General features: G+C 28.6%; 2 protein-coding genes across 3 annotated transcripts in view; both read left to right on the top strand.

Moving 5' to 3' along the window:
- Positions 1-24,829: 24,829 nt before the first annotated feature.
- On the top strand, positions 24,830-98,308 carry LOC107457328 (uncharacterized). Of its 2 annotated transcripts, none has more exons than XM_021145404.4 (3): positions 24,830-25,157; positions 73,454-73,534; positions 95,788-98,308. In XM_021145404.4, exon 3 carries the CDS (start codon positions 96,005-96,007, stop codon positions 96,773-96,775), a length of 771 nt encoding a protein of 256 aa, XP_021001063.1. In that variant the 5' UTR covers positions 24,830-25,157; positions 73,454-73,534; positions 95,788-96,004; the 3' UTR covers positions 96,776-98,308. The 2 variants fall into 2 exon arrangements, with proteins under 2 accessions (XP_021001063.1, XP_087023427.1); XM_087167301.1 differs by lacking the exon at positions 24,830-25,157 and adding an exon at positions 42,856-42,999.
- Positions 98,309-141,986: 43,678 nt separating this feature from the next.
- The window catches only part of LOC107457327 (lutropin-choriogonadotropic hormone receptor), a 107,804-nt gene continuing 105,611 nt past the window's right edge, over positions 141,987-144,179 (top strand). Inside the window, exon 1 of the mRNA XM_043047848.3 lies at positions 141,987-142,410. Within this exon, the coding sequence (XP_042903782.3) occupies positions 142,118-142,410 (293 nt within the window). The 5' untranslated portion in view covers positions 141,987-142,117. The remainder of the gene's footprint in view (positions 142,411-144,179) is intronic.

Genomic DNA, 144,179 nt, shown 5'->3' with positions numbered 1-144,179 from the left:
ATTGTTTTGTCGCATTTATTGCTGAATGAATTTTGGCATTCTTCTAAATCGCTGCCTTTGATATAATTTTACTACCCTCACATTATTTAAATGACAATATATTCCTTTGAATAACGGCAGAAGTAATTGTCTTTTGGTTACCATTCAGATTAAGTAAGACTTAGAATTAATCTTATTTGTTTCGATTACAATGGGGGGTTATATTGGCATATATTCTTCCAGTGTATGCTAAATGGGCTGACTCCTGATGTAAATTATTTTATTCCATTCTTTTTTTGACAGTATCAGCTTATTGGTGTTATAATTGAGCGAAAAAGAAATCTTAAATATAAATATTTCCTTCACATTCGGTCTGATTTACAGAAACAGTTTTCTTTTCTCTCAATTTTATTCAGTTTTGGATTGCAGGTATCACAGTTAGGTTATATCCTTTCATTTTTCATGCGTATTCGTCCCTGTAAACATGATGTTTATTCCGTTGTGGTTTTAAATTACAGTTTATTTCTATCAGTAGCTTGGATACATTTCAGTTTATTAGGAAACAAAAAATTAAGTGTTTTTACTATGTTTCTATTTAATCTCTGGGGGGGGGGGGAATTTTGCAAGTTTGCAATCAAATTTTCGTCCCCTTTCTTGCTAAAAGACTCAAATCTCTACTAGAGCTCTGGGTTTGATGTTAAAGCGAATCATCATTGCTTTCTGGTAGCTATAAATCAAATATTTTCGCTTACGGAGCTTTATCGTTAATCAAAATTGAAAATTGGCCATTTTTCTTAAAACAAAAATGCTTAAACTTTAAAGAGAGCTTTGTGTTTGATAAAAATATAAATTTTGATCGTTTTTCGACTGTTTAAAGTAAACTGTATTGAGATATTATCACTGAAGAAATCAATTCTTTCATTAAATATTCTATTACTTTCCAATTAATCAGAGTATTGAAATTACAGCTGGGGATTTGTGCTTGATGACAATTACAAATTACAATTCTTCAAGCAAAATTCAACCCTTTTTTGTTGTCAATAGATGTTTTGATCACTTTCAAACTCAGGCAAACATACACAAAATATATAAAATCTTAAAACATTTTGAAACTGTGCCTTTAAAATAAACTAAAATGGAGCAAATAACTTTATTTCTGTCTATTTCGTAACGAAAAACTTAGGTTGCATCACTTTCGCCGTAAACTTAAGCATCGCCGAAAATTACCTCAGGTCTTTCTGTAAAAGTGATTTCTTTGCTTACATTTTCTTCCCTTCTAATAAATATTTAAGACGGATGGTGTAATAAAGACTTTACGATTAGGTAATATGATACTTAATGCAGAAATAAAACACCACTATTCTGCTCTGAATCATCTAAGCTCTTTATATGTTTTATTTCGCAAATAAATTTTTATTCAATATTTTTATTTGTTTTCGAAAATTTCATTAATTAAGATCTGGAAAATTTTGAGAAACATAGAGAGAACTTACATTTTTAAATCTCTAATGCACATGATTTTAAGTACTTGAAAAAAACATTCATTAATTTAGATCTAGAAAATTTTAAGATTTTTAAGAAGCATGGGAAAAAACTCACATTTTTAAATCTCTAATGTTAAAGCACATAAAAAACGAAACATGTTATATTAAAAATTAGTTTATAGTTCAAACAAAATGTAGATTGTAGACAATAAATCGTTTCGGTCTAATGTATTCTATTTTAAAAACAAAAGCATAAAATTGTCAGGAGAACCGTCCTATAAGACATTCCATTTACAAAATAGGCTGCTCTAAAAATTACTTACCTCGTCAAATAAAACAGGATCACATTCTTTGACAATAGATTTTCCTATCAATTCCCATGCTCAGACTAAATTCTTGACGATACTTTTCATCTGTGGGTACCTTTTAGCGGTATGTTCAATAGCATGAAAGATCTCTTCGGGCTCATGATAAAAATTTACTATCCTTTCTACTTTCAAATTTAAAAAAAGTCATTCTTACAAAAGTCACTTATTAGCTAGTGGGTCAAGGAGGTTAAGATTTTACAACTCACAATTTTTAGACCAACGATATGATATTGGTGATTAAGTCAGCATAATGAAACAGCAGTCTTGACTATTAAAAGACAAGATCGAACATATAAATCTGAAAAATTGGACAGGCTTATAGCCCAGACCCTCGATAGATTGAACTCTGAGACTAATGCACCTTGAGAGAATATGCCTTAACTACTTAGTCTAATGTGCCTTGAGAGAATGTGCCTTAACAACTGAGTCTAATGCGCCTTGAGAGAATGTGCCTTAACTACTGAGTCTAATGCGCCTTGAAAGAATGTGCCTTAACTACTGAGTCTAATGTGCCTTGAGAGAATGTGCCTTAACTACTGAGTCTAATGTGCCTTGAGAGAATGTGCCTTAACTACTGAGTCTAATGTGCCTTAACTACTGAGTCTAATGTGCCTTAACTACTGAGTCTAATGTGCCTTGAGAGAATGCGCCTTAACTACTGAGCTTAAATGGCCCTTTCAAATTACAACATTCATAACCAGTTAAATTCTGTTATAAAGTATAAAAGTATTGAAAAATTTCAGAGTGAAAAAAAATACGTAGATTCGATATTCTTATAAATTTATCCTTATTTGAATATTCTTAATAATATATTTTATTTAAACATTTTCTTCCTAAGTTTTGACTTTGACAGAAAAAGACTATTACCGATCTTGAACTCGAAATTCAGACTTCAGGGTCTAAAAGTCAGTTCAAACTTATCTCTTCATACCCTTCTTTCCTCCAACGCCCCATTTAAATTTAAAAGTTTGTGTTTGCTTTTGATAGTTAAATTTGTGCTTTTAATAGTTAAATCTGTAACAAATCAACTAAACGGCTCGATTTAATGAAACCCAAAATGCTTTTCATCAGAACTTTGGAATTTTTATGAATAGAAAGTTTGAATTAAAGCTTGGTAATTTCTGTTTAGATAAAATAAACTTACTTGGATAAAATCCGAACTTCCGAAAATAAGCACATTCCTTCAAACACAATTTAAAAATTTCGTTGGCCTAGTTTAATTTTCGCTAATCTTCTTAAAGTCAAGTATATATGAACCCACAAATGATATCAATGTTTTGGAATGATTTAAGCACGAAGCACTTGAATCATGTTTGGTATTAAACTCATTGCGATATGCTCTTTAAAAGAAAACAAAGAAAAAGGTTTTTTTCAACAAACTTTGTATTTAGGGAAAAGAAATAAGTATTTAAGTTATCCGACTGCATTCAACGCATTTTTTAAGAGTCTAAATTAAAAGTTTAAGTTTTATTTTGGTAAGCAAGGGGTCTTAAAATTATAAATCTAAAGTAACTTGTTACGTATCTATCGTCATTAGTGGTTAGAATAAAAGTATGCGAACAAGATTAGACTCTACAAACAGAGAAACAAGTTTGCAATCATTAAATTATTTTTATTGTATTTAAAAGAGAAATTGTTAACTGTGCTTTACTTTTTTGTCGCAAGTGCTAGTAATATATGTTTTCAAATTCCCTTATCCGGCGCAACTTTTATCTTCAGAGAGACATCACCCTCTCATTGGAAACGTATTTTAGAAAACAAATTACTTCATAGCAAAAATAATTTTGCATAAAAATTAAAAATAAATTTTAAGAAAATACGGGCATGATGTCTGTCTCTACTTTAACTTTAGGCAATTACTTTCTTAACCAGTAATTATGAACGAATTTAGATGACATATTAAACAAAGGCAATTTTGAAAATCCGTGTCAGACAAAACAAATCGAAAACTCGTTTATGCTATAAAGTGCGGAGGGAATTCAGAGAAGACTTAGAACTAAACGTTAATTAAACGTATCCTTAATAGTTAATTTTTAGTAAAAAGAGAATCCAAGTGAAAGACACTTTTAATTTCAGAGTGCTTGCATTGTTTTTAATTAATAATCTTTTCTAAAAATATTCATCGATTTTTAATTGAATCTAAACATAGATTAAATAAATTATCAATAAAGGGATGGATCTTGTTGTTTCTTGTGCCACCTGCCAATAACAGCAAGCCTGCTTCAGGAAACCAAGTGAATTAAGGGTGCATTTCTTGTTTGTGTTTTTATTTCTTTAATTGTGTTAAAATTTTTCCCGCATACACAAGTCACGGCCCGATTTGCAGAGATGGCCCAATCATACTTCATTCATTCATCCACAGATCATAATTTTGATTTAAGTCAATCTCCGGTTTATTATCCTCAAAGATATTTAATTTCTTTTTTTTCTTAAATTTAAACCGGTGTTGAACAGTCGACCCAATTTTGGGCTTACAACTACCAATGTTCAACTCCGTAGCCTTGTTATTTTGAACCCAATCCAGAAGACAAGGGAACTCCTTGATCAGGGAAAATTTGCCTTCGTGTGGGACTTTTCGATGGAACTAACCCTCATTTGCGTTACATGGAGAGGAAAACCACGAAAACCTATCACGGTTAGACTGCAGGCAAGGGGACTAACCCATGATCCGTCAACAACAGAGAATACATCACGCCAGCACTGTGGTTAACACGAGCCTGAGGCGAAATTCGTTTCGACTAGCCATCGCTGGGGTTCGAGCCAGGGGCACCTCATTGGGAGTTAAGTCAATCTCCGGTTTATTATCCTCAAAGATATTTAATTTCATTTTTTTCTTAATTTTAATGTTTTTCTTGAATCCAAATTATTTTTTATGAGAAAAGGTTAAATTCAAAAGCTTGTGCGCATACAAATAGCATTATTTCTAAACAAGAAATATTTATTTTCAAAATATTCCACACTTTTAAAATAGGTTCAAATTTCAATTGCAATGTAAGGATCTTAAGCTATACTTGAGCAAATTCGGTGTATTCTTAATAAAGTGTTAAACTAAATGGGAATTCAAGTTAAAAAATTTTAAATTTGCATGATAATATTCTAATTATTAATTTCACGTATTTAGGTTAAATAGTTCCACTCTATGAAATTTCAACAAAATTCGAAGACCTGTCCTTTAATTTATGTGGCCAGCACTTTATTGATTTATATAATTATTTATTTTTGAAATAAAAATGCTCAGTTTCTAAAATTTGATAAACTAAACTTATCAAAACTAGTAGAGTTAACCGTTAAATTAAGCAGCCAGCTCCTGTCTTTGAGTAAGAAGGCCTGGAGAACATTAAAACATTTTTCTTACTAAAAGATCCTCACGGAGAGCAGTTGTTTTTGGCTGTTGTGAATAAAAAAAATGACATGAGATACATATTAGAATTTATTGTGAATTTGAAATTTTGAAGCTTGAAAAAAAGAAAGGAAAAAAAAAACATTTGCTGGCTGATTTGTGTTTTTACGGTCAGGGTAGTTTTACGGGCATACATTTATTTTTACGATCAATGACTAGAACAACTATTGCTTCTCACTAATTATAATATAACTCAAATTATTTTTCTGTGCAAAAATAAGGAGTAAGGATTTGATTCAAATGCTTTAAATATATTTTTTAAAAAAAGTACCCTGATAAGTTTTTCAATTAAAAAAATTTTCACTTAAAACTAATGCAAGTGAAATATGCTGTCCTTTTTCAAGAAGAAATCCGGCACTGAAATAAAGCGAACATAAAAAAGAAAACTCAAAATTCTTAAAAACAAATGGCTACTTGAAAGATTTGAACGATGAAATAGTTCAATGAAGATAAAATCTCAAAACTAATTTTAAGAAATAAACAAAAGGTAATAGAACAGGAAATTAGAAAAAGAAAGTGGTGATGAATTGGGCAGGTGTTGAGAAAGCCGAAAAAATATAGAGTAAAATGGGCATTTAATTGGAATACTTAGGGAAAGAGGAAAACCAAAGCAAACTTGCAGCTGATCAACCAATAAAGAAACGAAGATAGATAACAAATCATTAGATTGAGATAAAGCCGCGAGTCACCAAAAGGCTTAGATAGAAAACCAATAAGAGGCCCGAAGCTGAAGTGATGAGGTATATTAAGTAGGGAAGTAATTTACCAAAATATAAAATCTAGTACTGAAAAAAAGATAATTTGTTAAAAAAAAAAGAAGAAAAGTAATAGGGCTTTTTATAACATGAATATATGTCATAAATGAAATCAAAGCTTAAAGATACAACTTTTTTAAATTGGATAATTCAGAAACTTTTCGACCAATTTTGTTCAAAGATTTTTTTTTTTTTCATTCACGTTCTTAAAGTACTTAAAAAATTACATTCTTTAAAATGATATAAATATTTTCCGACCTTAAAATTCAGAATTTTTTTCGACTATTATTTCATAAAATGATAAAAATAATAAACAATTGTTAAATTTTTTTTACATATTTTTACCTTTTAAAGTTATACAGGGTTTTTCACCTTTTTCCAGGTTTTTTCACCTTTTTAGAGTTCATATTTACTTAGGAGTATATTATTCCATTTTGTCTTATTACTTTCACGATGTGAGTGTCAGGTATATAACTTTATTTCTGTAAAATGAAAATAAGAAGACCGGAATATCATAATTATTTTATAGATAGACATTCAAAAACAGTAACCGTGTTCGGACCTTCCTAAAAATGTGAGTAACTAACAGGAAGCGGCACCCTCATTCCTTCGATTACAGCACTTTTATCTCCAAGGTCGTTTGCAGGTGAATACTGGCAGAAGATATTTCTCTGACTAAAATAAGGTGTGGAAGGTGATAAAGTATTTTCGGGTGTCTTCTTGAAATTGCTATCTTTTTTGTGGTGGAGGATTCAAGAACTTAACTTCCGATTCACGCAAAGTAGTGGGCAAGCGTTTTGTGGTTTATGGAACAAAAATTGAATCTAGAATGGAGGAGATTTATTTCTTGTACTTTTTTCTGTTAATGTATATGATTATTTTTAACTTTAAAAAGACGGCTGGGGCCATTTACACCCCTTTCATTATTGATTGGTCTGTAATCAAGAAATAAATATTGAAAGCATTGAGTATTTCTGACTTTTCATAATTTATATATATATATATATATATATATATATATATATATATATATATATATATATATATATATATATATATATATATATATATATATATATATATATATATATATATATATATATATATATATATATATATATGGTTCCAAATTTATTTTGGTGTAGGTACCCTATTACCCCAAGTAGGTTTGGGTATAAGGCACCCTTTAGTAGACCCCAGTTTCAATAAAAAACAAAAAGAAAAGGATCAAGATATCTTCAGTCATTATTTATAAAGGCAAAGAAGCTCAATTATCTAAGAAACTAATATTAAGTATAATTGTAAAATCAGAGTTCCGTTTCAATGTTTTCGTTAATCAAATCGAATATAAAATACCACAGAATTTTGATGAGCGAGTCTCTAATATATTTTTAATTAATTATGATTATATTTTAATATTTTATTATTATTTCTTATTGATCTGTGAAGAGACTGACCGGTGTTTTTAGACTTACTAGGTATACAATAATGTTGAGTCTATCTAGACAGACTATCAAAGACAGTTACTTTTAAAACGTATAAAGGCGTTTAATGCCAAAGTGAAATTTTGTTACATTTTGGTTTTAAAATTTTTTGAGACTTGCAAATTCCCACTTTAAAATAATAACTAACTTATAATAGTTATAAGTGTGCTAAATTTTCCTTCGAGTAATATAAAAAAAAGTAAACTATTTTCAAAATAGTTTTTTATTTCCAATTTTGAACTTTTATTTTTGAATACATAAGACAATAATTTGCAGTAAGATGAACAAGACAAAGTTTGTTGACAAAAACATGAATTTCAAAAACATGATTTTGCACAAAAAACATGAATTTCAAAAACAAGATTTTGGACAAAATTTTCGAAATTTAGTTTATTACAAATTTAGAATTCCTGTTGTTGTAGCTTTCTAAAAATAATTTACTTTCATTTGTACTTCAATTATTTACAAAGTTATAGCGATTTTTATGCAAGATGATAACAGTGGATAGACTAGTGATTTTTAAGTTTTTAAATGCGTTTATCTCAAAATCAGATTTTTTCACATTTTACACCACCATAAACACGATATCTCATATTATCTACAATTTTTCATGAGTGTTTACGATTATAGCACACATGTTTAGAACTACAGACTAAGAGAAAAAGTAGAATTTCACTTTTTATGCATCTTTTTTTTTTCAAAGTTAAGTAAGGAAAGTTTTAAAAATTTATTTATTTTTTAACTACATTGATCCCTAACTCAGTAGTATGTGAACTCGCTTTTAAGATAATAATAGTTCATAAAATAGTTGATAGCCTTCTAAATAAAATCTTCAACTGAATTTTTGTTTTGTGCGATAGAATGTTTTTGACAGAGTATATGCAAGAAAATGACTAATTTTTATCTAAAAATGGCCATTTAAAAAAATTAATTAATCATATTTTTTTTGCTAGTTTTATAAGTTTTTACACATAATAAAGAATATAAACTAGTTTTTAAAATTTTACATTATTTAAAAAATCAGTTGTTGAAACTAGTTGGATACCTAAATAATAGCTTGTAATTTGCAAATAATTTTGAGGTTAATTTTTAACATAATTTTTATAGAACTAGTGAGCACCGCTCCCAGTTCACTGGATGCTTCCCAACCCCCGAACCTATATACCCATATAAAATAAAAATCTGAGTACCAGCCACAGAATGCGGCTTTAGCTCATCCATCTGTGTGAAATGTTCTAAAAATTCGGAGCGAAGCTCCGAGAATAAATATGAGGTCGAGAGTTCAGTTAGCTGGATTTGGTTGTAGACATTCAATGGCAGTGGGAAAACTTCAGAGATCAGCCCACTCCCCGAAGGTTGTGACGCACCCCTATATAGTTTTTGTAATCCCTACTCACTTCACTTGCAAATACCCATTTGAATTGCTTTTAAGCGTAAAATCTAAAGAATTTAAATCAATTATTAAAATCCTTAAAACTAATTCCTCTAGAAAATTTTTTTAATATTTAGTCAGAAATAAGTTGTTGAAATAAAACAATTTAAGTTTTTTTTATTTATTTGAATTTAATTGCATGTTATTTGAAGTAAATGACATACAATAATAAAACTTGCAGAAATAAAACACTAATTATGCTTTTAAAAAACAATTAGTATTAAAGATTGACAACATCGTTAAAATAACAATTATAGATCTCGGAGCCTTGAACTATCAGTGCAATGTCATTATTAATGAAATTATTATTATTGAATCTAGCATAAGTATAACGGAAAACATGAAATTAAGGACGATCCACTGTGACGTCATCACGGTGCGTTTCTTGAAGTTTCTCCTGACCAAACTGCTTTCAGCGCTCTCTAGCAATACTTAACGGAAGCAGTTAGTTGATCCAGTAGATGTAAATAGTTAACACTCGACGGTATATTATCTAATGTTACACATTGTAAAGTAATGTTAATATAAGGTAATGCTGTTATATATTTTTATTTACCTTTGTATGATTATATCTGTTTCATGAATGAATAATAATTCTTCGTTATTTATTATTTTAAATTAGAGTTTTAATGCTTATTTTAATCAAAATAATTAAATTAAGATTAGAATGCCTAAATTTAGGTGAATTTTTTGAAATATTTTTGTATTATGCATTTATGAAGAAACATAAAATTTCATCGATAGACAAAAACATCGATAAAAAAAACACTTTTTTTTATACACTCTAGCATAAGAATGGTAACTCTTCATATTTCTCTGTGACTAAAGCATAATATAGAACACTTTGCTTGTTGATAAGAACTATTCGCTTTTAAACATTTTAATTCTTCTTAATTTTTAGGCTCAGTTTGTTTTAGCTTTTTCTTGTCCGCGCGAGAAAAGAACAATTTTTCAAAATTTGCAAACATGTGCCTTAACACCTTCATGATTATGTTGGCTTAAACGCTTAAAATTGAAATTTTTTGTTGACAACGCGAAAGAAAAATCAGGACTATTTTTATCTCCGTGTAAAAGAAATATACATATTTATAGATATATGACGAAATTAATATCTTACAAACTTTTGTCCGAAAGCATCTTGTATTATTATTTTGATTACTAGCTTTCAATCAAAATTTTAAATTTATAAGATTATAATAAAAGCATATCGTTTATAAAAACATTTGCTTTAGCAGCTTGAATTTTTATTTCATTTAATAAGAAATATTTCAAAATAATAAACATTAGGAAATTATGAATTTCTGAATTACAAATTAAAATATTTTAGAAATTTAATATTAAATGCAAAATTAATTTTATCTCAAAAAATTATTTTGGAATAAAATGATAGTGAATAAGTGCGTAGCGTATTAAATTTTTTGTTCAGGCAGAGTCATTAAAAAATTATTTCAATAATTGATCACATTTTATAATGAATCAAGTAATTTATCGTAATTATAAGTTTTTAATATAGACAGCTTTCAAACAGTTAAAAAACTCTCTATGATTTATTATTCTTGCTCTATAAACCAGTTACTTGAATGTCATTGCTAAATTAGTTAAAAAAATAAATTTGAAACAGTAAACGAGCAATATTTTCTTTTCTTTTAACGGTCAAAGTAATTAACAGAACTAATTACATTGTCTACATAACTAATTCATTTGTCAGTAATTGATGTCATTTTTAAATAAACCGCGTAATTTATCATAATTATTTTTATTAGTTTTTGTATTAGCAGCCTCTCAAATTTTGATATAACTTTTAAAAGAAACTTCCTCACAAGAGTTTCAAACTTCGAATGAGTTAATAAATTTGTATTGAAATAATTTGCGAGATTCTCATGTACAGAGTTATTTTTTTTATAACAGCCGTTGAACAGCCAACCCAATTTTGAGTTTACGACAGCCAACGTCAGCTCCGTAGCCTTGTAACTTTGAGCCTATTCCAGAAGACAAGGGAATTTCTGGATCAAGTATTAGGAGAAATATGCCCTCTTGGAGGATTTTCTGATGGAACTAATCCGCATTTGCGTTACGTGGAGAAGAAAAATCACGAAAAACTCCTACGGTATACCTAACTGCAAGCGGACTCTAACTAATGATCTGTCGACCACTGAAGTTATTTTATGTCAGCACTAAGATTGGTGCGAGCCGGATGGAGGGTTCGTATCGATCATACATCGCTGAGATTCGATTCCGGGTTACCTCATTAGTAGGCGAGCACTCATTATTGGTCCTGAGCTAATACAGAGTTAAGAGAATTTATTTAATCAAAAAGTAATTTACGTTTCTAATTTATTAGTTATTGCTGACTCTTTATGATGAATATAGAAATTTGTTCGCAATTTTTATTTACTTATTTGCTTATTTATAAATAATAGCTTTTAAAAGCTTATGTCTGTTATATAAATTTATGGTTATATATGTAATATAAATTTCGGCGTTTTTTTAAAATTCTGAATCAGTTTAAAACAAAATGCTATTAAGACAATAAGCAAGTAAGCAACGATTTTCAGGGTATTTAAGCAAAGCTATTTGAAAATAAATAAATTAATAAATAAATAAATAAAATCTAAAAAACTCTAAACTCAGCTGCGCGACAACCCTTGAGGGCCAAGGCCTACTGTGCCCATCTCAGTTTTCTTGACCTTGGGCTCTGGGGTGCAGAAGCAGATGTTCCGGCCAGGTGGTCAGCCGAACGCGGAACCCCCAGTGCTTAGTCCCCAAGCATGCTTGGTACTCATTTATCGACCCACTGAAGGGATGAAAGGCTGAGTCAACCTTGCTAGGCCCGAGGATCGAACCCAGGACCTGTGGCATGGGTGCGCGAAGCGATACCACTCAGTCACCGGGAGTCAATAAATAAAATCACGTTAAGTATTTATTATCTATTGCTGACAATTTATGATAAATGCAGTTATTTTACAAAATCATTAGTTTTTTTTTGTTGTGTGTTGCAGCTTTTAAAATCTTAAAGTAACATAGGAAATTTAATTTTAAGTTCATTATACTTAATCTTTTCAAAATAAAATGCTAAAATAATAAGCGATTAACTCATTATTTTCACTGTGCGGTGGAAATAGTCAAGAGAAAGGCAGATGCTAAAAGACTCATTTTCAGCATTTGTCCTATAACGAATCCTATAACTAATGTTCTTGACAACTGAAATAGCTTTAAAAATGAGTTCAATTGTGCAGATAACAATAATAAAATTACTCATAATAAAATGATATTAAAATAATGATCGAGAATATCTTTATTTCCGTTATATATGCCACCAGAGTTATTAATAACAAGTTATTTGCTAAATAATAGTACTAATTCACGTTCAGCATTTGTTAGTAATGGCTGGCACTTTATAATAAATGCAGTTATATATCAAAATCACTACTTTCAAAAGCTCAAAGTAGCTTGTTATAGGAGCTTCAACGATAAATTTATATTGCTGAATCATTTCAAAATAAAATACTAAAATAAAAAGCGAGTAACTCCTAATTTTCATTGTGCGTCGAAAATATAAGAGAAAGGTAGACACTAAGAGACCAATTCATTTTCTCATTTGTAAGGAATCCTAAAACGAAATGCTTTCCAGAACTAAAAATGCATTTAAAATGAGTTCAATTTGAAGTCGTTCAAAAATAAAATTATATTAGAATAGTAATCGAGAATCTCTTTTATTCCATTATGATTTCAGAGTTGTTAAGAGCAAGTTATATGCCAAAAAAAAAAGTAATTCACGTTCTGCATTTGTCAGTAATCGCTGACACTTTATAATGAGCGAAGATGAGCCACCTTGTTAAGCAGAAAATAATCCAAGATAATTGTCTAAAAGACCACCCCCTTCCCCACCTTCATCTGCTCTGAACTAACCTTAATGGATAAAAGCCCTTGATTTATGACGAGCGCAACTTTGAATTCTAAAGAGAAACTTTTTTATTTATTCCTTTTTTTTTTTTTAATTGCTCGAATTTGCAAGCTAAAAGCTCGATTAACAATGTTATTAAAAATAACGTTTGAAATATGATGAGCTTCATTATTTAAACACATTAATTGGAAATTAACGCGTTTTTATTTATCGATTACAGGTGATTGAAGATCGTGAAAAGTTTTTATTGCGCTTTTTACATCGTTTGAAGGCGCTTTCTAAGAATAGCTTTATTCGTTTTATTCGATTTTGAAAATTAAAGAATTGCGTGATTCGGAAGAATGTGTATTTTTAGAAAACTTTGACTTTCATTTTTAAAAATCAATTTTCTTTAATTTCATTAAAAAAAATTTTGATAAAAACTCAATACTTAATTAAATTAGAGTGCAGAGGGTATCAAGTGTATAATTATTTCAGAATAAAAAATTAAGAAAGAAAACTTTAATTTATAACAACTTTATAAGTAATAGCAAATACTACTAATTTTAATGAAGTTTTAATGAATAATAATTAATATGCATAATAGAAAATGATAATAGCTAATATAATAGCAAGTTTTGTCTTATTATTTTAATATTTAAACAACGCTTACTAAACGCTTAAAAAGTTTAATTTTCTTCTGTTGATTCTAAACAGCTATTTCATATTACATTAATTTTAAAAAAGCGGGCTATATTTTATACAGTATTTACAGAAAAGTCCCATGTTAAGATAACGTTTACATTTTGTTTCAAAATTTGTTAAAACGATGAAAAATTATCTTTAATTTTCTTGAATTAAATTTCGAATAAATGACTTCGTTTCCGAACTATCTGAATCGGCAAGCATTTTTATACATATTTACGTATCTTTGAGACGGTAAAATCCAGTCATGTGATGCTATAATGATTTCTGTGAACTTAAAAATAAGTTTTTCTCAAAAGCTTAGTTTCTAATAAGGTCATTAAGTTTAATCATTATCATTTAGCTTAACTCTAAAGTTCGTGGCATATTTATGTAAAGAAAAATCCTATAAATAGCAAAATTTCATTTAAATTCAAATACAAATCTCAATAATAAGAGTTCATCGAATATCAAGCCTGTTCACACACTGTCTCGGTAGCATCATAAAAACGCGGAGGGATACATCGGAAGTTTTAAAGATTCCGTTCGGGTTTTAAAACTTTGCTAATATTTACTTTTAGTTAAACTCTTTTTCAAATTATACAAGAGAGTAGTTTAAAAAAAAGTATTTTGGTGAAAGACTTGCGATTTTGATGTACTTAATGAGATGTTTCTGTTTGAACCCCGTTTTAGCGTTAAATTGCCCAAAGACCTTCTATTATTTCATTTCGAACTTTTCTAATTCTAAATAAACATTGTTCTAGTTTTCTACAACTTTCTTGATAACACTTGTGTCATAAAATGATGTATCAATTATGTTGCAGAAATAATCTATATTTGGAAGGAATGCGGGAAAACGTTACTTCCAAAATAAAGCAATATGTCTTAATATTTTTCAAAATTTTAAGGGATCTATTTAAAACCTTGTTTAAGAGATTAAAACTGTTACAAATCTAGCATTTTATGTTTATGTCAAAAGTAAGTGGGGCAACGTTTATTCCACCGGCCTTAAGAGTGTTAAAAAAAACAATAAAAAAAACCAAAGATTTCGAAGTGTAACGAGTAAAATCTGCCAGAGCAAAATAAAAAAAATAAAACAAAAATATTTACAGCATCTGCATAAAAATTATTTATTAAACATTCTTGTACTTTAAAAAATGCCTTGTTTAAGAGATCAAAACTATTACAAATCTAGTATTTTATATTATTGTCAAAAGTAAGTGGGGCAACGCTTATTCTCCCGGTTCTGAAAGTGTTAAAAAAACAATAAATAAAAAAACAAAACAAAGATTTTGAAGTGTAACCAGTAAAATCTACAACAGCAAAATAAAAAAAATAATAAAACAAAAAATATCTACTGATTTAATGCTTAAAAATTATTTATTAAACATTCTGGCACGTTAAAAAATGCCCATCGGCATTTTATTATTGATATTTTCAATAAAAAAAACAACATATTTTTCTTTTAGGTAGGAGATAATGGCATTTGACAGCTTTTGTTAGAGATATAAGTAGTACTTTATAAAAATTTGGTTTATACAATCGAGGAAAGGCATTCATCTTGCAGACATTTTGTTTTTGCGCGCTTCACAAAACAGCGATCTTAAAAAGAAACAAATAGCAAAACATAATCTATTTAGTAGAAATTTAGTTGCAAAGTATGTCTTAGATAAATTTATCTTTCGTGATGATGTATTTATTTTTAAACGAATTAAATAAATTTGGAGATAAATATAGACAGTTGTTAAAAAGTTAAAATATATTTAAAAAAATATTAATTTCAAAATTTTCTTTTATTGAGAAAATGTTTACCCCACTTACGAAAAAACGATTCGTTTCCCAATTTTTAATAAAAATATTTGCACTTCCTCCTTAAAAATACAATAAAAGTACAAGCGAAAGTATTAAGTATTAAAATTAACGAAATGCAAGTGTGTGCACGAAAAATAAAATCTGATAAAATTGCCATACTGTCCAGCGAGCGCCAGCGAGCAGGGGGCGAAGTCTCCCAGTCAAATATAATTTATAAATGATAAATGTGAGTGACGATAATTTAAAAATAGAAAATAATTTAGGAAAGCTAAGAAGAGTTTATTTATGCTTAGTTTTTAATGTTTCTTTACTGCTTTTTTCTATCATTATGACAAGAAATTGTGATAAATAATCAAACATTATAATTTTTTTGTAAATCGAAAATTAATTTTGAAAATGCTGGAATAAGAAAAATTAAAAAAATTTACTTCGTTAAATGATGTAAAGATCGTGTTTATAACTTAAATTTCGACTCCTTTATTTGATATAAACAAAGAAAAACTATTTAAATAGGGTAAACCAACCAGTGAAGGAACACTACCCAGTGAAGGAACATTTCATACATATTCATTAAAAATAAGAATTTGAAAGTTTTTCTTTAGATTGATTGGTAACAATAGCTTACTGCCAAACAATAGGAAGTCATCTAGCAATATTTTGGATTACCTGGTCAAATAGATTTCTCTGAAAAAATTTTTGAATTTGTTATTATCTCTGCAACACCTTGTTTCGTTGAAAAAATTATAAGGTGAGTGTTTGTACTTATATGTTTGAGGTGGAATTAATTGCATGTAGTAGTCTTATTTTTCTCACTGTGAAAAAGAGAATTCAAAATATAGTTATTGAAGTTACGTTTTATTTTTTTTAAAGCACCATAGCATAATCAAGTACTGAGATAAGGGGGTGTTTATTCACTGGATCACCAAACGATGAAAAACCAGTGAAGGAACAAGTGTTCCTTTACTGGGTTTTTCTCCCAGTTAATGAAAATAAAAGAAATTTTTTAATTTTCTTGCACTTTTAGTCATATTATACATCAAAATTCTGTTTAAAAGACAAAAAACAACTTCCAACCAGTGAAGGAACAGGCATGTTCCTTCACTGGATCACCAAACGATGAAAAACCAGTGAAGGAACAAATGTTCCTTTACTGGGTTTTTCTCCCAGTTAATGAAAATAAAAGAAATTTCTTTAATTTTCTTGTACTTTTAGTCATATTATACATTACAATTCTGTTTCAAAAACAAAAAACAACTTCTAACCAGTGAAGAAACAGGCATATTCCTACACTGGGAATACTTCCAGTGAATGAACAGTAATGTGTGATATATGATTTTACATGACTCTAGGATAAGTAATTCTGCTATATAGAGGACAACCGAAATTTTGTTAAAAATTGTATGAATAATTCCTGAAATAATTTCAGTTCAAAATGTTAATTTAATAGCTTAATTTATGAAAAAATTATAATTTATATTTATTAACGGGGTGTGTAGTTACATCAAATGTTAGGCAACTTAATAAACTATGTTTACAAATCGAAAACTAATTAAATATAATCATAAAAATAGAAAATTTTTTCGCTGGCTTTTGCGCCAAGAACTCCTAATAAGCTATCATTATAGGATAGCAACGTGATTATATAATTTATAGAAACTACTTTACAATGTTAGAATTTAGAAGTAAGTTCCTCAACAAAAAACAAAGTTAAACAGAAACGATACTCAATTTCTTCAGAAGCTTGAGAGGGAAATCCCTCAAGATATGTTGTAAATTTTTAACACAGCATTGACGGAAGAGTCTAATATCGAAAATGTCCAAGAGCCTGTACTTTTTCCAATATGGAAGAAGCACGTATTAAAAGAAGACCACTTGCTAAAGTCAAACTTAGGAACTGAAGCTAGTATTGATAATGAATGCATATTAGATATCGAATTTGAAATGAGTCCTCATGCTGATTCTCTTAGTTGAAAAAAGAAATGATTCTGTAAGTAAAATCAGTACTTCTAAAGATCCTCTAGATATAAGTCAACAAGAGATGGATTTGCCTCAAACTTCAAGACACCTTTCCCCCGTCTATTTTCGAGAAAGGCATTCTAGAAATGTTGCTGAAAAATCAGAAGAAGTTTGGAAGAGCCATTTACATTGGCCAAATATTGATGATAAAAAGAAAGGTCAAATAAGAAGAAAAGCGAATAAATTACCTTTTGCACTAACTTCAGAGAAATGGCAAAAATTTCAAGAGGCTGAAAGATCTAAAAAACATTAAAACAAGAGAACATGGAAAAGAAAAAGAAAGAAAAAATACTTAAAAAAGAAAAAAAGCTTCAAGAAATAAGAGGAAAAAGAGTAAACAAAAAGGTGATAAAATAATAATGATAATAAACAGCATCGGATGACACAATGATTTAGATTTGACTGTCAAATTATAAGAAAGAACGATTTTTTTAAATTTATTTTGTATTTAACATCACTTTAATTTCTAGTTCATGATTACAGAAAAAAGTTAGCATTTTACAAGTACTTGTATCTCATAATTTCACAAATAGTCTTGTTTTTAGTCGGACCTTTATTTAACAAAATCACTTAATACCAATAATAAGCTCGTTATATGGAAAATTCGTTAAATAAAAAATCACCTCTTAAAATACTTAAACAACACAAAACAGGTTTTAAATTCTTAAACACTAGACATAATTAAAATAGCAATTGATACACTTTTATCTTGTAAACTAGTATCTACTATTTATCATATAAATCTCAACCATAAAAGAAATCTGCATGGAAAGCAAGAATAGAGCAAAACATTATCCAGTGTTACACTATCATGCTATATACATTTTCAACTAAAAAAAGTCTAAATTTGTGTATAAAAATATAGTTGCATTTATTATAAAAGTAATTTTAAACATACATTACCACTTGCGTTAAGTTAAATTGCTACGGATGAAATCCGTTAATTTGAAGTGAGTTTTTCGTTTGAAGTGCAAACAAAAAGGGAAAAGGGAATTTACTGCTTTCTCTAAGATAATTTTTAGACAAAACAGTAATACATTTCATAAAGCAGTGGCTTCGAAAATTAATTTAATGTCATTTCCCCCATAAATTGCTTTAACAAGTTTAAAATGTTAAGAAATATTTTGGAAAATAAGGAAATTGGATCTCAATGAAAAGTTCGTTAAATAGAAAATTCACTTCGCTATATGGAAGTTATTTTACAAAAAAATTTCCAAAATGCTCTTGGTTCCTCGAAAAAATTCGTAAAATAGGGAAATTCGTAGAATGGAAGTTCGTTAAATAGATGTCCGACTGTATTTGTATGGCTAAAAAATTCATAAAGAGCATTAAAAAATAACCAAAATTAAGTGTTCCTTCACTGGGCAATTTTGTGTTCCTTCACTGGTAAGAGCTGTTCCTTCACTGGGTCTTCTTACTACTTGTTATTTGAACCTCCAAAACTTTAAAACAATATTATGTAAGTTCTCTGCAATTTTTTTGCATAATTTGCAATTAGTAACAAATATGTTGATACTGTCATTTAACTGAAATTACGAATTTTGAAATTAATATGATTTTTTAAAAGGCAAGCGAAGCTTAAGTGTTCCTTCACTGGTTAGTTTACCCTATACTGTAAATCACACTTATATCTTGTTAACTTTTATTTTATTATTGGTCTTAGCATTCTGATAAATTTAACACTAGTAGTCACACTGTGAAAAATTCCGGCTCAAATTACGGTTATAATATTCAGGATGACGGTACGTTTAAACCATAAAATACATTTTTGCCGGAACATGCTACAGAACAAAATATTCGATGTATCGCAATTTTTGCTGTAATAATTACTGTTTAACCAATTACCGAATCACTCGGATTAAATAAATATTATTCTAAAAATTAAGGTATAATATTTTACGTTAAGACTATTTAACGTGAAATACACCCAAAATGCCGGTACTTTATACCGTAATTTGATACAGAATTTCTTTTTTTATCAGAAGCTTCATATGATCAGGGGATGCTTTAATGTTATAAAATTTAATATTTTTTGTGCTCCTGATTCAGATTCAATTTCAATATTTTTAAGATTTCAAAATTTATAATAACTAAGTTTGCAAGTAGCCTTTCCTGTGATTTATAAATAATTCATATTGCAGAATAAAAATGAAACATAAAAACTTTTGCCGTCGACTATCCGTACTACAAATTTGAAACTTTACGTTCTGGACAACAATGTAAAAAATTACGGATAAAATTACGATGAAAAGTACTGGCACCATGAGTGCAGCTACAGCAAAATCCATTTTACTGCAAAATCCATTTTTACCATAAAATATTATACCATAATTTTTACAGTATTTATTTAGTTAGAGTGATTCAGCGATATTACCGTAATCAGCCAAATTTTTTGTTCCGCAAAATTTTGCGATAGAAATGGATTTTACGGACACAAAGTATCGGCATTCAGGGTGCCGGTACTTTTAATGTAATTTAATCAGGAATTCCTTTACTGTGTACAAGAACAAATTAACTTTTTGACTCATTCCTTGAAACGCTCCTTGTCTGATAAGCGGACACACTGATTCACCCAATCAATATTTCATTTTTTCACTGATTTACCAACTTACTCATTTACTCTTCTACCTTCATTCGGACACAGATATCAGAATTTGTTTTGGTAACGGTTACCACAGCGACACGATATTCATTTATAAATTTGAGTATTCTAGAAGAAATAAAGAACAAAAGAAAGCTCTAAAGGACGTAATGAAAATTAAGCAAAATAACCCGTGGAAAATATTCGAAAGAGTATATCGAACGTCAGAGCATTCCAAAAGCAGCTCATTGTAGGTCAGGTGTTTGGTACCATGGAGGTTAAGGTAAGCCAAACACTGAGGAGGCAAGTGACAAGAAAAAAACATACAGAAGACAATTTCCTAAACTTTTGCTTTAGGATGCGCAGAGGTGATGTGCGCATGCTAACTGAACAGTATCGGAAACTACATGTCGTATGTCTATTACTTACTATTTGCCTCCTAAGTGTGTAGCCTTCACAATTTTGTGACCATCTAGATCAGTGATTCTCAACCACTGTGCCGCGGCACTTTTGTGAGCCGCCAAATTCTAAAAGTGTGCCGTCAAATATTAGAAATGATACAATAGAAATTATAATGCTTTTTTTTTATTACGAGTAAAGTTTAAATTAAAGAAAAGTGTATATATATAAAATATAATACATATATAAATATACACATTTTATAATTTTTCCATGCTTTAACCGTGTGAACATCTTTCTCGGCCATTGTCTTGTCTCTGACAATCTTAAAATAAGAAGGAAGTGTTTAAATTGTCTTTGACAATTTCAAGAAATGTTGAAACTAGTAGGAAATTGAATGATTATTAAAATTATTAATTAACAAAGGAAAGCAAGCTAAAGATTAACTTTAAAACTGAAATAAAAACTAATCATTAAAGTAAGCTATGCAATACAAATTAACAAAGGATAACTAACAAAAAAATAAGCTGACAATTAATAATCTGCAAAAAAAACTAGTTAACAAGAAACCACAAAGAAATAACAGTTAATAGCTATCGAAAACAAGCTAACAATTAATAACTAGCAAAAAAAGAAAAGAAAAATAACTGTTACTAACTAATAAAAAATTAGTCGAAAGAAATAATTGATCCCTTAATAAACGTGCTTTTGTAGTACATATTATTTTATTTCACATTCAAAATTATTATCACAAACTATTTAACACAGTGTATTATAGGTATGTAAACAACTTTTAAACTAATTTTTTTCATTGTGTGCCGTCAAATTTCAAAATCGTTAAAAGTGTGCCGCCCCCATAAAAAAGTTGAGAATCACTGATCTAGATGATGTTGGTAATTGGGTGAAAGATGGAAGAATGATATAAAAGAAGGAATTATTTTCAATTAAGAAATCATTCAATAAGCTTGTTACTAAAACTTTGCTACTCTTTTTACAAGGCGTGAGTTCATGACTATTGACTGCTTTTTGATCATTTCACCTTTTTGATCATTCATCATTAAAATTAGAAAAAATAGCCCCTTTGAATATTTAAATTCGTTTTAAATTTTGCAGATGAGAATAGATGTTATTGTTGTTTAATGATAAACTGGAAGATGTAAAATAAAACACTATTGCACTGAAACACCCTTCCTTAATAGAAAAAGTTAACAATCCATCAATAAACTAACTCCAGAAAAAGGTTTTTCGTAAAAAACATTTTAAAAGTCTAGCCGTGGTTATCGGTTGTGTTCATCCGCAAGTATCCTTCCGCGCAGGAACTACTCTGTTTCGTCTTCCTACCTTTGGCCTTGGGTCTAAGCCACGATCCCTCTACCCCGGACTTCCATGGTTTCCAAGCTGTCTCAATTAGCAGCCTCCACAGTTATATCATTAGATAGTTATGAATGTTCATAAGTCAAATATGTTGCCTCATTTAAATGGCTCCATAGGACTAACGTCATTCTAATGTTTTTTAGCAATGGTCACATAGTTCTTTAGGTGTATTGAAAAGCCATTTTTTATCTGGATATGTTATGATAATTCACTGTTTATTATAGTTTGTCTAAAGTAAGAATACCTCTAGCCATTCGTCTGGACCCGTGGTGGTGACTATGGTAACGAGATATAACTATTTCAGGTAGGGGTGTGGGGTCACTGTTTAGGACTGCACTGTTCGGGTCGGAGAGAGGAAGGTAATCTTTTTCTCTGATCTCTTGTCTTAGCCCTAGAGTGAAGAGAAGCTACTCTCCCTGAAATGGGCTATTCTTGTTTCCATAGCAGCATACTGTCTTAGACTTTGCGGTAGGGGGAGTTCTTACTGTAGACAAACTATATACATTTTAATTGTCACCTGAGGGCAATTCCATCATTTAGAAAATTTATACTCGGTGACTTTAAAAGCTTATAAATCAGTTTAAATAAATCCAGTTTTGCTAGTAGCTTTTGTTCAAACAATTCATTGTTGTCATTTTTTCCTCACCCCAATTTTTAGCAACTTTCATAAAATTGAAAACAAATATTTCAAGTTAATCATCTGAGTATTACGGACTTTTTATAATTTGTAACGTCTATAACAGCGAGTTAATTTTTTTTTCAAAAAATTACATTTAAAAAAGTTTCAAGTAATTGAAGTTGAATTAAATATGTAATCAGGATTTCCATAATTTCTGCTCGGAATTATATATATTTTTATGTTATTTTAATAATTCAAAAAAATCTAAACTCTGATTAACTCAGAGAAGCATGGAAAATTTCTGTCAAGAACAAACATAAAATAAAAATAATATACAACGAGATTCTATTTACACAACTATAACAACTACATAAACTCTGAATTAATGTTAAATGAATTTGAATTAATGTTATTCAAGAATAGTTAATATTCAAATGTAAAAATAATTTTTAAACGAAATAGTTACTAAGTGTCAAAAATGACAAGAAAAGAAATATTAAAAAACAAGAAAATATATATTTGAAAAAAAAAAAATTAAACATATTCTAATTTGTTATGAAACATAAGGAATTAGAAATGAAAGTTAAACTATTTTTCTTATATTTTATTCGTAGAAATAAAAACATCTAAAAAGTATTTAGTTATGAATTTTTTTTTATTCTTGAATAATAAAAGGATAATTTTACTCATTTGAATTATAACTTTTTATATTTTTATTATGATTTTTATAATGTTTCTACAAGCTTTTAATATTTTTATTGTAATTGTATTCATTTATATTATATATTTTTTTTATTTCATTCGTATTCCATACAATTTTATTATAATTTTATAAATTTTTATTGTAATTATATGCATTTTTATTATAATTTTGTATATTTTATGATGTGCCGGGAAAGCCTGGTTGTTAGGACGTTGGTCTCGTGTTCGTGTGAACGGGAGTTTGAATCCTGCTGGCAGAAGAATCCCCGTGTATTAAATTGTGACTGGTGCACGTTAAATTTGTCGGGGTCACAAAGTCCTCAAAGTCCCATTGACAAATCAATACCTCTGGAGGTACAGAATTGGAGATTGATCGTTCCTTGATTCCGGTCAAAGTTACGATCTGTGGATAAATGAATGGATATCTGTTGGGTAAAACGGACCCTGTAAAACTGGTTGTGACGTGTGTGCGGCAGAAATCGTATTTTTGGCCATAGAAGGCACCATTGAAAAACAAGAAACACATCCTCTGTCTTAAATTCTCTTGGTTTTTCAAATAGGCTAACTGGTATTTGCAAGTAAAAGAAAAACGACATAATTTATGCTTATTTTATATAGATTTATGATATTTCATGTGTTTAAATCACAAGTAATTTTTAAAAAAAAGTTAATTAAAACTCATCAATGTTTAGAATTATTATAATATTATAAATCCTCATTAATCTCTTAGTTCATAATTCATGAAATAGAATCAGAGATGTGCAAAGCTTTGAAAATATTCATTCTAAGCTCGGAGCTGCAGGATAACAAACTAACGTATTTCAACTATCAGCTTTTTCGTTTAAAATAAAAATGCGTAATTCAAATTTTGAGTCGTTAGAAAGCTTATACACATAGGGCACTTTAAAAACTGGTCCACATGTTGCAAATAAACCCTAACAGCATCAAGAATTTGATAATTCTTCATACTGCTATGGACGATAATGAAACTTTAAAGCTAGGAAGTTGTGATTTTGTTGCCAACAATTCATTTCAGCTATAGTCATAAAAATATCCGCAATACATAATTCAGGAAACGGAATTGCGAATACTTAAAGTTCTAAAAACTACTTGAATTTTCTGGAAAACTTGTGCTGCAATAGGTTTAATTCATTCAAAAAAGATCCATATTCCAAGATATCGAGACTATGGGATATTCAAGACAATATTACTAAATTACTATTAAAATATAGAGTTGTAAACTAAATCGAAGACATTGTTAAATTAATGGCAAAGTATGGCGCTATAAGCTGACTAGAAGGCGTTGATGTTAGATTAAAGTTGAAGTATAATTGCTATCAAATTTTTAAAAAAAAGACGGAAAAAAAAAAACTCAACGGTATATAGTATGTTTCAGTTAGTCATTAAAAATGTTCAATTCATTATTCAATAAACAGAATTCCGTCACTTAAATCTCTAAAAACTGCTCTAAGTTTGGATTTGCAGGATAACTTGTGCTGTAGTATGTTTCAGCTACTGTTTTATTCATTCAAAAAAGTCATATTCCAGAAGATCGGGATTAGGATATTTAAGGCAATAATGTAAAGACATAGCGCTATAACCTGACTAGAAGACATTATTATTAAATTATAGCGTTCTAAGCTGACTAGATGGCTTTAATGTTAAAGTATATTGCAATAAGTTGACTAAATAGCTTAAAGTATAACGTTATAAGTTATTAAATTAATAAAACGTGTTGATGTTTGCTCTCGAATGTACTATGAGTATTATAAAGCTTGAAAAGGTTTATTACAGAAGAAAAAAAGGTTTTTATTGCAACACTTTCCTTCCAGTGGTTTTGTCGCGACTTATAATGACAGACCGCGGCACGTCGGATAGTAGGCAGGTAAGTAGGGGTCAGAAGTGCGCCCACCCACCAGCCACAAGACACCAACAAGCTCGGATGGCCTCGGGCCCCGTTCGGGGTTGGCCGGTTTTTCTTTGGGTGTAACCATCTTAACTGAGAGCAAAGCAGTTTCAAAGCGAAGACTGCGTTGAAATGCTTGGACAACAGCAACGCTTTAGGACCGCGGGGCTCCTCACTTTTAGAACTAGTGTCTTTCCTCAATCATAAATTCGTTTTGGATTACTTCGAATTTTCGTCGGGTTTTTGTTCGGAACCGCGCCGGTGTACCTTCGGTTGACGGTAAGTTCGCTTCTTGGGCGATTATTTTTCATCCTTTTTTAACTACTTGAAAAATGTTTTGATCTACAACTCTTTGAACTTTTTAATTAAATTTGTTTTATAAATTACTTTAAGATATTTATTTTTTTTTAAAATTAAATTTCAAAATTCATTTGGAATTTTTTTAAATTTTTTTAATTTATTTTATAAGTTTTTTTTTTAATTTTACAATTTTTGTTGTATCATTAAAAATCTTGAATTCTCTAAAAAATTGGTTTAATATTGAACCATAATATTGGTATTTTGACTACTTCACTATTGGTACTACTTGAAAAAAGTTTTTATCTACAATTCTTTAAGCTTTTTAATAAAATTTGTTTTATAAATTACTTTAAGATACTTATTTTTTTAAAATTAAATTTCAAAATTCATATGGAAGTTTATTTTATATATTTTTTTTTTGTTTTGCAATTTTTGTTGTATCATTTAAAATCTTGAATTCTCTAAGGAATTGGTTCAATATTGAACCATAATATTGGTATTTTGAACAATAACACTACTCAAAATTGGTGCAATCTTAGTGATGTGATAAATCGAAAAATGTTTTTGTTCAAGTTAAACTTGATTACACAATTCTATAGCTTAAGTTATATGTTTTAAGTTTACACCACATTTAAATAGTAAAAAATTCGAACAATATCATGGTTTGACTTGGCATCTTATTATAATGTAACAAGTTTATATGAAATTATCATTAAAAGGGCTTCGAAGTTTTTAAAAGTGTAGTGTTATACTTTTTTCAAAAAAATTTATATCGTAATTTTCTTATATCATATTTGTATTTATTAATAAACAAAAGGAAAATGGAAAGAAAACTTATTCTTTACAATTATTTTTCCTGCAAAAATTTCTCCTTTAAAGTTCTTTTCCAAAGTTAAATTCCCTGAAAAATTTGGACCATAATATCGTTATTTTGAACCATAATATTAGTATTTTGAACGATAACACTACTCAAAATTGGTGCAATCTCAATGATGTGTTAAATGGAGTAATTTTTTTGTTCAAGTTAAACTATAGAATTGTGTAATCAAGTTTAAGTTATGTGTTTTAAGTTTACACCCCATTTAAATTGTAACAAATTCGAATTATATCATGGTTTGGCTTAGCATCTTATTAATATTGTGACGTGTTTAAATGAAATTATTATTAAAAGCGCTTCGAAGTTTTTAAAAGTGTAGTGTTATACTTTTTTCAAAAAAATTTATATCGCAATTTTCTAATAACATATTTGTATTTATTAATAAACAAAAGAAAAATGGAAAGAAACTTATTGTTTACAATTATTTTTCCTCTAGGATTTTCTTCCAAAGTTAAATTCCCTGAAACATTTGGACCATAATATCGTTATTTTGAAAATAAGACAGTGCAAAATTGATGCAATCTTACTAAATTGTTTATTCGAATAATGTTTTAGTTTGATTTGAATAACATTTGCTATGCCATATTATTGTGTAATCACGTGATGTGTTTTAAGTTTGCACCATATTTAAAATTCAACAAATTTGAACGATATCCTTGTTCAACTTCGTATCTTATAAGGGTTATTACAAGTTTTAATGAAATTATTATTTAATGCACATCAAAATTTGTATCACCCAATTTGTATCGTTAATAAACAAACAAAAAAAATAGAAATAAATTTTATTTTATTTCTCCAAAAATAAATCCTGAAAGTTGTCCCTCGAAAGTAATAAATTTTCCTTTTTTTTTTACATAAAGTAAAAAAAATAAAAAATAGCGAACAATAATTAAAATGCGAGATTTAATTTAACCGAATATTCTTGACACCTAAAGTGCTTAATTAAAAGTGTTTACATTTTTAAGCTGAAAAAACTTAAGGGAATATTTAATGTTTTTCTAAAAAAATTCTGAATTGATAATAGCACAAAATTCTCAGTTTAAAAAACACAATATCAAGTATCAAATTAATGACATTTTTTTCTGTATGCAGTTAGGTTGATAAAATTAGAAAACAATTTAAAATGCCTTTTTTTTTTATTCATTTTACATGAGAAATATGTTTTTCCTTTATCATCTCAGAAATTATTTTTGTGTCTAGTTAAGGTGAAAATTAAATTATACTAATATCGCAAAGTTCATTCTGAAATTTTGATAACTATATTCTCTTACAATAACAACTGTAAGCTTTTTTAGTTAATTATCTTACGTAACAGGTTTAACAGATACTGCTTAAATTAATTAAAGTATTAGTTTAAAAATGAAATTAAAATTGCAATTTAAGTATCAAAAGGAAAAGAAGCGATAATATTTCACTAAGTATGAATACAGATAGCTACTTGTAATAGTTAGGATATTTAAATTACATATTGCAATTTCTACTAGTTAATATGTATCATAAAGATGTTTTTTTTATTCTGTTTTTTCTATATTCATATTGTGCAGATTTATGAAATCTTCATTATTCTTTTATGTAAAATATTTTAATACACTTTCTAGTATATAAGAAAATAGAAAAATAAAACATTTTGGAATAAGATTTATATCATTTTAATGATGTCTAAATAAGAAACTTAAGAAGTTTCATTATTTTGAAATTTATGCACATGGTAATAATTTTTTTACAGTATTTAACTTTTACATTTGTTGATTTACAGATTCAAATAAATTTTCAATTCATTTTAAATTTATTTGACAATTGTAACTCTCAAATAGAATTTAATTAAGTGTATAGAACCAAATGGAAAAAACAATTAAATCTTTATGTATGTAATTATAAAGTCTTAATTTTTCGATCATGACCTAGAAGTACTCAAAAAAGCAGTCACTATATGCTTTAATTGCTTTGTAAAATAAAAAAAAAATATCAAGATTTAACTGTATTAGCTTTTAAATGACTTAATTTGTATAATTTATTCAAAACTTACTTAAATATAACATTTTTCTACTTTATAATAAAACATTTATGCAAGGTACCTATAAAAATATATCAATTGCAATGGTGTGAAAAAGCTGTTTAATTTAGGTTATTTATTTCATTTCACACATTAAATAGAAGTGAATTAATCTAAATTTTTTTACAAATGCTCAACATATACATACATTTAGAAATTCAGTTCCTTGCACACTTCGTTTAACTATGTTGGAGCCAAATTAATAAGAGCAATAACTTCTTCAAATTTGTGCCCCAATTCTTTGGACCTCATTGATTAGCGGCTGACCAATGATTCAATGGTTTTAAATTGGTAGAAAGATTTGCAAATTTATGCAAGGTACCTATTAAAAATATATCAATTTCAATGGTGCGTAAAAGCTGTTTAATTTAGGTTATTTATTACATTTCACACATTAAATAGAAGTGAATTAATCTAAATGTTTTTACAAATGCTCAATATGTACATACATTTAGAAATTCAGTTCCTTGCACACTTCGTTTAACTATGTTGGAGCCAAATTAATAAGAGCAATAACTTCGTCAAATTTGTGCCCCAATTCTTTGGACCTCATTGATTAGCGGCTGACCAACGATTCAATGGTATTAAATTGGTAGACAGCTCTGTAATATGGACATCATATGAAACTTGGAATGAAACACTCTTAAATGGAATTTTTAAAGGCACTCATTACAAATTACAGAACACAATACGCTTTTACGTTCAGATGTCACCATTTTGCATGTGTTGCCCTGCAAAATACTGGGTGTAAACTACCGACGCTAAAAAAATAACTAGAACATGGAGAAAGCGCTTGTGCAGCAGCATTTAGAACACCATTGAAAATCGATAACTACGAAGTATGTGGTGCGTACCTAACTACGGATCAAATGTTCAAAGGTTAGCGAAAGATTTGTCCACGCATCTTAATAAATTTATTTTTTTAAAAAACTTGGTATATTTTATCTAATTTCATGTATCATTATGGCGTTCCATTTGTAAAAGTGCCATAAAATCCCAGAAATGTGCAAAGAATCTACTGAATTCTTGATAGATTTAGAACTCAGCTGAGAGGTAACAATATACTAAATTCAGCTAAAATATATTTAAAACTAAAGGTCTGTTAAATCCAGATGAGATGTATTTAAGACAAAAGGTCTGCCTTTCAATTTATATATTTGTGAATTGAACCTCTTTAAAAACCATGATTTTTTCTAACAAAATGAAGAGAAATATAAAAATATAATTAATTTCATTCTTGGTATTTTTTCAAAAAACGCTGATAGTTTATTGGTTAAAGAGATGAGCTAGTATTGGTAAAGGACTAGAGTTTGATAGTGGTTTGAAGCCCACCCTATTTCAATGGGTAACATCTTGTTAGGAAAGTGAAAGAAGTTTGTTAGCAATGCTGGCTACATTGACACCATCGGCCGTTTGGCAAGAAATTATCGGCTTTAAGCTCCACGACTACCCTTGCAGATAACAGGCTATAGAGTAAATGCTTTGTTTATTTTTTTTAATAAAAACTATATGTATTAACAAATAATTAAAAAAATAAATTGGTTGATATTTTCATTACATTAATATTTAAGTGTACAAAGATTTTGATTCGCTTAAATAGTTCTAGAAACGGAAGCGAATATGAAGAAAAAAATGAATCTTTCATAAAAGAATTTAAACTTTAAACCGCTCTTTTGACTAAACTCTTGAGTGCTTTCTCTCTAAATTTGTAACTATAACCCTCGAAATTTGAGGACCAAAAACTAAATTTGTTATATTTTTTTCTATAAAATAAATGTAACACGTATATTTTAAATTAAGCTTTAAAATAATTTTTTTTATTTTAAAATATCATCGGTACTAATATTAGAATAAAATCTATCTAATGAATCGTTAGTACTGTTTTCTAATACGCGAAAATCCGATCATTATATAAAAAGTTATTCAAGATGTTCCGTTTTCGGGATGAAAATGTTACCAGACACTGACATGGCATATTTCAAGATAATTAAAATAGTTTCAGAAACGAAAAATACAGTTCAAGTTTATTTTTATTAGATCATACAATAAATTTGTTGAGTCTAATATAAATAATACTGTTTGTATGATATAGTTTTCCTGATTAAAAATAAGTTGTAGCTACAAAAATTATTGTAACTAAAAATTTTGTATCTTTATTTGCTGGCCTAGTTTGCGTTATGACATAAGAATTACATGATATATTTTTTTTAACTCAATTTAGTATTGAAAATACCATCACTTTCATTACTTCGTATAATCTATCCTTGTATAAAAGTTTAAATGTTGTTTTAAATTTTATAAAATCAATTTGAAATCAACGTAAAATTTGTAATTCATAAGACAGCAATATAAATAAAGTAGGCATTTAAAAATGCTTCAGTTATATTTTGCCTTAAAATGTATTCTATCGAGATGTTATCTCAAAAGACTCATATTTTATTTTTTATAAAATCTCAAATGGCATTGTTTTTAGCAAAAGCTCGCAATTACATTAAGAAAAAAAACATGTGAGTTTGTCCTAATTAAGCCTAAATAATACAGAATCTCTGACCAAAAACTTTTTTGAATCGACTATATATGATAAAATTGATGTAAGCAAAGTCTCATTTTAGATTTTTCCAACTGATTCATATGATTACTTCATCACTATGAGACAATAGACAAAAATATCACTTTTATAATTTAGGTTAAGTCAAATTATGTAACTGGAACTGCAACTATAATGAAATATTATAATCTGTCATAATTTTCTCTTTAAAGTGGGTAATTGGGGAATTTTTGTGAACATTCTTAGCAAATGCCGGGTTTCATTTATGCATAAAATTTCAAATTTGCATTAAAAAGGAGGTTTAATTCTCCCATTAATCATAATTTGAAATTTGACATAAGAAGTAATATTTATTTTTACTCATGAAGTTTTTGTTAAAGTTAAAACAGGCGGTGATTAGATCAATTTTACGGTTTAATGTGTGTTTTGATATTTATGTATGTTGTCGCTAATGCAAATAACTTGCATTCTATAAAATGCTTTACCATTACATAGTATGCTTGAAATCACCCGGCAAATTATGAAACGATTAATTTTTCTCACATTGCATAGGAATTGTACACATTGATTAATGAAAAACAACAAGAATTTTATACATTGACTAAGAAATATTTAGAATACATCTAATAATTCATAATTTGTTTAAAGTGCATGTCATTCTGTAGAAGAACTAGGCATTCCATACAATGGCATGGCAAAATACAGAAAGATTCTCCTGTATCTTATTTAGCCTAAGAACGTTTGGTACTCTAAAGAATGATTAATCATTGTATTGATCTCTAAATTACCCGAATAAAGTATGGTATTATTAATATTTCTTGCATTGGAAAATGCTTAGACATTCTATAGAACGACTAATGGCAAACCCGCAAAGTAAGAAAAGATTAATATTTCCCATTTGGTCTAGTTATTCAATACAATGACTAATGAAAAATTTAACGGCATTATTTACATTTACTAGCAGTAAGCGTATAATAATTCGCGTATTTCATATTTAGCTTAAAGAAAAAGTTTAGATCCATAGAAGTTAATTTTAACAAATGTTTAATAATATTTAAAAGAAAAATAATGTCTTTCTTAAAATTAAATTTTTTTTTTTCTGAATAACTGTGTATTTAGTAAAGAACTAAATCCTTTTATTTGGCTAAAAGAAATTTGAAAAACTTCCACAACAACGTAAATATTATTTCTAAGTGGAGGCTCTTTCTAAAAAATCTGAATATGATACCTACTGCAGAAAGCTATTCAAAAGTATCAAATTTACCTTTTGCTTGCAAACATAGTTCAGATATTCGATATGCCCATACATTTCTTTTTCCCCCATTTTCATGCGTTTCATAAAAAAAGCAGCCTAAACAAATTGTGAAAAAAATGGATCACATTTTTCGATATCGCAAGCCATCATCTCAACACTTTTCCATCATAACCAATAGTTTCATTGTTCGCAGCTGTTTTGAAAAGGCATTAATGATCTTCTCGGGAGTATCCAAATCCCATAAAAGGTGATAAATCTGAGAAAAAATAATTCCATTGACTGAAAGCCATTCCATATTCCAAATCTGCAAGGAAATGCGTCATACAGGTTTCTTTGATGACATGTGTACCTGATATTCAGCCATTATTACTTTATGAAAAGAACTAATATATATGTTAGGGTTTTAGAGATAATGCTCTATCAAATTGCTTAACAAAGCAGATTTTATTTTTATTGCTTCTTCCTTTTTGTGAAAAAGAATTTTGGTAGGGGAAAGAAAACGATATTTCTATTGATACGCTTCTAAATTTTCCATCATCTCTCATGTAAATTTAAAGCATTTTGTTAAGTTCGACAAGAATTTATTCTGAATTGATTTTATTCCAGTAAGTTTAAGATAATTCATTATTCTAGCTCCAATAAACTCTGGCAGGAAGTCGAGCGTTATCAAAGTATTTTTGCTTATCTCCATTGCAAAGACCATGCTATAATTTTGTTTCGTAAAATTCATCTCACTATATTTTAATGCACAACAAAGAGCAGTGACGGCTGAGGGAATAGAGGGCTCGTCTCCTAATGAGGTGTCCCGGGTTCAAATCCCAGCAATGACTGGTTGATGCGAATTCGACATCCGGCTTGCATCGATCACAGTGCTGACGTAAAATATCCTCGATGGTAGACGGATCATTGGTTAGAATCCCTTTGCCGGTAGACTCACAGCGGGACTTTTTCGTGGTTTTTCTCTTCGTGTAAAGCAAATGCGGGTTAGTTCCATCAAAAAGTCCTCCAAGAAGGTAAATTTCTCCCAATACGTGATCCAGAAGTTTTTTTGTTCTCTGGATTGGGTTCAAAATTACAAAGCTACGGAGTTGAACATTGGTAGTCGTAAATTCATAATTGAGTCAGCTCTTCAAAGACGGTTATTAAAAAAAAAATGCACAAACGAAAAAGTGAAGAAAAAAAGCTTAGAATACTTAAATATTTTAATAAATAATTCTTTCGACAAACAAAAACTGTAGGCAAGTGTTTTATTATTATCCAAATTCGAAATTTTTCTTTTTGCTAAGTTAATTAAAAATTTATACGTGCAGCTTAATTCTTCCTAATCAAAAAGTAAAAGATAACCTTAAATCTTAAATCCTCTTTCAATTTTCCATTAGCACGAAAAGAAATTTCAATTTTAAGCAGTTTCTGCGTTACGAAAAATCTCATGTTTATGAAAATATCAAGACTCTCTTTCATGAATATGATTAAACCATATATATATAGTTCTCTTCTCCTTATAGCATTGAAATGAACGAAGTAGCAAAAATAATGAATTTAATGTACCGGATAAGTTAGCTAACATTCGGGTAAAATTAATAAAGGATCGTTTACGTTTCCGGGTATGCGTTTTATTACAAGCTTTAATGAAACTTTCAGAACATTCCGGGAAAATACGGAATTCTACTTTATAGGAATGCCGATTGTCTGTATTAGACAGAATTTATTGTAATTCGTTAGTGCAAACAGTCAAACGACAATTTCGATAACCTAGGTCTTCAAAAAACTTTAATTGTGCACATTTTTTAACAAAATAATATCGTTTGCAGACAAATCATAAGCAGCAATTGTTACGGCTTTCATAATTCATTAATTAATACAGAATTATTCAAATATGTGTTTTTTGAGAGCCTAAATTTTCTTATCATATGATTAAATAGAGTAGGCCAGATAAGCATAATCTAGAGTTGCGTTACTGAAAAAAAGATTTTTTAATATATTTTCTGCTTAAATTACCGATAAATTGGACCCAAAAAGATCTAATGCGTTTATCAAAGCTTATAGATGCAGATCCAAATGCTCTCAATTATCTTTGTTTATCAATATATATTATTATTATTAATAATAATTATTCTGAAGGTTCTTAAATTAGTTTAAATTAAAAATGTTGAACATGAATCGTTCTTCCTTTCATTATTAATTAATGAAATGACGCTGAAACAGTGCTTTTTTTGCATCTTTAAATATTTAATTAATCAAATTTTATAGAAATTCTACGTGATTTCTGCGCTTATCTTCTGTATTTAGGATCTTATTTTTAAATTAGAGTAATTACTAGTTTAAATTTATAATGAATAAAATTCTTTTTAAACGTTGAATAATGTTAATGCTAATTAATTTCGAATTTTTTTTAACTACCAAAGGCAAAGAATTTTGTTCTAAAACTAGTTTAAAAAAAGGCAAAAAAAATATTAAATCATCTAAAGTATTAAATCCGCCGCCACTGCTTTTTTGTTGCTAAGCATTTTACACCAGTTTTTTTTTTAATTTGTGGGTATAATTGCTTTTATAAGTTATATATCTTATGATAAGATTAAAAATATGTAACAAATTTTATATTATTTTACTTATATACAAAGCATTTGGATGTAATAAATTTTATATTATGTACATATTTTCCCGATTATGATGCGAAACTAAAAAAACGTTTTTTATAGAAGCTCATTTTATATTGTTATGTTGAGATTAATATTTTCAGTAGATTCGTAATTTAGTACAAAATTTTATCAGCTATCGATGTTGAAATTTTACATATTTATTGTATTTATTTGAGTAAGAATTTGCTATTCAAAATTTACCTTACATTCATACAGCAAATGGAAATTTTGAATTTTAAGTAAATTGTTACAGGAAACGAAAATTGTTTTATCTGAACTGCGAGGAAATATCATATTCTGTTTCTTCTAGTGTATGTTCAAAAATTAATGAAACTATCTTTTATTTTCCAAAATGTTTATTCGTAATGAATAATTCATTCTACATCGAAAATATCAAAGCTTGTCTATTAAAATTAATTTTATTGGATATGACGAGTGAAGAAACGATATATTTTGTTTTTACAGTATATTTTTACAAATTAATAAATTTTTATCTTTTTCTTAAAAATAGGTATTAACATTGAATATCTTATTCTATAGTAAAAATATAAAATTTTGACTATTTAAAATTAAGAGAAAATTCTATCTGAAGTGCCAAAAAAATAATATATTGCAATTAATATGGTATATTTTAAAAAATTAATAAATCTTCTACCGTAAACAGGGGCGAGTCTACCCATTTTTCAGTTTGTCAACTTTCAAGTGGTCAAACTTTTGTAAATATTAAAGAAAAAAGGCTTTTAATAGGTGTTTCGGAATTGCTATTTATCCCTCTTTAAAGCTGTGAAATCGATTTTAGAAAATATTAACAGTTACTCTGTTACTGTATATTTTTATAGAACTGCTGACAAATCTCTCGTATGGGGCGAGTCTACCCATTCTACTAAAATGAATGTTACCATTGTAAATAATCAAATTTTACTATTAAATTGTTATTTTAGTTACTATATAGGATATTTATGAAGTAAAATTCATAACTTTATTATATATTCCATTTTTTTATTCATAAAATAACACAAATTGAGTATTTGATCGATTATCACATTTTGATCACAGTTTTGTTTTTATAATCATTAACATTATAAAATAAAAATTTTTTCTGATTATTGTTGATAAAAATAAATAAAAATTAATATAAATTTACAATTAAGTAATTAATAAATAATAATAATTAAAGATTATTAACAAAATTGAAATTCAAGCATTCGGAATCATGAAAAATCCTTTTCCCATTTTTTTGGAGGTAATAATAATTTATAAATAATAATTTATTTAATTTGCATTAAATAAAAACAGTTAATTTTGTAATATAAAAATTGAAAAAATAGGTAAAATAAACATATTTTATATTTACATTTATATTTAACCTATAAATTTTTTTATTAATGATAAATTTATCAATGCAGAATTAAAATAATATACTCAAATTCATTTAAAATGACTTAATTTTAATATAAACGAAGTTCTAAATTATATTATTATGCTTTATTAAAACTAAATACGAATGGGTAGACTCGCCCCGCGAATTCTGGCTTTTTGTTTACAACAGCAAAACTTACATTCTTTTTGTTTTTTTTTCATATAAAATTAACGTAATCTTAGTCTTAGATAAGTTTATCACTTTACCAAAGTGAAAATAGTAATAATAATAATATACTTACGGAGCACCAACTAAACGTTTGCTGATTTTCAATTCAAATCTCTCAAAAGACGTTTGAACAGGTCGGTTAAAAAGACACCAAATAAATAAAAACGGATCAAACTACTACAGCGCCATCTTCGTTAGAGTCTGAACTAAGTTCTCCGTCGGTAAAAAATTTTTTATTTGCAATTTAAAATAGCGAAAATTAAATAAAACTAAAATGGGTGGACTCGCCCCTGGATGGGTAGACTCGCCCCGGTTTACGGTATGTCAAAAGTATCTAATGTTGAATATTTTAAATTTTAGTGAAAATCATAATTTAATATTAGTGAAAATTTAAAATTTGTAACTATTTAAAAATAAAGAGAATTTTTATCCAGATTGCAAAAAGTAATATACATTTATTGTGATTAATATTATAACATATTAATTACAGTAAATATATTATTTATTTGAAATCTGGATAATTAATTTTTAAAAAAATTAATAAAATAATATCTTCTATTTTGAAATGAGTTGTTAATATTGAATAATTGATTTTGCACTGAAAATATTAAACTCTTAGCTGTTGTAGGTTTTTCAATAAATAAATTTTCGTAACTCATTAATAATGTTCACACAATTAACTGAGGATATGATAAAGGGTTATATTGACTTTGTTAAAAGCTTTAATTTGGAAGAAAAATCTTCCAAGTAAACATTTCTCTCTCCTCCTTTATTCTAAATCTATATATATAAAAGAAAGTCGTGTTAGTTACTTCACTTATAACTCAAGAACGGCTGAACCGATTTAGCTGAAAATTGGCAGGGAGGTAGTTTAGAGCCAGGAGAAGGACATAGGATACTTTTTATCCCGTGCGATAAACCGTTCCAGCGATATCAGTGAAAGTCGAAATGGAATTTTCTGATTGGTTAAAAGCTAGCCATTGTTTTAAATTTTGCTATAAACGATTCAATTTTCAAATATCTTGAAGATAACAACAGTGATATTTTCTATCTTATAACTCTATTCATTTAGAAAAGTAAATTAAAGTAAATTGCATATACTTTAATTTTTAATTCGCGCTTTTCTTTATGTCAGGTGAGCACAAGCAAGTAAAATCAACGAGAATAGATTTCTTAATTGTTGGTCGTATCACGGATTCAGTACTGTGAAAACTGTTTAATAAATATAAAGACAAAAGCAAATTTCATTCAAATTGCACGTTTTCAGAAATATTTATATTTAGTACGTAATTTTAGGTTAGCAAAATTAAATATACTTTTCGAAGATTTCAGTGCTGTGACAGTTGTCATTTGAAAACTATTAGTTTGTTTGTTTATTTATGCAAAGTTTTCGAATTCATCCATTTTATTTCTTTCATTTATAAAATTGATTTTTGTTTTAAATCTTATAATTTTCATATTTCTTATTCATCTCATTTTTATTGATCTTTTTATCATTTAAAATATGTATGTGATATTTCGATTTAGCAAATTTGCGACCACTGCCAACTTTTACATTTCTTTTTCGTTGTCAGAAAGAATATTTGCAAAAATATGCCGCCTAAGCAAATCGCTCTTAGTCGGTCGACATCTCAAGCGCGCAAAAAGAGAACTACCCGTGTTTCAGAAACATCGGAGCAACGGGAAAAAGACTTGAAACTAATCGAGAACAGAATGCTTTTGCCCGTTCCTTAGAAACGTCTGAGCAACAGGAAAGAAGACTGTCAACAAATCAACTACGAACTACACAAGCCCGTTCGTCGGAAACATCAGAGCAACGGGAAGCAAGAATGAAAACCGACCGAGAACGCATTTCGCTATTCAGACGCTGCCAATACTCTGATTTGAATTTCAGTGCATTTCTCTATGATCCGACAACAAACTATAGTCTTCCCCCAAGTGTCATCATCGGAGAAATATATCAATTATGTATGTTTTGTAATGCTCTCAAATTTAAAAATGAAACAGCTGAAATTTGCTGTTCTAGAAGCATACAGAAACTACAAGATTTTACGTCGCCTGCCGAGACATTATCAACCTTCGTATCAGGTCAAACAAACCAATCGAAACATTTTTTGGCGCATATACGCCGGTACAATTCGTGTTTCTAAATGACTTTATTCGGTGCTACACGTATCCTGAACGAGAATTACATCCCAACATTCAAAGTGCAAGGCCAAATTTATCATCGTGCAAGGATCACTTCTTTCAATGCCTAACGCAGATCATAAATTTCTACAAATTTATTTCATGGATAACACAAATGATCAAGTCAATCAACGTTGTCAGGTAAACAATGGCACTAAACGAAAAATTGTTACCGTATTACAAAAATTTTTCGATCAACATAATCAGTTAATTAGGCTGTTCACAATTGCCCTAGACTAAATGTCATCCGATATTTACAAAGTTGTTATTAGAGCTGAAAAAACACCTGTAGGCCACCACAAAGAAAAATACAATGCGCCAACATTGGATGAAGTGGCTATTGTTATAGTTGGCGAAGAATTTACCTCCCGCGATACAGTTCTTCATCGCAGAAATCGTGACGTTCAAAGAGTTCTCAGAAACGTATCGATCATATGATGCATTGCAATATCCTATTTTATTTTGGTGAGGAGAGGAGGGATATTATTTTAACATAAAATTAAGAAGTCCGCAAACAGGCGAGAAAACCAATAAGAAAGGAAGTGCAATAAGTTTTTATGCATATAGATTAATGATTGCCAAAACGCTGATAATCATACTTTAAAATGTCGACAATTAGTTCATCAATACATTGTCGATATGTATGCGAAAATTGAAACTGAACGCCTACTGTATATTAAATTAAATCAAACCAAATTACGTTCAGAAGAATGCATTCATTTACGGGATGCAATAATTAATGATGGTAACGTTAATCCTAATGATGTGGGGGAAATGATTATATTGCCGACTACATTTGCAGGGAGAAAAACTTGGACTCCCTGCAAATGTAGTATTCATACATGTCTGAGTATTCATACATGTGCCTTGGACTCCAAGGCACATGTATGAATACTCACAGGATGCAATGACATATGTTCTCGCATATGGGCTCCTAGATTTATTTATTACATTTACGTGCAATTCTGCTTGGGTTGAAATTAGAGATATTTTGTTACCAGGACAATCATCATCGGATCGTCATGATATTACAGCACGTGTGTTCAAACAAAAATGATAATCTTTACTTGATTTCATTGTGAAGCGTCATGTTTTTAGAGAGACACGGTGTTGGGTGTACTCTATTGAATGGCAAAAACGAGGATTGCCTCAGGCACACATTCTAATTTGGCTTATTGAAAAAAAACCACCTTCTAAAACTGATCAGATATCAGCAGAAATTCTTGATGTCACCATAGATCCAGTCTTATTTCAGATCATTGTCCAAAATATGTTTCATGCTCCGTGTGCATCACCATACATGTCTGTTTGAAAATGCACTAATGATATCCTAGAGAATTAACTGCTTTTTTTCACCATTAAATAAAATTTGCATTTCAAATCATAATCGCAAATGTCATTTACACACTTAAATACCAAATTCAAATTCAAATTGAAAGCGTTGCAACGCACGCAGGGTACAGCTAGTAGTTCAATAAAGGCTAGTACAAAGAGATGATAGAAATCTTTATTTGACTGTAGCTTTGAAAATTATTTAACTTATCAATTTTGGAATAAGTAAAACATTCGTTGTAGTTTTAACTGTTTCGATACGAAACATTTAATTAATCATAACCTTAATAGTTGTTTACTTAAATATTGTAATAATAAATATGATTTTACGCTAACACAAAACTATGAAAAAATTTCATAAAATTTTTCATACAGATTTTTGTCTAAAAATAAAAGAGATTATTAATAAACAAGTGTTAATTCATATTTTTTCTTTCAAAAAAAAAAGATATGTAGATTTAAAAGCATTTTTTAGCACATAAACTGCGAATATTTTTAAACTCATTATGTGAAGTCACTGGGATTTATCGTTTTTAATAAAAAATATTTTATTAAATAAATACTGTGTTTCTCATGTTTCAATCAATAATTAAGCTCATGTTTATCTTATTTATTACAAATTCATTAATTACAATTAAAAAAATTCTTTTTTAAATTAAAAACTATTCATTTTTAAACTGACAAAAATCCAATGAGTGAGATAGATTGGTTCATACTAAAGATGTCACTGTACTCTGTATTTAAAAAATATAATTAGAAAATTTTATATAATCCATTAGCGTTCTCGAATTTTATACAAGCTCGATTTTTGTACATTCGCCTTATTTTTTGGTGTGTTAAAATATAATTCCCCTAAGTTTTCAAAAAGTTTAAAGCTATATGCTCAAACTTATTAAATTTCAACATTCAATTACTGAAGAAATTAGTTTTATAAAGTTGTTATTAGAGATATAGTAACTAGTCCTATTTCCGATATTTTGATAATTTTTTGACAATTTATACGAAAAAATTTTCTTTCTATATAAGAAAAAAAATATTCTAATTGCTTCTCAGCAATTACCTGAAATTATAGCTCTATTTGTAAAAAGATCTTTATAATATACGGTGTGCAAAATTAAGAAAAGCAAACACCCTAAACAACTTTTGATCTAATGATCGGATTTTCAAGTGCAAGGATTTAATGTTAATGGTTCGAATGCTTAACCTGAAGTATACTAAAAAGTTAGCACTGATGAACTCAAAAAGTTACGAAATCAGGGTCAAAATCGCAGTTTTTCTGAATAAACATGCCTTTTTTTAATGGATTTGGATTTTGGACTCTGAAAATAGGAAAGATAACGTTGGATTTTGAACCCTCAAAATAGGAAAGATAAAGTTGGATTTTGAACCCTCAAAATAGGAAAGATAAAGTTGGATTTTGAACCCTCAAAATAGGAAAGATAAAGTTGGATTTTGAACCCTCAAAACAGGAGAGATAATTTTGGATTTTGAATCCTCAAAATAGGAGTGATAACTTTGATTTTAAACCCTCAAAATAATAAGGGAAATAATGAAAAATATGGTTTCAATAGAGATATGTTCGGAGGGCGACTACCTTAAATTTTAGTTACCTTTATGAATTTAGATTTCCTGATATTTTTTTTGTGCTTAAACTTTTGACGATGTAGTCAAAAGCCAGCCGCACAATGTCTTTCAAAAAAAGGCGTCAAATAAAAAATTCGGTTTATTGATTGAAAGAAAGTGCTTGTACTTTTTTAGAACCATTTTTTGGACATTTAATCGAAACTTTAAAGCAATAAAAATCAGAGATTTGTGGATTTGAATCAGTCATTTAAAAAGTTTTTAGATTCCTTAAAAATTTGTTTCATTATAGTTTACACTCATTAACACTGATTTCGATAATTCTTATCACGTAAATTGACAAAGATATTCACAAACAAAGATAACACAAAACAAAGATATTCATAAAACTTTTAAAAACAGACAAATATGAACCTTAGTAATGATTTTTGGAAAAATTTACAATAAAATATAGTTTTGTAATGGGTGATAAAATTTGATGAAAGAGGCAAGGTTTGGTAATTTTATCTTAACGCCATCGAGCATGGAATACAAACAAAAAAATTTACAATAAAATATAGTTTTGTAATGGGTGATAAAATTTGATGAAAGAGGCAAGGTTTGGTAATTTTATCTTAACGCCATCGAGCATGGAATACAAACCATTTATTTAGTTAATTTTACTTTTCAATTTTGTATTTTTTTACTAATCGTGTGTTAATAAGAAATATAAATTTGGAAACTACAATTTCCAGTAAACTGTTACCATGTGAATGGAAAATTTATTAACTGAATAGTTTAAATATCGCATATTTAGGCTTTATTACCAGGAATATATATATTTTTTCAGAACATTTTTTTCCGAAATTTTATCAGAAATGTCTAAAAAGTCAAAAAGAATTATTTTCAGCCTCAAAATCCGTAATTTTTTCAGCATTTTGAAATAATGTATAGATTTTTTTTTTAATTTTAATCTTTCTAAGAAGCAAAAGTAATTTTTTAAAAAAAATACAGTTTAAATAGCATACCAAAGTATTAATTTTCGAATCATAATTCTTAAAATATGTTAAATTTTATCTTAAAATTAAAAAAAAAGATTTATTTTGTATTCAAGAGTGCAGTTTAATTAGCATATCGTACGGGTAATTTTTTTTAAACCGTCTTCTCTTTAAAAATAATTTACATTTTATCAAACAACCTAGATTCATTTCGCCAAAAAAGGCGTCAGAAAAATCCGCGTTAATAGCAACGTCGGCAAAATCCTAATAAATCGCATGTCTTCGGGCTAAATACGTTTTTACGTTAGTTCATTCATATTGCTCAGAAAATTGTCGCCAGTGTGAAAATTTATCTAAATTATCGTAATTTAAATTCTGCACCAGATTGGCATAGACAAACTCTTCTATGTCGCCACTTGTTTGCGTTCGCTAAACGTGGGCTTGAAAATCTTGTTCGATAAAAATCTTTCAACTTGCATAAGCTAAATCAGAGAAAATTCTGAATTTTTATTCTGTCAGTGCGCGAGGCTTGAACGCCGTGTCGACTGTCACGTTTGCAGAGATCATGTCAGTCGTCTGTTCTCGGTTCATCGCCCACGTCTAATTTATTTAAAAAAAAGTAATACTCGAATTCTTTTTTAAATCAGTTAAGTTGCTCTTTGAATTCAGTCAAGATATATTTCTTTTACAACACTACCTGTTTTTCAAAGTTATGAATGGGAGCAAAGTTGTAGGATAGAGGAAATCATGAATGAAGCAAGAACAGTGTGTGGGCAGTAATACGGTAAGGGCTTTATAATATCGCTCCGCAGTTCTTGGTGCTTAACCTACTAAATCCATCGCCCTTATTTGGGAGCAAACGTAAAATTGACCTGCGTAAAAGTTCATTCAAATATTAAATGAAATTAATATTTCAAAATAAAAACTTACCTTAAGAAGAAAAGTTGACAGAAACTAAAGTAAGTTTAACATTAAATTCTAACTTAAGATTCTAAACATGTTAAATGTGTATTGAATTCTAAAAATGTAAAAATGTTATGGTTAAAGAAGAGATACATTAATTTATGTTTGGTTTTTAACTGAAATTGTATAATTTTTTAAGGAAATAAAATATTAAATATTCCTTATATTTTATTGTTTAAGGAAATAAAATATTAAATATTTGGGAGCAAATGTAAAATTTACCTGCGTAAAAGTTCATTCAAATATTATCATTTTAATTTATTATAAAAATATTATACTTAAAGTTAATGAAAAATCCTAAATTTTTTGTTCTAGTTTTTTAAGTTTAGAATTGTATTTGTGCATTTATTTACAATTATTTTTACTTGAATAATTTTTATTAGTATACAAACATGCAAAATTTATGTTATTTCGAAAGTATGTGAATAAATATGCATTAAACTGATATAAAATATTTATTTTAAAAGCAATAAATGGAATTATAATTTATTGAAATTAAATTTTATATCATTAAATTTTGTCAAATGCATTATTGAAGCGCAAATATTTTAAAAGATGTTTATTAATTTGACAGAACGATAGTTTGATATTTGATAATTTTTTTCACTTATAATGATGTTCTTTAAGTCGTGTTTCGTAATTGATGGTAAATGAAACTCTATTATAGTTAAATACATGATCAGTAAAAAAATTATATATAACTTTTTTGTCCGTTAGAATAAGCATCTTTTTTTAAAACGAATAAAGGTTTGCAAACTAAGTAAAGTTTAAGAAATAGTGCTATTTCAATAAACTTTTTGAAATTTCAAAATAATTAAGAGGAAGAATTTTTTATCACATTAAACTTATTTTACTGAGTTTTTATGGGAATAGAACTGTTTACGTTTTGAACTGTTTACGAAAATTAACTAACAGACTGTTTACGTTTTGAGATGTATTTAAACAGTTATGTTAAATGTTAGAGGAGTAGGGGATATTTAAACAAATTTTAATGATGAAACCGACTTAACAAATAGATTGAAATCTATGTAGTGTTGTTTTTTAGTAAAATATTGGGCAATAATTCGGAAATTTGAAAAAAAAATCCATGAAAAATTGCTTTCATATTCATTTTGCATTGCAAACCAAGGATAGTTTTCACATTAAAAAAAAAAGACTTATAATAAATTACTTACAGTTTAATTGTATATTTATATGAAATTAAATAAAAATAATGATCCTAAACTAATCTCATATCTTCAAATTATTTTTCGTGATTAAAATAACTAAAGTATAAAATGATAAAGTTAATTTAAACATAAAAAAGATATCAAGTTATTGCGCAAAGTCTAATATCAGTGGTTGTTAAATGGAGTTGCGAAGCTGCTTTCTCCAAATGATTTATGCAATATTAGTTTGTACATAAAATTAAAAACTTAAAATATATTTATGTATCTTATTTTTGACAACTTTTTCTTCTAAAATAAATCATTTTCTTCCAAAAAATTGAAGCTGTAACCGAACATTGTATTGAAAGTAGCATGTTACATAACAAAATTTTTAAATATGACATACGTTGAGGGAGAAAATTGCGAATACCTAACAATGTACAAATTTATACATTGTTTTTATAATTCATTACCTCAATTGCATTAAATTGTGTGTTAACGAAATTTATTCAGAAATATTCAAAATGTGTAACGTATATTACATTTCGAACATTCGGAAACAATGAATTGCTAAAAGTAGACCCAATTCTGAAATTTAATTGACAAATTATTAAGCAAATTATTGAGTAGTCAGGATAACTTCTTATGTATTCATTTGTTATATCACTAACAAATAATAAAAGGGCAAACAATTTGATGTCATTTTGAAACTTTAGAGAGCTTTTCGAAACAGTGACACTGACTTTTTTTAAAATAAAATCTGAAGAAATTGTTTAAATTATGCTAATTTAATTCGCGGAAATAAAATTTCAGCTTATTTAATGTATCATTTAGATCATAACTAATCACCATAAGAAATATTTTCTGAAAAATTCGGAATATTGTTTTTAATTTGTAACTCAAAATTAGCTCCAAATCTTTTAAGTCCTTATGAATAATTTATTTGTTGTTATTAAAAGTATTTAGTAGAGTATAACCAGCTAGAGTGATACGTGTTTATAAAATGTAGTAATTATTGATAAAAGTTGATAAAGTGAAAAAAAAGAAGACTGTTCTCGTTATTACAAACAAATAAATGCAGCAAACAGATACTTTAAATATAATTAAGGAAATGCCTTGAAAAAATTAAAATTTAATAAAATTGAGGACATAAGTATAAATAAAAGAACACTTTTCGTGATTTGATTGAGAAAGAAAATCCTACGCAAAATTTAAAAAGTAGAACGTTTTAACCTCATTTCGGCACACCTAAAGTTTTCATTCATAAAACTGACTCGAGTGCTTGCGTAGGGGGGGGGGAGGAAAGTAGTTGAGAGCGAAAGGCTTATCAACCAATCAGCAATAAGAGTTACTCTAGAATCTTGTTAAATCAGAAAACAGGGCCATAAAATAAACACAAAATTTATATTTTCTTTGAGTATAACTTGGCTATTTTTCCTTCTTATTTCTTTCACGTAATCTGTGAGTGAGGGCCAATGAGTTCGGATTTTAAATTAATTGTGTAAAGCACCAGACTAATCTCTTTCAAGAAGAAAAAACAACCCAACTTATAAATTCGGATTATATTTGATCATCTTTTCAGATTAAAAAAGTATTATTAGTCTTTCAATCATACTAATTGAGCAATTAATTTCAATTAAGGATGGATTCAAAGCGAAAATCGGCTTAGTAGCTCTCTATTACATTATAAAACTGAAGAAAAAATATCGGAAAGAAAAAAAAATATTGAGTTTTTGCCTCTTCTTACTGTTAAAAATTTCGAGTTGTTCTAAATTGTAACATTTTTCAAATTAACTGCGACTTAAGGTGCCATTATAAATCAAATATCATACAATTTCTGTATCAAACATAGAAATAAACTAAGATTATTCTCTTGGCTGCGCGCACACAAGTTTTTCATTCCTCAATGAAATAGATACCCCACAAAAACAAATCAATGTTATATTCCACAACAATGGAACAAACAAAGTTATATTCCAAGACAATAGAACAAACAATGTTATATTCCCCAACAATGAAAATGTTATATTCCACAACAATGGAACGAGAAATGTTCGATTCCACAACAATGGCACAAACAATGTCAGATTCCACAACAATGGAACAAACAATATTAGATTCCACAACAATGGAACAAACAATGTTAGATTCCACAACAATGGAACAAACAATGTTATATTCCAAGACAATGGAACAAACAATGTTAGATTCCACAACAATGGAACAAACAATGTTAGATTTCACAACAATGGAACAAACAATGTTATATTCCACAACAATGGAACAAACAAAGTTATATTCCAAGACAATGGAACAAACAATGTTATATTCCCCAACAATGGAAATGTTATATTCCACAACAATGGAACAAGCAATGTTAGATTCCACAACAATGGAACAAACAATGTCAGATTCCACAACAATGGAGCAAACAATGTCAGATTCCACAACAATGGAACAAACGAAGTTATATTCCAAGACAATGGAACAAACAATGTTATATTCTCCAACAATGGAAATGTTATATTCCACAACAATGGAACAAACAATGTTAGATTCCACAACAATGGAACAATGTTATATTTCACAAGAACAAATTGAAACACAAAACTTTCTGCATTTTAATTCTTCATAAATCTATCAACTCTTATCTCCTCCTCTGATCCTATGGGTGGTCCTCACAATATCAGAGCCTCCATCATGTAGCATCCACCATGCAAAAGAGGGTGACCAAAAATGATTTGTAGCTTTCAAATTTTGTGGTGGGGTACAATTTCATTGTTGGAATCAAAGTTCCTACTAGCAGTCTAATCCACATTTGAGTTACGTGGAGAAGAAAACTATGAAAACTTTAGCTCGACACCCACGATTAGCTCAATAACAAGAGGATCCTACCCCTGTTCCAACTACCATTTAGAATATTTTACGTCAACTCTGCAGATGGTGCGAGCTGGGAGCAGATTTCGTGTCCACCAATCATCCCTAGAATTTGAATTGAAGAATTCTCAATGTAAAATGAGCGCTCTATCCCCTGACCCACCACGACTCGTAATAAATTTAACTTTTTTAATTTAATATATCTCTAAGTTACCAAGAAATTTGCACGATATTATGATTTAAGGTATCAAAAATATAACCCCACGTTAAATATTTTTTTGAGAATATTTTTCTTGTAATACCGGTGACAAAGTAGAGTGAGTCAATTCATGTAGCGCATGTGCAATTTTTAATAGAATATGTATGTAGAATTTAATAGATGCAAAAATATGTATCTCTGTTTTAAACTTCTTTTGTTTTACTAATTAATTTATCTATACGTATGTTGCTTTCATTTCCGTGGCCTCTCTAGGGGTCATGACCCCCAGATTATGATAATGATAACCCCCATATTATAATGATTATAATCCCCAGATTGAAAATTTATGCTCTTATATAAAGTACCGCAACCTTGTATTTTTGTCTAAGATAAAGAAAAAGAAACTTGAAAGTATAGAGACCCAATTGATCTTTTAATGAAGCTTTTCTGGGAAAGTAACATGTCTTTTTTGGTTAAAGAGTTATTATTATTTTTTTTTAAATTCGCTGTTTATGTGTAGTGAGGCAACTTAGCGGAAAATGATAATAAAAATTTTTCAATTTTCACCACCGATGGTCATAAGTGGATGGTTATAAATTCTCATTGAGCAATAATTAACTTGGTTTCAAAGCAATGAAGTTTTATGTGATGAAATTCCACCTTAACATCGTAGTTTGTTTTCTTGTTCTTGTTACACGGAGAGGGTTCGTTTTAAATCATTTCTTTCTATTTAAAAAGGCAACTTTAATCATACCCTTAAAAAATAAGGTGTTTTTGAGGATATTTTGAGGTTGACAAATACACCTGATGTAGAAATTGAGGTTTATTTTGCCCCAAAAATAATGCATCGCATAAATTCAACCGTATATATAGCTCAGCCATACATTTAGTTGAAATTGGGAGAAAGTATTTATACCTCAAATATACTTATTTGCTTTAAGTGTAGAGAAAATAAACTGTACACCTCATAAGTAACCTTTATAAGCTGATTGCTGTTAAGTAGATTTCTATCAATCTCAAAACAACCTAAAGAGTGAATAAAACTTCATACATTCTTATTATAAGCCATGGGAAGTTTTTTTAATAAGGTAGTTTTTGAAGTTATATTCAAATAAACCGCAACTCACACTAAACACCTCAAAGCAACCTAAAATAAGCATCAAAAACACAAATTGAATTTTTGAAAAGGATGCGTTCAAGATAATTTACTTCAATTTCATTCAAATAGAATTTATTACAAAAATAAATAATCATTCCAACTGTAAAATTTTCAAGACGCTGGTTTTAATTTGTTTTGTTAAATGATACTTAAATTTTATTAACACGGTATCGAGAGAACGACGTAGTTTAAACTATAATAATTGCAAATGTGATCGGATTGAATAAGAAAGAAAATTAATCATTCGATGAGTGTATCTAGTTGAAAATTTAGTCAGGAATCTAGTGAAGCTGCCTTAAAAAAACCTAAATGATACCAATTTATTACGGAATACCAATATAGACGGAATACCAATTTAAATTTTGTCATAAATTTATCATAAAAAATTAAAATTGTCGTTTAAATTAATTATAGATATATTTTGGAATATAATATTAAGTAAAGTCTTTTTGATCAAGTTTTATTTTATTTAATTACCGTCGTTGAACAGCCGACCCAATTTTTGGGGGTTTAAGACTACTAATGTTCAACTCTGTACCTTGTAGTTTTGAACCCAATCCAGAAGACAAGGTAACTCCTGGATCAAGTAATGGGAGAAATTTGCCTGCGTTGAGGACTTTTTGATGGAACTAACCCGCATTTGCGTTACATAGAGAGGAAGACTACGAAAACCTCCCACGGTTAGCCTGACGGCAAAGGAATTCTAACCCATGATCCGTCTATCACTGAGGATGTTTCACTTCAGCAATGTGGTCGGTGCAAGCCGGATGCGGATTCGTATCGACTAGCCATCGCTGGGATTCGAATCCGGGCCCCCTCATCGGAGGGCGAACACTCCATTCCCCGAGCCCTCATGACCCATTTGGTTAATTTTATCACAAGCCAAAAACGTGCAATAATGTAAAAAATATTCCTTTAATTTTTTAATGATTTTAGAAATGCAATGTGATTTTTTAATCGTTCTATTTCCTGTACGAAGCAAAATTCACATTGACGTATTGGCCTTCCATGCAAATATATTCCGTCATAAAATTAATAAAATTATTTTTTAATCATTTAATTGCTGTGTTTGTTCAAGTCTATGACAGCAACGGATGAAAAATTAACCCATGAATAATAATGTAATTCATTTGATAAAAACCCAAATCATGTCGACTAATTAATCATTTCCTATCTTGAACGTGGTCTTTGCTACTGTGCAATTATTTAAGTCGGCAGCAAAAAAATATCATTTCAAACGGACACTGAACTTCATAGGGGAAGGGCGTTAAAATCTCTGTATAATCGGATTTAATCAAAGTTTCTTCTAATGAGATTTCAAAGGAGAAAACTAGCTACCAGAATTACAAGTTTTTTTTTATATTCCTGATTGCTTTCTGTTGTGTAAGTCATTCGTTTTACAGAATTGAAAAACATACTAGCAAATACCACGGTAAGTTTAGTATTCAATGTAAAAAAAGATTTGAAATTAAATAAGACTCCGACTTTCCTTTTTGTGATTAAATTAAATGAAGAGAATTTTACGGTTTATTGTAACCTAATTTAAGTAGCTTAAATAATTTAATTTTGATACAAATGAGTGGAATATTAATTAAGTGTTATCCAAGTATTATACATCCCAGTTTAGGGTTTGTAATTCAATTTGTTATAATTTTTGGAAATGTGAGGAAAAGAATAAATTTTGCTTTAGTTATGTTTTGGTTTAAAATTTTGCTTAAAAAAGAACTTATTTGGCAAATATTGCTGGATAGAAATTTGCGCGTAACATTTTAACTTGAAGAAAATCTTAACGAAAAACATGACATATCTTGAATGCGTTTATCAAATCTGATCATATTTTATAGTTGGTTATTTCTTAAATGTGATCTTGGCTAACTCTGGTATTTATCCAAGCACGTGCATCATTTAAAACAGACATTGGACATTTTAAAGAAGACTTAAAATCTCTGCACAATCTGATTCAATCAAAATGTCAACAAAAAAAAAAAAAAAACTAGCTACCACATTTACAAGATTTTTGGTCCTGATTGATTACAGTTGTTTCACCGAATTGAAAAACGTACTTACAAATATCGTGATAAGTTTAATACAAATATCGTGATAAGTATTCAGTCCAAAAAGAGGTTTGAAATTGAATAAAGTTCCGATTTTCTTTTATGTGATTAAATTAAGGGAATTTTATAGCCATTTGAGAATAGATTCTAACTTAATTTAAGTAGCTTAAATGATTTACTTTTGATACAAATGCGAGGAATATGAATGGAACTGTATTTTTATATTATATACTACCAGTTTAGGTTTTTTGATTTTTATTTTAATAATTTATAGAAATAATAGGGAAAGAATAAAGTTTTGTTTAGGTTTAAAATTTCGCATTAAAAAAGAACTTATTTGATAAATATTTCTAGATAAAAATTTGAACTTCATGGGGAAATCTCTGGTATCTGATTTAATTAAAGTTTTTCGTAAAGAGATATCAAAGGAGAAAACTAGCTAGCAGAATAACAAGTTTTTTATTCTTGATATCTTTCTGTTGTGTGAGACATTCGTTTTACATAATTGAAAGGCATACTCACAAATACCGTGGTTAAGTTTATAGTATTCAATCCGAAAACAGATTTAAATTAAATAATGTTCTGTTCTTTTTTGAGATTAAATTAAGCAAATTTTATGGTTCACTGGAGAATACATTTTAACTTAAGTAGCTTAAGGAATTTAATTTTGTTACAAATGAGTCGAATATTAATGAAACGGTATTCAAACATTATATAATCCATAAATTCATTCCGATCCGTTTTAAGATTTTTAATTTTATTTTTTGTAATATGTAAAAAGAGGAAAAAAATAAATTTTGCTTTAGTTATGGTTTAGTTTAAAGTTTCGCATAAAAAAAGAACTTTAAAAATGAAAATTTTATAAAAATTTGTACAGAACAATATAACTTTGGAAAAAAATCAGTTTACATACACAATAATAACGCAAATAATACACACAATAACACAAATAATTTCACATATCTTGAATGTGGTCACCATATCCAATCCTATTTTTATGTTGATTATATACCAAATATGGTCCTTGCTACTATCTAATCATTTAAGAAGACGCTGAATATCATTTCAAATAGAAATTGAACGTTTAAAAGAAGGGTGTTAAACTCTCGGTTCAATCTGATTCACTCAAATTGTCAAGGAAGAAAACCAATCAGAATTTTCAGTTAGAATTACTGTTACCAAGTTTTTACTCGTAAAATTTTGATTTCTTGTACTTGTGTAAAGTCATTAGTTTTAGAGAATTGAAGATATTCTAAGTAGTTTAGTATCCAAATGCAAAAAGGATTTAAAATTTAATTTTGGCGTCTGCTCCATTTATGATCATTATCAAAAAAAGCTTTATTTACCTTTATTTACCTTTATTAAGCTTTATTTACCTTCCCTAATTTAAAAAATTAGGGAAAGTTTAAATATTTAAATAAAAATTTATCTATTATTTATTTCCCCTTTAAAGATGGGTAACATCTTTAAAGGGGAAATAAATAATAGATAAATTTTTATTTAAATATTTAAACTTTCCCTAATTTTTTAAATATATAGCTCGTTAGAGATAGAGAAGGATAGAAAAATTTATTGACATTTTACTCTTTTATAATTTGCTACAAAAAATTATCAAAAATAAGCAACGAACACAGTTTTTTGCGTCAACATATTAAACTACGTTCCTAGCAGTAGTTAAAAACACGTAAACATGTTTTTGTAAATTTGTGAAATTTTATTTGCTTCTAATTTATTGCATAAACTTACACTGAAAAGTCACTACATAATTGCAGATATTTCATGTAACTTTTAAATTAAATTACGATTCTTGTAATGAGCTAATCGTGTTCATACAAATTCGTAACTTCTGTGATTAGCATGTCTTTGTTAGTTAACTTAAATACGCTCATTTCATATTACAAATAAATGAGGGAATGAATTCATTGTAGAAAATTAGGCTTTATCCAGGTTAAAAGAAGGTTTTCAAATAAACTTCTCTCAAAAATAAACTATGTTTCGAATTTAAAAGAGTTAAACCGAATCAGGCAAACAGTTGCTGGGCCATAGCCCTTGCACGGCAGACACAAAAGCATTTTTAGAAATATAAGTTATTTTTAAAAGCACTTCGTATTCTGCAGATTAAAAACAATAGAATTTAAATTGTCTTTTTACATTAAAAACAATTCAGTCATTGGTATGCATCAACGCTATTTTTCATTGCTTAAATTTTGTATAAAATAAAGAAACAATGATATTATTTTGTCTAAAAAAGAAAAAAGGAAAAATAAAAAAAACATTTCTTACTTTTATATTTTTATTTTTAAAATACTCTCGATAGTTTATTTTCAGTAGAAGATGTATTGTATTTATGCGTAAGAAATAAAGTTTCAGGATTTTGAAATATTGAATATTTTAAACTTACAATGAAATCCCTTTTGGGAATAAAGTTATTTCCTCATTTCTTTCTTGGGGAGTTAAATGTATTGTGATAAATGTATTCTCTCTCCTAAATAAATTAATCAAACCTTAAACTTATTCTCTTAGAACCTTAACCTTCTTCTTTCACCAATCTTGTTTTTGAGGATCTTTTAGAAAAATTCAATTTAACAATTGTGGAACTCTTTAATTTGATCAGGGGTAATAAAAATGAAACTTAAAACGACTAAATAAATTCTGATACCGAATTCTATCTTAGTAATTTAATTACATTGTATATTTGGTATTTTGGGAACTTCTCCGTTTTCTCTAGAGTTGAAAATTTCAAATAAAATTTTTAAGTAACAAAAGGTTTTAGATGAAATTTAACAAACATATTAAATTGTTTTTTAATAACATTAAAGCCAAAAAATGCGTGTACTTTTACAAAACTTCCCCACACACAACAGCAATACGCAAAAATATAATTATTTTTTCTTATTTAACTATATAACTAATTATTTTAATTTGTGCCTCTATAATTTGTCTTATAAACATCACTTTACGCAAAACTAATCTAAGTAAATAGTAGAGCTTGTTTCAATAATTTCAGTTTTATAAAATTTTTGAATATACTTTCTAATTCCTCATTTGCGCTTTAGTACTGCATTTTTAATTTATATTTATAAAATTGAAAATGACATCTTTGCTGTGTGATTTAACATGCTATTATTAAAAATATAGAATTAGTACAGTATTTTATCTATGGTGATAACATAAAAAAAGCTATTGACCGTAACTGAACAGAATAGCTTGAACTAAAACTAGCGCATAATAATTAGTGATAGCTAAAATTACCATGAAGGTTTTAGATATTTTTCTTTAACAAATATTAATCTTCCAGCAGCACCTGTGTGTAATAATTTCTCTCAAACAATTCACCATGAAAGTATACTTGTCTGGTTCGGTGGCTGAGATAGTTTCTTGAATTCTTGTTTAAAATTAAGTATAACACTGTGGTCATAAGTTCTTAAATGATGTGTATTCATTCTATGAAACAGCCATTCAATGAATGGTGATGGAATTTAAATTCCTTAATTTCTTTTTCTGATAAGAAAGTAATCCTGCTATTGATAAAAGAAAAATTGAAATAGCTACGTCTTTACTTAAATATGTACGACATGTTAGATAAAACTGGGAGTTTGTCTTTGATGGTTGGATCTTTGAAAGATCTTTTCTTTAATCTTAATTAAATTTAAAATCTTAGTTCTTTTCTTAAATTTGAGTCGTCATGCAACATGCGGGTGCAATAATTTCATCGAATAATCCTCTGCTAATCTTTAACTCAAATAATCCTCAAATATTCGCCCTGATGGGTTATTAAAGTGGTTTCTACAACTCATTCATAAAACAATGGGATAAATATCTAAACCATTAGAAATTATATGGGAATCAACATTTTGTCTCATGCATGGTGATAATATAAGAATCGATTGATTATCTTCATTGAGTACTTTTTTTTGCTATTTCTATTTGATAAAATGAAACTCCTTTGAGTATTTTTTAATGATTAGTAAATATAATTCAATTGATTACACGGTAGAACAAATTTTTAGTTGCCTTTTATACAAATACTTGATCTGATTTAATTCGGTTGTGCGGATTTTATATGTTAAATTAGTTTTGCTCCTAAAGCTGTGGGCATTTTTAGTGTATTGTCATTGAAATGTACAAGTTTGAAAACGTTATATATAACACGGGGTCGCGTAAGTGTTGCGACTAACTTTTAGGTGAGTTAGGACACATCACCATGATTAAAATGTTTTACGAAACCTTTCCCGGAAATGTCGAGACGCTTTCCATATTTCGACTTGTTCAGAATAGCAAGAAGAAATGGCTCATAATAAAGAAGCACCCCTAGTGACGTATGACAACGTTCACGTGCATAGATTCTTATGCAATTTTAATCCAAATGGCTTGTCTTAACTCCCCTAGAAGTTTGTTGCACAATTCACGGTACCCTCTGTAATATACCACGTTTTTAAGCTTGTATATTTTAATGAAAATAGACTAACAAATGTCATTTTAAAAAAACATCTGCAGTTTGGTGAGAGAATCTCACTTTCAGATTTGCAATCAGTCATGCAAAATTATCCAAGATTTGTTAAAAAAAAAAAAATTCATGCAGCAGAAAATTTAAAAAAAAAGTTCTCCAATGTCTTCTTTTTCTATGATGAAACAAAACGGCTATTGTTCATAGCAAAACTGTATAAAATTTATCTTTTCTTAAGTACAAGCAATTATTAATGTAATCATGGCAGATAAAATTAACATAACGGTCTTTGAGAGATCTTTTTTCCAAACGTGCAATGTCGAAAGTCATTTACTCGTTTATGAGGATGGGTCACAGACCTAATTGGCGTTCTCCGCCTCTTTTTCTCATGGGCTTCCTACAACATATCCTCAACTTTTTGTTGGGTGTCACCAATTCGGGCAAAAAAAAAAGAAAGGCGGATAGAAAGACGCGAGAGAGAGAAAGTGTGAATCTCTCACAGAGTTGAGATTTAAAAAGGGGGCCGGAAATGCATTGTTTCGTTTCTGTACGCCCAGAAGACGGACTTGTTGAACTCCCAGTTTTGGGATGGGTCGAAAAATCGCAAAACTGGATGATGGAGAGAAAAAAAAAATGAAGGCAGCTTGGGTGAAACGGGGCGTCGTGCACGTATTTGGAGGGATAATTTGGGATGAGATCTTCACCACGGGTCACCCTGATGCAAGAGTTCGAGAGGTCTTAGGATTTGTAATCTAAGCTTATTTCAAAGTTGAGAAATACAATGTTATAACGAAAAAGTAAATGGAACCTTAGAATTCCTTCGATAAAAAACGGACGCATGTTTATTTAAATTCTGTTTTAGGGTATGGACATTAAGATTGCAGTCATTATCGCGGTTATTAATTATCAAGTTGCATCCATTTGAACTCTAATATGATTTAATCTGCCACCTTTCTAAGGTTGCAGCTATCGTGGTATTAATTAGGACGTTGCATCAATTTGAACTCTAATATGATTTAATCTGCCACCTTTTTAAGGTTGCAGCTATCGCGGTTATTAATTAGCACGTTGCATCAATTTGAACTGTTATAATTTATTTTACAACTGTCGTTGAACAGCTGATCTAACTTTGTGTTTCCGACTACTAATGTTCAACTCCGTAGCCTTGTAATTTTGAACCCAATTCAGAAGAAGAGGTCTCCTGGATCAAATATTGGGAGAAATTTGCCACCGTGGAGGTTAGGTTTTTTGATGGAACTAACCAGCATTTGCTTCAAATGGAAAGGAAAACCACAAAAACCTCCAACCGTTAGCAAGACGCAAGGGGACTCCAGCCCATGATGTGTCTACCACTGAGGCTATTTTACGTCAGCACCGTGGTCGGTGAAAGCAGGGTAGGCCATCACCGCCCCTGATTGTTATATTGTTTAATCTGCCACCTTTTGAAGGTTTCTGCACATTTAGGCTGCCTTAAATTATTTACAAATACTGCTATACGGTTTTACTTACTGCCTATTAATGGTTGTAAGTTTAGGCTGTATTGAAATATAAATTCGTGGTACTGATTGGAACTGTAATACGGCTTCACATGTCAGCTTATTAAGGTCTCTTCCAATTCACGGGGAATCGTGGCATTAATTAGAACGTGATAATTAGCACAGCTATAAGGTATAAATTTCCGTATCCTTTAATTTGTTTTAAATTCGTGCCAGGTAATTGTTCAACGCTCTCCAACTTTTTTAAAAGTATAATTTTTAATAACATGCACCAACGAAGAGAAATATTGTTCTGAACTTCCGTTTCTCTATTGTATTTTCTTTGTTGAATCCCAATTTAGTCACAAGTATGACACTAGAATGACAATGCATTAATAACTACATCATCTAATAGTCAGAATCACGATTAGGACAACTAAAGACAGATGTGGAAGAACAGTTTATGTCTATTTTTCACAAAAATGTCGACCTTCTTTCGCATTTAGAGGGCTACTGTTTTGACAACTCAATAAAATGAAAAATTGATTCTCCCCCAGAGTTATTACTCCTTAAATATGGGTCATGCTGAAAAAAAAATAATTCCGGGGCACGCGTGGGACGCGGGGAGCAAAGAAAAGCATAGTGAAGAAGACGATTTGAGCTCTACTGAGGAAGTATTGAATAAAGAGAACTTTTGAGGAAAAAAAGGGTTCTTGCTCATCCCGATTTTTAAATATTATTTTTTTTTAACTTCAAAATTTGCAAAGTCTGTTTTGAAAACATTTCGGAAATGTAAATAAATGCGTGTGATATCCAAGCATATTTTTTTTTTACGATTTTAATCGTATGCTTGCTCCAGAACAATCTATAAACTTTAAATTCATTTTTCCCCCTCAGGGTTAGCTTTCATGAGCATAAACAGTTTTTAACCCTTATTCTTCGTTTGAGAATAAAGTCTAACTGCGATTGAGTTGTGATCAAAGCATTTTCATGCAATTCCCTTCAAGTCTTGCTCGTTAATCTGCTCATTTTGCAGGTTTGTCTCATTCACTACTTCTTTGCAGTTTTGTTTAATTCGTGGTAGTCGGTTTCCAAAGTATTAACACTTTTTTAAATGAAGCTAAACAACCAGGAAAAAAAAGCGAAGCTTATGGAAAATTTAAGTCTTAAGTTACAAAAACTAATGCAATGTGATAAAATAAAGTAAAGGGAATTGAAGCAATGCAAAATAAGTCCCGGAAAAGCTAATTTACTCCACAGTATCGAAATAAAGATCTATACTTTGTGCTACATATGAATAAAACACAAATAATGGAAGATAAAGAGACATTTAGGAAGCTTCAAAAACAGTTTAAGTAAGAAAAAATAAAGAAAAGCAATTGAAACAATTTAGAATAAATCCCATAAATGTCAATTTACAATAGATTATTCAAAAAATATATGGTATACTTTACTTAGCGTATGGTGTACCATACGCTTTATTTGTGGCAACGCATAAATAAAGTGCGAGTGAAACACAAATAAAGGTACAAAAGGCAGACATCCAAACATGCGCGCTTTGTTAACGTTGTTTAGTTATACTCTTCTGCATCACAAAATATACTCAATCTACATTTGTTTTATTGCGTTGATAAATATTATACTAAGCAAAAATTCATATTTGATAGCTTGAATTAAGCAACGCTTCGGAGTTAAATGCATTTAATTGTTCCACAACTTTAGATATAGCCTTATAATGATATAGCAACGCCTTTTAACCTCTTTCACCTTAACTCCTGGTTCAATTAAATTCTTATCTTAAAACGAAACGTTGTACTTAAGAATTAAATGTGAAAGTGAACATTTTTCATCTCAACTGAAATTAATTATGGTTGCCTGAAAGCACACGCCCGCAATATAGGTTTTTGTTGTTGTTTTTTTGCAGACACAATGAATTTAATTCACTTTCACCAATGTGAGATAAGGCTTTGTGTTTGTAGATGCGTGATTATAATTTTAATGTTTATTTTCGAACAAGATTTTTTTTCTCTTCTGCAGACCGTGAATTCTGAAATTTTGCAACGTGTTGTATTGGTAAATTTGCTGCAGCCTTAATTAGCGATAAGTTATGCCTTCTTATAATTTGTCTTATACTTGATTGCACAATTCAATGGTTGAACTTGGTGGTGAACATGGTTTAATTCAACACTTTATATTCTGCTTTGAATTGGATCTTTGAACCAAAATACGGTGCAAGTTTGCAGAAACTATTGTTTGCATTAAGTTTACACCATACTATGGTTCAAGATACACTTATTTAAAGTACAACACTGAACCAATTTTTTTTAGAGTCTGTGCAAAAAGTAAAGATCACATTTATTGTCAAGGCGAAATTAAGCGTGTTTTTAGTAAGTTAATTTGAATAATTCCATATTACTGCAAGCTCTTTATGTAACTGATATTTACTACTATATATATATAAGTGAAGTATATAAACTTTGTTAATGTAAAAACTTTATTTACTTCAAGAATTATAATGTCAAAAGACAAATTTCGAGTGCTCAAAAACAGGCATCCATTCTCCCAGAATACTCCCAAATGGATTTGATAATTATTTGAAAAAGAAAACGCAAGGAAGCCAACTGAAATGATAAATTAAAATTAATGTGAAAACGATACTGGAAAAGCCACGGCAGCCAAGAAAGGCATATTCAGACAGGCCAAGCTCTGTAAAAGTTTGGAGTGATTTTCATGTCATTAACAAGTGAATGGTCATAAAGACATTATGCACATTGCGCATAAAATAAACACCCTGAATAACTTTTAATCTAATGATCAAATCTTCATGTACTAGGACTCAATCTTAATGAATTAAGGGGTTGACCTCATATATACTGATTAATTTGTATAAACAATGTTTTAAGTTGCGCAATTAGATACAAAAAAACACGTTCTCTGAATAAAGATACCTTTTTTCGACGCATTTGCATTCATGAAGTTTAAAATATAGGGGGTAGCCGAAATTTGATACACATGGTCCCATTAGTTTGGCAGGGAGAGAAGTTCAAAGTTTGAACCCCTTAATATTTATTTTATTTTTTGTTTATTTCTCCACATTGTAAAAGCTTTTTAAGCGAATTGAAAAATCTTTGCTCACAACTATAAAATTCTTTTAACCAACGACAATTCCTTTAATAAAAATAATTTCTTTTTTAGTATTCATTTATTATTCTTTCGTTTTTTTACTTAAAAATGGTCGAAAATCCTGAATTGTCAAGTATACACACTTTTACATCATTTTAAAGTCGTATTGCTCGGTCGTATTGTTCCTGAAAAATGGAATTTTTAATATAAGAGTTAAAAAATTGTATTTATGTAAAAGTATTTCTTGTATGAATGAGTGAGGTTGTCTTTTTTGTCATTCGAGATTATTATTTAAAACATTGACAAAAATGAAAGATAATAAATATATTTAATTACACTTTTAGCGAATCAATTGTCCTTTGAATGTTTCAAAATTGCCCATTCCTTTGAAATTTTATATAAGAATAAAGTAACAAAAAATTGCGCTCATATAAATATTTCGCTGAATAATCTAGATTTAGAGAGCATTGAATAAATCTGTTGATACATTTACATATACAGGGTTATTCATAATTCCCTCCGGGGTTTCGAAACGTTATAGTAAAAAGACGAAGCCGAATATGGCAAAAAAGAACATATGAAATTATTCCGAAAGTATTCAAGTTTTAATTTAAGCAGTTACCGGTAGATGGCAGTAACATGTACCACTGAAGCCAGTTGTAGTAAAGAAAAATGGCGTTTACAGGCCATGACCCTGTATAAATGGCGTTATGAATAACCCTGTATATTACTTAGTTAAAATTTATCATATTATAGTAACCTACAAGTATATTGTTTACTGATAGAAATTTTTGAGCGTAGTGCCATTTAAACAGCTGCAGCATTTCAAGATATAGTATAAGATATAGCCAAGTTGAACCTTGTAATAGTATTTCTTAAGTTTCATTATAGGATATTATGGTTGAAATTGAACGAAAACATGATTCAATTTAACATCTTATTAAGACTGTAGCAAATTCACTCCTTATTACGGGTCTATTCCTTTGATAATGCAGCCATTTCCAAGTTGGTTTCCCTTTTCAAATTTAATCGAATGACATTTTGCAGGAGATATTTCAGAGTTATATTGTTGAAAAAGTATGTTTATTTTTTAACTAGTTTGGTATTATTACTATTATAAAAGCTATTTTAAAATTAAAAAAGTAAAAATAATGCGAACGCATTTTATTTTTTTCTTAACGATGTAATTTATCGCTATACATCTTACACACTCCATTAAATCTCAAGAGTTTAAACTGTTATTGATTTCTCCGCAACGTGTTTCACAACATATTAGTTTTTCTAAATCCGTAAAAAAATTGACAGTTTCAATCTTTTGTTGGTAAACAACGGATTTATTGGATCCCCAAAATACACACTACGACACAACTGTGTTTCGTTTTCCAGTTGAGGTATTTCATCAGTTGAGGTATTGAAAATAAATATTTTTTTCATGTCTATCAGCCTTACGGAAAATCTGTTTCATATAATTTACTTCATGTTTAAATGTATTTCAAACCATAAAAAATGGTGTGAAATTAAATATATATGTAAAAATTACTTAATTAAATATCGTAATATTCTGGACAAAAAAATTTCTTTTTAAACAATCGAACCGGTTGTTCAAAACAAAGGACCATCTTTTTATATTCCATTGTTTTTAATTAGATATTTAATTTAAATATCTTAATTTACAACCTAAAAGGTACAAGATCTAAAATTTTCAGTTCCTTTTGATACAGATGATTAGATATTATGTCATTTATTTCAAGAAACGTTAGAAGCCATATTTAACCGCGGATATTTAATCATACGAGGTCCTTTAGACTACTAGTTTTAAGTTAAAAGGGAAATCACTATTTAAATATACGAAATATCGCTTGAAAGATTTAAAGGAAAATATAATATCAAAATAAACAGGCATGCTCTATTTAATATGCGATCTTAAAATTCCTGATAAAAACATGTTTTTTAAGCAATTCATTCTTCTTTTCTGAGGATTTCTTCTGAAATATTTTTATGAAAGTATTTAGAGCTATGTTTAAAAAATTTATAAGTTCTAAAATTTCCATTCCCTTTCGATCGAGGTGATATCTAGGGGAATTTGAAGTAATACCTGGTAGCTTAAGATTTGTAGACTTATTGGAGCTGAACTGCAAACGATCTTTTATGAATGATTTTCTCTAAGAATTATCATAGCACCTGGTTTTACTATCCTAGTAGGGTGAAACTAGGAGTTCGATAACTAGTGGGGTGATATACTTCATATGTATTAGATTAACTCTCTATATAATAATACATATATGTATTACATACATAATGTACGAATAAATATACGTTTTATATAGTCTACGATTTTAAATTCCTGAACATGCCTGTTTTTTTAAACGATTCGTTTGCCATTTAAACATAACGTTATTTTTATAAGGAATTGTTTTGAATTAAATGTTTCATGAAAATATTTTAAGTTGCGTCTGAAAAAGTCATAATTTCCAAAAGTTTCAGTCCTTTTTGGTAGAGATTATATACAGTTCTTAGCATAATTAAAGTAGAATATTATTTTGAGAAAGCCAACAATGAAGTTAACGGATCTAATATGATAATCAACCTTCAATTTATGAAAACTAAGATATATTTGTTTCTGTTGACATATGATTGCACGGGGTATTTTGGACAAATTATTTCATTAAGTGTAAAAAATATAATTCAATGCAAGACAGTTTGCTTAAAAATTTAAAGGAAGCACAAGTCTTGCAATTTAAGAATGAATTTGCAATCCTTACTAAATATACTATCTTGAAAAGTTTGAAAGGAACAATTTAAACAACATGTTCTCCTTTGAAACTGGATATTATTTTAAGAAAGCCAATACTGAAGTTAACGGATCTGATATGATAATCAACCTTCAATTTATGAAAACTAAGATATATTTGTTTCTGTTGACATATGATTGCACGGGGTATTTTAGACAAATTATTTCATTAAAAGTAAAAAATGTAATTCAATGCATGACAGTTTGCTTAAAAGTTTAAAGGAAGCACGAGTCTTGTAATTTAAGAATGAATTTGCTATCCTTATTAAATGTACTATCTTGAAAAATTTGAAAGGAACAATTTAAACAACGTGCTCTCCTTTAAAACTGGAACTCTATTTTTATTAAGAATTTTTTCTTTAAAATCGATGCTTAATGTAAATATTTTTCAGAAAATTTCGTAAAGTAGGAAAGTTTGCTTAAAAGATTAAAGGAAGATTCTCTCTAAAATTCCAAAACTAAATATGCATATTTTTTTAAACATGCAATCTTAAAATTCTTGAGAAAAACGTGACTCTTTTTAAACAACACATCGTCATTTAAACTAAAAAAATTTTTTATAGAGTATTGTTTTGAAATAAATGCAATTCAGAAATATAAAAATTTTCGATTCTTTTTAATCCAGATAATATAGTTGTAAGTTTAATTGGTTAAAGCAGAACATTATTTTGAAACGACCACCAATGAAGTTGCCGGATTTGATCTGATACTTAACCTTCATTTTAGGAAAAATGAAAACCGTAACTAAGCCATATTCGTTTCCGTTGACATATGATCATACGGTGTATTTTAGACAAGCCACAACAGGGTGTGTTTACCTTAATAGGTTAATTAATTCTTCAAAAGAACAGATACATGCTTTCACTTGCAGTTAAAAATACTTAGCCCGAGGTCTAACGTTGACGTGCTATTTATCCTTTGTTATTGTAAGTTGACTACATCATTTATTTTGGTCTTGCTTGTAAAAAGAACTGCATCTTAACCTTTTCCTAAATGAGAGATACGTCACTTTTTATAAGTCACGTGATTAATCGAACGATATGCGGTGAAGGTGAATAACGCCTTCGAAAAAAAGTATATATGTTAATTAATTATAAATGTATCTAATTATGTCGCTTGATGGAAGAAAACTCGAGAAATATGAGAGAAGTTTCAGCGAGCCGTTAATTTGTCAAAATATTTTGAGTTCCTTAAAAAAACATTTTTGCTTGTTTATTAGGTTAAAAAGGACGATTTTTGCTTGAAAGATTCAGAGAAAAATTTTTAGTTCTTGTGCAATAATGTGCCGTTATAATATTTTTAATTTTACCCGTGAAAGATAGTTGTTGAAAATTTCTTTCAAACTTAGAAATATTTACGGGAGTCGAAGCAATATTCAAATATTTAAAAATAAATATTTAAAAATAAATAAATATATAAAAATCAAATATTTAAAAATAAATATTTAAAAATAAATATTTATGAATGATTACCTTCCAATACCATGAGTTTCACAAAACCGCTTCTTTAAAAAATATTTTCCTTAATTTCTTCAAAGTTTCATTGTTTTATTGTTTAGAAAGAATTTGCATATCTCGTATAATTTATGAACTTGTGAAGTTGAGTAATGAAGTTGAACTTGTTGATGAGAGTTGTTGATGAGAACTGAATAATGAATGAAGTTGAACTTGGGAAGCTGAAACTGCATGAAACAGACGACTCGTTCAAAAACAGTTTTATTGTTTAGAAAGAATTTGCTTATCTGGTATAATTTATAAACTTGTGAAGTTGAATAATGAATGAAGTTGAACTTGTCATGTTGAAACTACATGAAACAGAAGACTCGTTCAAAAACAGTTTCATTGTTTTATTGTTTAGAAGGAATTTGCATATCTCGTATAATTTATGAACTTGTGAAGTTGAATAATGAAGTTGAACTTGTTGATGAGAGTTGAATAATGAATGATAAGAGTTGTTGATGAGAATTGAATAATGAATGAAGTTGAACTTGGGAAGCTGAAACTGCATGAAACAGACGACTCGTTCAAAAACAGTTTTATTGTTTAGAAAGAATTTGCTTATCTGGTATAATTTGTAAACTTGTGAAGTTGAATAATGAATGAAGTTGAACTTGTGATGTTGAAACTACATGAAACAGAAGACTCGTTCAAAAACAGTTTCATTGTTTTATTGTTTAGAAAGAATTTGCATATCTCGTATAATTTATGAACTTGTGAAGTTGAATAATGAAGTTGAACTTGTTGATGAGAGTTGAATAATGAATGATAAGAATTGTTGATGAGAATTGAATAATGAATGAAGTTGAACTTGGGAAGCTGAAACTGCATGAAACAGACGACTCGTTCAGAAACAGTTTTATTGTTTTGAAAGAATTTGCTTATCTGGTATAATTTGTAAACTTGTGAAGTTGAATAATGAATGAAGTTGAACTTGTGATGTTGAAACTACATGAAACAGAAGACTCGTTCAAAAACAGTTTCATTGTTTTATTGTTTAGAAAGAATTTGCATATCTCGTATAATTTATAAACTTGTGAAATTGAATAATGAAGTTGAACTTGTTGATGAGAGTTGAATAATGAATGATGAGAGTTGTTGATGAGAATTGAATAATGAATGAAGTTGAACTTGGGAAGTTGAAACTGCATGAAACAGAAGACTCGATCAAAAACAGTTTTATTGTTTAGAAAAAATTTGCTTATCTGCTATAATTTATCAACTTTAGAAGTTGAATAATACAGTACCAAAAAGTTTGAGTAGCTTGATCCAAAAGTTTTAAATTGGGGATTTAAAAATTATTACATTCTTTTCTTTCAACTATGTTTGTTAAAAACTATATATGTTTCTTAACTTTTGTTGAAGTCTTCCTCAAGCTGCAAAATTAATGTTGCTGAAGGGTATTTATTTAGAAGTATTTTACATTGTTTACTAGTAACTTGTTTTATAAATGGAAAATATTTAAGCAGCGTTGGAATATCATCTACTATTTTTATTAAACAATAATATTTTAGTGGTATGTTTATGAAGCTATTTGTTTTAAAGACAAGTTGTATTACATTTGCAATTTTTACAAGACTTTTATTAATAATTTTATGGCTTAGAGCTTTCAGCATACTACATTACAAAGCATTTTTATACTTACTTTAATAAAACTCTCCCATTTTTTTTTTGTCTTACAAACTTCTAACATATTTCAGACTCTGTTTATGTTCAACGAATTTTTGGTTGTTTTGGATTTTCAGTTTATACCTTTACTAAATTTTATGATAACTCTTTCAGTTTAGATTTTCAATGGGATCAAATCACTTTTTATTTTATTATGAAATAGCTATCGCCAAAGTGGAGGAAAGTGTCTAGAGGAGAAAATAATCTTTTAATTTATGAAAATTTTAGTTGAAAAATTTTCGGATGTTCATTGCAACGTAGAATAATTGATAAAGAAATACTACACAATATTGGAATTTCAATTTTTAAAAATATTTGTTTTTGTTGGAGGGGACACGAAAAATTTGTGAAAAAACAATTCAAGGCAATACATCTAGTTATAAGAATTTCAGTTGAAGTAAGTTAAAGCACGCTTTGTATACAAGCATGCATATAATTACATTATCTATTAAGAAGAATATTCTTCGTGAAGTGATTTTATACCGAAAATATTAAATCAATCTATATTTTGAAAATCAACTAAGTATAACTGATGTAGCACGCTTTCTAGTTAACGGCTTAAAATCTCAATTGAACTGAGTCAAAACATGCTTTTTACACAAACATGCATATAATTATATTATCTATTAAGAATAATATTCTTCGTGAAGTGATTTTATACCGAAAATACTAAGGCAATCTATGTTTTAATGATTGAACTACGTAATTCCGATATAGCACGCTTCCAACTTAACGACTGACTCTTGAATTTATTGTCCGCAGAACTAGCATTAATGGCACTTTTATAGCTAATAATTTTTTTCTTCTTTCTGATAATCTATGGCTATGTAAAGTTTTCATTTATTTTAGATACTTCCTCCTTGAAAAGGGACGTTAAAATAACAGAAATATTTGACTATAATTTTCTTCTAGACTATATATTTATTTCGATAAAAGTGTTACATTTTAAATTTTTTTGAACTCTTGAATAAGTTAAACAGTTTTATAAGCGGTGTTGAACTGCCGACCAAATTCTGAGTTTACTACTATCTATATTCAACTCCGTAGCCTTGTAATTTTGAACCCAATCCAGAAGTCAAGGGAACTTTTGGATCAAGTATTGGTAGAAATATGTCTTTGTTGAAGACTTTAAGATGGAACTATCCGTTACCAGGAGAGGGAAACCAAGAAAAACTCTCAAGAATTACCCGTTAGCAAGAGGAGTCTAACCCACTATTCGTCTACCACTGAGGATATTTAACGTCCTCACCGTGGTCGGAACGAGCCAGGTACGGATTTCGTAGCGACCAGCCAAAACTGGGATTCAAACCCGGATCGCTTCCGACAAGTGCTCTATCCTCTGAGACACCACGCCTCTCTTGAATAGGTTAATGGTATCTCTGAGGTACATAGGTCTCAAAGACTGACTCTCATTATAAACATACAACTATTCCGTCATCTGATTCGGATTTTTGGCAATAACTATGGCATTTTATAGTATGCTAGACTAGTTGACTGGCTAAAAATATAATTTTACCTTTTATTACGTCCAGTGTTAGGTACCGAAACAGAAGCAGTTTCACAAGCAGCAACTACGGAAAAATTACAGAGAATTAATGCAATTTATACGTTTTTGATAAAAAAGAAAAAATGTTGGTGTATTAAAATCGATGAACAGGTAATAGGGACAGATTTTTTTTAATAAAAAATGACCAATTTTTTTAATTACTTTTTTCATTAATTCTTCAAAGATTTCATGCATTTTTCAACACATTTCTTTTCATCTCAATACATTCTCTCAAGTTCGATAAGCAGATTGTGCATTTAAAGTTGAAATCAATTAGTTACTTAATGTATAATTTTCATAAATAAATTGTAAGCTTTCATTTCGTTTATACTTTATAAACGGTAGCATTAACCAGTTTGAAAAAAACTTATTTCTATTTTTAAAATAAAACTCAAAATTATGCTTATTACATTGACAAAAAAAAAAAAGATTTCGTTTTTATGCTTATTCATCTATTGTTTTTCTTTCAGTCAGCAAGAGATAATTTGTTTTTCTTCATTGCATTTTTACAAATTTTTCAAATAAAACTCCAGAGTTTCCAGGCTATATTGTTTTTAAAATTTTCCAGTTGATTTCGCATTACTTATTATCATAAAAAAATGTATAGCATTTGACATTAATTTGTTAAATAAAATGTAGAAAAAAAATCTGCACCTTTCCAGTAAGGCAAAAGCATAATGAAAGGTCGAAGTTCACTAAACATAATTAATTTGTTCTTACTCATTTGTTCCTGTTAATTTGTTAGTATAAAAAACTGTGTTTTTTAGAATGTAAAAAACTGTGTAAACAGGAATTGTAAATTAACTTTTACTTAAAAAGCATTTTATCTTCCTTTTTTGTTTGGCAATTGTTTGTATTAAAATGATGTTTCTTATATGTAAATAGTTTCCAGATGGAAAAAAAACTTGTAGATTAATTTCTTAAAGCACGAGAGAAAGTACTCAAGGTAATTTGTCAGAAGAATTTTTTTCAGTTACTTGCTTATTTGTTTGGAAATGAAAAGTGATTAAAATGAGAGATGAACCCTTTTTTTTAAATACCGACGACAACATAATCTATTTTTTAACCAATCCTTTGTATTTAAGGCAAGAAAAAAATCTATATTTTGTAAATGAAATGCTAAAAAAAGATTTTCTTGCCAACAATGAATATTTTTCGAAAGTAAATAATGTCAAGATTAATGTTATATTATAGCTTGTTGCACAAAAAATGGGATTTATTTAAGACCTAGAATTTGCTTTACGAATTAAAAATTGTCAGATTTCTTTCATGTTTTTTTAACAAAATTAATGACTACAAAAATATTTTTTAACATTAGATTTTTTCTATTCGAATTGAAAATCACTAGCTCTCTTTTTACTTAGATATAAGATTGTTTTTATCAAAATAGAAAATTAGTGTTTCTATTTTGACTTCTAGTTACAAATTTTAGATTTCCATCAGAATTATTTCCTCAGAATCATTATTCATTTAGGAATGTTTAAAAATAAAAATAATTATTCATACAGCGGTGAAACATCTCTCATATTATGTGTTTTCTAAGAATACATTAGTAGTTATTTTCATAGAAGAGCCTTTTAAATTTTCTTCACTATTTAATGTTGTAATCTCTTAAAACACATTTCACCAGAAAATCTGCGCCTTTTATTTTAATGCCTTCATTCCTTATTTCTTAAAACGAGAAGTATTTTATGTTCATTTTAATATTTAAGGCGATTTGAATCTATAATCAAGTCTAAGAAAATAATTTCGGTTTAACACGTAAATAATGCTAGTACATGTATGTGTTTTTAGTGAATTTTAATACTATATTGTTTCAAAATGTTGAACTGAGCTTTTTTATAAATGTATCATTTTAAGTATTAAAATTGTTTTTTCAATTTCTAAAAAAAATTGGAATGAATTTATGAAAATTTTGAAATGAATATTTTAAATTATTATTAAATTTGCAAAATGTAATAATTAAACTTTATTTTTTAATATCAACTCAATGTTTAATGATGCTAAAAACCTTTATTTTAATACCAATTGAGAAAAAAAACAAGAATACTGAAATAATAAGGACATAAATACCGAGAACAAGAATGACTATGTTAATTTATATTAAATAAATAAAAGTCAGAGTTAGTTTAGAAATGCAGTTAAATTTCAAAATTCACTTTGCTCAATTCTTTTCTTTTTTAGTTTATGCAAAAGCTGCAGAACTTTTTTGTCAAATAGTCAAAATTGTCAAATGACTTAACTATTTGGAAGTTAAATTGAAATAAATGACATGAAATGGAAAAACCTGTAGGAAAGAAACATTAATTATGATTGAAAAAAGCTATTATTATTAAAGACTATGAACTTCTCTAAAAACACAATCTACATAATCCACTCTAACAAATCGAGGATAAACCGGCTGAACAGTACAATGATTCATAGAAGAAATGGTTTGTTGTTGTTGTTTCTAATGTCACTTGCCACACGGGCAAGCCTGCTTGGTAAAATCGAGCAAATTTAAGGCAGAGTGTGCGCTTCTTGTTTTACAGTGGCGCCATCTATGGCCAAGAATTCGACTTCTGCCACACCATACGTCGTACTCGTTTACAGGGCGGACCCATTCATACATCCATTCATTCATCCACAGATCGTAATTTTGACCTGGATCAGAGAATGATCGATCTCCAATTCAGTACCCCCAGAGGTATTGATTTGTTATGGGAACATGGAGGACTTTTGGAACCAGACAGATTTAACGCGCCTCTGTCACTTCGGCCGGCGGAGTTCGAACTCTCGGACATGGTCCCAGCGCCCTACCGACCAGGCTATCCCGGTCTAGAGATGGTTTTGCAAGTACCTCCTTCAAAAAAATCCCGATTATGGGGTGGTTCTCCATTTTCCGCCATAAATATTGCTTCTACCTCTTCTTTTGAAGTTTCGTCGTCTCAAACCAGAATTGGAGTCTTCCATAAAGATAAAATTGTCGTTTGTTTAAGGATTCTGTTGCTTTAATTTGTGCATTTGATGATATGATGCCACAAAAGGATCGATTTTCCTTATTAAATTATCCAATTGTTTCGTCGTAGATCGTAGTCATCCACTGTTGCCATTCTTGCGTCTGTCAGTAGCCTCAATCATCTCAAAACACTGCCCATATCCAGCTTCGTTTTCATCATTCACGCACAACTGAGAAACTATATGATAAATCTGACTGTGTGAACAATGTGGTCCTGTTTCCAGGAGTTGACTTTGCGTGTGCCTCAAATGATGTTAAAGCAAATGCAGCATTATATTCATGAATATGATGCTGATAATTTCTTGTCTCGATTGAATTCTCTCATAGTAAATATTGTTTTTAGCAAATCAGGAATGATCGCTAAATCTGGCGACTCGACTTTCACATGATGGCAACTTTTAGTATATTTCCCAGAAGAATTTTTTTTCTTTTGCCCAGTAGTAAGCAGCACAAAAACTACATTTTTCGATCTTGGAAGTGATATCGTGCTCTTCAATATCAACAGTTAAGTTATGTACAACTGTACGTCTGTTACGCTTTCTTTCAATATTATGTCTTTCATAACTGCCATTAATGTTTGATTTTGCTCTGCGTGCACACTCTTATAGATTATACTTAAAAGCGTAACAGCACGACTACACTCATTTTTTGATGAATAACAATAACAAGGAAAAATTATTATGGAACTATAGTATAATTAGTCATAATATAGTACACTTTATTTGTTGATATGAACTTATAGCTCAGTTTGTTCCATCATTTCGTCATGCACCCCTGTAAAAAAATTTCATCCTGAAATTTTTAATATATATATATATCCTCTTACATTCTCTTGAACGTTGACAAATAAAATCTTTCTTTTCCGCGTTGGAAACAAAGGAATTGAAATATCAAGCGTGTGAGTGGTCATAAGCATGGAATTGTAAACGCACAAATTTGAAAACAAGCTTGAATATGAAACGCAAATGACCATAAAATGCAAAGTATATGGAACATGAGATGCAAAGTATAAATGAGTTAGTTAGTTAAAGTTGAATTAGTTATCACGCAGATGAAACTAACCTTTCCTATTTAATTTATGAAATCCATTTTTCTAAACATTATAGAATTAATCTAGAACGTATTGACTCGTTCAAATATTTTCATGAATATTTCCTTAGTTAGCAAATGTTAAAATATTCTTTTATTAATAGACTGTTTTAAAATGTGCTTACTGTGACACTGAACTATATTTATTTGGTATCAATTCAGCTCTTATTAACTCTAAAAGCCTTTACATTGATACCAATAGTGAAACAAAAACTTCATACAGTTGTAATTAATTTCAAGAAAGAGATTGAGCAAGTATGCAATGCAAATAAAACAAATAAAGGACCGTGTTAGTTTAGTTAGTTAAAGTCAAATGTAGTTATCCCGTAGGTACTAGTAAATTTTCGAGTTCAATTAAATACTTCCACGGACTAAGATTTAGTCAATGTACTCTTAGTCCTAGGAGACCTCTTACATGTACAGTTTGTGACGTCATTCTTTTGCTCTTGCCCCTGCAACAAAAGAGAGGTCTGCAGCAAACAATCTTTAGAAAATCTCTTGGAATCTTCGCTTCAGGCAAACCCTAGAAATTCTAATTAAACTTACTCGAACTTAAGCGTTGAAGTTAATTTATGGTAAAAGAGGAAATTTATTGCAGTTCAATACATAGCTACCTTTAATGCTACCAAAAGTCTTTAAGAAGTTGCTTATGGTAGTTCTGCATTCATATTAAGTGAATCTTAAAAAATAAGGTTATTTATGTTAATATATATTGAAATTATTTAAAGATAATAAAAATCTTTTAATCTTGCTTTTTTTCTCGCTGTCTTATAAAATGAAAGTTTAATTTGTTAATTAATTTGTTAAGCTTAATTTGCAATTGTTATCAATAATTACCTCTCTTTTACATAAAAATCTTTACGAAACATTAACGAAGTTTAAATTCAAGAATTGGCTTATTGAGAAAGTTGGTTTATAGAGTTTGTAAAGCAAATTTCGTGTCTGCAAGACATGAAATAAATTGTATACAGTTTAAATTAATGAAATATCGATTACACCAATAAGTTTAAAGTTAATTTTTTTAATATGTGATGTTTCTTAAATATTGAATACAATGATATAATACATCATAATTAGTTATTTCTCATTTTCTATTTAAGTAAGCAAGGCGTTGTAAGGACTGTATTTCATTGCCATGGAAGACATAATATGTAAAACATCGTACCAACCATATAATATTAAGTTTTTGTAAAGGATGTGTAAGGAAGAAAAATCATAGTTTTTATGAATGGTAATCGTTTTGTTCTTCGTTCTTTATCGTTTGTTTAATAGATTAACAGTATGAATAAGTCACGTTTGTTTCTGAACTTTTATTTGCCGGAGCAGGCATTATCGTTAATTCATGGACATGAGAACAGTTCAAAAAGTATTTTAAAATTTGGCCCTGCAAGTAGTTTATTTTGCTTTCGATTTGGGAGATTCCTAAAATTTGTGACGTGATTTTAAATCATTATTCGTCGATTCACAGATATTCTACAATGGTATAAACTTTCATTCTAAAATTACGGAACCGAAAGCCGTCCATGCATACAATTACTTTTAAAATTTACGGTTAGCAGCATTTCTTTACCATTACGGGTTTTAAACTATTTACAACCAGTAGTTTTAAAAGACCATGAATGCAAAACCATAAGGTTTTATATCCATTTACAGCTTGCATGGTTTCAAAACTGTAAAACTGGAACCTTACTGGACAGTTGTTAGTACTAAGTTAGATTATGTTTGGATTATTGCTGAGTAATGGACTTTGGAGTTAGGCTTGTGGTTTATCAAGTGCACAGTGGAATATGGTTTAATTAGTTTAAATAGTGGCGTCATCTATCGAGAGAGATGAAAAATACTAGTCATATGAGTTAAGCAGCCTTGTGGTGATATCATCTATGTGTTATTGAGAATTTCGTATTCAAATAGTCCAGGTCGCCAATTGATAAGCGTGGAACGCTGGAAACTCCTCACGTGTTGAAGGAACGTAAGAAATATTGTGGTGCCAAAAGCTCGGATTAAGATAATTGGTGCATTTATTCAATTAATTTTGTGAACCAGCTCGAAAGTTGCTGTTCGTTTCAATGTAACTATGAATTCCGATTTATAGAAAAAAATTTCGAATATTTAAAATTTTAAAAAAGTTAAATTATTTTAAAATCGAACAACACTCAAGCTAATTAATTTTAAAAGAAAGTATTAATGCTATTTTTTTCTTTTTAGAAAAAATCTCTAATGTATTTAAAGAATATTCTGGACACAACGAAAAAGATGCTGACATTCTACAAAAAGGAGATGTGAGAGGTACAGTATTTTTTAAATTTTTTAATATTTCTATGTACTAGAACTTTTGAAAATGCCATTTATTCGTTAATTACAATTTAGTTATTAAGGGTTTAATTAAAACTCGGTTATTTACAGTTAAAACAATTAAAACACAATTCTTTGCCAAATTCACGCTTATTTTTATATTTCTTACATACATACTACTTGCTTTTTCTTTCATGGGACAAAAATTGAACAAATATCATCGTCAAAATAATTTTGATTCACTGAATAATTTCATTTACGTTATTTGTCTTACAGATTACAAAATTTAAATCGATTCAATAGACTGATAAAATCAATTGATTATTCAAATAAGTGATTGGAAAAACCCGATTAACATTAATACTGATGGAAATGGTGATTTGAATAAAATTAAAAAAAACACCACAACACATTGCTACAGCTATGTAGAACTAATTTCTATATCAAATAGAAAAATTCTACGGTACTCATTATGCTTAAAAAATTAAGACGAGCCATTATTTATCAAAAAGAAGTCATCTGATGGACAGTGCGCAAAATAAAAAACAGACCACCCCGAAAAACTTTTGATCTAATAATCGAATCCTCACGTTCTAGGTCTCAATCTTAATGATTCGAGGGGGTGACTTCCTGCTAATTAGTTTGTGCAAACGATATTTTAAGTTACGAAAATAGACCCAAAACTACCTTTCACAGAATAAACATATCTTTTTTTTTTTTGTCGGATTCAGGTTTCTGACCCCCAATATATAGATTGTTGCCGCAATCTGGGAAATATGGTCCCAATAGTTTGGTTAGGAGAGCGGTCCAAAGTTTGAACCCCTTTTTTACTTTTTTGAAGTTTGGACTTCAATTTTACTTTTTAATTTCTTTTTTGAAACTTTTAACTTTACGTTTTGTGTATTTCGCCATATCTTCGATTATTTAAGGATAATTTCACGCAAAAACTTATTTTCAGTAAATATTTATAATGTGTTACTATTTTATTTAATAATAGTCGAAAATTTTTTAATTGTAAGGTATGCATTTTTTTTGCATCATTAGAAAGCATAGAGTCTTGCGTTACAAAATTTGAGCAAAATCGGTTGAATAGTTCATGAGAAAACTAATTTAAAACGAATAATCGAGTTGCATGTTTAAAATTCGTTTTCTCAGAAACTATCAACCGATTTTACTCAAATGTATTTTGCCATGCATTTTTTTGCACTGGTGGAACAGATAAAACACTAAAAAAATAAAGCATGGAAATTGCTTATGTGAAATTTTATTTTCATAATTGTTCTTAGCAATATTTTTCTTCTAAGCAGCTAACTAGCATCATTAGAGCCCATTTACGATAACGGATTTTTTACTTTATTATTTGTTAAAATATATTATTTTATTATTTTTTTAATCAATTTTCTGAGTAAATTAACAAAAATATTTCAAACCATACAGAGGATTTCATAAAAAAAAATAGAAGTAATTAAAAAGAAATTTTCACTAAATAACTTTTTTTGAAATTGATAGTACAGAGCATTTACAGAATATTAAGGCCCTACATTTTTTGAATAAACAAAATAGCTAATTCATTCCAACCTTATCAAATCCTTTCATTGCGCTGTGCTGATTGTAAACTGTAAGCATACTTAATCCTAACAAATCCTCTTAATCCCGTTAAACTACATTCTGCGACTTGTTTACTTTCGCATTGCAGTTTCGTAACTTGTTTCGTTTCGTTATTCTCGCAAACTTTAAATGTGGTTGCTGCAAATATTTAATCTTAACCACTAATGTTCCTTTAATATATATCTAAATATAATAGCAAATATTTAACCATAATACATAATATAACATCCATATCATATACATAGTATAACAAAAATATATTATGTCATACACTGAAAAAAAATTCTGGTGAAATTACTGTACACTTTAGTAAGAACATTTCTGATTTAAAGAAAAAAAATTAAGAAAAGCGATTTTTCATTTCTGGCAAAGATATATGATATTGAAACCATTCATTTGGTAATTTTTCCTTTCGTGTGATAACTATTTACCGGAAATTTTGGTTTTCACAATTATTACCACACATTTAGTAAAGACACGAAACAGAGAAGTAAATTTAACCGAGTAAATGGTTTTTATGCCACGTTCTAAAGTATCATGATAAATAACCAAATTTTATCACATATTATAAAGCCTAATTTTATAGTTAATTTTACCGAAATCATTGCCAAAGTGCTTCAATAAAAATTACCTAGCTTTTTTTGGTGTTCCTTTTATAGACACAAACAGTAAATTTTATTATATGCTATTAGTTTTGACTATAGTTTTTTCTCATTGTGATATATTCTATTTTTAATGTTAAGAAAATTAAGTTTATGCAAGGGATAGACATAACAACTGTATGTATCAAATTTATATATTCAATTTATAAAATTTAATTGTGTAACGATATTAAATAATTATAAAAAGGAATAAACATATTCTATTGAATAATTAATTGAAAATGTGCAAAAATGGATAGAACATAATATACGAATTTATTGTTAACTTTTGAATTAGAATTAAAAACACAACGAGAAGAAATTTCGCTTTTTAAAACTAAATATTAACTAAATAATTATTTCAATTCCATCAACGCAATAAAAAATATCTTTAATTAATATATAATATTAAAATGTTTACTTAGTGACTGAAACAATTATGTCTGAATATAATAAAAAAATATTTAATCATAACGTAAAAAAATATTTAATCGAAAATAGCCTGTCATAAAATATTTTTTTTCCAAAATATAAAAGTAAGACTAAACTAAACAAATTATGATTAATCTCTTGCATAACTTTATTACCCAAAAAAATTTTTATAAATTTAAAAATTTATGAAATTTGCCAAAAGGAAATGAAAAATGAATATGATTTAGAAAAAAAAACCTTTTATAATTATATGCTAAGGATTTTGTCTTCTGTAATTAAGTTGATAAAAATATTTAATTTTGAATTAATTTTCTTTTTATTTTTGTTTTGGTTAAATTGTATTTATTATAGAATTTCAGATAATATTTGTTCTGAAACCCCTCAGAATTCGTGACAATCACTCCTACAAAAAAAAGAATTTCAATAATTAAATAAATATTTTTATCTAATCTCCTTAAGAAAACAATATATTTTTTTAAATTAAATTATTATGCATGAGAATCAGGAAACATTAGGTTTATTGTATTAGGTATAACTTGAATACTAAGAAAATAAGTTTTCAAATACTTAATATAAATGTTTCGAAATAAATATTTAATAAAAATTTTAATATAACATTTAAATTTTAGATTTAACAAAAATTTGTTTTGTTTAAGCTTGAAGTCTGGCTAATATCAAGAGGAATCGGGTCCTGATTTGACAAATGTTTGGTTGAAACTTTCTTTAACAAATTGCATTTTGAATAAACGAATACGAATTTTCTTTAAAAAAAATAAAACTTGAAAGCGCAAAAAATATCGAACCAAAACATATATATTAAAATAAAGAAACATTTGACTTTAATATTTCTTTTGAATAAACAAAATTGTATAGTTAACTTTTTTAATGTTATTTTTCATGCAGATGTCTTTTTTTAAGTTAAAAATTAAAATAATAAAATTAGAATCTTTCAACTGTAAAATATTTTAAAACTCAATAATTCATATAATGATAAATATTTTTTGAATTTGTAGAAGACAAATTAAAGAGATATATCTAAAAAATGTGTGCTCTAAATATCATACAGTGTTATATCCTTTATGCTTTCAAATCAGTCAATTTAAAGTAAAATACGCGGGTCAAGAAATTTTTCAATGGTAAAAAAAAGTATTTTTAGATTGTTACCCTACATTGTTATTCTTATACTTGACAGCTTTTTTAAAATTTATTAGCTTTATAACTTCAATTCTATATCGAAGGAGAAAGTTTGTTTTAGTGAGATTTGTCACAGAATGAGACATTCTTTGATAAAAGGAAATAAAATGGAATTTTTTTAATGGTTTCGTGGCTTCAAACCCTCTTAAATCCAGTTAAAAGCAATAAGGCAGACCAGACAAAAAGTTTCCGGTATTTTCTTATTTCTTAACATTAAAGAAATCGGCTTAAAAGATTAACTGCATTTGAATTGCAGCATTTTATGTCATGTACAATTAAAACGAGTTTCATTAATGCTGCATAAAAGTACTTTAGAACCCTTAAAATGAAGCTAAGTTTGCATAGCGATTTTAAAGTATAATTTAAATCAGCAATTTGTAATTCTATTTAATTGCCGCACGTTAATTTAAAGAAAAGAAACAAAGAAACTATTGTCTTAGAAATAAGATTTTTATATTAATAACAAAATGAAAACAGAATTGATCTTGAAAAATATATTTTTTATTCTAAGTTATTCAGCGTTACGCATTGAAATGCATGTTTTTGCTTTAAGATGTTTGAAATATCTGATAAACAAAGACCACACGCACGGAAATAGACTTCAATGAGCCAAAAGCAAGTCTTCAAACTTCAATTACAATCACGAAATGTGCAGACTTCAGTAGATAATTTCTTTAACAACTTTTTTCTGAAGAAGCAAATAAATAAAATAAAAAATTCCGTCGTGCTAAGACTAGATTAAGTTATCTCTTTTCATTGAAAATTCGTGATCAAATCGGTTACATAAATTGTAAATATAGCTGACTTGCTGTTTGAAACCTTTGACAAAACCGGTAGTCATTCCTTTTGTGGACCTGAGTTACCTCGGTTAGTACACAAGTGCAGATGAATAGCATATTGTCAAAGCTATTAAGTAGTAGTGAAATATATCGTCGCCAAATGACTGGCGTTATCTCTTTTTCTTTGGCGACAGTCTGGAAGTGTATACCTGCCCTCGCATTAAAATTCTGCGAGGATACATCTCAATAAGTTATGACGTTAATGTTGTTTAACAGATTTGCCATCCTTTGGTTACCGTAAAAAGATATATCAGATGTGGCAGTGGCATATAAGGAAATTTTAAGAAGGGTGTTGATGAAAACTTTCCAAGTTTGGCATGCTTAAAAAGACTGAGAATTAAATTTTATTTACTGTCGAAACAACTCGGAATATCATTTTCTGAAATCAAACGAAGATTGACATACTTGAATGTACGATATTTATAATAAATTTATCTTCTGTATTAATAATAAATATGTTATGCTTATTTTGACATGACTATTCGAAATTGTGATGACATTTTATACGTTGAAAAATATTCAGATAAAATTTTAAAAATAAGGTATGTATACCTATATTTAGATATATGGTATTTATAGATAAATCCATAACTTTAGAAACAAAATCTATATTTCATAGTAAATTTAGAAAATTTAAATCCTACTTTAAATATCGATAATAATGTAGAGATTATGGAAAATCTATGCTTAATAAATCTAAATCTAAACTTAAACTATTTAGAATTACTAATAAATTTAGAATAATTTATATAAAACAACGTGTGAATCATAAATAGTTCAGGAAATTCAATTTCTATTTAAATATAGATTTAACAAATCTAGAATTTCTAGTAAATCTATGCTTACAAATTTAAACTTAATTTAGATTTTCGAATGTCACTAAGATGCGCTACTTTAAAATTTATTAATATAAAAATATATTGCTTAAAAATAATCTGTTATTTATTACATTGAAACTTAAAGTTAATTTTTTCTAAATTAAATTATTCTAAAATACAACAATAAAAACTAACTATATAAATTAAATTTAATATATTTTGAAACAATCCAAACAATATTAACTAGATTGAAAGGCATTCCACGTATATATTTTCAAATTTCATGATTTAGAATTTTCTAAAATGTACATTCAACTGAAATATTTCATGAAAGGAATTCATATCTATACCTATTTACTTAATGTAGTCAAATAACTTTGTAGCAGCAATAATATAGCATCCATGCACTTTCTTATAAGTTAAAATGAAAAATTTATTTTTCGCATTTGTTCAATTGCTAATGTATTATTCAGAAGCCTATGAATTTTTTATTGCTATCACAAAACATTTTAGTAAGTTTTTCATAAAAATAAGCTTAGAAAATGGATATAGGTTGTGTTTTTTTTATTTATTGATCAATAATGGAACATAAGTTATTTTATTTGAAACTATCATCACATTATATTTAATCTGAGTCAATAGTTTCCTTCCGTCATTTTAGACCATAAACGAAATATCATTGCTCATCGATTCATGAATTTATTATTTTTTATTCTTGAAACGCTGGAAAGTAAATTTTATGAATTGGGTCATTTGGTGAATGGATCGGTTTCTCTTTTAAAATTAACGATGAAATAAATTGCATGAAAGACATTCGTCAATTCCTAGAAAAGAAAAAGTATTTGTATTTCGTGTTAACCTTTTGACGCAGAATTTTTAGAAAATATATTTTTCATTCCTTTTTCGTTATTTTGTGTTAATTTGGATAAAAAAAGTGAATACAGTAAAATTTGTGTAAGTTAACCACTTGTGATGCATTGTTTTAAGGGTCAAATTAGACAAGTGGGCAACTTATAGATCATTGTTTACTTTTTCGTTTCATGCATCATGTTGCTATATATTTAAAAAAATGTTTACTTGACTTAAAAATTTTATTCAGCAAATAGCCAATGAATATCTTAATAAATGTGTTTAAACCTGAATGAACTTCAATTTGTTACATATAATTCTAATATTTAACTAAATTTAAAAAAAAAATTATTTCGTTAGTTATGCGTGTGAAGTGTTTAATAAAAATAATTTCTTAAAATATCAAAACACGAAAACATGTAATTTGAAAACTTTAACAAAGCAAAATTATTTGAACAATTTAAAATTTATTCTTTTATTACTACATTTACAAACCTATTTGTTACAAAAATATTCCCTCATTGTTGTTAGACTTTACATCAGCCCTATGTTTTGAATGAAAGAAATGGTCAAAAAATGACCTCTTACAGTTTCCTTAGATGGTCTACACACAAAAGAGTTAAGATTAGCTTTTTACTCTATTTCACCAAACAAGTAAAAGTGTAACATACATTGCAAAATGACAAAAAAAAATTCTGTTTTTTTTTTCCTGGTCAACTTATGAGGGTTTTAGAATAGAATTTCATAATACTCCCAGACAAAATTCACTTATTTCAGCGGTCAACATACAAGATAGACATGTGGTCAGGTTACAAAGGTTTTGCTTCTTTATATTGTATAGGAAAAATTCCGTTCTTGATAATTGAGGTCAACTTATGCAGGTGTCCAACTTACAAGGGTGGTCAACTTGGCAGGTTTCACTGTATAATGCATTCAATATTTTATTATCGTTATGAAATATAGCGTGAAACACATGCGCCTTTTTACGTGTTGCAGAAGAAAAATCTTACAAACACAGCTCACTTCCAAACAATATTTTTTTTCAAATTTGCACTTATTTTGATCTAAGAGAAGTAGTTATTCATTATAGAAATTTCTTCAATATACGAAATCAATTATTTATAATTTTTTGACTATGGATGAAACATTTTTTTGTTTTTATTTTATATTTCAATACAAATTCCAATACTTTAACCGATTTTTTTAGCCATTATTAGATTGCCTTTATTATTAAAAAATATCAAATTAGGTTTTTTCTTGTAATTAGAGCGTCAGAAAGAAATATGTATGCATACAAAAGCGTCACCGGTATTTTATTTCTATATTTAAAGTGGTATTAACATATATGCTTTCTAATTATTCGTTGCATTTAAAAATTTTAAAAATTATTTTGAAAGCCACCACATTTAAATAAGTTTAAAAAGTATGTAAATGTATGATAGTTAGACTATAGTGTGTTAAAGCTTTTACAAAAAACAGTAAATATCTGCTTAAAATTGTAGTTCAATTTACTACCTATAGGTAAAATCATCCTCGGATGGATGAAAGTTTGCAGTTTATATATATATATATATATATATATATATATATATATATATATATATATATATGTGTGTGTGTGTGTGTGCAATGCAATTTCAACATAATGGAACTCAAAAGATAAGATTATTTCCCTTTTTAAACTATTAAACTTTTAATAAAATCATTTCCATAGTATCCGTTTTCAATATTAACTTTTTTTTCAAATTATCTCTAAAACATGTACGAAATCAATTATTTGCAGTTATTCAATAGTTTATTCAATAACATTTATCCTCCATTATTTATAATTAAATAAGTGATAAAGAAAAGAAATATATACTATTATTAAAGTAAATTAATCAGCATAAACAATTTATAAGATAATTAGCTTTATAATAAATGGCTTAACACGGATACCCGCAGGTGTGATTAAACATTATTACGTACTTCAAACCATGAGTCAAAAGAGTAGTTACGGAATTTGTTGTAATTCTCTTTATTTAATAGTTAATAAAATGAAACTGTAAGCATTTGATGTTTGAAGATAAATTCTTTTATTGAATTTTCTTTAGATAGTTAGCAAAGGAATATAAACATCCTTTTCAAATCTAATAATATATTAATAGTTTAGTTGATATGACTTATATACTATCATGTAAGTCCTTAAGCTATTTAACAGTTTCTGTCAAATTGATGCTCTTAAAAGTTGGAGATCTTATCCTTTGGCTAAACTATCATAAATTTAGTTTCTTTCGCTCTACGTGATTACAAATAACTTATCTACCGAAACAAAAAAATTCGGATTTGAGACAAAACTTGCGAGAGTTGTTGACTTATTTCAAATCTAATAAATTCTTTGAAAACTTTTGGTGACAGACACATCCAACTCTCAGAATTATTTATTGTTGTATTTATTGTAATCTAGCTTCAAATAAATTATTTAATGCTTTTAATGTTAAAAAGTATAGTACTTCCTATAGAAGATATAGGAGAATAGATGGCACCACTAAATACTGATATTTCTGCATATTTACTGTAAAAAGTTTGAAGTTGGTACTACTACAAAATTACTGCAGTTTACAAACTTCAGTAATTTTGCAGTGTTTTCACTTCAAAAATAAAGTAGCGGAATTGGCCAAATCACCAGTTTTCAAACAATATTTTTTTGTAGATTTTCTGCAGTTTATTTTTAGCTGGGAAATAATAAATACGCGATAAATTTATGCATCTACAGTCGTGTTGAACCATAATAAGTGTTTGGATAATACGGTGACAATTTGCTGTAACCTAAGTTGTTAAATTGAACAACGTTGCCATTCAAGCTGAACAAAACACTGATCAAAAAGTATGAGGAAACTGACCAGAATATGGTAAATTTTATTGCCATATTTCTAGCTCAATATAAAGTTTATTACTGTATTTCTGGTTGTAAAGTTTATTATTGAGATTTTAGGAACACCAAATACGTTGGCAAATTTTACTGAAGCGCTTTTGTAATTGTTTTGATTAATTTGGCAATAAAATCTGGTTTTATAATCAGTAATAAAATTCGGTAATTATGGTAAAATTTGGTTGTTTTCTCGTGATACCTTACAACATGGCAAAAAACCATTTATTTGATTAAAATTACTTTTCAATTTATTCAATGTGAGCTAATAAAAACTATAACTTTGAAAACTTGAATTCCTGGTAAGTCAAATTATTATACATGAATGGGAAAATTAACGAATTAATGATTTAAACAATATCTATTTCGTACCATATATATATATATATATATATATATATATATATATATATATATATATATATATATATATATATATATATATATATATATATATAGACGTTTATTTCCCGAAACCCCTGCAGTATAAAATAAATAAATAAAAGAAAAATATTAACAGCTGGGAATATACAAAAAAAAAAGAAAAACTATTTATTTGGTAAATACTTTCTGTGAAGAATGAAATATACAATATTGTGAATTTGTTCTCGGTGTTATGGATATGCTAATAATTAATAAAATGAGATTAGGTATTCATAAAACTTTAATAATACACTTTAAGAGCTGTCAGTTATTTTATTTCAAATTAAAAAGTTTGATGAGAGATGATTATATTTTTTCATAGATGCTTATTCTTTTCATTATTTAATCAATAGAATGTGGTTGAATTTCTTTTTTTAATCTTTACTATTTTCCCTTTAGTGGTATTTTCAAAAATAAGTTTATACAAAAGCCAAAATTTAAAAAAAAAAAAAATTGCGAATTATTGACTGGATATAAATTTAATTATTTCTGGTTAAAACAAAATCCTTTCTCCCCCTTCATCCTTCCTCGGAATCTTAGTATTCCGTGGAATATCTTTTGATTTAACGAATCTTAGAATTCATTGGAATATCTTTTGATTTAACGAATCTTAGTATTCCGTGGAATATCTTTTTACTTAACGAATCATAGTATTCCGTGGAATATCTTTTGATTTAACGAATCTTAGTATTCCGTGTAATATCTTTTGATTTAACGAATTTTAGTATTCCCTGGAATATCTTTTGATTTAACGAATCTTAGTATTCCGTGGAATATCTTTTGATTACAAATTAAAGGTTGAATACTTGCTATCCATTGCTGAAATTTTCAAGAAACGTTAGCTCCTTTGCACGCTACAAAAGGCAGACACTTTGAAACAAATCAAATTTATATATTAGTAAAAGTCTAATCCTATTAACATCTGTCATACTTTGCTAATTTATTTACTATTAATAAAGTTATAGTAAAATTTGTTTGTCCGATTTTTCTGTTTCACCCTGTATTCATCTCTTATCTGGTTATCAATAAGATTAGAAATCAACTCACTCACTAATGTTAATTCACTATTTTTACGCTACCAAAATCCCCCTCAACGTATTTTGCAAGTGATGCACCCCGCTTGCGCAAAAAAATAATATGTAATAAAAATTAATATAATATGTAATGAAAATTAATAATAAGTAATAATTAATGAGCAATAAAATAATAAGTAATAATTAATGAGCAATAAAATAAGTAATAGTTTTTGCAACTTTTTTATATGACCAAAAAGATAAATAAAATAAAAATTTCTTTTTGAACCATAAAATAAGAGGCTTAATTATGATACGGTGCTGTAAAGTAACTACAACCTTCATAATGTTAAATAATATTTACGTTCCAGTTTAAAATAGTATCACGTAAACATGTTTAAGAAACACAGTTCAAATTAAGTACCATATTAAGGTTGCGGCAAATTTAAATGATATAAGGGTTCATCACGTTGCAAAGTTTCTGAGAGAATAGACATTTATCTTTTTTTATTCTTCATGGAAATCATAATTTTTAAATTTTTTATTTTACTTTGTATTTTTCTCAACATTTTTAGTAGAAACGGTGCAAAATATCTTATTAGATCCAAATAATAACTATTCATCATTTTAAATTACTATACAAGTTTTTATAGTTATTATTTGACTATTACATGACCGCTATCAAAATGACTACAGCGATTTTTGCCTTTCATATTCACATTAATTCCTTTCATGCTCATTTTTTTATTCCTCTTGGAAATCACAATTTTTAAAATTTTTACTTTACTTCGTATTTTTCTCAACATTTTTAGTAGAAACGGTGTAAAATATCTTATTAGATCCAAATAAAAACTATTCATCGTTTCAAATTACTATGGAAGTTTTCACAGTTATTATTTGACTATTACATGACCGCACTCAAAATGGCTATAGCGATTTTTGCCTTTTATATCCACATTAATTCTTTTCAAAGATATTTAGGCATAAAGCTAAAATGCTAATTACTCTTTTCCTTATTGAAACAAAATTAGCAGCAAGTATTGTTCGCAAACAAAACTTCTTCCTTCCCTTTAAAGCTTTATTTTCATGATAAAATCATGTCTTTGTATGAGCAATATTCTTCACAATTTGTCTTTACAATAACGAGTCATTCTTGTTGTAAAGAATGAAACGACTCATAGATTAAAGGGCTTTTTTGTGAAATACATAATAGATATTACCTATTTTCAGTATCTTGTGTAGGAAGAAATTGCGTAGGGATTTCTCGTATCAGACAGACATACGGAGGTGTATTAGTGGGAAGAAAAGTTATTCGTTCGAAAGGTGGTGCGATTTTTCGTTTTCACTTATAACCATACTACTTGCCATCGTAATGCATAACTTTTTTTTCTTCTTTTTATTATTATGGAATGTTTGTCCTTTAAATGACATATAAAGTTGTTCGCAAATAATTACTCCATACCATGAAATTATTTCTAGTTATATTCAAGGACGCAATTTTTTTCGAATGTTTAGCGAATTCGGGAAACCATGTTTTTGCCCGTTTTGGGAAAATATGATTTTGAAAATAGTATCTTTAACGAGAAAAACACTTTTATTTTAATTAATGACAGATTTATATTTTAAAAATATGTTTGGGTATGAATAAATAAAATAGAAGTCAAATAAAATGTAGTGTAGAAATATTTTAAGTACATAAAATTATTTCTAGTTGTATTCAAGGACGCAATATTTTTCGAATATTTCGCGTATTCAGAAAACCATGTTTTTGCCTGTTTTGAGAAAAATATGAGTTTGAAAATAGTATCTTTAACAACAAAAACAATTTTATCTAAATCAGGGGTTTCCAACTGGCGGCCCGGGGACCGCATCCGGCCCGCGAAACCTTTTTTTGTGGCCCGCGAACTAAAATATATTAGTTGTCATTTTTCTGCGGACAATTTTCGTAAAAATTCTATATGGGTTTAAAATACTTTTCTCGTTAATAAAAACCTAATTTCTTCGTTTCTGTAAAATTTAACATACCAACGGTGCAAAGAAATTTATTTTTCAGGTTTTGCATCCAAGAAAATATTTATTCAAATGCAAAAATAATCGTGTATGTTGCTCTTTTTTATTTCATTTTTTTTGTATTTTGTGAATATAATTTAGCATGTGCGTATCAGAAATTTTCTCGAAGAAATTCTCCGATTTAACTTTTTGAAACCACTCATTTTGGGCGAAAATATTTACACACACATTTGTAAATTTAAAATGTAAATATCGATTCTCTGGTGGTTGCAGCAGACAAAGGTCAATTTTTTCATTGAATATTTTGTGTGCTACTATGAAAGTTTTAATACCTTAACAATTAGATATCTGTTGCACATTAATTGTTAAATACATAGGTGCACATTAAAGTTATTGTAGCCCGAATTTTTATTATTTATTTATGTCTTTAAAATTATTATTAATAACAATTAAATATTTTTAAAAATCTACTTCTTATTTTAATTTGTAGTTCAATACTTTTGCTTTGTACAACTTTTTAAAACTCTCATAGTAATATTTAATGTTTCTTCAAACATAAAAGAGTCCTACAAAAAATTTTGCTAAAGTTGCGGCCCTCCATTTGATTTGTGTTTTTAATTGTGGCCCCCAGCCTCATGTAAGTTGGAAACCCCTGATCTAAATTAATGACTGATTTATTTTTTTAAAATATGTTTGGTTGTATATAAATAAAATAGAAGTCAAATAAAATGTAGTGTAGAAATATTTTAAATACATGAAATTATTTCTAGTTGTATTCAAGAACGCTATATTTTTCAAATGTTTAACGATTTCAGAATTTTTTTTTAATGCGAAAACATGTTTTCACTTTGCATTTTTTCTTTCAAAAAAGGAAAGAAATCGAAAACATTATCTTTAACAAAAAAACACTTATTGACTTAAATAGTTAAGTAAACATGATTTTTTATTAAATTCTTTTTTAATTATAATAAATAAAGTAGAAATAAAATAAAAATATAAATTTAGATAAATTAGTCCATGGAATTAAATCTGTTTAAAATGTATTCAAGAATGTCATATATTCCAAATATTTAGATATTTCTAAATTTTTTTAAGGTAAAACATGTTTTGATATATTTTTTTTAATAAAATTTAATAAGTATTAATAAAATAGTAATTTAATTAATACTTGTATAGAGTAGATCATTTTACTACTTATATAATTAGAAGTAATGATGTTAAATCAAAAGAAGAAATCGAAGAATCCTTTCCTTAACAAAAAAATTGACATTAATAAAATTCATATTTAGTTGGTTATCATAAATATTTTTTGAATTTCAAATAAATAATGTAGAAGTTGAATAGAAATATGAAGTAGGATAAATTAACCCATGCCATTAATTTACTTCAAGCTGTATTCAAGTATGTAATAATTCCCAAATATTTAGCAATTTCGGAATTTTTTACCAAAAAATATGTATTTACTTTTAAAAAAAAACAGAGGGTATTCGAAAATAATATTTTTAACAAAAAACACATTTTGATACATTTTTTTAAATTTAAAGTAAATGAAGTAGAAGTTAAATTAAATATAAAATTATAATTAATAAATACCATAAAATTATTTCGATTATTTCTAAACATCACAATATTTTTCGAAAATTTAGCAATGTAAAAAAATTTTTTAAGAAGAAATATTTTACTTGCCCTAAAAAATAGATGAGTTCCTAAATGATGTCTTTAAAAATAAAAATATATAAACTTTAATTAATAAACGGATATATATTTAAAAAAAATTCTTTGCAAATATAGTAGAAGCAACCTAAAAATATAAAGTAATATTAATAACTTTCGTTATTAAATTAATTCAAGTTGTTCTCAAAGACGCAATATTTTCTAGTAATTTGCAGTTCAAGATTTTTTTTAACGCTGTTTTTTCCTTTTTTTAGGATTAGTTTCTTTTAAACAGAAGATAGCTTTTAAATTTTTGATTCTGTCGATTAGGTTAGGGATAAATAGCAAAAATTTCTCGAATACCATTTTTGAAAAATACTCAGGTGAAATATTACTGGATTAAAAACGCAATTCTCTTTAAATATATACAAAATGAAAATGACAGTCGATATGTTTCAAGTGCTCAAAAGCAGGTGCCTGTTTTCAAGGCATGTCAGACGGGAATGAGAAGAAATGAAAGTGGTTTGAAATATAAAACGTAAACAGAACAAAAGTGCTCTTTTTTTCTCTCTCTCTCTGCTACCGTGGTTTTTCTGGTTTTGCTTCCCACCTTTATTTTTTCCATTTTTATTGGCAACTTTACGTTTTATATTCAAAATCACTTTTGTTTCTTCTCATTCATGATTGGCAAATCTTGAAAATGGGCGCCTCTTTGAGCGCTTGAAACATATCGACTGTTATTTCCAATTTGTATATTCTTGAAGCGAATGACGTTTTTAATCAAGTACTGTCTTACCGCTACAGTTTCTTGAAATTATTTATTTAATACACGTGAAGTGGTTAAAATAAAATGTTTTAACTGTTTGAAAAAGAGATAATTGTTTTCTTTTAGAATATAAACATAATTAGTAATAAAATGAATAAGGGTGTAATTATTGAAGTTAGTAGTTAGTGAGAAAATAATGAGTGAGGAAATGAAATAAATGTATAATACTATATTACAACAAAATATGCAACTTCTCCTTACTATATTGCTGAAATATTTCTAAAATAATCCGTTTTCTAAGTCAATGTCGCAAAAGTGTCACGTGACTCATTTACTGCCTCATACTATTCATAACCGTGAATGATAAATTCCGAAAAAAGGCATATTCCATGCAGGCAGATCGCTGTCAAATGTCAAACATCATCAGAATTTTCGTAGAGAAATTCAATATAGCTTGAATATTCTCCTCGAATATCGTGTTCGTTCAGAATCATAAATTTCAAATTATATTCACGTTTTAGCATGATTTGAATAGCAAACACCGTATTAGGGTAGTTCGAAATTCTGCAAAATACATTCATATTTTTTCATTTCTTTTAGTTCAAATTTTCGAAGAAGTTTTATGTATTCGAAGTAAATTAAACCCATACGACTGTAAGCAGAAAAGAAATACATGCCGAAAAATGGTATTCGTAATTCTATATTATTTAAATTTTTAAAAACATGACATATATTTTCAAGCAATATTTCGTCAAATATTTCTAGTTTTTTTTTGTGCGCTGTGTACTACGTCCATAATATACAATACATTAAACAATAAATGTTGCTTTTCAAGAATATTTAGCATTATTTTTCTTTTTTTTCAACACTTAGTATTATTCAAAATTATTCATGTTTCATTAACTAATGTCATAAAATATTGAATCCAACCTGTGTTTAAGTTGTAAATCTTTTTTTTCTTCATTTAATCAGATTTCCGTTTACTGTATTACGGTTTAATTTATTTTATTACTATGTCTTAAATATTAACAACAAACATTCCCCTAGAAATACTTAGAGTACTTATAAATATTCAGTATAAATATATTTTCGTTGTTTGCTTTTGCCGAAAATGCATCAAAACTATTGCTCATCATTTTTTCAATCTACAACTGAGGAAAGATTGCGTCATTAGTGTATTATGTTACGTAAGAAGTGCTTACGAAGAACCAAAAGCAAAGGAGGCTATTTTTTGCTAACAAACTACTATTTTGCTACCTTTTGCTGCTTTTTTTCTATAATAAATATATTCTTTGGCAAAAAGAGCCCCCTTTAATAAGCACTAACAGCCCATTTTTTAAACTTGGAGGGTAAAGAAATATCAAGCATTATATTGAATCATTTAGAAATTCTCAAGATTACAAAAGTCCATTTTCAGAACTGGTAGTCAACTTCACTATGCTTTTATGAATTTATTTTTAGAAATACTAAAAGAATATAATTTCTACATAAATCTAATAGTAGTATAAGGTGTGTTTAGGGGGATACTTCTTATTATCCTTATGTAACAATAAACCACAAATGCTTTTAAGACGTTCTGTGCAAGGGCGTCAACCACCTACAAGAAAGACGGATCTGAAAATACCGTGTTCGGATTTTTTGAGGTCCTTACACACCCAATCCATAAAGATATGGTATATTATACTACTTTCTATTCCAAAAGTGTAATTCAGTCATATCCTGGTACAGCTCTGTTTGCTCAAAGAATGAGTTGTAACACAAGTATGATAAGATTGAAGAATTACGTTACGAAAATTTTGGCATTATTTACACATGCATAATGGATGTTTGACTTGTGGTGGCTTAATTCGCTGAAGAAGTTGGATTCTGTTTTAAACCTACGATACAGCAGTAAAGTTTGTTTTAAGGGTTTTCTCCGAATCTTCTTTGCCAAGAAAAACACCCCCACAGTTTTAGATCTTTGAACTCAAAGCAAGGCAATAACTTTAAACTATACATGTATAATAGTATAATAGCTTGCCGCAAAGGACTATCTGGATTTTAAAATGAACAAATAGTTCAAACATTTGAAATAGGTATATCGTAACTACTTTTTTCCCATGGATGTAAATTGTTTGAAATTATATATATATATATATATATATATACAAGAAAACACGAAGAAAGTTAAGAAAAACAATAAGTTTCATTTATTGCACTTAAGCTGCAAGTAAACAGAACTCATTAGATAAGTTCAAAATGAAGAATAAAACAAAGAAAAATTATAGACATATGAAGAAAAAAAAAGGGGTGGAATAATAAGTAAAAAATAACAAACAACAGTTTATATATATAAAAAAAAATGAATGAAATTTTATTTAAAAAACCGGAAAAAAAAGATAGCATAATCTTTTCTTCAGCCCACACGATTATATCCGCAAAACAGAGAGCTTTCTGATATTGTATGAATAAAGCCAAAGCAAAATATATTAATACAATAGTGTAATATTTATTTACCCAAAAAACGAATCGATAAACTCTTTCAAAATTTGATAAAAAAACAATGGATACCCAACTGAAGTAATAAAATTTTATATAAAATCATTGAATTAATCGTATATTATAGTGGATATATTTACTAAACATTTTTTTTTGTTAATTTTTATAATTTTCCCATGTGCAAATCCATTTCAGGTAAATCCATTGCCAAAATTATTTACTAAATAATTTCTTTGTTAATTTGTATAATTTTTCCATGTGCAAATCCATTTAGGGCAAATCCGTGGTTAGAATTATTTACTAAAAATTCCTTTACTAATTAATTTCCTTTGTTAATCTATACAGTTTTTCCATGTGCAAATCCATTTCGGGCAAATCCGTGTTAAAATTATCTATTAAAATTTTTTTCTTTGATAATTTAAATAATTTTACTATGTGCTAATCCATATCGTGCAAATCCGCGGCTAAAATTATTTGCAAAACAGGCAATTTATGTTTCTCTTTTCAATTTTATATTTTTTCTTAGATAAACATCTATCCTCTAAAACTATTTATGATCAATTTTTAAAATTATCCAGTATAATATTACTTGCGCACATCCATTTCGGGCCCATCCTTGGTAACTAACAAATCAAATCTCAGAATAACAAATCACTTCAGCAGTGCAGTAAGAACGACACTTTAAAACCCTCTTGTTACACTCAATTTGCGCTTTTGTTTTCATCTTTTGTTTTCATATTTTGTAATCTGGCAATCTTTCTGCAAAAACATTTTTAAATCATTCTTGAAAAATTTTTCGTCCATGCAAGTTGATCTGATTTTGCTACTCGCTTTATAGCCCCTTTTAAATGTTTTTTCTTTTTATTTCATTTTATTTTCTGTTTTTACATGTTATTTTTACTTATTTTTACTTTTTGTGATCTATTTTATTTATTGTTATTTTTATTAAAAAAATTTTTGAGTGCTCCTTACACTATTGTATTAATATATTTTGCTTTGGCTTTATTGATACAATACCAGAAAGCACTCTGTTTAGCGGGTATAATCGTGTGGGCTGAAGAAAAGATTATATCTTTTATTTCCAGCTTTTTTTCCCGGTTTTTTAAATAAAATTTCATTCATTTTTTAATATATATATATATATATATATATATATATATATATATATATATATATATATATATATATATATATATATATATATATATATATATATATATATATATATATATATATATATATATATATATATATATATATAGATAGATATAAAATGGAAAGTTTCCACTGCTCATTAAATTTTATGTGTTTGTATAATGAAAAAGATAAAATTCAAAAGATTGAATATTGATAAGCTTTTGCTTCTATAGATGCAAAGCAAAAAGTTATTTTACCCAGTGATTATTCTTCTGCTGCAATATATTTCAAACACAGCATTTCCCAAGACATTTTTTTCCAATTGAAAAATGGAAAATACTTTCTGTTATCACTAAAATTCTTTCATTTTTCTCACCATGGCATACGCACATAACAAAAAGGAGTGCATTTATATATACAAGCAGTCATTTTATTCAAACTTTGCATGAAACAGTTGTTCATATTTGAGAGGTATTTTAAAATGAAAATTCCTCTCCCATAGAATACTGGCACCTGATACTAAACAAAACACTCGTTTCTAGATATATTGCACTTTAAAACATGCGTTCATTTATTGCTGACATGTGCCAGGAATTTGCAATAAAATATATCATGAGCTGCTCTCAGTATATATGAATTTCTGTATGTTTTTTTTCTTTGGTGCATGAAATTGTAAATACTTTGTGTTGCGTGGTTTTTATCATCTTTTATGGCTATGGGAATAAGGAATACGTAATGCTTAAAAACTTTAAGGTCATTTTTATAACTTAAAAAATTAATGTAATTACTTAAGTTTCAATAAGGAAAAAACTATGTTCTTTTTTTTTGCAAATAAAGCTGAAGACAAAGGATAAAAACCAGTGGAGATTGCCCCATATTGAACATCAGACTGTGTGCCTTGGAATTTTATAGCCTTAATGTCCATGGACAACTGGAATACAAGACTTTTATTCATATAAATAATTTATTCATATAAATAAATAATTTTTTAATAAATATCTAGCGTGTATATACGAATATAAAAATTTTATATTCATAAATAATACATGTCTAATTAAATTTTACCTTACACTAAAAATTAATTCTGGTTTAAGAGCAACTGTTCGTCTACTCATTTCACAAAAAGCACCTTCCACATCACAATAAAATTGGGTATACACTTTCCATTCGACAAAATTTCTCGTTAACTGCAAACAATACTCCCATATAAATTTGAAAGAAAGTATTCCAAATTTAGAGTACAAACCTTTCTCAGTTTTCACTGTTGTTTCCTGTTTAGTGCTGAGATATTTAGATTGTGATTAAAAAAGAAGGCGTAATCCACACTATTTAATCCGAGCAAATAGGAATAACAAAATGATTCAAAGAGCATCCATTTAATTATTTGCACGGTATTTCATTCGGGGCACGTGCCCTATTGTTGCACCTAGTGGTCACAGACATCCCAGCCAATCCCTAAGACCCCAGAGAATAAAGAACGCCCTTTAATTAAGAACCAAAAGACTACTCTGATCTTTTGCGGTTCAAAATTCTATAAAAGGGGTGTTGAAGATAACTGGTTGCTTAAGAAATACGCAGATCTCAGATGTGAGAGGTCAAATAATCTCATTTTCAAGTGCATTATTTCGCTAATGCTACCTTGCTACATTGTGGTTTATGACTGTTATGTTGAAAAGATTTGCTATTATTATTTTTGCTGATTTCTATTATTTGGTTTTTCCTTGTTTTATTGTTTAGTTTGCGAAATGATAATGTCGTTAATTTAGGTAAGGGTCGGCTATTTTGAACTACATCAAATTGATGTTATGGTTAGCGTAAGTATCTCTCGAAAAACAATTTGTTTAAAATAGAAAAGGAAATAGACTAACATTCAGACAGACACACAGAGACAGAGGTTTGGTTCGTGTATTTGACTTTAAAGGCATTTTATTTCATAAATGCATTTTCAATTGAAGTGTATGTTTTTATGCACCGTTATTTTTAATCTAAGAAATTATGTATTAGTACAAAGTTGAAGTCACTTTTAAATGTAAAATAACCACTTACTTTGATAATTGTTACTAATAGGAAGTGTAGAATAATCATTTACTTTTAAGCATCTTCCTGCAATTTGGTGTTTCTAAATTTACTGGTGTTTCAAAATTTACAAAATTATCATTTGTCGCATAACTGTCAGTACTAAGCTCTTCCATCACATTAAACTGTTTTGATGGATTTCAATTAGCTTATACAAAATCTATGTAATAAAATTTTTTTATATGGACGAACTTAGCTGAAGAAGATTACAGGTGATTGCTTTATGAACATAGAAACAATAGCTTTAGGAAATACAGAAATAGCTGGAAGCTGACTACAACGCGCATTTCATAATAAAAACCATGGTATTGATTGATTTTGTTAAAAATAATGAAGTTCCAAACATATTGCTGAAATGACATTACATTCAAATTGCTAAGTTTTTTCAGAAGTAGGGGAGAGTGGGGTCAATTGTAACAGGGTACGATTGTAACAGAGCAAAAATTTCGAGTGTCGGGTTCTAGATTTGGTTCCTAGGTGGCGCACAAGGTGTATTTAATAAATCTACATGTACACCCCTGATGGCAACCATTTTTATGTACTTTTGAAAGAGTTACATCACAAAAGATATTTTCACGCCACGCAAGTACTTTTTTTGGTATTAGAATATTATATTGTAACAAAGTAATTTTGTTTAAACAAATAAAAATTAGTAACCGAATATGTAAGTGGACACTTTAATTAACATTTCAATAAAAAAAGATTAGTTTTGCTAATTAACTAGCATTGTTTTTAACAAATGAAGCTGAAATGGCGTCTTGGGGACAATTGTAACAATAAGTAAAGGGACGATTGTAACAGCTGAAAATAAATAATCTTATGTTTACAAACCATTACTTAACTCTTTAAGAACCACCAATAGTTTCCTATATCATTTATATTATGTTGCATGTGCATTATTTTATTTGTCACCTTTCACAGCATAAATTAAAATTTTTAACCCATTAAAGTTAAAAGTTTAACCCTTTAGGTTTCTGCTCATTATTATTTTTACTCCTAAAATATCACTACTATTTTGATCAATAAAAAAATATATCACAACTATGATAATATGAATAATTAACTATGTTTTAGTTGAATTTATGAACTGTTACAATTGACCCCGTAAGTGGGGACAATTGTAACAACTGCACGACTGTCAAAAATTGTTAATAACTAATATAATAATATTTAAAATCAGGTATTTATTTTTTTTCTAGTAGAGGATAGTCTACTTTACTCGTCTGTCAATTAATACTAATAATATATTGGATTTTTTGTTAGTTAAAAATAGTTAAGTAAAAAATGTTACAATTGACCCCACTCTCCCCTACAGTTTTTTCGTATACTTTTTTTTGTATCTATCAAAATTATTAAAATAAAAATTATTCTAAATGGTAATTTGTTTTTCTTTTGTTTCCAGGTACCTTGAAAGGGAAGGAAGCCGAGAGGAATACTGGTGTTAATCACTAATCGGTGGTATTTCGTCAAATGTCAAGCTATAAAGCAGCAATTTGTGTTTATACACGAAGACGAAAGCACGCATCGAAATTACCAGTACGAAATAAATACCATTTGTAATATTGTTTTAGCATACTCTTAACTGGATCCACAAAATTGAGTATCATAACTCTCGGAAAATGGCTGTCAGTACGTCTTACGCTATGGAAGACAATGTTCTTCACACACCAAAGTTTGTCGAAACTAGTTTCGATTTCAGTTCCATATTCGTTTCCAAAGATCTCAACACTGAAATCGATGATAGCAGTGACGCAATAAACATTACAGATTGCCCAATCGATATGTTAGACCAAAAATCCATGGACACAGACAACCTAGAATCATCTTCTTCCGCGGAAGATTCCGTTGTGCCTGAAAGTGCAGAAAACGTCTCGATAAAACTTCCCAACTACAATCTGAGGCAGAGGTCTATAAAGAACCGCATCGAAACAGAAATACGGCGGAAAATATCCAAAAAGACGCCGAAGCCAAAACAAAAACCGGCACCTCTGAGCAAATACAGGAGAAGGACAGCAAACGCGCGTGAAAGAACTCGTATGCAAGAGATTAATGATGGATTCGAGAAGCTCCGGAAGGTAGTGCCACAGTTTCCCACCAAGCCTGGCCATGACAATACAAAGTTGACAAAAATAACCACTTTGAGACTAGCTGTGAACTACATTGCAGCTCTCACTCAAATCCTGGTTCAGGCAGACGCTGCAGGCAGCGGAACTGCACCTAATGACAGGCTTGTGGACAACGTGATGCACCAACACTCTTCCATAGATGCCATAGATTCTACAGATCTCCTAGGGGCAGGGCTGGGCGCCGTATATGACTGTACCGAATTTTTGGACGACTCTTTTGATCTCATTCTTAAGTCAGATGGTGACAGCCTCCCACTTGAGTAATGACATAAAACGTGTAATCAAATAGTTCATTATTGTGCGTAACTCAGAAGAAATGAGTGTGACTTATCAACATTAAATGTGACTTAAACTCAAACTATACATTTGTTATGTCTTTATGCAGCACATTTTTCATGATAGATCGCTTAGTTTTGTGCTATGAATGTGACTTTTTATTGATTGTGCAACCCTATGAAAACATTATTGATTTCATCAAAAGAGTGAGTTGATCTTTTTATAGGCAATATGCATGTTTTTTTTCTTCAAAAAATAAATCACGAAAAATTTGGCTTTTAATATTAGTGAAATCGTATTTGTGTGATCAGGCATGCATGTAATTTATATGTTAACTTATATACTTTAAAATTGAAAAGAAAAATAGAGTTATGAAAACAAAATTAAATTTCTAATATGAAATATTGGTGCTATGCTTTTAACAATTATAAATTGTTTGGAAACATTATATTATAGTATTGTTCAAATGTCTTGAAAAAAAGGGTCAAGTTAAACAATATTATCTTGAAAAATGAGTTATTTTTCGTCAATATAATACTTAATTAAGGACCAAGCAATTTAGCATATTATTGAATCTTTTATTCTGAGATCGGCAAAACTTGCCAAAAGGTCATGTTACAAAATTCCTTTATTTCTGCACTGGTAGCATTCTGGATGTTTATTCGCCTTTAAACTTTGAAGAAAACAGTAATTTAAAGTTCTAAATTAATTCAGAAAATAAAGAATTCGTATTAAAAACGAAAATTAATGCCAAAATATCTTCAGGCGAAATATTTTTAAAACAATTCAAAGAAAATGAACATATCATTCAATATGAGCGACTATTCATAAAGTTCGATAAATAATTCTGCATTTGAAATTATTTAATGGAGAAAAGTGATGGATTATTACGGATGCTGGAATTCTCAGCATTGTTTAAAAACTATGTATAGAAATGTGATTTTCCGGTGATACAATTTTTATTCTTGATTATTTTTCTTATGAATAGAAATATTTGCTGGAAAATGTATGGCTGGTCATAGATTTTTCGCTTTATGTGGTAATCAAAACTTTTAATAATTTTTTTTTCGTTTTTTGTTTATAAATATATATTATCTTTCTGTGACTTGTAAAGAGAAAATCAATCAAAAATATTTCTATACATATTTATAAGAATTTGATTTTAGATTTTAAAGTTTAATCATTTTGTTTCTTTTTTATTAAAAAAGCTGTATTCATATACTATTTTTATTCCTTGAAATATTTATTCCTTATCAATTAAATAAATTTCTGGGATCTTTTTTTTTTGTTATCCCTCAAATTATCATCAAGATGACTTTAAAAAGGAAACAAAAATTATGCATTCCTTGGATTTTTATGTTTGTGAAATTTATAAATTTTTTTGCCCAGTGATGTTCCTTGTTATGTTTGTTTACTTAATTATTGTTTAAGAGCTATGTTTTGTTTTTTGTCAGCATTGCTGGTCGATGGCTGATATTTGTTTGCTTTTTGTTTTTATGAAATAAATAGATGGCTGGGGAATTGACTTTCTCATTATTTTTAAATTTATATTGAACTTTAATGTCAATAATTGTACTTTAGGGACTCCGAATGGAAATGAGTTAAGCTTTTCGTTTCTGACAACAAAAACCATTTTTACTACTGAAATATTAATTTATTTCTTTTTTTAAACAGTCACATGTGAAATCTATTGTGCAAAATGTTTGCTAACGCTAGTAATATATTTCATGCACATAACTAGTTCTAAAATAAAGTTAAAGTTATTAAAAATTATATTAGATGTTTAAAAAATGAGCGACGGTTTGAAAAATCAATTCAAGTGAAAGGGATGGAGAATATACAGTTTGCTGCGTTTTGCTCAGAAAAACAGAAATTTTTCTTAACGAGCTTTAGAATTAGTTACGAAGATTATCAACAAATTACGCTGCTCTATGAGAAAAAATTATAAAAACATTTTTTTTAAAAATAGCTGACTTTCGCAGAGGCAATAAAGTGCAATCTAAAGATAATTATCAGCGAAAGAAAAGGTTTCATTAAAATTGGCGAATGTCGTTAAAGTACTATAAAAAAGACGTATAGTTTGTCTACGGTAAGAACTTCCCCCGTCATAAAGTCAGAGGCTATCTGCTGCTATGGAAACAAGAATAGTGCATTTCAGGAAGGGTAGCTTCTCTTCATTCTAGGGCTAGACCGGAGAAAAAGATTCCCTCTCTCGCCGACCCGACCCAAAGCCTGTTCTAAACAATGGTATCTCATCCCTACTTAAAATAGCTATACCTCATTACCATAGTCACCACTACGGGTCCAGAAGAATGGCTAAGGTAGTTCCTACTTTAGACAAACTATATAGAACTCGCATACATTTAAAATCTATAAATACAACTTACTCGTAAGCGAAACTAGAAGGCTTTTCTTCATAAAATAATTACCAAACCTTCTTCCAAGGTTTTTCCTACAAAAATGCCAGTTACAATGACCTTAGTTTCACGATCGTTGACCGTGATAATATTTCGCCCGATTTTGATAATGAATTTTTGCCTAAGTACTACTCGTGGTTCTTATTATGTAGATTCTAATATTTTGATTTTTGACTAAGGTTTTATAATTTTTACTAAAAGCAATGAATAATAAACGCCAAGCATGTTTATTATTCAAGCCTTCAGTTCAATCTGCAGTTACATATTAAAATTAAGACAAAATTGTTATTGAGAACTGACTTTCTTACATTTTAAAAGCTTAAAATGAAAAACCGAGTGCTTCGAATGCAATGATGTTTCTTTGAGTTTTACAAATGCATCCATATGTTTGGAGGGAAGAAAAAACATTTTTCATAATAAGAAGTGTTGGAAATAGCTACTTTATGGACTTACTGAAAGTGAACTGAACATAATATATATCTTTGATGTAATGTATTCAAGAAAAATGGAAGTCGGTTCTTTACTGGCGCTAAAGTGGAAATGGGTTACGAACATTCAATCCACGAACGGCAATTCTTTATATTCAATGGTCGATCGTAAACTCCTTTTAGGTTTCCTATTTTATACTGTTTACTATGTCATTCCATACGTTAAGTTTAAATTTTGAAAAATATTCTATTTATGATCCTTATGAGTTTAGTAAATATTTTCTTCCGAAGAAAAATATTTCTTATTTATGACTTTCAGAAGTGTAATATAATTCCGATGGGATATGTTGATGTCTTCTTTGTAAATATCTAAAAGAGTATATAAATGTTTACGGCAGAAAGCAATTGATTTAAAATAGCAGCATTTAAAGTAAAGCTATTAGAAATTTAAATACATTCTAAACGGATAAAATCACCGTTAAAAAGTAGGTGCTCACGCATAATTTCATCGCTAGCAAACATATGAAGAATTCCATCAATAAATGCTAAAATGTTATATTAAATTTAATAGTATAGTAAAATAAATAACTTATTTAAATTTGTTTTCAAAATTCTATAAAATAATTTTTGACTGAAAAATATTTAAGAAGCATAAAAAGAAAATTCTGCTACTATTCTAAATGATATAGCTCTAAATATTAGCGTTCCTGTCACATTGTACAAACTGAGGTATATTTACAAATTTGAATATTGTGATCGTATTCAACAGAAAAGAAATGATTTACACTTAATTTTGATAAAATACCACTTTGTTTCAGACCAAAATTAGTCAACAAAGGAGGATAAAAACAAACTTTAAGCAAACATCTTTATTTAATTTTCAAAAATAAACTGAAGTATACAATATTTGGCAGTATCTTTCAAAGTTTGTGAGATATTGAAATGTCATCCAATTAGGACGGAAATGATATTGTTGTCACTATTCTATAATTTTAGTTATTTTTTTTACAAAATTATAAAAATATAATTCAGACAATTCTTTAAAAAGGTGGTAAGGATAAATATCTTTTATTTATAAAAAATAATGTCACTTTCAGCATTAATCAAATCAGTTTTTGTCAGTCGAAACATTGAGTTTCTTAAAAAATAATCAAAATTCAAATAAATGTACAGTATTAAAGTATTATATACAGTAAAGGTAATACTTGGGTATTTTTTGCATATACGCTAAACACAGTAGAAACGTTTCTGTCGCCTAAAACTAAAAATCCCTTGAAGAGTTTATTTAGAAGTGTGTTTTGAACTATCACGTTGAAATCAAGTGTATATACTACTGAATATAAATGTAGTTAAAAAAGAGAATTTTTAAAAATTCCCGTACTTGTCCCTGCGAAAAACCATGCAAAAAATGAAATTCTATTTTTTTTCTGTTAGTCTATAGTTCAAAACATGCGCGGTAAAACCATGACCACGCATAAAAAATTGAAGATAATTATTTTAAAAACATAACACATCGTGCATAATGCGGTGTAAAATGGGAAAAAATCTAATTTTGAGATAAATGCATTTAAGGTATTAAAGTATGTCCACTTTTATTTTGTTTTATGTTGTAACCACCATGTTAGTATATCCACTTTTATTACCTTGCGCAAAAATTGCAATTACTCTGTAAATAATTGTAGTACAAACGAAAGTAAAATAATTTCAGAAAGCTAGAAGTACAGAAATTCCAAATTTATAATAAACTAATTTTTGAAAAATTTTCCAAAAACTATGTTTTTACACTTTATAATTTAAAAAGAAAACAAAACTGCGCGTTATGAGACTCGTAAAAAGAAATGACAAGTGTCAAAAAAATTTCTTCAAACTTTTAGATACAGTAACATCTATTTTTTCGCATTTTATTACATCAACGACAAAAAGGGTGGGATAATACCACTAACATATATATATATAAATATATAAATACAAGAAAACACTAGGTCGTTGGGCTACCGAAGCGGGGGTGCCACCCCCTCCGCAGAGGATCAAAATTGTGATGGCATGTCTTCGGATCATCCTCCGGGATGTTTCCCAGACCGTCGCCAATAGCCCATTGTGCAGCTCTAGTGCGACGTAAATTAACAACAACAACAACAACAAGAAAACACTAAGAAAGTTAAGAAAAACAATAAGTATCATTTATTGCGCTTAAGCTGCAAGTAAACAGCACTCATTAGATAAGTTCAAAATGAAAAATAAAACAAAGAAAAATTATAGACATATGAAAAAAAGGGGGTGGGAAATAATAAGTAAAAAAATAACAAACAACATATTATTTAAAAAAAATGAAATTTTAATTAAAAAACCGGAAAAAAAAGATATAATCTTTTCTTCAGCCCACACGATTATATCCGCAAAACAGAGTGCTTTCTGATATTGTATCAATAAAGCCAAAGCAAAATATATTAATGATTATATCAATTATGATTATGATTATATCAATGGATATGATCAATTTTTAAAATTATCCAGTATAATATTACCTTCCGCACATCCATTTCGGTACCATCCTTGGTAACTAACAAATCAAAACTCAGAATAACAAATCACTTCAGCAGTGCAGTAAGAACGACACTTTAAAACCCTCTTGTTACACTCGATTTGCGCTTTTGCTTTCATCTTTTGTAATCTGGCAATCTTTCTGCGAAAACATTTTTAAATCATTCTTGAAAAATATCTGTCCATGTAAGTTGTTATGATTTTGCTACTCGCTTTATAGTCCCCCCTTTTTAATGTTTTTTCTTTTTATTTTATTTTATTATCTGTTTTTACATGTTATTTTTACTTTTTATGATCTATTTTTATGTCGTTATTTTATAAAAAAATTTTTGAGTGCTCCTCACACTATTGTATTAATATATTTTGCTTTTGGCTTTATTGATACAATATCAGAAAGCACTCTGTTTTGTGGATATAATCGTGTGGGCTGAAGAAAAGATTATATCTTTTTTTCCGGTTTTTTAATTAAAATTTCATTCTTTTTTTTTTTTTTTTTTTTTTTTTAAATAATATGTTTGTTATTTTTTTACTTATTATTTCCCACCCCCTTTTTTTCATATGTCTATAATTTTTCTTTGTTTTATTCTTCATTTTAAACTTTATATATATATATATATATATATATATATATATATATATATATATATATATAGCACAAAGATAGAGTATTGTTTATAGAACCGAAACTATTTTCTTTCCTTTAATATGAGCATATTGACGGAGGTTTTATCTTTTTTTGCTCTCTCACTAATTTTTCTCACTAATTTTCTAAATTAGTTCTAAAGTTTATCAACAGATAGAGCTGATGATCAATATTCTCCGATGCATATGTTAGATTTCATTTTATTTTATAACCGTCATTGAACAGCCGATCCAATTTTGGGTTTACAACTACTAATGTTCAACTCCGTAGCCTTGTAATTTTAAGCCAATCTAGAAGACAAGAAAACTCCTGGATCAGTACCCCCAGAAGTCTGATTTGTCATGGGAATATGGAGGACTTTGCGACTCGATAGATTTAACGTGCATCAGTCACCATTTACTACACGGGGAGTCTTCGGCCGGCAGGGATCGAACCCACGACCTCTTCGACATGGGCCCAGTGCCCTATCAACCAGGCTATCCCGGCCCTGCATATGTTGGATTATTCAAACTTTATTGTTTGCAGGAGAATGTATTAAGTTTGTTTCTAGATTTGGCTGATTTGTAAATACAAATACAGTGAAAATAGCATGGTTGGACACCTCAACTTGTTGATCACTTATTTATTCTGATCTTAATGATCAACGATCTAATTGGCAAACATTTGAATTTATAAATTAACCCATTGCCTAAGAGGACCGTAAAATGTTGACCATAGAGTAGATCACAGGTAATCAATTTACATAGACTTCACTTCAGTGGTTTTTTCTTCTTTTTAAACACTGGTGTGTAGTACTATCTGTTTATAAAATTCATCATTAACTTCGATACTGATTGTTAATAAATTATGTGTTTTCTTTAAAAAATTGCAGCAAACCATACACTTTTTATTCCTTTCCCTTTTACATTAATAGGTTTTTCCCATCATTAGAATTTTGGGATCTGTTTGAAACGGTATCTTTGATATGGCCATTAAAAATTCTTTAATCGGTTCAAAAGCTATTCAGGTTTACTAGACAAGAAAATGAAAGTAGCTACCAAAATAAAGCTCACTAGCAAATTATTTGTCATCACTTGGAAGCAAAAATAATTGACATACTTATAAGAATCAGGTCAGGCAAAAGAAAAATTTAATGTGGTTAATTTTTTACTGTGTAAGCAATAGAAAGACCAAAATATTAGTATGTGCTAAAAATAGAAAAATGTAGTTCTAAAGGATAGAGAATTATTTCACGGCAAAAAAAAAAAAATAGAAAATCAGAATAATTTTGAATAAACATTTTTACCTTAATTAACAAAACTATTTCGAAATTGAAATTTCTCGTAAAGCTGAAATTATTTAATGTTTCAGTAAGTTTAAAAAGATTTAGGACCCTTAATGATTTTCTCAAGCAATAAAATGAAATTAAACGTTCTCGCGTGACTTAGTTTTAAGTACCTTTCATTAAGTTTACTACTTTAAGTTAATTTCAGAACTAATTTGCTCTTAAAATAGAAAAGCTTTTTATCAGAATTCAGAAGAAAAAAAAGATTTATTACTTTCTTTCCTCATTTTAATTAATATTTTCCAATTTAGATTTTTTAATTATATATAAATTTCATACAAGGGTGGAAAAAACTGTCGAATTGTCGATAAGAACTACTTTGTGGTATTAACAATCCAATTTTGGTGAACATGTTTCTTAAAAATAAGTAAATTGATTCATTTAATTTCGTTATAATAGTATAAAAGTTTATAGATTTTTATCATTGAAACTGAAAGTGTTTAAGCAATAATTTCTCATGGAAATAATTATTAAAATAATAATTATTATTTATTCTTATTATCAGGATAAAATTGTTTATATCCGAATAAAATTAAAAGAGAAAGTTTAAATTACTAAATCACAAACCTGAATTTAAATTGTAAACTATGCACGTTATCTTGTTAAAAGAAAAATTGCTACGACCTAAAACTGGACAAAATAAAAGTCTGGATAAGTCACTTCCTTTTTATAAAACTTCTAATTTGGCGAAAGTTTTTGGCTGCCAAAAAGAAAACTGATCAAAATTAATAAAAAATTCTAATTTGTTGCTTATTTTGATAAGCCCAAATACAGCAGAGTAAGAACACATTTAAAAGTTTAAAAATTAGAAATCAGACACTTCACCTGACAATTGCAGATTTTCTTCATATTAACATATTTCATTTTCGTAATTAGCGTAGTATGTCATTGTTAAAAATGTACATTACTTAACAGTAAAATTAATTTTCGCAAAAATTAATTTTACGGTTAAGTAAAACTAATTTCTGATTGTGAAAATAAAATACAATTTCGAAATAATACTAAAAATTTTAAAAGGTCATAAAACTGAATTGGTAGGTTAAAAACTACATAAATTTAAATAATTTCTTAAAACATAGTTCTAAAACATAGTTCAAATTATTTTTAGTTAACCATTTGACGCAGAATTTTTATTAAACATACTTTTTTCATTATTCTGTATTAATTTGGATCAAAATAAGTGAAAAATATTAAATTCAACATTTTAATAGTTTATGATTATGAAATACAGCATAAAAAACTGGTGTCTCTTTTGCTGCGTTAAAGAAAAATCTAAAGGAAGGGGAATCCAAACGCTACTCATAAGCAATATATATTTTTTTAATTTACACTTATTTGCAGCTATTTAGATCTAAGAGAAACAGTTATTCCTTATTGAAATTTCCTTACGATTAAAAAAAATCAAATTATTTTTTCGGGTATTATACTGTTTTTTTTTTATAATTGAAAGATACCAAAATACATTTTTGCTTATATATAGAGTGCGAGAAAAAAATATGTATAAAAGAGACGGCATCAAAGGGAAAATATATAGATTTCTCCAAGACTTAAAACTAGCAATGCTGCTTCGTTACATTTTTTAAATAACCGCAAAAGCAACATTTTGTGATAAAGATGCTTAATTACCTTTTTACAATTATTAAACTGATAATAAGTTATATTTACTTTTGTAATAAATTTCGTGAAGAAAAATTTTTACAGTCAACGGGCGCAATTAAAATAAAGGAGAAATAAAAATAATTCCTTAAAAGTCTAGAGCAATGTTAAAAGCTTAATTTTTTCATAATTTCTAAACGATCACTTAGTCAAAAAACTAGAAATGAAATTTATAGCAAAAGAAAAATAAAAAATTCACAAGCATATTTGTGGATAAAAATGCTAAAGTTCCTGTGTAATTAATAAATTTTAAACTTTATTCTAAAATAGTGGTAAAGACGCTATCTATGGCATTAGTTCTATGTTGAAACAATAAAGACTAGGATCTTTTAATCAAATAATTTGTAATTTTAGCATAACAATATATTCATTGACAAAATACAAAAATAATGGTGAAGTAAACTTGGAGGTTGTGAAGAAGCAAGGAGATAAGTTGGAGACCTTCAGTGTATCAAAATTTAGGATGCGCTTAGATAGAAACAAACTGATGAAAAATTTAAAGTTTACACTAGATTATTTATAAATACAATTGCAGAAGACTATCTTCTTAAAGGAAGAATGTGTAACAAATTTTTTTTTTTTTTTTTTTTTTTTTAATTTAAACGACTTAAAACTCCTCATGCACCACAAAGTATAGCATGAGGCTTACAGTTGTAAGTAAAAAACAAAAGGAGAAAAATTTACAAATTTACACTAAAAACAAAATTCCGCAAGGCCGCAAGACTTTCAATACTTTTGACCAGTTCTGATAAGACAGGTGGCCAACAAATTGAAAGACGTCTCAAATCAGTCTTTAAATTCATTCGGGCACTCGCATGGAGACTACAGTGAAGAAGAATATGTTCAGCATCTTCATCAGCATCACCGCAAGCACAAATTCCACTGGTCTGCAGATGGAAACGAAATAAATATCTTTTCGTGTAACAAATTGGATCATCATTTTTAAAGTCTATCGTAGTTCGAGACTATTAAGGCTGTAAGTGCGTTTCAAATGGAAGTCCACAAAAGGACATGATGAGCCAAACTATCGGTTTCAAAATGAATCAAAAGGTAAAAAGCTTCCTGCTTTTTTTTTCTTACTAGAATTTTACGCAACGTAACAAGAATATTCGAAAGTGAATAAAATCAGTTAAAATGTAAATACTATAAAACAAGATGAAACAGGATCAGAACGTGAATAAAATCAGGTAAAAGTGTAAATCGGATAAAACAATTATATAAAGAATAGAATACCAATTGCACGTAGAGACACGCAAAAATGTTAGGATGATAAGTGTCTCCTAATATATATATATATATATATATATATATATATATATATATATATATATATATATATATATATATATATATATATATATATATATATATATATATATATATATATATATATATATATATATATATATATATTGTATATTCTGGAGGATTTCCAGAGATAACATAGAACTACCAAAAAAGGTAAGACGATAAAAGTTAAAACATAGGCAAATAGTTGAAATATGATGAATAGAGAGTAAAACATTACACAACCTGTACAGAAAAGGAAACATAGTTACTTAGTATACAATTTAAATAATACAATTTAAAAATTATAATACAATTTAAAAATTATAATACAATTTAAAAATAATTATAATACAATTTAAAAATAATTATAATACAACTTAAAAATAATTAGAATATAATTTAAAAATAATTAGAATTTCATTAATGTTACTAGGCCGGCTAGGTGGTCGAGCTCTCAGCATGCTTGACTGCGAAGTCAACAGTTGCGGGTTCGAAACCCGCTCAGGGCATGGATGTTTCTGTGCTGCCCTCTGTTGTGTGATATGTAAATGTGACCCACCCTATGAACGGGTATCTGCGGCAATATGATGAGGGTAATGTTGCTCACCTCTGTGACTCCGTGCCCACCGGGTAACGTTAAATGAGTAGCACTTCCGACACATCTTCCAAAGCGGAGAGCGAGAGTTGAGTGCTTGCTATTAAGGAAAAAAAGTAATGCTAATAGTAAACTTAAACTGTTTCTTATAGGTTTAAATATAAAAAAATAGTATCAGAATTACTTACGGGAGAATATTTTTTTTGTATCAAAAACTTAATTAAATTTCAAAAGCTAATCTTTTATACACATTAATAAGAAGGAAATCTCAAGCACGCACCTGACTCTACTTCCTTAAGAGTCATTGAATATTTTGTTAGAGAACGAAAGAATAAGAAGAAAAAAAACAAAATTGTAGATCACACAGTTTGCCTTTTAGTCGAACAAACTATTTTCATCTAAAAAACATCGCCATTTTACCATCAAAGTAACTAACTAGCTCCTTTGATGACAAAAAAAAGAAAATATTAACAACTATCAAGGGAATTCGGTGGTATTACTTTTAAGTATGTTCAGGAAGTTCTTACATTAAAAAAAAAGACTTTCTTTTTGATTGTCGGTCGATAGACATTTTTTTAGTCATTAAGGAATTGTTATTGTATCATTCTTCAATTTAATGGTAAAAGTTTCTAATGATGTTTCTAAGGATATTTAAGGTAGGATATTTATAGGTAGGATATTTATAGAAGTATATTTTAGGAAAATATTTAGTTCCAAGTATGCAGAAATCAAAAATTTTGTAATTTTAATCAGTTTTGAACTATATTTAAAAATGTAACATGATTAAGTTATTTACAATAATAAAATGAAGATCTAGTCCGTGTGTCCCTCTTATAACTCCCGAACCGTTTATACTGACATTCTGGAATTTAGACAGTGCGTGCATAAAAGGAACAAATCCTGAAAATCTTCAAGAAATTTCAGTTCAGGTGAGACATTTAAAAATTGATTTTCTTTCATTTCTTTACGAAACAGATAATAATTCAACAGATAATTCTGTTTTTTAAGGATTACATCATCGATGATTGCAAACTCACAACTCTCATTAAAAAAAAAGACTAATGTTTATTTCTTTATTATTCGGAATGTCAAATAAATTGATTAGCATGAATATTAATATAGGCAAACTACGGCATAAAATTAGCATTTTTAAAATTATCTGAAATCTCGTATTTATTTTGTTTATAGTTTGAAAAGGTGTTCACGTAAAACTAAATAATTTGAAATAAAGTTATAGACTGAAAAACAAAATTATTGGAGGAATTTTAGGCGATATGCAATCAATCGCTATTCTATTATTGATGCCAAAGATGATTAATGAATTTTGGTAATAGTTATTTACTAAAGGAAATCTACGCACTAAAAAGCAAAATCAATGGACCAAATGTACCAAATACACTAAAGTACCTAATACTCTGATACGGGTACAAAGTATTATAATAGTTTACTTCGTGCCTATTAAAACTGAATCAATACTGTGTAGTTTTAGTGGAGAAACGGGGGGAAAGTTTTTAAAAAAAAGGATAAGTATCAGAGAAAATTGCTTTATTGACTTTAACTGTCATGAGTCGGGATCGAGCAATAGCCTTATGCCAAATAATATTGAAAAGGGTCAATCTTTTATTTATTTATTTTTTTTGAGATGAACTGAACTTCTGAAAACCAGTTCTAATAAAAACATAAAACTACTTAAATGGTAAAAATAACTAAAAAGCATAATTACTTCAGCTTTATTAATTATGACGATATGTAACTTTCAGTTTTGTAACCAATAAATAAAGAGATTTTGTTATGGTTTTAATTTATCATTTTAAGGATTGAAAATAATATTTGGTGGTATGTAGAAAATGTGCAACAGAATTTCTAAAAATATGTGCCGTGCAAGCCTGGTGTTCTGATTGCGTTGACTGTTAGAATCGAATGATCCATCAACTGGAATCAGCTGCACTGAGTCAAATTAAATGGTAATACGAACACTAGATGAACTTGAAACTAAGTCTCTTGCAAAAAAAGGGGGTAAATCTGAAGGTTTAGCTGTCTGGAGTGCCGTTTAAAAAGATAAGGAGCATGCAGAGACAAAAATTATCTTAATATTTGACAGAAACCTAAAGATCTTTAAAAAACGAGCATACAATACAAAAGAAAACAAATAAAACATTGAGGAACTCGATAAGTAAATGTTATAGTGCTTAATGATACAGAAGAATCGGATATGCTGCTCTGAAATAAGCGGTAATAAGAACATATGATATCAAAAGGTAATCAAAGATTGCCTAATTAAAAACAAAACATTGCATTGAGATTTAATAGTCTGGAGCGCTACTTTGATATCAAATAGAAAGTAAATCAGATTTTGAAACTTCAGTTCAAACTTGGATTTTTGGCGATTGCTGCTTCAAAATTATTCTGAAATTATTGTCAAAGAAGAAAAACGAATGGTTGTTAGTCCTTCTATTTCGTAGATCAAACATAACGTTCTATAACTATTGAAACACACACACACACACCCGTCTTCAAGAGATCCAGCGCTGTATTTACCCATTTACTTTGTCCCATGGGGATTACAATCAATTTAAATACAATTTTAATTAACAATATTTACACTATTAGATGGCACTTCCATGTTCTTTTAATCTGACTACATCAGCTCTTAAGATAACTGAATACACAAATACATGAGAGAAAATTGAACTTTATTTTATAAATTGTGGTTCGAGTCAAATATCGTATCTAAATTTGACTTTTAAATCCAGGCGAGCTTTAGTCGCTGTAGATGAGCCGAAAGGGAGAGAAAATTAAACTTAACTACTTAAACTAGTGTTGTTTCCCAAGAACTTTTGCGCTGTATCTAAAGACCAAACCTAGTCAGTGGAGCAGGTAGTTTTGAAGCAACATGCTATCAAGCTGTATAATTTAAAAAAATAAAAAAATATATTAATTTTGACTTATACTATTTTACGAGTCTGAAGTTCTTATTTATACGAATGAAGAATTATTTTAATTTTTTTTGTAACGGCAGGCACTTAACTTACACGTCCTTCGCCTAGGAAGATGCCGAAAGTGTTGCCCATTTAACGTTACCCAGTGGGCACCTGTGAACCTAAGCCAAGGAGGCAAGCAACATTACCCACGCCACACTGCCACAGCTACCAATTTATATAGTGGGCCACATTCACGCCTCAAAAAATAGAGAACAACACAGAGAGAAACATCCATGCCCTGTGCGGGATTCGAACCCGCAGCCATTTGGTTCGCAGTCAGGCACGCTAACCACTCGATCGTCTGGCCGGCAATTATTTTTTATAAATTATATACTTTTTATTCTAAATCGAATGAAAACAAAACCGAATTTATGGAGCTGAGTGTTTAAATTCATAAAAAAAGTTTTTATGCATCAAAAGGAGTTTTGATCAGCTGAATATTGTTTTGTTAGTATTTTTGTAAACTCAAATTTGAAAGAGATCAAAATCAAATCCGCAGGACCAGTTATTAAGAAGTTATAAGGGCTTCACGCGAAAGTATGTCTTAGTTAAAAATTATATTAATATATTCCTAATCATTTCGTTTCTTCATATTCGTTTTTAAAGGGACGAACTCTAAAATAAAAGGGAAATTTCAGTGAACAAGAAACGCACGTGCACTAGACGAGTGACTAGACACATCAAAATGTCTTGCTAAACCATCGCTTCAGGCGCTAAATAATCAGTCGTTGTTGATCGCAATATTCATGAAAAAAGCACAAAAAAGACTTTTCACAAAAGCTTACGCACACCCCCTTCAGTAAAGTGAAGATAACGACTAAAATCCCTTTTAGAGAAGGAGAAAAATCATGCTCATGCTTACCTTTCATTATTTCCATATTTTTAATGACGTGGGCATTAGCTTACATCAGAATACAAACTTAATTTCGATTATTTATAATAATACATCTAAAACAGACATTACATGGCTAGGTTGCCACTCAATTTCTAATTTTTTAATCTAAGGAGTATTGCTAAAAGTTCTAATTTTCTCATTGGGGTATTCACTTGACTAAGCCTGGAAATTTTCAAAAGCAGATCACGAATTTTAATAGAAATTTAGAAATAAATTCTCTTGTATTGGTTCAAATTTTTTAAAACAGATACGAAAATGAGTTGTTTGATGCAGTTTTATTCTAAATACAATACTGATATAAAGCTTAACTGAAACTTTCCCTAGCTGAAACTTTTCATAAATTTTTAGATAACAAATATTCACCAAAATGTAAATTTTTGAAGAGAAAAGTGAAGTAAAAGTAAGTCATTATAAAGAAAAAATAACGTAGATTGCAATTTTCCTACAGAATGAACCAAATACTAAGTTTGTAAGAGCTTTTATTATAATAAGGAAGTGTCACTTAACATTCCCATGATATCATACATTCCTAAACCTAAGTTATTATTCTACTTCTAAATCCCTTTACCATACACAATCATAAAAGAACTTTAAAAGAAATTTCATTATGGAGTACAAAATGAAGGGAACAACTGGTAGAAACGATTTTATAGCTTTTGTTGGAGGATACTAAAAGTAAATTTTGTATTGAATTCGAACTTTTGCAGAAATGTTTAAAAATTTTAATCATTTTTGTCAATATTTTTACCTTACTTGCAATATCATATTTTTTCAACCTTATACAATCATAAATATATTCAAAAATCTTCTTCAGATTTAAAAAAAAATTATTTTGCATATTTTAATATTAGAATAAAATAGAGATGTGTATTACAAGCTAAGAGGTTTATTATAATTTTGTCTCACTGTTGGCAAAAACAAAACTAATAATCAACATATATCTAAAATATCTCGTTTATAGATTTTAGAAAGCTCATTTTACAGGCTGTGACGTTTTCAAATTTGAATGAGCAAAACTATTAGTGTAACATGCAGCTTTTACTATTAAGTAGTAATTTTTTGTTAACAATTTTAAAAACAAACAGCTAAAAGATTATTCATGTCAACTGATAATATGAACTAAAAAAAAAACTTTTGATTAAATGGTCCTCTTTAAGAGCAAGCTTTTGCCATACTTCCGAATTGCTTATCAGGATATAGAATTTTTAAATTTGAGAATATGAGACTCAAAGAAGTGAGAATCATTTCATAATTAAACGATTTCCAGTACAAATAGGTATAAAAGAAAACAAAGCATCAGTTTTTATTATTTTTACTATTTATTGCAAACAAAATTTTTTTTACAATTTTAAAAGACAAATTGCAAAAAGAATATTCATACAAGCGTGTATAAAAATAAGTATTTGAGTAACATGCTTTTATCTTACTTTCGAAAGTATTTATCAAGCTTCACATTTTTCAATTTGCAAACATAAAAATCAAAGAATCGAGAATCATTTTATAAATGAACTATTTTCAGAAAAAAAAAGTATAAAACTAAACAAAAAATCAGTTTTCATTATTTTGTATTAATTTTCGCTTAAAACTTCAAAGACAAACAGCGGAAAATGATTTTCAGATGAATTCTTAAAATGAATAGCAAAATAAGTATTTGAATAAAAGATCAACTTTAACAACAGACTGTCAGCTTACTTGGAAAGGAATTTATAGTTAATCTCAAAACGTCAAATGATACAAAATATGAATAATATTCATTTTAGAAAGATAGTCAGGTTTCTTGCATTTAATAAATAATGAAGCAATTTAACATTTCTTCTTTAGAATATTTTTTTAATTTTGAGATGACTCAATTTGTTTCAACTTTTTTACATCACATTTAATTACGTTCTTCTGTACAAATACTCCGAGTTCTTCTTTTTTCTTACTTTTGTTATTCCCAATCAAATACATTCGCTTTAAAATCTAACGAGTTTCATTAACATATCAATAGCTGACTAGAAAATGGTGGTTCTTGAAATTTATAAATTGGTTTTCTATGCAGAAATAGAACTTACTAGTGAATTGTGAATGCATTTTAAGTATTTGGCGGTAAATATCAATTCATTGCTAAAGAGAAAGAGCTACTAACAATTGTATTAGTAATGCGACATTCTACATATTTAAAGCTGATTATATATTCAATGTTTCATCCACTCTTTAGTAATAGTTATTTAGCATTCACAATTACCGCGACACTGTTAGATCCTTCATTCTGAAATTACGGTAAAGTAACCAGCAGCAATCTGTCCATCCGATTAACCATGAAGTTTATGGTTAGAAACATTTATTCACCTTTACGGTTTTGAAAACTGATTCACTTAAAAAAACGTGAATATGAAACTATAAGGTTTACTCATTTATAAATACTGAAAAGTTTAAATAGCTGAATTTATTCATGTAAAAATAAAAAGATGACATTTTATTTTCTCATTTCTTTAAAGTTTTATTAACTTTAACTAGCATCTTTAAACTATAACGTAAAGATTATTCAAGAAATAACAGACTTCTAAGTACTATTTATAGTAGTTCTTTCTGAGCTTTTTTTCATTTAATTTCAAAATGAGCATTTTTGTTTGCATTCAAATATTCTTAATCCCTAGATAAAGTTTTAACAATCATATTTTATCTTCTTTTCGGCAGATTGTTTCTTATAATGATTTCAAAGATGGTTTTTCATGCTGTTCGCTGTTACTTTTAAGCTAAAATTTATGGATATTCTTCATAAGGGTTATATATTTCATTATATGTAATAAATAATATTTTTTTAGAAGGATTAAAATATTTTTGTGATCCCAAAAGTATAAAACTAAAGTACTCAAATGTCAAATCTCGAAATTTTGGCAAAATCTTACATTTAAGGAAAAATGTTTGTACTTGCTTGCAATCTAAATTTTTACGTGTCGTGTTTTTTACGTGTCGTGTCATAATTTTTGAGCCCTGTAAAAAAGGGTTTCTCAAAATTGAGCAAAAATGTGTCGTAATAGCTCCAAAAGAAATACATTTAAATTTTCGAAATTACTCATTTCCAAACAAATGCATAGCTTCAAAAGTAATGCCTGAGCGAGATGTTCGTTGGCTGCCAGAAGGATTCGAACCAAGGACCTCCAGGTTCGTAGTAAGATGATTTAACTACCATAGTTGTACTCCCATGTCCATATTGAGTTAGGAAACTTTCCATAGATGTCGCCGCAATATTGTGGCATGCGTTCTGTTGCTCAAAAGTTTTTAGCACTTGCTGAAATATGCAAAAAAGTAAAATTGAAACTTCGCATTAATCTTTTGGGATCAAATTTTCTAAATTGCAACCTTTTGTACTATTGAAATTGAAAATTAGTACGTCATGATGCGTCATTGCTTTGGCTGCTATATAAAACTTTATATCTCTCCCTGAACTGGTGTGTATAACTATTGTGGTTAAAGCTTCCTATTACAAAATTAATGGTCGGTGGTACGAATCCTGCTGGCAGCCTACGAACATCTCGCTTTCTCCATATAATTTTTGAGGCTATGCATTTTGATCAAAAATGAGTATATACTGTTTCATTTTTGGATGGGGCTTTTTAATTCAACTCGAAGTTAATTCGACACATTTTTGCAAAAGTTCGAAAAAAAAGTAGATTTTTTGATGATATATTTATCTAAAAAGTAATATATTCTCTCTTAAGTTTTGCCCAAAAGAAACGGACTTAAGCTTAAAAGATTTGTGATTATTAAAAAAAAAACTGCAATCTATATTACAACTTCAACATAGTTCAAAACAATAACGTAAAAATTATTATTATATAACAATTATTAAATGAATCATACGTAACACTATTGATTATATATTTTTCTGAACATCTAATAAATAAAATCCATGAACTAGTTGAATTTGTTGAAACGTAAAACTATTTTCTGAAGTAACAAATATATATTCTTTTTTTAAATACTATGACGAATTCTGTTTAACTTTAATAAAATGAAGATTATTTCGGAAGTAAATTCCCGCATCACTTGTAATAAAGATGAGTATAAATGAATAAATGAGTTTGGTGTGTTAACACAGAATGGAGTGTCGATATTATTTAAAAATAAGCATTTAATAAATATTCTATTCTATACAAAATAATATTTTTAAATACAAGGGAAACAACTATGATTGTCTCACTTGGTTTGTTTCCTAAACAGACTGTTACATTATACTAGGGGGCTCTGCCCCCTGCTCGCTACGCTCGCCAACCCCCAGAACTGCTTCGCAGTTCCATTGCATATTGCTTCGCAATCTTATAAAAACATTTTAACAAATTTAAATTTTAAAATAAAAATGCCAGATATTGAAATCAATTACTTAATGAAATTTATACACTTCTCTGCCCCCTTCACAATTTGATTATCTTTTCTTCATGTAGCTGAGAAATTTGGAGCTGTAGCAGAGAATATATCTCAATAAGAAATGCTTTGCCGTTTAGAATTTTTATAAATTATATACTTTTTATTCTGAATCGAATGAAAACAAAACCGAATTTATGGAGCTGAGTGTTTAAATTCATAAAAAAAGTTTTTATGCATCAAAAGGAGTTTAGATCAGCTGAATATTGTTTTGTTAGTATTTTTGTAAACTCAAATTTGAAAGAGATCAAAATCAAATCCGCAGGACCAGTTATTAAGAAGTTATAAGGGCTTCACGCGAAAGTATGTCTTAGTTAAAAATTATATTAATATATTCCTAATCATTTCGTTTCTTCATATTCGTTTTTAAAGGGACGAACTCTAAAATAAAAGGGAAATTTCAGTGAACAAGAAACGCACGTGCACTAGACGAGTGACTAGACACATCAAAATGTCTTGCTAAACCATCGCTTCAGGCGCTAAATAATCAGTCGTTGTTGATCGCAATATTCATGAAAAAAGCACAAAAAAGACTTTTCACAAAAGCTTACGCACACCCCCTTCAGTAAAGTGAAGATAACGACTAAAATCCCTTTTAGAGAAGGAGAAAAATCATGCTCATGCTTACCTTTCATTATTTCCATATTTTTAATGACGTGGGCATTAGCTTACATCAGAATACAAACTTAATTTCGATTATTTATAATAATACATCTAAAACAGACATTACATGGCTAGGTTGCCACTCAATTTCTAATTTTTTAATCTAAGGAGTATTGCTAAAAGTTCTAATTTTCTCATTGGGGTATTCACTTGACTAAGCCTGGAAATTTTCAAAAGCAGATCACGAATTTTAATAGAAATTTAGAAATAAATTCTCTTGTATTGGTTCAAATTTTTTAAAACAGATACGAAAATGAGTTGTTTGATGCAGTTTTATTCTAAATACAATACTGATATAAAGCTTAACTGAAACTTTCCCTAGCTGAAACTTTTCATAAATTTTTAGATAACAAATATTCACCAAAATGTAAATTTTTGAAGAGAAAAGTGAAGTAAAAGTAAGTCATTATAAAGAAAAAATAACGTAGATTGCAATTTTCCTACAGAATGAACCAAATACTAAGTTTGTAAGAGCTTTTATTATAATAAGGAAGTGTCACTTAACATTCCCATGATATCATACATTCCTAAACCTAAGTTATTATTCTACTTCTAAATCCCTTTACCATACACAATCATAAAAGAACTTTAAAAGAAATTTCATTATGGAGTACAAAATGAAGGGAACAACTGGTAGAAACGATTTTATAGCTTTTGTTGGAAGATACTAAAAGTAAATTTTGTATTGAATTCGAACTTTTGCAGAAATGTTTAAAAATTTTAATCATTTTTGTCAATATTTTTACCTTACTTGCAATATCATATTTTTTCAACCTTATACAATCATAAATATATTCAAAAATCTTCTTCAGATTTAAAAAAAAATTATTTTGCATATTTTAATATTAGAATAAAATAGAGATGTGTATTACAAGCTAAGAGGTTTATTATAATTTTGTCTCACTGTTGGCAAAAACAAAACTAATAATCAACATATATCTAAAATATCTCGTTTATAGATTTTAGAAAGCTCATTTTACAGGCTGTGACGTTTTCAAATTTGAATGAGCAAAACTATTAGTGTAACATGCAGCTTTTACTATTAAGTAGTAATTTTTTGTTAACAATTTTAAAAACAAACAGCTAAAAGATTATTCATGTCAACTGATAATATGAACTAAAAAAAAAACTTTTGATTAAATGGTCCTCTTTAAGAGCAAGCTTTTGCCATACTTCCGAATTGCTTATCAGGATATAGAATTTTTAAATTTGAGAATATGAGACTCAAAGAAGTGAGAATCATTTCATAATTAAACGATTTCCAGTACAAATAGGTATAAAAGAAAACAAAGCATCAGTTTTTATTATTTTTACTATTTATTGCAAACAAAATTTTTTTTACAATTTTAAAAGACAAATTGCAAAAAGAATATTCATACAAGCGTGTATAAAAATAAGTATTTGAGTAACATGCTTTTATCTTACTTTCGAAAGTATTTATCAAGCTTCACATTTTTCAATTTGCAAACATAAAAATCAAAGAATCGAGAATCATTTTATAAATGAACTATTTTCAGAAAAAAAAAGTATAAAACTAAACAAAAAATCAGTTTTCATTATTTTGTATTAATTTTCGCTTAAAACTTCAAAGACAAACAGCGGAAAATGATTTTCAGATGAATTCTTAAAATGAATAGCAAAATAAGTATTTGAATAAAAGATCAACTTTAACAACAGACTGTCAGCTTACTTGGAAAGGAATTTATAGTTAATCTCAAAACGTCAAATGATACAAAATATGAATAATATTCATTTTAGAAAGATAGTCAGGTTTCTTGCATTTAATAAATAATGAAGCAATTTAACATTTCTTCTTTAGAATATTTTTTTAATTTTGAGATGACTCAATTTGTTTCAACTTTTTTACATCACATTTAATTACGTTCTTCTGTACAAATACTCCGAGTTCTTCTTTTTTCTTACTTTTGTTATTCCCAATCAAATACATTCGCTTTAAAATCTAACGAGTTTCATTAACATATCAATAGCTGACTAGAAAATGGTGGTTCTTGAAATTTATAAATTGGTTTTCTATGCAGAAATAGAACTTACTAGTGAATTGTGAATGCATTTTAAGTATTTGGCGGTAAATATCAATTCATTGCTAAAGAGAAAGAGCTACTAACAATTGTATTAGTAATGCGACATTCTACATATTTAAAGCTGATTATATATTCAATGTTTCATCCACTCTTTAGTAATAGTTATTTAGCATTCACAATTACCGCGACACTGTTAGATCCTTCATTCTGAAATTACGGTAAAGTAACCAGCAGCAATCTGTCCATCCGATTAACCATGAAGTTTATGGTTAGAAACATTTATTCACCTTTACGGTTTTGAAAACTGATTCACTTAAAAAAACGTGAATATGAAACTATAAGGTTTACTCATTTATAAATACTGAAAAGTTTAAATAGCTGAATTTATTCATGTAAAAATAAAAAGATGACATTTTATTTTCTCATTTCTTTAAAGTATTATTAACTTTAACTAGCATCTTTAAACTATAACGTAAAGATTATTCAAGAAATAACAGACTTCTAAGTACTATTTATAGTAGTTCTTTCTGAGCTTTTTTTCATTTAATTTCAAAATGAGCATTTTTGTTTGCATTCAAATATTCTTAATCCCTAGATAAAGTTTTAACAATCATATTTTATCTTCTTTTCGGCAGATTGTTTCTTATAATGATTTCAAAGATGGTTTTTCATGCTGTTCGCTGTTACTTTTAAGCTAAAATTTATGGATATTCTTCATAAGGGTTATATATTTCATTATATGTAATAAATAATATTTTTTTAGAAGGATTAAAATATTTTTGTGATCCCAAAAGTATAAAACTAAAGTACTCAAATGTCAAATCTCGAAATTTTGGCAAAATCTTACATTTAAGGAAAAATGTTTGTACTTGCTTGCAATCTAAATTTTTACGTGTCGTGTTTTTTACGTGTCGTGTCATAATTTTTGAGCCCTGTAAAAAAGGGTTTCTCAAAATTGAGCAAAAATGTGTCGTAATAGCTCCAAAAGAAATACATTTAAATTTTCGAAATTACTCATTTCCAAACAAATGCATAGCTTCAAAAGTAATGCCTGAGCGAGATGTTCGTTGGCTGCCAGAAGGATTCGAACCAAGGACCTCCAGGTTCGTAGTAAGATGATTTAACTACCATAGTTGTACTCCCATGTCCATATTGAGTTAGGAAACTTTCCATAGATGTCGCCGCAATATTGTGGCATGCGTTCTGTTGCTCAAAAGTTTTTAGCATTTGGTGAAATATGCAAAAAAGTAAAATTGAAACTTCGCATTAATCTTTTGGGATCAAATTTTCTAAATTGCAACCTTTTGTACTATTGAAATTGAAAATTAGTACGTCATGATGCGTCATTGCTTTGGCTGCTATATAAAACTTTATATCTCTCCCTGAACTGGTGTGTATAACTATTGTGGTTAAAGCTTCCTATTACAAAATTAATGGTCGGTGGTACGAATCCTGCTGGCAGCCTACGAACATCTCGCTTTCTCCATATAATTTTTGAGGCTATGCATTTTGATCAAAAATGAGTATATACTGTTTCATTTTTGGATGGGGCTTTTTAATTCAACTCGAAGTTAATTCGACACATTTTTGCAAAAGTTCGAAAAAAAAGTAGATTTTTTGATGATATATTTATCTAAAAAGTAATATATTCTCTCTTAAGTTTTGCCCAAAAGAAACGGACTTAAGCTTAAAAGATTTGTGATTATTAAAAAAAAACTGCAATCTATATTACAACTTCAACATAGTTCAAAACAATAACGTAAAAATTATTATTATATACCAATTATTAAATGAATCATACGTAACACTATTGATTATATATTTTTCTGAACATCTAATAAATAAAATCCATGAACTAGTTGAATTTGTTGAAACGTAAAACTATTTTCTGAAGTAACAAATATATATTCTTTTTTTAAATACTATGACGAATTCTGTTTAACTTTAATAAAATGAAGATTATTTCGGAAGTAAATTCCCGCATCACTTGTAATAAAGATGAGTATAAATGAATAAATGAGTTTGGTGTGTTAACACAGAATGGAGTGTCGATATTATTTAAAAATAAGCATTTAATAAATATTCTATTCTATACAAAATAATATTTTTAAATACAAGGGAAACAACTATGATTGTCTCACTTGGTTTGTTTCCTAAACAGACTGTTACATTATACTAGGGGGCTCTGCCCCCTGCTCGCTACGCTCGCCAACCCCCAGAACTGCTTCGCAGTTCCATTGCATATTGCTTCGCAATCTTATAAAAACATTTTAACAAATTTAAATTTTAAAATAAAAATGCCAGATATTGAAATCAATTACTTAATGAAATTTATACACTTCTCTGCCCCCTTCACAATTTGATTATCTTTTCTTCATGTAGCTGAGAAATTTGGAGCTGTAGCAGAGAATATATCTCAATAAGAAATGCTTTGCCGTTTAGAATTCCGCCATTCATTTCTCTGACGTCTGCCAGAGATATTTCGACGCCTGATAGCAGGCATTTTATTTAGGCAGCAGGCACTAAATAAATAAAAATAGAACTAAGTAACTAAGTTATCGTTTTAAATCTCAAATCAAAATAATTGTTTGTAGAAAGTTTGTTTTGGTTTGAATATTCGCACGATGCCATTGCCATTCTATTGTAACGAAACAAAAAATGTATCATGAAACTAAAAATTTATCAAAGGAGCTAAAGATAATGAATTCTTTTTTTAAGAAATTCAGTTCCGTTTTTTTTTATCCACTCTTATTTTTGTTTATCAATCTATTAATTCAGAAATGCTTTAAATCAAACGATGCTTACGGAAACAATGCTTATGCGAACCACCCGAAAAATGATTTGCTGAATTCTCATTGGTTGAAACTAAATTATTAATTTTATTAATTAATTAAAGGAAATTTTCATAATTTAAGACCTTATTGCACATCTACATAACAATACCTTTAAAACGACACCTTATTTGTTTAATTCTGTTGCGTAGTTTGGGAGTTTTTAGCGAGACAAAATATTGCTAGCCTATTAATATATAGATTTAACAGTTATTCAAGTATAAAATCTCTAAATTTTTATTACTATTATACAGAATTAGTATGACACGTTTAGTTTACGATTCTTTCGGGTTAAAATTTAAATTTTATAATTTTGTTAGATTACAATAGTAAATTCACCAACAAAAAAAATTTTTTTTTATTCCTTACCTTTTAATTTGCTTAGTATAAAAGCTCGTTAAATATGTTTAACCAAAAAGATTTTTTACAAAAATAATGTGAAAACGTAATACTTAATATTGCTTTGAAATTTTAAATAATTATTTTGAATTCACTATCTTAATAGCATACGTTGACTCTACAAAGTTTTACATAAAACTAGTTTTTAATATGATTTTTTTAAACAAGAAAAAAGTGCTAATTACTTTTCGATAAATACAAAACTGTTACTTAATAAAAATATATTTATAATAAACTTTTCTATTGTAAAATAATATTAAGAGACTACTTTTTAAAATAACAAATGAACAGCACTTTTGGTTTTTAAGACTTTATTATAGTATATAATGCTGGATAAAACCATGTATTTTATTTGTCTAATGAGAATGCACGAATATTATATATATGATGAATATATATGAATATCATTATATATATATATATATTCATCTATTCAATTATTTTTAATTTATATAGATAAATAAACTATAGCATCTCACACTTATTTAAATTTCAGATTTTCTTATATCTATTTTAAACTCAAATGCCTAAAAATGTCAGTTTTGGGTGCAATAGTCTTTCGCACAGTAAGAAAAGTGAACGAAAAAGATGAAAATTCAACATTGTGATTCTTATATATTAGGCATTTTCGTATAATAGGCTACATAAAGCAAAAGAAGTAAAGAAAGAAAAAAAACATTAAAAAAAGTGCAAAAATATTTATTTTATACAGTTTCCTGAAGTTTTATTTTGGCGTTTAATAGTATTAATTCAGGAAAAAAACTTGCCAAGCAATTTTTCCAGAAATCAATCGGGAAGCACTTACGCTTTTATTTTTCCGCACAACAGCGCAGGAAAAATCACATACAATTTCAAATGATGGCTTCTGTCATAGTTAATATTTTATTTAAATAATGCAAATTTTTGTTCTGCAAATGACATAAGTTAACATTTAAAAAAAAATTATACTCTCTAACATTTTGAAATGAATTTGAATACATTCATATTTAATTTGCGAAGCAGTCAGAAATTAAATACAAATGTCGCTTAAAATTATAAAACTCTATTTGTTTTTCAAAATAAAAGAATTAATCGCACTTCATGTAAGTATGTTTAGAGGCATTATAAGTTTTTTTTTAAATTTATATTCAAAATATTTTAATGATTCAAGGATGTAAAAATATTTTTTCGTATCAATCTTCGTAAAAAAGTAATAAAGGCAGCTCTTTTTTATTAAAATAAAAAATTGGAATAATTTTCTTCCTCTAAGTCTTAAAACCCTCAGGCATTCTAACTATTTTTGTTTTTTTCATCTGTTAAAGACAATGCATTTGGTGGATCGGAAAACCGTGTTTCATCCTTAATTATACGAAAATGGTGTTTAATCTAAACACTTTCTGCATCGCTTCATCTTAAACACAAAATTATGCAAGTTCTGCTTGAAAGGTTACAAATTATTTTGGTGGTCGACTAACCAAATAATTTTCTTAAAATCTTAATCAATTATTCCGCTTCTTGCTAGCGATATCAGGTGTAGGTAATTGGATCTTAATAAAAAGTATTCAGAAGAAAAAATTTTTTAAAAAAATTAGAGCTTTGATGGTAAAATTTTTTTAATAAGTACCATCTTATTAGTTTTGTCTTATATCTTACGCAATTTGATTTCATGTTTATTTATAGAAAATATTTAGTAAAATAAAAAGTAATTTGTTTCCATTTCAACTAATTTGCATTGTTTTCTAATGAAAAAGGAAAAGAATCTCTGTTTTGATTCAACGATAGCATAGTTATTTTTTTTTTTACAAAACTAATATTTTCCCTATTTCTTTCATGAAATCAACTATTTAAAAAATTATATAATATTTTATTTCCTTAGTACCCTAATAAAATAATACTTTTTTTTGACTAATCATTATAGTCATTATTTAGTAGTAAAACCAATACTTCTCGTATTTCTTTTATAAAATCATTTATTTAAAAAAGTCTACAATATTTCTTTTTAATTCCTAGTAAAATATAATAGATTAAAAAACCTACTAAGCTTACCTTATAATTAACGAAAGACTAGTTATTTCTTAACTAAACTAATAGTTTTCGTATCTCTCTTTTATAAATCCTATTTAAAATATTCCAATATTTTAATTATGGTTGATTATAGTTAAATATAGTTGAACAAAGTTTCTGACTAATTATCTTAATTGTAAGTAGCAATAATCAGAACTGATTTTCCTTATTTATTTACGTATTAATATTAAAGTATTTTTAATCTTGCTTCATTAATAATTTCTAATGCCGCTTTTAGATAATATTTGTTCGATTTAATCATTAGAAAACAGTTATATTTGAAAGTGTAATAGTATGGTAATTTAAATACTAAATTTTTGAAAAATGAAATTCAAAAGTAATTTTGAAATTAAACTATGTAGATTTTAACAAAAAGTGTCGTAGAAATCAACAAAAAAACTACTGAACATTATATTGTTGTTGTTACTAATGCCACTTGGTAAAACCAGCAAGCTTGCTTGTAATGAAGCGAAATTTTAAGGCAGAGGGTGGGTTTGCTTTTTCATTGGCAACAACTATGTCCAAGATTATGACTTCGGAAATTTTACAATATCTGGAGCAAACGTCAATAAGTTGTTGTTATTTTACGCTGCACTAGATCTGCAGAATGAGCTATTGGCGACTGTCTGGAAAACATTGCGGAAGATGCCATTGGCAGAAGACCATCACAATTATGATCCTCTGAAGTGAGGGTGGTTCCCCCGTTTTAGTAGCCCTATGACTTACATGCGAAATCGAACACTTTACAATAGAACAGTTTAAAGAAGACCGACATCGCACACCCTTGGTCCCTACATAGGTTTATCAAAGTGATCACCCACCCGAACTTTGGTTGGATATCAAAGTGATGTCCCACCAAAGTGATCAGTTAGTGTCAAATTTAAACCATATTATTGTTCAGAAGGATTTTTTTTGAACTTAAATGCATAGTTTTATGTTTTAAATTGTCCGGGATAACTGGGGGTTGGTAGGACATCGGGCTCGTGTTCGTGAGAATATGAGTTCGAATCACACCGGCCAAAGAATCCCCGTGTATTAAATGGTGACTGGTGCACGTTAAATCTGTCGCATTCACAAAGTCCTCCGAGTTCCCATAACAAATCAATACCTTTGTAGGTACTGCATTGGAGATTGATCGTTCTCTGGTTCAAGTCAAAATTACGATCAGTGGATGAATGAATGGAGTATGATTGGGTCCTCTTTGGAAAACGGGTTGTGACTTGTGTGTGGCTGAAGTGCAGGCTTGTTGGTATTGCCAATTGGCATAAGTAACAACATCATGCTTTAAATTAAAATGAAACATGTTTTAATTTAACAACTTCTTAAAATTGTATCGAATTGGCAAGGTGCTAGGGTTCACAGTACACATATATTTGCTAAAAAAAATTTTTTTTAAGGGTACAGTTGGCGCACTAGTAGAGACATTTTTCCTTCATTATAACTATTTAATTAAATAATAAAAAATAGAAATAAATTTATCTACAAAGACATTCATATGCTTTCAAGCTTAATTAAACATACTAAAAATTTTAGAGCATTCATTGTTCCCTTATGTATTTTTCTCTACTGACATTAAAAAAATAATTATTATTAAATAAGTCATATTTAAACTATCTGCCAACGAGTCGTGAATTTTAAATACAGCCTATTAACGCCTATTCTTATTTATTAAAATAAATAAATTAAAAGTGACAAACATCTTTTTTGCTCTAATTAATATTAAAAAGGATTTCTACAAAAAATATTGCTATCTCAAATTTAAAAATAATAAAATGAAGAAAATATTGTGTCCTTATTTTCTAACATGAACTTAATTTGAAATTATTTATCTGCTTGTGAATAATCTATTGGGCCAAAATTTCCTAATGCCAATTATTTGATCTTACTCATTTTCTCAATTTAGACATTTCTCTAATCGGAAATAATTTTAATGACTTGATTCTCTGTGTTGCATAAGCTAGCAAACCTCACAATTCAAATACCATAAAATTCTAATTAAATGTAATTTGCATGCGTATTATTAAGAAAGTAGAGCTGAAATAACCCAAAAGGAAGTAAATATTGAGTTTGATAATAAACGTAATATTAATTGGGGTTAATATTTGTCAAGCGAAGGCGTTTATTTGTGCCACTTAGCTTAAATTTATAATTTTCTATTTGCTTCCATTTTTATTTATTTTAACGTTTTATTAATTACAGAAAAAACACCAAGCATCAACAGGTATCGTCCGCCGTTATAACTGTGAAAAAATCGAAGTGTCCCGATAATAGCAACCTTCACCTATCTGAAGGTATCATGTTCAGATGTCCAGTTTTTTATAAAGTAAATTTAAGGAATGAGTAAGCATTTTAATTGGAGGAAAAGGAATGTTTTTTCGAATAATTTCTGGCAAATTATTGTAGAAACAAAATGCGTCTCGAATAAAATATAGTTTTTTCTTCATCTTTTGTGGACAAAAATATATTTAAATATATTATAAAAATACCATTTGTACATTGTCAAAGCATTTGTTAGGTCATGGTACAAGCTTTTTTGTTCCTCAGTCTTGGAACTTTGCCGTCTGTTGCTGGAACAGCATTTTCAACTTACTTTTGCCCTGCAAGATATTTCGTTTTTATGTAAAGGAATAAACTAAAGTTACTGGGTGCAATCTCCGGGCTGTATAGCTTAAAGATCTAAAATTTTCCGTTTCGAACTTTTGAGTGGTTATTTTATTTAAAGCGTTGTGTGAGGACGAGCGTTGGAATGCCACAAGTAAAATACGTTGTTCAGCAAGCCCCAGAGCTCGTTTTGAATTGTATGCCTCAAAATTATCTTCATCGAAGCCGATGCTTTACATCCGGCGTTCAGTACTATTTCATATTGTTTTACAACACATGGTCTTAGCCCTCTGGTGGGAAAGACTTTAAAACAAAACTTACAACAGTTACTTTTCTCAACAACTGAAATTTAGAATACTGTGATTAAGAAAAATATGTGAACTGTTTGCAATTTCAAATTAATATTGAAATGCACAGGTTTAGAATTTTCTACAGTGAAAAGTTTTCGGAACTTCAGTGTGCAAAAAAGTATACAAAAGCTAGACGTTAAGAACGTATCCAATGAACGAGGAAAGCGAGCATCGGATTGCGAAGTAATCCGAAATGAACTGCCCTCCAGGGGTTGGCAAGGGACAGCGAGCAGGGGGCGAAGCCTCCTAGTTTAATTACATAATTCTGTAATCATTTTAAATCGTAATGTAATTCAATAATTCCAGCTTATTTTTATATATGTACTTGTAATTTTTATGTCCCCTGTCTTTACTACAGCATGCCTCGACAGACGGGCTTAGTAGGTCTGTAGGGTTGTAGGATTAGGTACTAACGGAGAGAACTACCTCGCAAAGTTGAAGGAAAGCCCTCCCTCATTAGACATGGATATTAACCAATTAGACATGGATGCCACGTGCCATTGACCACAGCATTCCAGGGGGTCTACCTTTCTGCATGTAAAATGGCTTGTGCCTACGTGTGCCTCGACAGACAACTCGGACGGGGTCAACTCCTTATCTCCCCCATCTGCTGACCAGACGAGTGGTCCTCTAGCCGTTGAAACCCCCCTTCCTCCAGCGTCCACCATGTAAAAGGGGGCGACCGCAAACGATTTGTAGCTAACAAATTATCAATTTGTAATTGTGGGATATCTATTTCACCGAGGAAAGCAAAAACAGCTAGCCCTTGCGGAACTGCACACGTCTTCTGGGTGACGACTGTGTGGTTTGCGTGTTCGATGGGCCATTATCCCACGGACCTCCGGATGTGTGGGGAGAATGTTTACGCAGTGGCCGCAGAAATTCGCAAACCCGCTGTGCGGAACGGCTGGCCACCTGCGGTGACCAAAAGTAACCTTTTGTATTAAGAAAACGTATTAAGGAACGTGCTTAAAAATATCTAATAACTACAAGGGAAAAGAGAAATGTCCAAGGTTACAGTCCGTGTTGCCAACGAACTTAATTAAACTTTTCCTTTGCTGTTATCGGTGAAGTATCTTTACTTTCCGAAAACTCGTACTTTTGGTCGGATTCAATCGGTAAACTAGTCGTAGCATAATTAATTTCAAGTAAATTGTTTTCATTAATTAATTTATCAAGCATATTGATTGTGGTCGATAATTTGCTAAGTAATTCCAATCATCTTGTTGGATTGATTTGACAAACTGTTCTAATAAACTGATATAAAATGCAGGTTTGTAAAATAAAGAATGCTCTCTTATGATTTGCATAAACCTGTCAACTGTATGAAATGGTTTTATAATATATAACTTCGACTAATATCATTTTTTGTACATAATGTATAGCAATCTTTAATCTACACTGAGTTTTTAAACTTCAGTTCTTTGACGCAAATGAATTCCTTTTCGTACCCTCTAAATGCAAGCAAAAATATTTTTTTTATTATATAGAACAGTCTAATAGCTACTAAAATAATCAGTTAGACTATCGGCATTATATTTGTCCTAAAGTATAAAATTAAAAAAAGTAGTTTCAAAAACAAAATTTGTCATTTATACTCAAAAATTTATCTGATTCAGTAAATTAAAGTACTTTTATGGATGAATAATTATTTTTCTTAGATATAAGGAATTATTAAATAAGTGAAAATTTAAAAAAATTATTGTTTGAAAGATTTTACCTTTAACGTAGAAAAAGACATCAGAGTTTCATGCTGTATTTCCTAGCCATAAATTATTAAAATATTAAATATAATATTTTTTACGTATTTTGACCTAAATAAATACAAAACAATTTATAAAGTGCTGAAAATATGTTTAATAAAATTTCGGTAGCACAGGGTTTAAAATTGAGGAAATATAAAACCTTGGAAGTTTACTAGCTAATAGCTAATTTTTCAATTAAGTCTTACTTTTTCTTCGGCAAATAATTGAAGTCTGAATTCTTTACTTTAATCTTATTGATGCAATAAATAAAACTTTTTTAATCTTGGAGGATTTTTTAGCATGCATTTTTACTGACAAATTTAAGTTATTCACATAATTAAACAGTTTATTAAATTATCTTTTTACCAACTCTTAAATATTGCCAATGTTTGCTTGAAATTTAACATATTTTTTCATTTGGCAAAGTGAAGTTTTGTTTTTGTATCTTATAACTATCATAAAAAAGGTGCGAAACAAGATAATAAAAACTGAAATTAAAGCTCTTAAAGTATTTCTTTCTAAGCTTTATGATTGAAACATATTGATATCATTTAAAAGTAATCATGTGGAAAGAAATAGCTCGAACTGGTATTTTATGAGGTGCAACTATAAAATCATTAATAAATAAGTAACGCAAAATTCAAAATGAATTTGTTCAAATTCGTTTCAAAACGGAAAAGAGTTTTAATAAAAATTTCGCTATGCATAGTCAAAATAGCTGAACTAAAAGTGAATCGAAAATAAAGGATCAACCTTATAAGTCTAAAATCTTGAATTTACGGTAGAATAAATTGAAGAAGTTATTACATTTTCCATACGCAAAGCATAAAAATCGAGTTCAAGTATCTCACGGAAAGAACATTAACATATTTTCTATTAAAGTTTATTCAAAAGAAAATTGCTTTTGCTACGGCAACATTTAATGATTTGAAGAAACAAGGATAACTAATTTATAACTAAAAAAATTTGCATTGCAAATCAAACTGAAACTAAATTATTTATTTCAAGCAATATACGGTCATATAAGGAAGTGTATATTTAATATAATAATGTTTTAGTCACCTACTAAGCTATTTACAGAATGATTTTTTTTCCCTCTAAAATTAGTAGATTTATTCGATTTATTTTTAGTATAATTATTAAAAGCATTGTCTTCTGTCTAATAAATTGCAGGGGATTTTCGTATCAGCACCTGCGCTATTGTAATCAAAAATGTTTCGAGACTTACGGACAGTGGACTCCGGTTTTGCAGCAAGAAACTAAAAAACGAAAGAAAAAAAAACGTTACAGATGTGGACAAATTCGAAGGGTATAAACACGTAGCCACTCCCAGAAAATCATCTACCCCTTTTTTTTAAATTTTTGAAAGATAAAAATCCCATTATCATTTTAGCGTTTGTAGTTGTCGTGAAGAGGTACCGATACTCTAAATTCCCCACATATATTTTGAAATGAAAAGCCTGAGACAATAGCCTCATAAGTCATATTTATTTTCCAAAAAAGAATAATTTTCAGTGTTCCTTAGTACTGTTTCCAGATAAATATTTTATGAACTTCTGAAAATTCAAATAGATGGCAGCACAAAACACAGATAAATTTTATGAAAACTGCTGTGTTTTCGCCAAAAATGCTGCATCTTGTACAATTTGTAAAACAAAACTCTTAGCAATTTGTATTATAAGTATTTAAGTATAATACAAACTATACAAATGAAACGATTTCCTCCTTAAAAATATATACAAAGTACAAGCATGCGTTTTTATTATATGCGAACAAAATGGGACAATTATTATGATTGCAAGTTTCGTTATTTTTTATGTAGAAAAAAAATCATTTTTGGATACGCTACTAAAATGAAAAATTAATTTCTTTACGCATTCTTAAAGCATCAATAAAACTTGTAATTTTTCTCTGATATACTTTACTAGCCACGTTTCAATTCCCTTTTATTTTTACATTTGAAATACAAAGTATATTTTATTATCGCTACTTTTAAAAATACCCTAACTAAAAGTAATTTCAAAAACCAATGTGTTCAGATTTTTTTCGAAGCTCTATTCATAACAAAATATATAACTTCATAAAAATCAATATGTAAATATTGTTATATATGATTAGATATTGATGGGTAACAAAATAAATATATTTTTGAAAAACATAAACAGAAGTGTTATTCCTAATACAAAGAAAGAGTTTATATTCGTCCTGATTTTAAAAAATATACTCAAAATAATTACTTATATAACTTGAATAAAATGTAACGCTTGCTAATTTATGAAAACTATTTTCTTAATACTTTCAAATTACTAAGGATTTTATTCAAGAAATATATAGTTCTGAGAGCAATCTTTTATATATTTTATCGAAGTACATGGGTGTTTTTTTAATATTATTGAATGTGGAATAAAAGATGTGTTTCATGTAAAAAAATATATATCGTATTGTGTTTTAGCCAGAAAAATAATATTCATTCATAAATCGCGGTGCATCGATATTCTTTCACCGAATGCCTACAGCTGTTGACGATAGAAAATTGATTTCGAAATCTTTTGAATTCGAATTCTAAAACAAGAAAAAAAAATAGTTTATTTTAGAAAAAGCAACATTTATTTTGTAAAAAAACTATATATGAAAAAATATTAATACGTAACTTTAAAAACCATTTAATTCCGACATACATCTAATATTTTGTTTTAGTTAAAGAGATCTTTTTTAGTTAATATCGATATAAAGTTTTTGATTTTCATACAATTGCATTTAACTTATTCCCCATATTCTTACAACATTAGTTATGAAAATTATGTCAAGCGTATATAAACGTTCTACTTAAAATCGTAAAAATATTCCCCTTACAGAATCAATATTTTATTTTATTTAATATTTTATAACTCCATTGCCTTGTAATTTTGAACCCAATCCAGAAGACAAGGGAACTCCTGGATCAAGTATTAGGAGAAATTTGCCTTCGTGGAGGACTTTTTTTGATGGAGCTAACCCGCATTTGCGTTACATGGAGATGAAGGCCACGAGAACCTCTCACGGTTAGTCTGATGGAAAGGGGACTCTAACCCATGATCCGTCTACCACTGAGGATATTTCACGTCAGCACTGTGGTCGGTGCAAGCCGGATGCGTACTTCGTTTCGACTGGGATTCGAACCCGGTTCGCCTCATTGGAAGGCGAACGCTCTATCCCCTGAGCCAGAAAATCTATAATATTATCGATATTATTGATTCAATATTAAAATCTCATTTTTTTATTCAAATTTTTTTCCATCTGCAGTTGTTATAAGTTACAGACAACGCCCATTTACCCTTTGTAATGGTATATCACCATAGTTTCAATTGACATAACGGTTAGAAATTTTCAAGCAGGTTAGACCGGAAAAGATTGTAAATTTTCCGCAACCACAGCTACCAACGTACAAATTTGAACCATGTTCTCAAACAAAATTAACCTTCCTGAACTTGGTTACACGATACTATGGTTCAACTGAAACGAAAAGCTGGTTTAATTTAATATTTTATTAAGGTTGCACCAAACGAGCTCAATATTATGGTTCAAGATACTAATATTATTGTACAGATTTTTCTGATAATACAATGAAAGTGCAATATTTCATTACAGCAATTTCTAAAACGAGAGACTCATCACTAATATTGTACGTTTTTGATTATTTTAGCATGCTACATCTTTTAGAGTAATATCCGTACCTTTTAGAGAATAGGCTACTTCAATATGCCAAATTGCAAAATAGAGGAATACAGAGTGACCAGTAAGATTACCACATTTCAAGCTTAAATAATTTTAAAACAGTTGAGAGAAATAAACGTAATGCTTTGTATTGATTCGGGGAGCTGAAAGATTTCTGTAGCTTTGTCAAAATCATTTATAAAAGTTCCCAACAGATGGCGCTTTCCGACTTACAGAGCTGGAAAGGTGATCAAAATGTGACGTTGTATGCTGTACAGAGGACGTAGTTCCTAAGAAGTAATCCTTACCGCGATAACATCTTGCAATACACAGTTCGTCGGTAATTCTTGTAATTCTGTTCATATCAACCATAAATAGGCAAATATTGCTAATATAGCCTTTACCGCATATAACGTCATCTGTTGATAACAATTCTAGCTTATTTTCAAAATTATATGTGAAGAAATCTTTATCAGTTTACAGTTCATTTCCTTTTTTTCTTACATCCAATTATTTGAAAATTTCCTAATTTTTTTATTAGAGCTCTTTTTGGTCTCAGACTTTCTGTTAACATTGTATTCCATTATCTATTTAAGACCTATTACTTTATATTTAAAACCTATTATTTTATCTATTATTAGTATTTCCCTTTTTTAAGAACATCGTGTACAATCCATAAACAAAGTAACAGGCAAATGAGTTGCAGACAAAAGAAAGTAATAATTCACCTCGTCTGAATTTGGTAAATATTCTGCATGTATTTGATAGAATGGGAAATTTACATTGTTTGTGACATATTTTGTTTTATCCAGTTAGTTTAAGTGATGAATAATTGTACTTATCTTTGCATGGAAATATTTTTTTCGCGCACACTTTTTAATCTGTATTCTACAATCTATGTAATCATAGAGTTTAGCTTTAATATATATTAATGATGCTAGATTTTATTCCGAAGATATATGGGTAAATAAAGGCTTTGGATTAAAAGAATATCTGAAAATATTCATTGCTTTTTATGCTTACGGTTTAACGAATATTTTAGATTTTTCTAGTAGCTTTTTAACTAGAAGGTTTAAAAGAAAAATTTTTTAGACAACATGTAGTTTTTTTTTTCTTTCAGAGCTTAATTTCTTTCACAAAGTTTTAAAATTTTCTTTATTGGTTTATTTGTATAGAGAAAAATTTCCACTCTCAAAGAAATTTTAAAACCTTGAACAACAGAAAAGTTAAGACATTAAATTCTTGTTTTTTAAGAGAGTGCATGAAAAAAAATTTATATTATTCTGTGATAACTAAATAATGGGATTATTTGTCTTTACAAGAACCCCCCAAAAAAAACCATTTCAAAGGCTTCTAAATAAGGAGACAACATTAAAAGTTCTTTGCAGTGTTTAAAATTTAATAGATGAAAAGACAAGAAATTTGCATAGAAGTTACATAATTTCAATATTTAAAAGCTTTTTATGGTTTTAAAGTGAATCAAATAAACAATGATAAAGAAGCACTTAGTCTGACCTCAGTTAATAAAAATGGTGGCAATTTAATTTAGTTTTCCTAACTCTTATACATAATCTACTCTTATTAATGAGATTGAAAACTTTTTTTGCCTATTTTAAAGTAATTATGAAGTTATAAATTATACAAAAAGAACTACAATTTTTTTTGAAGGTCTCACCATGTTCAGTCGTTCTGCAGCCGAATAGTTTCGTTTGCTATAAAATGTTACTTTGAAACTTTTTTTTTCTTTGATCGGAAATTTTATATTAGTGCTTCAAAAGGCAATAATTAAATTATCACATTGTAAAACTAACAGAAATTAGATTGTTTTTAAGCAATGAATTCAAAAGTTCTTGCGCAATGGAGCATTTTACAAGTTTTTTATGATAGCAGTTTATTACATAAATTCGAATTCTTATATGAAATCATTTGAAATTAATTTTTTACAAGTATCTTAAGCTAGATTTTTCCAACTGTTTTCATTATTGTGCAGGACGAAATTTATTCAATCACTGAAAAGTTACCCTGAAATACATGATCCCATGATTAAGGTAGTTAGGATAAAATTTCACAAACTATTTTGTTTTAATTTTGTACCATTTCAAGTTCAAAATACTTCATTTGTTATTCCATTGCAATGATGTTCATCAATGATTTCAAGTCACGAAGAATGACCAGCGTCGACATTCATATTCACAGACCTTGATATTACAGGTGCAATTTTTTTTTGTATGGTTCAGCAAAAAGTATCAAAAAGTATTTTGAGACTCAGATTTCGATAGAAAAATTTTCTAAATTCTATTTTCCGTTCGACTTATCTCCTGTCCAGTTCTCGTCGTATAAGATATGACATCTGACGCCAACACGTGGGTGCAAACTGAGCAGTAAAATTGGGTGACGTAATCTTAGTAGCAGGCGAAGTAAATTTATGCCACTTACTGTTTTTGGAGCTTGTTCTAGATGACGCTAAAGGCCATTTAATGACAACAGTCATTACAACATTAATGTCATAAAATCCCATTTAATGACAACAGTCATTACAACATTAATGTCATTAAATGTCATTTAATGACAACAGTCATTACAACATTAATGTCATTTAATGGCAACAGTCATTACAACATTAATGTCATTAAATGCCATTTAATGACAACAGTCATTACAACATTAATGTCATTAAATGCCATTTAATGACAATTTTCAGCAGTTTCAGATACACTATTAAATTGGGAAACAGCTGTCATTTCAGTAATTACTAAATCGTATCAGTCAACAATTTTTTTTTTTTTTTTTTTATTAGAGTTGACATTTTTAAATCCCATCTAGTACATATATTTACTGTATTATTATGGTATAGAGTAAATTTGTAATCCTGTTCCTATCATAATGAATGTGACATGTTTGAAAATAGAAACAATTATGTTTAGTTCGTTTTATATGACATGTTAACCACAAATATTGCACTTTGGGTCACGCTTCTGGTAGTGTGTAAATAAATGATTATAGTCACGACTACGCAAACAAAACAGATGTGAATAATGCTTGTTCTGATCTCAAAATAAATACTAGCAGAGGAGATTACGAAATAAATAAATTGTATTGTAAATGTAATAGTCAGTGTCAATGATAAAACGCCGAGAACAAATAATGTGTGCCAAATTGCTAAGAAGTTTCAGCAAACTGTACACTTGCAAACATCCAAGCAAAAAAGAAAAACGGACCCTGAATAAATTTGGATCTAATGATCTGATTTTCTCGTTCTTAATGGCTAGAAGAGGTGACCTAATATATGCTAAGTAATAAGTGCATAGGAAATTTCAAGTTATGAAATCAGATACAAAACGTACTTTCTCTGAATAAACATGCCTTTTTTAGACGGATTTGGATTTCTGATCCCCTAAATATAGGGAGTAGCCGATATCCGGGAAATATGGTCCCAATAGTTTGGACAGAAGACAATTCAAGGTTTGGGCCCCCTTAATGTTAATTTTACTTTTTGCTTATTTTGCTATATCTCCAAATCATTTTGAGCAAATTGAAAAACTTCCACTCACAATTATAAAACTTGTTTATCCAAAGATAATTCCATACAAAAAATAACTTTAAATGAAAATTTATTATGTTATTTAAGAATGGTCGAAAAAATTTTGAATTGCAAGTTATATAATTTTTGTATCATTTTAAAGAATGTAATTTTGCATGGCAAAATATAAAATTTAAGCAAAAGTGGCCTTGTAGTTCCTGAAAAATTGAATTTCAAAAAGTCAGATACTTGAAATTCAATTTCTCAAGAACTATTCGACCGATTTGGTTCAAATTTGGTATTTTGCTACATAAAAATACATTTTTTTAAATAATGAAAAAATTAGATATATTACAATTCAAAATATTTTGACCATTCTTAAATGAAATTAAAAAAAACATTTACTAAGTTATATTTTGCATGGAATTATCTTTGAATAAACGAATTTTATGATTGTGTGTAAAAAATTTTCAATTCACTTAAAAAGTTCAAGATATAGCAAAATACGCGAAAAGTAAAATAATCATTAAAGGGACCAAACTTTGGAGTGCTCTACTGACCAAACTATTATAATCGTTTTCCCCATGTTGAGGCTACCCCCTATGTTTTGGGGGTCGCAAATCTGAATCCGCCGAAAAAAAGGTATGTTTATTAATGAAAAGTAAATTTTTGTGTCTGATTTCGTAACTTAAAATATCGTCTGCACTTATTAGTATATTTGAGGCCATCCCCTTGAGCTATTGATTGAGTTCTAGAACGCGAAAATCCGATCATTAAATCAAATATTATTCAGGGAGGTCCGTTGTTTTTGCACACTGTAAATGGTTGATAGCAAATATCGATGAAAGTAGAGAAGCAGTTTGTGTGTCGGTCAATATAAAAGTAATATTCTGGACATAGTCAAATCTTCTGATGTTGCATGGTACAAGAAAAATTAAATAAATCTCATTTCCAAACGAAATTTCTAATAAATTGTTCGATATTAAAATTCACGTTATGTTATAAGCTGCAATATAAATAATAATACATTTAAAAAAAAATAAAAGTAAAGATGATGATACTACCATAAATATTTTAAAGTAAAACTGAACAGTTTCGGATTAATAGCTGCATTACGAAATTTTTTGGTCTCCCCCCCCCCTCAAAAAAAAGTTAAAAAATGTAAACTTTAAAAAATAGAATTTTTCACAATATTTTACAAATTCTGTGAGTATTCGATAATTAGAAGACTTGATATGTAATGATGAAGGCTAATTTTTCTTACTATCTAATAAAGAATTGTCTATTAAAATACCATAATATATCGGCATAAAAACAATCTATGCTGATATACTTCGTTAAATATTTAGTACTTCAAAATTGAAAAAATATATATATTCTGAAAATAAAAACTTAAACAGTTGCCTAACTTTTTATTTTTATAATATTTTTTAAAGAATTAATGTTAATAATTCAAATATGTGTATCAAAATTTTACCGTTTGTATATGCTATAAAGAATGTGTATGATTAATTTATAATTAGAATTTTCTGTCATGAGTTTTCCATTAGCTAACTAGATAAGTTCCTAACCTGAAGCATTATGTTCGTAATTTTAAGCTTATAGGTGGTTGTTAGATTTTCATCATTAAATATTGACGTTGATAAAACCGATACTACCTAGCTCATTAAGAGATTTATATGATATTGAATTAGTAATAGTTAACAAAGCTGTTCTATAAACGCTACAATGACAATAATGTCGTTGACAATGTCAAAATTGAGTATATTAATATTGCACTAATCTCGAAAAAGCTTAATAAGATTGACAAACAATTGATATTGAATTAAATAAATCGATATAACTTTGTTCTTATTTATTTATAAAAAAACATACATAATTAATTTGATCAGGTCCCAGTTTCTATATGTTTTTAAAAACCTGGAAAATGAAACAAATTTTGTTCACAAGTAATGTTTTGTATTACATACTTCATAAAGTTCGAAAATCACCATCGTTTTGCGAGTTAATTCATGTTTAAGCACGATCCCTGTACTAGATCATGAGATTTTTGTACTTTTCTTTTGATTTTTTAAAGTAAACAATATGGAGACACCAGTGACGCGTTAATAGTTAATTAATTTTAAATTTTAAACTGTTTACTCAGCTTTAATAACTATTTTAAAGATTGTTTGCGTTGTTATAATAAAAGTTACACTGGCATCACATACTAACTACTGAATACCTTCTATGAGCCAGACTCAGTTGACCTATGAATGAGTAGGGTTCAACCTACGAAACAGTGTCCAGACTAACATATTTTAATATTTTCTGAGTTCTAGAAAAATACCGTTTGAGGTGTGGTTGCTCAGGGGATAGAGCATCCGTCTCCCAGTGAGATGCCCCAGGTTCGAATCCCAGCTGTTCCTAATTAATACGAATTCTATTCCCGGCTCGCACCGAACACGATGCTGACGTAAAATATCCTCAGTTGTTGAAGAATCATGGGTAAGAGTCACTTTGCGTCGAGCTAACCATGAAGGCTTTTTCTCTCCGTGCAATTAAAATGCCGGTTAGTTCCATTAAAAAGGCTAATTTCATGAAGGCTAATTTGTTCCAGTGTTTGAAAAAGAAGTACCTTTCTCTTCTGTGTTGGATTCAAAATTACAAAGCCATGGAGTTGAACACTGATAATCGTAATTACAGAATTGGGTCAGCTGTCCAACGTCAGTTATGAAATAAAATACTGTTTGTTACTAACTTATGCCTGTCCAACAGAGGGCACTGTAATCATCCATAATAATGATGAGCATTTAATCACTGGAGTGGCATACAACTTATTAGAAAGGAAGGAATATTGGGAAGCCTATCAAATATCACACCTTCTTATTAGTTTGTTTTATTGTTTATATTTGATTGTTATTAAACATATTCTGCAATTGCATCCTTCTACGTTGAACCATTCTGCAAAACCGTAGTATCTAATTAAGTAGAAGTTCTCAGAAGTAATTATATCAAAATTAGATAATGATCCAATTTGTTCCTTCTATATTTACTCGTGCTCCTTACACCAAAAGCCCTTGAGCATTTGAAATCGCTCTCGAAGGGAACGGTATTATTTTGTTCTTTCTTATTGATCACCTATACTCATAATATTTTTAAGAATTTAGTGACTTTCATTAAGTTGGTACTGTATTTAAATAGCTTTCACTTATTCGTGGAAATTCCTTGAAGCAATGTTGACCAAGTATTCTTCATTTATATTGTGCATGTCTATATATGCGCAGTGTCGTATTTAACAATCCCATTAACATTAGAAAGACTAAACATCGATGTATACCTAGAAAATCTGAACGGTCTCAGTCAGGCCCTTCCCAGGTTGCTTGTTTAGAGATAAAGTAGATTTTAAAATTTAATCACAATAAATTTAATACTAAATATAAAAGATTATGTCATCGAAATTCTGTAGTATTTTATTCGATTTGATTAACGAAACTATTTGATTAAATAGAACATTGACTTTTCAATTGTACTTATAAATTACTTACTTAGATTATTGAGCTTTCTTCTCAATGTAAATAGCAATTGAAGATATTTTTAAATACGCTCGTGTTTTTTTAAATGAAACTGGGGTACATTATATCAACTAATGGGGGCCTTATATCCAAACCAACCAGGGGTAAAGGAGTACCAACCAAAATACCTAAGGTGCCACTTTGGATCCTCCCGTCATTCTTGGTATAAAGTTCTATATATGCATTCTCAAAAGGCTAACACATGAATAATTAACAAGACACTTAAATTGCAGCAAATTATGAAAAATCGGAAATGCTCAATGTTTTCAGTCAGTTATTTTATGGGTAACTTAGCAGAAAAGGGGGCCTTAATTATTCAGACTTCTGCTCACCTTATGCCCTTCTGCTCGACGAAACAGCTTATTAACTGAACCTTTAGGACCTGTGCTCATGAAAAGCTTATCGACATTACTTCTACTAAGTCTTGGAGGACTGCCATCCTAAATTTGCGAAATGGCCCAAGACGAAGAGCGGTGGCTGAATTCCGCTTGGCCACCGGTCATGACTGTCTGCTGAAACATCTGTCTAGATTTGGTATCGTTCCTTCCCCGGTATGCACTCTTTGCAGTTCTGGTGAGGACATGGACACCACGCACCTTCTCCGCTGCTGTGCACTTTGCAAGAATTCTATCACTGAACGCTATTGGGAAGCTAGAGACATGCTGTGATTAATAGACTTTGTTACAGCATTTTTTATTTCTGTTCTTATTTTTATTCGATGTTTATGTATGCTGTTACAGTCTATAATCTGCCATTGGAAATGAAATTAAAAAAATTATGAGTAAAGAAAAACAAGAGGGAACGAAACAGCCCCAGCTGTCTCATAATGTGAACTAGTCTAAAATTACAAAACTGCCAATTGAAGGTTTTGAGTATTATTCATTCAGGAGGTTAATTGATGGCAGCCTTTTGCTTTATCTCTTTACGCCTTTTAATCTTTGGAACATATATTTAAATAAATAAAAATGTTTAGACATATTTTCGGCACGCATTTTAAACCATTTAATAAGTTTAAATAATTAGATTAAACATTACCGCATAAGTGCTCTCTCATTAGTTAATATAAGTAGGCGTAAGTTAATATAAGTAGCATAAGTTAATATAAGTAGCATAAGTTAATATAAGTAGCATAAGTTAATATAAGTAGGCTAGAGAGAAACAGATTTCCTTTTACATGAATTGGCATCGCCTTTTTCTATGCACTTTGCTGAACAATTGTGTAGTACAGAAGAATCCGAATTATAAATTGTTGCATACATAATAAATCGAAAGAATCGACTTAATTCTCCATTCATTAACAAGAGTGTCTGTATGTCACGACTTAAACTTCCCTTCTTATGCTTTTGAATAAAATAAAAAAAAAACTAATATGAATCAGAAATGTGAATAGTTGCTGTTTTAGTTGACGAAAAGAATTAATGTAGCTAATTCTACAGCTTTTTACATAATTATCTGTATGTTATAATTTTTAATCCAGTTCTCTTTTCTCTTTGATGAAAAATGGAGTACTATTGATGGAGAGACATACTTAAATTTTCCTTTTGATGCCCTCCTTGAAGAAATGTGGAATACTATAGATGAATTGGAACTATGAACTACTGTTGTCATTTTTTCTAAAATGAAAATCTACGACATCTAGCAAGGATAGCGGTATGCTCATTCTAAAACTTGCTCTCAGAGCAAAACGCATTAAAATTACACCATTTTTCTAAATCCATTTAATGCTTTACTATAGTTTTTGGGGGAAATATTTTAACATCACATTGTAGGAAATTTAATGGGCCAAAACCATATTTAAATACCATGTTGAGATAATTTAATGGTTTATTTCATGGTTTCCTGCAAACAATGTTTTATGCGTTCTTGCAACATTGTTACAAACAAACAATGTAACAATGTTTATACGTTAAGATACCCGATATATCAGATTTCATTTTGAAACAATTTTACTTTAACTGATAAAGAATATGAGTTGGGGCCTTGTTTCAATGAATTTAAATTTTAAATGCAAAACTATGCATAAGGATCTTCAAAGATGGAATTTTTATTTGAAGACCTTGTGTAAAAAGTTGCTAAACCACATCGTATAAAAATTTTAAATTCCCTTCCACAAATAGTTACATAAAAAAGGGCTAATATTCAGCAATAATTTTACCAACTTGAAACACGTAGTATTAAATTTATTTTACAAAATGTAAATCCATTTAACTCTTAACTTCAAAAAACTGGTAATCACTTTTTACTAATCTGATCTATATTGTTAACTACAATTTATTTTTATGTGATCTTGCAAGTGCGCATCCTTTCATATAAATCTTCACAAAATTCAAGTAACAAAATGTAACAGAACTACAAAGATGTGATTAAAACCCTTTTGGCAGGATAGAAATCGAAAAATTTGAAACTTTCTTAGTAATAAAATTCGAAATTAATCCATCTTTACTTTAACTATCGCTTTTCACCTGTTGAAAGAGCGCGCGCTCAAATGCCAAACCACAAATTCCTTACCCATCCACAAAAATCAATATTTTCTGCCCAGTCGCAGAAGAGAGCCATAAGATCTTTCTTAAACCTCACTCACAATGTCAGTACTCCTCCGAGCTACATGTGCTTCAAAAAGTTCTCTGTAGACAAACTCTTCCTCAGCGGCAAACTTTTTCCTCCTGTCTTCAAAAACTTCGCCAAATAAACAAAGGAAAAAATTCCCAAACTATGTTGAGTACCACTTCAGAATTGAAGTTTTTTCACTTCTTGGTGTTTCTGCTTGTACTTTTATTTGCCCGAGCGATGATGTCCCCGGAACTTTTTCTGTTGGGGGACAAGAATGATTCTTCGTTGGGGTTCCACCATTACCCGATAGGGCTGAGGGGTCTCAGAGCCGGACATCCGGCAGAGGGTTGCAAGTGCCATCGAGATCCCATCTTACCTGAAGAGATTGTTTGCGTCTGTAGAGGACCAAGGGTCAAGGATTTTAAAGCCAATCTGACCAGAGGGTTAACTCGGCTGTGAGTATTATCTTCCTTCCTTTCTTAACTTCGGCGTGAATAAGTTGTTGTAAAGTTTGTCTGAATAAAAAATGGAGTGTGTGAAAAGGAATTTAAAGCAGGCCATTTCGTCGCCAAGTATCTGTTTGTGCATGTTTTTGCTCTTTGGAGTGTTTGCGTACCTGACATGCTTCGGTTGAAGAGTCTACTCTCATCAGTTTGCGGCTGTGTTTAAAATTATTTTTACTGTTTCGTGCTTGAAAGCAAACAATTACATAAAAAATAAAGAATTTTAAAATAAAAAATATATATTCATAATTAAAATTGTTCTATTTCACTATTTGAGAGGGATGCATTTCGGATACTGTCTTTTTAAACTTGTCTTAATTAAATTTTGAGCTCTGTGTTTTCAGGGCCTTAAGCGCAAAAGTTTTAAAATCACTTTAGCATGTGAGACTACATATAAATGAATAATAACAAAATTTTTAAACTTTCATGTAATAAACTATAAAAAATATTAGTTGTCCTTCTAATTGCGTATTTTAAATTTCAATATAAAATCCCGATAAAAAAAATTCTTTTCAATATTGTCGCAAAGCACTTTTTTTACTATATCTTCTACTTATATAAATATTAAATAACATACTTATACTATTCTAAAACAAGATTTTCTTTAAGTTAAGGTGACAAATTTCACAAACGTGAAGTAAAACACAAAATTATTATAAAATTTCTGGCGCAAGCTTTTATCTAAAAATTTTTATTATTGCTTTCAGAAATATTAACCCTAATTTTCTAATATATTCACATCGAACCTTTGTATTTCACAGTAATGTACTAAAAACAAAACATGATATTGAGCGCGTATGATAATTAATATTGTTTCACCCGGTCTGACTTGAAACTTCTTCTGATAGATTTAATAATTTAATATTCTTTAATAGATTTAATTGTTTAATCTTCTTTTAATAGAGTTAATAGTTTAATTTCTTCCCCCAGGACTTGACATTCGTTCTTTTACCACTCATTTTTCCTTAAAAAATAGAAAACTATTAAAACACGAAAGGAGCAGAAAAATTAAACGTGCTATTTTCAGAATTCAGATTGCTTTCGCTGTTAATGTCTCATTAACTTTGGCTTTTTGCCAAATTAAACTGATGATGACGTCAATCTGGACTCGTAAGTAGAAAATTTTTGAGAAGAAAAGAAGAAAAAAATGTGGGAAAGAAAGAGAGGGTTAAATTTTCAATGGGTTTCTATTTCTGAGCAAAGGTAAATATTATAACTAAGATGGCTGGGTAGTCTAAAAGAAAATCGTAAGTTATTCACGAAGATTCTTATTTTTACATCAGCTAAGTTATGATTTTGAATTTTGTGGAAATTTTCAGCAAAAAAGCGCTCTCTCGGTTTATACACGGATAGGCTTAGATTGGAAATATTCAGTAAATCATTAGTAAAACCTTATTTATTAAGGAGAATTTAGATCCTAGTTAATAAATTAAAAACACTAAAAAAACTCTTTATAAATCCAGTTCAGTCAAACTCTAAATTTTATTGAAAAAAAAATAGAAATTAGTAAAATTTAAGGATAGATTTATATCTTATTTTCAAAAAATTTGAATTTCCCATATTTGAAATGAATTAAAACTGTTCAACCAAATTTCAAACCTTGCTCAGATAGTTTTAATTTCCTAAACCAAAATTTAAATTTCATTCAAATTAATTGAAATGAACTAAATCTAAAATCTTATCCAACTGAATTAAGTTTTCTTAAACAATTTTAAGCCCAA

This window comes from Parasteatoda tepidariorum, chromosome 1 (genome assembly GCF_982258835.1).
Source record: "Parasteatoda tepidariorum strain Cologne lab strain chromosome 1, Ptep-v5.0, whole genome shotgun sequence".
Lineage (NCBI taxonomy): Eukaryota > Metazoa > Arthropoda > Arachnida > Araneae > Theridiidae > Parasteatoda > Parasteatoda tepidariorum.
The sequence above is the reverse complement of the archived record's forward strand: the minus strand, read 5'-3'. Positions and strand labels throughout refer to the sequence as shown.

What these genes read in the sequence shown, in the direction of transcription:
- LOC107457328 (XM_021145404.4), top strand. Translation starts at nt 96,005, where the DNA reads ATGGCTGTCAGTACGTCTTACGCTATGGAAGACAATGTTCTTCACACA.